The following is a 144,179-nucleotide window of genomic DNA, read 5'->3' as shown; positions in this document are numbered from 1 at the left end:
TGGATGGTGAAAGGCAACAGAAAGGAACATCCACAAAAATCTAGTTATAATATTTTTCATATATTTAATATATATATGTATGTATGTATGTGTGTATGTCTGTATATATATATATATATATATATATATATATATATATATATATATATATATATATATATATATATATATATATATATATATGATAAATATTATAACTAGATTTTACATACATATATATAATACATTTTTCATGTTTCACATGTCATTTTGAATATGCATTGTGCCATGAATTAAGAAAGGACTTTAACGATTCTGCAAAGCTGTGCTGCTGTTTGAGTGCATTGCTTACCCTAATCATCATAATTGGCAATACTTTGATTGAACGGTTACAAATATGCAATTTTATATGAGCTGTTGTGAAGGCAGGTTAATCAAAGACATGCAGTGATGAGAGAATCAAGTTTAGTGTAGTTTGATGTTTAAATGCACTCTGTAATGAGAGCAGTTGTAAACATGTGCATGGCGCAGTGGCACTTAAACTTTAATGGCCTGTGGAAAATGTATGAAATTCATTAGCAGGTTCAAATTGCTGTTGTAATCAGCTGAACAATACAGCAAGTGTTTTACAAATACGACCTGCTGCATGTTTGTTTGTTTTTTATTGTAAAACAAAATATATTTTCACAAAAATTTCAGTGGTTATGTATTGAGTTATTTTGAGCTCTCCCAATAACCTCTAATATCTCTTTTAGGCTTTTTTTACACCCTGTGTGGTAAATGATGAATTATGTTTGTGTAAATTATGTCCTTAGTGGTTATATAAGCCACTTAAAAATCAAGATTCACCGCAATAAAGTAGAAATGCTTTATTTTCTCCCATGAGTTAAATAAATAATCAATTTGTGAATAGAATAGCTGATTGCCAAAATAAAAGATTAACCACTGGGATTGGTGTTGGTCATTAACTGATTTGCTTACCAGGGTAATGTGAAAGAGATTGCATGTATCCCACTGCTGTGAAACTTATTTTTCTTGTTTGTTTTGCTAAAACAAAGCCTAGAAGAACTACAGATGAAATCTTATATAGTTTTGCTCTTCCAAACCTGTACGATCTTTAGTTTTTTTTTCTTTCAATTTTCATTAATGACATATTAGACTCTAAATAAATAAATGCATTTTATTTTACACCATTTATTTATTGAGTTTTAAGTTATTCTTCCATTCATCTTAAGAAAAAAGTCATAGATGTTTGGACACAAAGAGGACAACATTTTGGGTATGCTAACTTTTTCATTTTAGTTTACATTACATTAAACAAAAAAAAAACACAAACTTATCCTTAATTGCTTTTTTTATAGCAGTTTTAAAGCAATCAAAGCATCCACCGCAAGCACATGGAGTTTTCTTCAACAGATGCACAATAGGGGAGACTTTGCTATTTCATGGCGCTTTGTGTTGTGTAACGTCACAAACAACTTAAAAACACAGTAGCCTACAGAAACCAGGCTGTGCTCAGCTGAGGTTCTTGAATGCTCTGTATTGATTTCTTAAGAAATGAATGTGCTTCTTTTCTCAGGCTGTTTACTGTAAACATCCACGGACCATGAGTATCCTACGGTCATTGTGGGATATGGATCCGGGGGGTTGTCCTGTCCACGTTCCCCTAACACCTAATTAAACGCACCCAGCAGCGCACGGGGGGAGGAAGCGGAACGAAGCTGGGGTTAGCTGGCCAGGGGCCGGGACAGTACACGGTGGCCAGGGTGAGCTGGAGGATGCGGCCCATAAATCCCCCTCTTCATCCCTACTGGAGCTCCAGGCATGAACTTTCTGAGGTTTGCAGAGCAGAACAAGCTTCCAGGCAAGTTCATCCCTCACTGAGTGAAGATTTGTCCAGCCAGCCACCAGACTCCCGGGCCTGGCCGCACACAAACAAAACCCCAGCGAGAGTTTGGGTGATCACTTCACTGTTTGAGCATTGTAGTGGTTTGTCTCAGTGTTACCAGAACAATAGTTTAATTTAATTTATTTTTTTAAATATTCTAAATTATTATTATTAGTAGTAGTAGTAGTATTTGGATTCATTGATTCATTCATTTATTTATCTTGATGGAAATTTCTTAGTACGCACTTCTTTGGACACAGTCTCAAGGTTTTGGCTTTTGGCTGTTTAGAGCATCAAATTAAAAATTACTTAATAATGCATTAATTGAGTTACTATTATTTGTTTTATATTTTAGTGTTTAATTATTATTATTTATTTATTTGTATGTTTGCCACTTTTATTACTCATCTTAATGGAATTCCTTGACTGGTATACAGTCTCAAGGGTTTTGACTACTGAATATTTGAAGTGTCAAAGTCAGCAGAAAGGAAGAACTAAGGGTCTGTGAGCCATAGGAGTAATCCAAGAACCCAAATGGCAAAACGTAAAAAGTATATTTCTTACTAAAAAGTACAAAAGAAGAAAAAGATTTTGTCAGAATACATGTTTGCTGTTAATTGGTTATCACGGTTAACGGGTCAATGCTATCCAGCTAACAGTTACCCAATCCATTGGTTTTAAGTAACGTTGATGATTAAAGACAAATGGTGTTCATACTGATTGCCATGGTGCTTTTGCAGGTTCAAATCTGGCTTGCAACATGTCCAAATCCTGTTCCCCCTTTTTCCGTTTCCTGTTATTCTCAGCTGTATTTGTTTAAAAACATCCACAGATAAAATACAAGGTGTTATTTTCTTCATCATTAAATCTATATTGCTCTGTACTTTCCTCACTGTTTATTGACATTTCAAAATCCCAAATGGTGAATTCTGAAGTTTTTCCTCTAGTCAGAAAAGTTAATATTAAAAATGCACTCAAGAATAGTATTGATTTATTATCTGACATTAAAGCAGGCTGAATTTAACTTTCTGTCTCCAACTCTCCATTCCTGTCATCTTAAACAGAATTATGACATCATTAATGAGTAATGGATGGAGAGGAGAGCGCACGTATCCCATTGTCTCCTGGGAAGATTGAAATCCCGCAGAATGAACCCCTTTTCTTTGTAGTGTTCGAGTTAAATGAAAATGTGTGTACGTGTAAAGAATAGGAGTGCAGTTGTATGTATGTATGCAGGGGGATTTTATATAACTCTGGGAATGGTTGATCATGCACAAAAAGGAAAGGCTATTGGGTCGTTCATTATATATATGCATGATTATGTAAATTTTTAATGCATATAACTCTCTTAAACCACCTTCATTCATACAAACCTCGGCTTTAATTCTGTGTGATCACTTTTGTCCTTCATAGTCTTTGCTCAGAGCCAAAAATAACATATTCGGCATTACATTGCCAAATAAAAACCATTCATATGTGGTCTGAAATCCTATTTGTTGGAAAGTGTGCAAAATTGTGTGCAACTGTGACCAAATGCACTCATTTTCACTCACTTTATCCTTATATAGGAAGTATGTGACCATAATGTAGCAAATTTGCAGAAAAAAACCCCAGTAGAGTTTGATTGGACACAACCTTTGACAGTACAAGATATTGGATTTGTTTTTCCCTACTTTTTAAAAGTTGCTGAGCCTGTTTTCTACAGTATCTTAACTCTGCACCATTATATGGTTAGTTGGATTTTATTATTTGCATTTAGCTTCAGATTCCTCCCGCTGTTTGCGACCCTATTAAAAACTGACCCGTTTTGAACCACCGCATTGTCTGTAATGTATGTGCTGTAAGAAGGTGAAATATCTCTGCATTGTCAGTTTAGAGGCATCTCTCATAAACAAGAATGGCTTTTAATGTAAAGGCATGCACTCCTGTGATTTTATACTGTTAGGATTTTGCTCATAGCTCTCTCTATTCCTTGTTTACAATGTTTTAACCTCACAGAGCCCCTCCACCCACATGCTGATGGCAGTTATTTGTGTTGTAATAGAGACTCTCACCTCTTAATATCTAATAAATGTTTGGCTTGAATGGCATCATTTTGAAATGTCCTCTCAAGACATATATTAAGTTGTCGACCTTGAAAAAATTATGCAAGTTAAGAGCTCACAAAGAGAGACTCTTGTATGGAGTTAGCTATGTGCAAGTAGTCTAACAGCTTTTTTCTTTATTTTTTGATGGCATCAGCACATTTGGGGTTTAAAGGAATATTCCAGCTTCAGTGCAAGCCCCCCCCCCCTCCAAAAAAAGTAATTTGACAGACAGCCTTTGACGCCGTTATCAAAAGGTATAGGAGGCGTTTTCTCTTCCCTTTTAAAAGTTAAGTATATTTTGTTGTGTTTGGCCTAACTATACATGATTATATTAGTTAGTTGCATTTTATTATTGTGTCCTCTCCTCAGTGACCCGTTTTAAAGGAATAGTTCACCTAAAAATGAAAATTTGCTGAAAATGTACTCACCCTCATGCAGGCTATCCATGATGTAGATGAGTTGCTTGTTCACTGGACCAGATTTGGAGAAATGTTGCATTCCATCACTTGCTCACTAATGGATCCTTTGCTGTGAATGGGTGCCGTCAGAATGAGAGTCCAAACAGCTGATAAAAACATCACAATAATACACAAGTAATCCACACCACTCCAGTCCATCAAATAACATATTGTAAAGCGAAAAAAAAATTTCCACCATAAAGGTGTTTTAACTTTAAACCATCGCTTCTGGCCAAAATACATGTCCATAATCCATAATGTTGCATTCTCCAGTAAAAAAGAAAAGTCCATCTCCTGTTGTCCTCTCACATCAAAATCCACGCATATATTTGTTTAGACTGTTTTTGCTTTATTCTGAACATATTTCTCTCCTGATTCAGATAAAATGACATTTTCTTTGGAGAAAGCAATATTAAGGATACTGGACTCATATTTTAGCTGGAAATAATGGTTTGACATTCAAATCTTAAGCTTTGTGCTTTTAGAAACAAATCCATCATTTTCATTTGATAAGATATTAACTGATGTACTGGAGTGGCGTGTGTTTTTATCAGCTATTTGGCTCTCATTCTGACGGCACCCATTCACTGCAGAGGATCCATTGGTGAGCAAGTGATGGAATGCTACATTTCTCCAAATCTGTTCTGATGAAGAAACAAACACCTCTACATCTTGGATGGCCTGAGGGAAAGTACATTTTCAGTTTTGGGGTGAATTATTCCTTTAAGGACACATCAAGCTGCAGATACTGTACATACATGACTCATATGAACTGTCCATTATACTGCGGTGTATTTTGTGTCCTTTTAAAGCCTGAATGTTCCCATTCATTGTACTTGGATGGAAAAGAACATGGATCAGTCTTCAGATTTGCTCCTTTGGTGTACAGTAGAGGAAAGCAAGTCATGTAGTGTGTAAGTAATGAAAGAATTATTATTTCATTTTCCTTCAGAATTTAAATTGGTAATCAATATTACACAACAAATGCAGTCGCATTTTCACTTGTATTGCACCTGGAACATTCATTTCAGTTGAATTGCAACTTGTTTCACGCAGTTGAATTTTGCGTTATATTTTCCTTCTTCTTTCAGTGGTTGTGGTTCATGGATGCTGACCTTTTTATGCTTCCCCAGAGCTGCAAAGCATGTCTGCTGTAGTGAAGTAGGGTTGTCTAGGGAGAAAGAATTGAACTGACACAACTCCTGCGCTCTGTGCTGTTCTGTTGCTGACAAATACAGGGATTTATGAACATGCACTGTGTGTCCTTGGCAAGCTAGTCAGGCAACAACAGAGAAATTGGGAGAGAATCACAGGAGACAGAAATAAACTCCTAATCTGTGTAATATCTCTCCTCTGCCCTTCTCTAAACATTACCACCTGTTCCTCTTGCTAACATCCAGTGTATGGGACTGTGTTGTGCCCAAAAAAAGCCACTTGCTAGAGTTGCTAATCCTCTCAGTGGGCCTTCTCGGAGGCTCAGAGGACTTTCAGAAGGTCGCTCGTGAGCATGATGGTTTGGGTTTCCAAGGAGATATTGTCTCCCACTCACTTATTGCTCATATTCACAGCAAGAGATCGATAACTTTAGCATGCAAACGCATGCAACTTTTTTTTTTTTTTTTTATTTGGGTAAGATAATCCAAAATGTCTAGAGCCACATTTAAACGACGTCCTAAAAACATGGAAAAAAAAAATTACAATACAGTATAAGATTGTGACATTATTTATATGTGTATATATATAAAAAGCAGCAATTTTAAATGACTACATTTTAAATTTGGAGTAGGTATAGTGTATGAATGTAGGTTCACATCAGTATTGTTAGAGCCGTTGTGTGTTTGTTGCTCTTTCTTTATATTCAGGCCTTTGTCTTGACATTTCAAATATTTTCTCAGTATTCGTCTGTGATTTCATCACAAAGCTGATCCCCAAACAGCATGAGGCGACATACCAAACAACACTCCAACAAGCGCATTTGGTCGTTCGGTTCACTCTGGTCTGTTTTTGAGAACCTGAAAGATTCCTGCCTACATCACATTAGCAACCAATCTGCTTCGCAATCTGTGCTTGGACTTCAAGCTTTGCCGAGTTCTTTATCGCAGTCAAGCTCCCTCCAAAGGGCCCAACTGACATATGAACTGAAGCCTTGTAATTTTACAGTACACCTCTTCAACTGTTGGAATGGCCCTGCTGTGCAGTGCATTCTGTATGCTCGGTCTAATACCTGTTACGGCACATAGTGCTGGAAGTAGCCATCGTGCTGTCATAATCATATGGCTGGAAATGTTATGAAGCATTATGTAACTAATGATGTGTATGCAGAAAGTCAAACGGTGAGAGGAAACAGAGTGGGGGTGTGAGTATGTGTGCTTGTCTGCAATTATAAGTATATTTTAGATTTTGTATTTACACTGTTGGAGGAATCAGAGCTGGAATGGTTCATATCAGGCAGATTCTCTGTTACCTAATGCTTTGTTGCCTACAAAGGTAGCATGAAGTGGAAGCTCATGTGCGACTCATTTGAAATGGTCTTCATGAGTCTTACTTAAGGTAATAGTAATTTACAACTATTTTTTTCCATGCAAGATTCGACTTGTGCCAAAGTGTGTATTGGAGCACTTTAATTCACTTTTGTGGTGGTGGCCATCTTGCTAACAAGATTGTCCAAAATGCCTGAAGAATACTCTGTCTGCATTCCTATTGTTACGTCCTGGGATGTATTTTATTTATGATTGTTCTGTGTCTTTTGGTGTGCTTCCTTTTGTTATTGTTTTTATCTTTTTTTTTTTTTTTTTTCCTGTCTACTGCTGTCACTGTCGTGGAGGTGATTCGATGCACCTGTTGCTGATTTGCTAAACATTCAATTCAGCTCCCCTGATTGGCAGCACTCAGGAGGAAGCCAGCATATAAAGCCAGCACTGTCTCAGCGCAAACTGAGAGGGAGAGGGATGCATATTGTAACCTGTCACACGGACTGCTTTTCTCTGGCTCGAGACAACTTTATTATGTTTTTTTGCTGTTGAGTGCTATCCATTGGTGCTGCTGTGGGTTTATTTGGAGATTTGTAAATTTGTTTAGAATGTAAGCATTTTGCAAAGAAACTTGTAGGGAGGTGGGTGCCTTTTTCATTAATTACTTTTCTCCTGGTTATCTGGGTAGTCAAGGAGATAGGGAAGTTAATTGTGTTATTCATTTGCCTTTTGGTTTATGTATAGGTAAGTTATGGATAAAACGGAGTTAGAAATCTAGAAGTTTGTTGTGTTGGCCTTTGCCCCCTCCTGAAGTTTGTTTCCCTTTATCTTTTTCTTATGATTTAATAAAAAAAACTTAAGTTATTTTGTTTGGAGGTGTGTTATTGGGGCTGGAGACAAGAGGTCCCTGTGCTTTCTCGCTCCGAAATTTGTTACTGCTACGCCCATTACCTCTAGACTAAAAGGGGGCTGGCACGTAACACTATTCACCTCAAAAGATGCAGCAAGTATGCCAAGATTACTTTTCAGTAAAATCTGACAACAATAGTGCCAGAAATGTAGCTTCTTTAACCGAAATAAGGTTAAAGACTATACCTGTTTTAACTCTTTGGCTGGACTTTAATTCTTTTCTCTCTAAATTATGGTAGCACTTTAGAGACCAATTCTCACTATTAACTAGTTGCTTATTGGCATGCATATTACTAGCATATTGTCTGTTTATTAGTACTAAACACACATATTAACAGGGCCTGTTCTAGACTTTAGGAGGCTCTGATGTCCAAATAAGATTCTGGACCTTTTTTGTTTATACAACATTTAATTTAAAATTGTGCATATTTTTACTTATACAGCACAAAAGTTTGGACACATTACTATTTTTAATGTTTTTGAAAAAAGTATCTTATGCTCATCAAACCTGGATTTATTTGATCAAAAATACAGAAAAAGATTTTGAAAAATTGTTTTCTATTTTACTATACGTTTTAAAATATATTTCTGTGATGCAAAGCTAAATTTTCACCAGCCATTACTCTAGTTTTCAGTATCACATGATCCTACAAAAATAATTATAATATGCAGATTTATTATCAATGTAATAAACAGTGCTTAATGTTTATTTTATAACCTGTGATAATTTGGGGCAGTCGTGGCCTAATGGATAGAGAGTCAGACGCGATGTCATTCAGTGTAATCACAAATTCATATCACTCTAAAATAGATTATGACAAATCAAACACCTGCAGGCCCCTCCTCAAAGCCTGAAGCCCTAGGCAATCACCTGCTCTGCCTATAGCTAGCGCCGGCCCTGCATATTAATACCTTATTCTGCATAACCATATATTAGATCCCTTAACCCTAACCCATACCTAAACTTAACAACTACTTTACTCTATTATTATTTAGTCTTATACTCTAAATACTCCAATGTGCAATGATCCAATATTTAGTGAAAACATTTAGTGTGCATTTTTTACATCATGTCAGATTTATTTCCATAGCGCATTTCATAACATATAAAAGAAGTTTACAGAAAATTGTGATCTTAATGTTTATAATATCTTTCTATCTTCCTTAAAGTTGCATTTAGCAGATTAGAGCTATAGGCAATGATGTTTGTTACATTTTGCAATAATGCAAGCAATCATGCGATTGAGATTTGCTATGTAGTAAGCTATACATTTCTTAATGCAAATATAGGGTATGCATATGGCATAGTATGTACTGTATGCATACTTACACGCGTCCAATTTCTATAGAGAGCTGGCCAATAATATAGTTTAAATTTGAGATGATATAAACAATCACACAGATTATTTTTGCTATATAGTATGCATTGCTTTAGGTAAATGTGCATGCAAGTTGGATGCACTTGATTTGTGTAAAATAATGCTTTTCTGGACTGAACACAATATATTTAAATGAAAAATTTGCCCCCTTCATTATTTAAGATTTGGATGCAATGCATGTTGAGATTGCTTTATTCGAATACATGTGATGTTGGGCCAAAATAAGGTATTGTATACAACAACACTGTTTAGTGTATATTGTTTTGCAACAAACTTCACAGCCAAAGTGTGCCTATGATGCATACAATTGCTATTTAGGCAGTTCACAAGGTTTGGACAAGAGCTTGAAAGTAGACTGTATTATAAGTGACCATGCACAGTCATGTCATCTCACAAACAGCTCAAATACATCTTAAAATATTATTATCCATATAATCCATATCAGATTATGCTCATATGCATGCTGTAATCAGTGTTTAACGAGAGACTAGTTTAGGAGTGAGAGTCTTGGACAGTGTTTTATGTCTCTTTTCAAGACCTGTTGCTTATCTTCAAAAAGTGTTTGGGAACTGCATGTACCAAGACAATCCCATAATGCATTGCAAGAGAAATTACAAATATGGCATGCATTACTGCAAAGTATGAGCTTTTAAAGACGTTGAGTGTAATTAGAAATGTATTGCGGTAGACTCTCACATGCAGAGTACTATTTATGTATCCCATCTCTGTTATCCTGAAGAAAAAAAAAAGTTTTATTCAGTGTAAATACATTAAACAAAACCTATAGTAATAGTGAAAGTAATAACATTTATTATTCCATGAAGTTGAAGAGGTAACCTAAATAACAGGTTAGGTGAAAAGGGAGGGAGAAAAACATGAAATAAAATAATCAAAATATTTCTAAAACATATGTATCTCAGTTTAAACCAAAAAATATTAAGCAGCACAACTGTTTTCAACATTGATAATAATCACAAATGTTTCTTGAGCAGTATGTTCCACTGAAGACTGGATAAATTCAGTTTTTCGTCACAGGAATAAATTACATTTTGCAATATATCCAAATCGAAAACAGTTATTTTATATCTTAATAATATTTCAAAATTATACTGTTTCATACTGTATAAACAAATGCAGCTTTGGTGGGTAGAAGACAGTTTTTTTCAAAAACTTTACCGTCCCCTAACTTCCTAACAGTAGTGTATGTACTGTAGGTGAAATGTGTTAAAATTTTAATGCATCCTCATCGGTTAATGTAATTTAATAAAAAATAAAAATAATAATAAAGATAAGTTCATCAGTATGTATCTTTCCAGCTTTCTCCTCCAGTGTGTGTCGACATGAATTGACTATGCTAAATAGCTGCACAGTTCCAGGTGCTCGGCTCGGTGTGTTTGCTGAAGCGAGCTGTGATCTGACACTCCTGCATGGGGAAATTATCCTGGCTGGTTATGACACACTCCGCTGAGCCAGGGTCATCTGGAAGCTCATGCAATAACCTCGACCACCTCCAAGACTTTCAGCATATGGCTCGTTTGACCCTCAAGGGCAGATACTCAGAAAAGCCTCAATTTTGTTCAAGGATCTGCTGTAGAAAGAGGCCTGACTTGTGAATTTTAGATCCCTCAGCTCCTTTGTTAAGCTTGTGTCTCAAAGCGAGCAGCGTTTGGGCTTAAAGAGGCTCATAAAGAGGAGCAGCTTCATAATTCCTTGGCTTGTGAAACAACAACGAAGTTATGTAAATGTTTTGACTGTTCTTAGAAAAATAAATAAATAAATAAATTGGGTTGATCGATACAGCATTCCAAAAACAGCAAGTTGTAAATAAAACAATGATTACTGGATTATGTTATACTAGCAATTTATGAGTGAAAGTTTTTACACCAAATTGTTGTTTGCTCTTTAAATATAGTTATAACATCCCATATCCAAGTGTAATTAGTGTTCATAATGCTAAAAGCTATTATCTTTTGACTAATCGCGTTGTGGCAAATTTGAATATGATCTGAGATTTGAGAGCTATGATAAAGTAAAAAAATGTGGGTCAGTAATTATTTTATTTTTTTTACGAACAGCCTACTTTTATTCAGTAAGGATGCATAAAATTGATCAAAAGTGACAGTAAAATACATTTATAATGTTCCAAAAGATTTATATTTCAAATTAATGTGGTTCTTTTGAATTTTGTATTCATCAATGAATCCTGGAAAAAATCATGGATTCCACAAAAATATGAAGCAGCAAAACTGTTTTCATCATTGATAGCAATCAGTTTTTGTTTTTTTAGCAGTAAATAAGCATATTAGATTTCTGAAAGATCATGTGACACTGAAGACTGGAGTAATGATGCTGAAAATTCAGCTTTGATCACAGAAATAAATTACATTTTAAAATATATTCAAACAGAAAACAGTGATTTTAAATTGTTAAATATTTCACGATTTTTTTGTTTTGTTTTTGTTGATTGTTTGTTTTTAAATCAAATCAACGAAGCATTAGTTCAAAAACATTAAAAACTTCACTGACCCCAAACTTTTGAATGGTACAATGTCTGTTTTCTGTTAACTTGAATATAATACGGTAGGTATGTTTTGCTACTCTATGCTGTATTATTTTTCCTTAGACCTTAACTTTCTTCAAAACAACTCTATTTGTGTTTCACTGAAGAAAGAAAATATGGATTTGGAACCATATGAGGCTGAGTAAATGATGTCAGAATGATCCATTTTGGATGAACGATTCCTTAAAAACATTGTTTGAGATCCAATACCTTCTGTAAACAGTAGACTTCTTTTTGGCTGCGATAAGATTAAGGTTGAAGGTTTTTGCGAAGCACAGGGCAAAAGTGGTTAAAGATGTATTAAGGCAGCAGAAAGATACTCGAAACCTTGCGATGCTCAGAAAGTTTGACATTTATGTTCACAGGAAGAAGCTGGTGGGAGCAAACCGCTGTGATGATGAGGTGCTATTTTGCACTGATAAAAATATGTGCTTTATTTTCATAGCAAGCATATAATTATAAACTCATCCAGCTTGGCCCTTAATGAATAAGGGAGGAAGGGTGAAAAGCTCAGAGAGAAACATCAAAAGCTTTCCACACAGCACTCTATAGCCCAGAGCTGCCCACACACACAGGCATTTCCATCTCTGCACCCATAGCATCACACCCTTTACTCATCCACCCAGATCCAGCTGCCTCAGCCAATCACAGAGCAGCGCCGTGACCCGCTGTTGCCCTCATCCTGCCCACAGCCAATGATCTCATCCCCCTCGGTGGATCCCACCCACTTCTGGCGCCTCTGCTGTGTTTGCCCGAGGTCACTGGGATTTCTAGCAATTATCTCTCTTTCTTTTCTCCATTCTGCGTCCAATTCAAGCTTTTTTTTAGCACAACGTGTTCAGATGGGGCTGAGAGGATGTTCTCAGGGTGCTTGTTCTGTCAGTTTGTTCAGATAAATGCAGAAAAATAAAGTCCCACCTCCAAAAAAAAAACGTGTGTTCACTTGTTGGACAATATCACCAAGTCATGCTCTAGTCATGCAAGTACAGCTCCTGTCTACTTGAATGGGGAAAGTCTGAAACCTCCAAAATGGTATAGATTGTATTTCAAAAATAATAATAATAGACTTAGAGCCCAATACAACTTTATGAGTAGAGTTAAAAAATATATATATATATATATAATAATAATATAGCTATAAGAATGGCTGATTGGATATATATATATATATATATATATATATATATATATATAAAGACACCATAGCATAAGATTTAATAATGACATTATTATATAGGAAATAAATACTGTTCTTTTGCACGTTCTATTCATCGAAGAATACTGTCAGAAAAGAAAAGGAAAAACGTGTCAGTTTTAACAACAATATGAAGCAACACAGCTGTTTTCACACATTGATAATATATATATAAAAAAAATGTTTCTTCAGCAGCAAATCAGCATATTAGAATGATTTCTGAACGATCATGTGACACTAAAATTCCCCTTTGCATCACAGGAATAAATTACATTTTTAAATATATTACAATTGAAAATTGTTATTTTAAATTGTAATAATATTTCACAATTTTACTGTTTTTACTGTATTTTTGATCACATAAATGCAGCCTCGGTGAGCGAAAGGATGCGTCCTTTAACACCATCAAACTATCTTAAACTTTTGAACGATAGTGTATTTATTTATTTATTTATTTATGTTGTTACCAATTTATTTACGTATAGCTTTTTGGAAGCTTAATCCATTTTTTAAAATGGTTTTTATTTTTTATTTTCTTATGTTTTGTACTGTCTTTAAATCTTGACCTCATTGTTGTCCTCCCAAACTTCCAGTTTCCTCCCTGTTCTCCCTCACAGTGCAGGTTTGCAGGGACACAGGGAGATGGTTTATTGCCTTATTGGGGTGATGAGCATTCGGCGCTGTGCCTTTTCCTGTTGGATGGAGCCCTGCAGGGAAATCAGGAAGGAATCAGTCTAATCCAATGAGTCTGCTGTATCTCTCAACACATTGTGCCAATGAACAGAGTGAACACACACACACACACACACACACACACACTTTATAGCAATGCTCCATCAATCTCTCTGTGTCCCTCAGCTACTCTATCTTCGTCCGTCTCCATGATTCTCTCACAGTACACCTGTTTATTCTCTAACCATCTTCACTCTTTTTCCCTCTTCCTCAGGCTAAACTCAAACACCATTGCATGAAGAGAAAACAAACCAGTGTCTGACTGCAGTGTGGTGCTCTCGAAGTGGACTGGTGTTCTTGTGGCCTTTGACCTCTATAGGTGTCATTTTAGTCATTTGAGGATTCAGAATGGAAATCAGCACTTGAAGAAAATGCAGACTCTGAGGAAAAACATATACTATTTGGAACAAGTAGTAAGTTTTACCACTTTATTGGCACTGCATCTTCTGGTAGGGTGACATCAGATACATGAGCACATACAAACTTTCACACCTTCTTGTTTAAGCTCCTGCTTAGCGTGGAAAACACGGCCGAAGGTTCATTCATGTCAATACAGATGACTAAGCACCCATTGACATGCATTCCCCTGTTCTTTGTACTAAATCCCTTCCTGGCTAGGGTATCATGTGTAATTGATGACAGTTGGATGATAAACTGTCAATCAAATGTATAGAGAAGGCAGAGCTAGGAGGCGGTGGGAAGAGCACTTTAGCTGATGTGTGACATTGATGGTGGGTTAATACTCATAATCATTATTCATTGAAAGGTTGACCATTATTAATTGAAAGTTGAAAGCCTTAAACTTTTATTTCATTCATTATTTAATCACAACTTTCCAGTTAAAATATGTATCATCCTTAAGAAAAGAACTTCATTAAAGTTTGTTCCAAGCTAACAGGGGACATTCAGGGACCAACGTGTCTTACAGTTTTTACCATTGCTTACACACTAAAATTAAAAATAACACAGTTAGTGAAACCTTACACTCAAGGAACACAACCACAGCCCAAAACATTCACAACAATAAGCATATTCTCAGCCTCATGCTTTTTGCAAAATATTACACACATTGTATTGCAAAACACTAAACATAATTCTCTACATTAGACACAGACATCTAACATAACGTTTTTTTTGTTCCAACTCGTGCTGTTTCCAAGTCTTCTTCTGTGCCGAGCACTGAGTGTTCGGGCGTTTTTTTCTCGGCGCCGAGAGTTGAAGAATGTTCAACTTTGGATAAAACGCTGCACTCATCACTGTCACTTTCTAGCCAGCCAACCAATCAGAGTGGAGGAGGACTACCGACTGTACTACAGCTGAACAACAATGTAGAAGTTAATATCACTTGTCTCCGAGAATTGATTTTCATTACTAGATCGAATTGCCAGACTACCATAATATTGTTATGAAAAATAATGCTTGGCGAAACATTTCATTCGCGACGCGTCTGCCATGTTTCAAATCATAGCAACCACAGCGTTTTTCAACGAAAAAAAACCCCGCTACGCTCTCAAGGGCTCACAGCTAAGCGTTTTCAGCAGAGCGCCTGGCATTTTCAGCTGGCTAAAAATGCTTTGGTGGACACGAGGCCTTACTTTTCTAAAAAAACGCCCTACGTCAAGCGCCATTTTGACAGCTGACCAATGACAAGCGAGTGGCGAGTCATTTCCATAACAACAAAAATAACAAGAAAAAGGAGAAGATAGCTGGTAGACAGATCATACTCGTTTCGGAGCACAAGGAGATGTATGAAACCATGCATCATCCAACCGGAGCTCCTGGACTAAATTGTTGGAAGCACCATACAGTTTCCTTCCCCGTATAATGTCACACTCCCACAAACGTCGTTGTGAACCGACATACCCTCCCCGTTAACTTAAAAGCCAACATTTCTGCAGCACACAGAGCTAGGCTACCATTGCAGCTGTTGTTATTGCAACAAAAGACGCCCTCGGCTGCTATTTGTTACCAAAACGCTGCCAGCTTTTTTATTTTACTAAAAAAGTGCTCTTGTCAACTTTTTCTAGTCAAAAAAGACACCAAGTGTGAACACGCCCCAAGACGATTTCTGACTGGCTGTACATAGTGACCCTGTTCCCCTCTCTCTCACACACACACACACACACACACACGACGCGTTATGCGCAAAACTAGAACAAATATAGTAGCAAATACTTGAACTAATAACAAAACATACTCAGTCGCTGATTCAGAAGCGTCAGATTGTCATAGCAAATTCGGAATTGACCCTTTTTTTTTTTTAAGAAATAGCCTTCGTGCACATTACTCTAATAGGTTCACGAAACTGTTGTCTGTAAAATGCGTTGCACAAATTGGAACATTTGGGTTGTGCTGTTGTGTTGTAAGCAAATCTTAACAAATGATTCCTAATTGCATCTACTTTCGGAAGGCCAAACAAAGTACTTTTGCTTTCGCATAGAAACACACAGCATCAGGGGTGGTGATGGCGCAGTGGATAAGACACATGCCTTTGGTGTGAGAGACCCGGTTTCGAATCCACTGTGAGACACCAATGTGTCCCTGAGCAAGACACTTAACCCCTAGTTGTTCCAGAGGCGTGCGACCTCTGACATATATAGCAATTGTAAGTCGCTTTGGACAAAAGCGTCAGCTAAATGAATAAATGTAAATGTAAATCTCCCTGACATGGCTGCATCAACACTACTGCAGTTACTGAAACCTTTAAAATTCAACCTCAAAAAGTTTAAACCTTTTAGAAACATTTCAAAACACTGCATTAAGGTTGATTTGTTGCATAAATCATTAGAGATAGACAAAAAATGCAGAGCATTAATACACAAGTGATCAAGTGTAAAAAAACAACAACAACAACAACAAAAACTCAAGTTTCTGTGATTTTCTGATCTTTATATTGGGCACCAGTTCCTCCTTTAATGTAAATGGTGTGGCATTTTTGCCCATTTTATCACACATCAAGATCACAAGTAATAGCACTACTGTGAAGCAAACTTTACTGTGCTGTGATGGGCTTTTAAAATGGCCTGGTGATCATAAATTTTAGAATTAAAAGTACTAAAGTGGTTCATGGTGTGAAAATTGACTAAACCGCTTGATGGCTTGATGGCCTTTGAAGGCTAATAGTAATAGTGGTCCACCGAGGGGTTTAGAGTTGATTTGAGTGATTTAGGCAACTTATTGATTCTGATGTTTATGTAGAACTGATTACACAGTATATGAATGCTGTGCAATGTATGTATGTTATTTAATGTATGCCTTTTTGTGACATAAAATCCAACAATTCTGTTTATATTAAGATGCTTTTGGTTCATCAATTCAAACATAATTGCTTTTTAATAAGAAATTTTGGTGGCAGTTTCTTCCTAATAGAGATGTATTGGAGGCAGAAGCAGATGTGGTTGTTGATTATTTTTTCTACATTGAAAAATGTTAGTGGCTTCTAAACAGAAAGAAAAATAAGAGAAAATCTGGTATGTGTTGTTTTGGTAGTAATGATTATATTAAATAATCCATTCAGGGGTATCTCATTTATTTATATTTAAACTGGAGCATTTTCATAACTCCCATAGTTTGTTTATTAGGAAAAACTATCTTCAATGACAGCACAGTAATCACAGTAATAAGGAGGCAGTGTACCTGTGGTTATTTTCTTCACATTGCAAAAGCCATATTATTCACTATGAAGAACTTTAGTGCATTGTCATAAGGGCAAGTACAAAGTAGAATCAAGGACTTTAAAGTTTGGACCTCCATGAATTATGGACCAAGCTTTCAGTTTTTCTCCTGTGTTTTGTTGTAATGATCTTTGATCATAGGGAAAAAATGGCCTTGCTTGGCCTTTAGATATTGTCCTTTAGAGATGACTTGAATCATTAAGTGCCTGATGAAAGGAAAACAATATTTGTTAAGGAGTAGGAAACAAACATCTTCAGCATGGTCTATCTATCTATCTATCTATCTATCTATCTATCTATCTATCTATCTATCTATCTATCTATCTATCTATCTATCTATCTATCTATCTATCTATCTAGTTTTGCCATTTGTTATTCAATAACTGGTGGTGGTGATGGCGCAGTGGATAAGACACATGCCGTTGGTGTGAGAGACCCGGGTTCGAATCCACTGTGAGACACCAATGTGTCCCTGAGCAAGACACTTAACCCCTAGTTGCTCCAGAGGCGTGCGACCTCTGACATATATAGCAATTGTAAGTCGCTTTGGATAAAAGCGTCAGCTAAATGAATAAATGTAATAAATGTAAATAACTGATAACATAATACTTCAGTTTTCATCTGTTGCTCTTCTGATATCATTTGGGAAATATTTATACTGAGGTAAGTGATATTGTCTGTATTGAAAATGGCTTTCAAGGTTCATCTCAGTAATTCTGCTTCTCCATATGCCAGCATAATGGTCGATTCGTTCCATATTAGAGAGTTATATGATATTTTGGAGAATAAGTCAATAAGTGTAAAAACTTAATTGATATTGCATGTAAACAGTCTTATGGATTGTTTTAATACGCGGCTCATCATTGTTTTGGTGAACCACAGCTGTTAATGCTTCTATAAGCAGGGCAAAGAGTAATGGAGATAGTGAAGCCTTGTCTTGTTCCTCGCTAAAGCGTAAATTGTTTTGATATAATTCCATTAGTGATGACAGTAGCCCTAGGTGAGTGATAAAAAGCATTGATCCACTGGGTAAATGACTCCCCAAAGCCAAACTTTCTTTGTGTCACAAAAAGAAAAGTCCGGTTTACTTTCAAATGCCTTGCTATCTAAATCTAAGACAATTGTGTGTTTTATTGATTTTAGAAATATGCAATGAAATAGATGTTTATTAGGACACGAGAGTGTATTTAAAAATGAATATCTGTTTAATGATAAGTGCTGATATAATGTAGAGTGTGTTATTTACTACATACACTGAAAGTGCTGTTTTTTGCCAGCTTATCTGCTGAATATCTAATTGTTGATATTGATTTATATTGTGGTTTCAATGGATTTGATTGTATGATTTGTGTATTGGTTTTTAAAAGCACATTTCTGTAATTCACGCCATTGTTGAACTCATGTTGCTGGCCTGTAAGCTCAAACAGTGGACGTAAACCTACAATGGTTTAGAAGTTGTCTCTGCATAATGAGCTATGATACAAGAAAATATTTTAACATCAAGAAAATGACTCACGTTTTCTCATTTGGTTTGATCACTTGGTCCAAACTCAAGTCTGATTCCACCTCCTCCGCCCCCCGTATTATTTGCTTCTGAACTGCATGACATTTGCAGAACTGTGCATCAGAAAAGTTACTCACTTCCGTTTTTAGCCTTCAGACATCTCCATAACCAAATTATTACTTCAGACTTATTTCACATGTTCCAAACATATCTATCTATCTATCTATCTATCTATCTATCTATCTATCTATCTATCTATCTATCTATCTATCTATCTATCTATCTATCTATCTATCTATCTATCTATCTATCTATCTATCTATCTATCTTAGATGCATAACAATTTTGAAAACCAGCTTTGTTTTTAATAAGGGAGCAAAAGGAAAGTTATTCCAAAGAAAGACTCTCAAAAAAACCCATAAAAAAACATAAAAAAAAATCTATTTTATTTTATTTATTAAAAATGTTACATGTTTCTTGTTCGGGTCAGGAAAAAAATACAGCATCTTTTATTTTATGTTTTAGTTTATTTATTAAAAATGTTATATGTTTCTTGTTCAGGTAATTTTGGACCCATGAAGGTGTTTTCCCCCACATCTCAAATGCTTTCGGGACTGGATTTTGTAAAATGCATTTATTTTGTTTTAAATCTTTTCAGAGTAATATTTATGTTGTTTTGATGTTTTGGAATAAATGAAATGTAGGTTTCATAAATTAGAATTTTTTGAGCAATCGTGAGTTATGAAGATTTAATTAAATTAAATTAATTAAATTACTTTCATTCTATAATACTGTAATTCTCAGATTTTATGTTCTTAGAAATTACATACAATGATATATTGAAATACAATTTCTATTTAATATTGAAAAAATACATCATATTTTCTTTCCTCTTTTTTAATTTCAAACAATCTCTATTTTTTTTTTATTAATCAACTGAGTAAAGGCAGTAGTAGCATGGTAATAACTTGGTGAAACTCTGTAAATTATATATATATATATATATATATATATATATATATATATATATATATACATACATACAGATTTTGAATGCATTATGAGGGTTAAGGCAGTGGTTCTCAAATTAGTTTCTGTCATGCCCTGCTTTGTCACGTTCTTTCGGTTTTTGTCCCTTTATGTTGAATCCCAGAAACAGCTTTAATGAGAAAATATCAACAACAACAATAATGCTGAATCTGAATTCCCAAGCCTATGAAAATAAATCATCCATGCAATACGAAAGAGATGGATGAGAGGATTGTAACTGTCAAGCTCCAGAAAGCACATACAAATTTCATAAAAAGAGTCCATCCAACTCGTGCTGTTTCCAAGTCTACTGAAGCCGTTTAATAGATTTGTATGAGTGAGAGACTGAATTTAAGCCATTATTCACTGGTAATCTTCCCTTCTGTCAATCAAATCTTGTGCATAAATGATACAGTGCACTCGACACCTCTGTGAAGAACTGCGCAGAAAGTTCATCGGTTTTCACGCAGGAGATTTAAATGTTAGAAAGTACAAGAGATTTTAAAACTAGGAAATTCTCCCACGCACCTCACAGTTTGAGAACCGCTGCTTTAAGGGATCAGGGTGAAGGTGGAACCTCAATAGACCTTCTCTGCGACTGTGTAATATAGTGTGAAAATGTGTTGAGCTGAGCTGAATATCCGCAGGATTTGTTTGTAAAACCATAAAATACATTTACACACAGAAGTGCCTAAAAATGCCTATCGCATAAGATCAAGATCCACTTCAGCTGTATCAAACCCATTTATTGTCCCAGGCCTGAAACACCGTATTGTGTTAGTCAGTTGCTTGCACGCTTAAAAAAATATTGAACACGGCAGGTATTAAGAGCTGGAAGTGGAACGACAAGGTAGTATTTTGGGGCGGGAAGCACAAAGACAAAAATAGAGGCCCTTCATTTCTCCATCTCACTGCGCTTGATGTCAACAAATCCTGTTGTGTGATGACACTCAAAATGGAAGGTGTGCATACAGGTGTCGAGTTGACAGACGGAGCATGTGCAATCAAAACACCCTTTCTTTTGAAAAGCCACTCACACAGGATGTGCTCTTGCATTCAGATCTTTTATCTGGAACACAACAGAATGGAGGGGTCTTTAAAGGGATAGTTCACCCAAAAATGCAAAATAACTGAAAATCCTCAGACCATCAAAGATGTAGATGAGTTTCTTTGCATTCCATCACATGCTCATCAATGGATCCTCTGCAGTGAATGGGTGCCATCAGAATGAGAGTCCAAACAGCTGATAAAAATACCACACTAATACACAAGTAATCTACACCACTCCAGTCCATCAATTAACATCTTGTGAAGCGAAGAGCTGCTTGTTAAGAAACAAATCTATCAAGATGTTTTTAACTTTAAACCACTGCTTCTGGCCAAAATACGAGTCCATCATTTATAATAAAGCTTCCTCCAGTGAAAAGGTCCATCCCCTGTTGTCCTCTAACATCAAAATACACTCTTTTTGCTTGTAAACGCTGCTTGATCTGTGCACATTTCTCTCCTGATTCAAACGAGACGTCTTTTCCCTGGAGCAAGCGATGTTAGGACTCATATTTTAGCTGGAAGCAATGGTTTGAATGATTGATTTGTTTCTCACAAACTCACAGCTTTTCACAAGACATTACTTAATGGACTGGAGTGGTGTGGATTACTTGAAGATCAGTGTGATGTTTGGACTCTCATTCTGACGGCACCCATTCACTGCAGAGGATCCATTGGTAATCAAGTGATGGAATTCTACATTTCTCCAAATCTGTTCAAGTGGAGAAATATACTCTTCCACATCCTGGATGGCCTGAGAGTGTGTACATTTTCAGCATTTTTTTTATTTTTGGGTGAACCAAAACAGAATAATATCAGAGTCACAAATATACAATTATTAATTGGTATTTCATGTAATTAATTCGAATGCCATTTTAATCTATTTTTAACCAGACTTGAACATTTGAACCAGTAGTACTTGTATGTAATGTTCATCCTAATAGAAAGCAGATGGCCTCATCTGAAAGAAAAAGACTTGATTTACAGACAAATTGTGGTACTTCAATAAACAATCATATTCTCTGTCATCTGCGTTACTGTCGTCATTACCGTAATTGCCGTCATTTCAAACTCATTTGCACTAACACCGAGCGTTTTGTACTCCTCCCATGAGCTTGTCGTTCTCACAACAGTACAATGCTAATTTAAAGAAAATTTCCTCTCATTTGTCACAGTGTTATGGGGAAGGGGAAAAAAAGATAAAACGCCCAGTTCTCTCAATCTTAATCTACGTTCTGCTTCCATTATTGACAAGGAAAAAGAAAATAGTTCAGTTTGATGGATTATATCACAAAAGGAAGGTTGATATAAGTTATTCAACTCAGCACGTACTACATTTAGGTTTAAGAAATGGTTGAATATGCTAATTTGAGATGTCCTGTTCAGTGTTTCACCTGACGTTTGGCACATCGTTAACTCTTCACTTCATAGTACGTTTTAATTGGAGCAATTATCATAAATTACAGTAATTACTATAGAGTATTTTTTTTTTTTTCCTTCAGTGATAATTCTTCACTGTCACTATGCAATCAGTGTCTCATATTTGTCCTGTGGTTGTTGTGGGCAGTGTGGTGAATTTTCTGTCTTGATGTTTGGCCTTTAGGCAGCCAGATGAGTCGAGGAAGATAATTGTGATAATTAACATGTCCACACAGTTTCTAGTTGACCTCTGGTGGGGAGACAGGTCAAAATGTCTCTGGCCCAAAAGTGTGTCAAACCTGTTTCACATGAAACATGAAAAAATGAGATGGGATGAGAATGCAATTATTAAAATTCCTTTGACCATTTTTTTTTTTTTGCCAAAATCTTTAGAGATATAGATACTAATGCAAGAGTGTATTTTACTATAGTGATTTTACAGTATTCATCACTGTTCATAAGTTTTTTGTTCTTATGCTCACCAAGGCTGTACTTAGTTGATCAAAAATACAGTAATATTGTGAATTATTCTAACAATTTAACATAGTTTAATTAAAAAAAAAACAATTTTTAATCATTCTAATATGCTGATTTAGTGTTTAAGAAACATTTCATATTGTTATATTGATAATAATTGTGCTGAAACCATCATATTTGTTTTTATAGTTTTATTATTATTAGTTTTAGTGAATAAAAAGTTCAAAAGAACAGCATTTAATTAGAAAGTAATATTTTGTAGCATTATGCAAGTCTTTATAATGAGACTTTTGATCAATTGGGTCCATGATGAAAATGAAAATAGCTAATAATTTTCCTTAAAAAAAGTGAAAAATTGTTAACTGAAACAAAATAATAAATAGATACACTTATTAATTAACACCTAATACACTTAATAATTTATTATTATATAGACATGTTGAAAAATTATAAAAATGACAAAAACACACAAAATATTACTTCATCTTAAACAAAAGTAAAAACAGTAAAAACATAAAATGTACAAATAAAACCTAATTTTAAAAAGTGTTAAGCGTTAACTGAAAAAACAAACAAACAAACAAACAAAAAACACATATTTTAATTCCGCTAATTCAGAAACATTTATCATTTTCATGTAATTTAACTTAATTACTATAATAATTGAAACTAAAACTTAAAATAATAATTATTATTATTATTTGAAATTACAAAAAAATAAGTAAAAACTTCAAAGACACAAAATATTACTTCAACTTTAAAAAAGTAAAAACAATTAAAACAGAAAATTTAAAAATAAAAACTATTCAAAACATTAATAAAAGTCTAATAGTATCGCATTGATACTAAAATGACATGAATAAAATAGTACAGACCGCAAACTTCTCTTTCGTCTTTTCCTATATCTTCGTTGTCCTTGTTTACTTCCTCTTCTCATTCTCCCACTTCCTGTTTGTCCTTCTGAGAGCAATACAGAACGTGTTGATCATTTTACGGGGTCACCACACACTGCGTCAACACTACCATGGCCTAATTACTCAGCTGTGGCCAAAAGACTGGGAGCGTTGTGATGTGCAAGCCAAACAGAGAAGCTGTAAAGTAGGCCAGCCCGGTTTCCGTGGTTGAAGAGCAGTTTAAAATCGTATTATTGTGAATAAGCAGGCGCAAGTTCTTGTTTTGAGTGTTGTTTGCTATTGCTCATACCTTGAACAAAAACCTGACCCATGTTTGTGCTACAGATATGACTTAGACCTCAAATCATATGCTGTTTCTTTTATATTCCCTTTGAATTTAGGAATTTACACTGGCACACCATTAAAAATCCTTGAAGCATTGAAGGAGGCATCCGAGCCATGACTCTTTTGACTTTGTCCAATCTCAAGTACCACTCATATTTCATTCAGAAAAGGAAAACATCCATAGCCATAGTTAATGGCTAGTTTCACCCATACGGGTCTGATTAATTGTGTCCTAGTTCTCCCGCAGTCTCACGTTGTCAGAGAAGAAAACGTGTTTATACAGGTGTGGGCATCGAGCGTGATGGGGCTGTTAACGTTTTAGCTTACTATGCTAAATTTTAGCCTATTAGTAGTTCCTCTGCAGGATTTTACCCTTCTCTCTCTCCCATTTTTTCTAGCGCTTCATATTCTGAGTAAATTAGTATACCTCTGAGATATTATGCTTGCAAAATGGGACAGTTTTAGGACATAGCAAACTGCTTCTGGAAGGGGAAAAAACAGACAAAGCTGATTTATTTCTCCCATTTGGGAGATTGATAGCTGCCCCATGCTAAACATTATTTACGAACTCATTTACAAAGAGGAGACATTTTAATAGTAGTTTTCCAAAATAGCATTATGTATTTTGTTTTCATGTACATATTGTTATTATTGGAGTATGTATTACAAGAAAATACCATGTTACTCTTTCTACTTCAAATTGTCATTTTTATTAATTCAGTGTGTTACTTGAAAATTGTTTCTACTAACTTTAAATAAATAAAAAATGTTTTAATGTTATGTTAATTGATTGTTAAATGTTGTTAAGTGAATACACTTATTTTATTCAATGTACCGGCCAAGGTTAAATGTATTTTCTTTTTTTCTTATATATATTTTTTTCTTTTTTTTTTTTTTTTTTATTATTATTATTAGATTAAATAAAATAAGTTTAAGATACAAAAAATATTAATACTTAAGTAAATAAATAAATACAAAAAAAATGCAAAAAGCTCATAAAAATGGCTAAAACTGAAAACATAGCTAAAATAAGCTAATTGAAAATATGAATAAATACTACAATAGTACTAAAATAACACCATAATAACCTAAATACTATAAAGGTCCCTTAAAGCACTCCAAAGTAGGTGGCTGTTTGTGAAAATCATTGTTAAAACAGTATTAAAATTACCTGAGAAATTCCCAGGATGCCTTATTGTTCCCGTCAACAGCTATCTTTTAAGATTTGAGTCGCCATCCTGCTAGCTTCTGGAAAACCCTCTGGATAATGTCTTGTGACCCCATTGAAGAAGAAGAACAGGGTTGTTTGACCCAGAGACTGGGAAGAAAGCCGGCTTCACGCTAAAACATCGAATCAAAGAGAATTTAAAAAAAGCCCCGTCATGCTTGATATTTTTGGAGTGCTTTTGATGTTCTGGGTCAGCCTTGGAGAAACCTCAGCAAAAGATCTGGAACACGGTAGAGCCAGCCAAGCAAGTGGGGTGTTTTTCCAGCTTCTGGCAAAGTACTGTGTAATAATCGCACTTTCAAAGAGATGCAATAATGAACAAGGTGGTAATGTCACCAGTCAAAATGAAGGATATAATGACAGACGCAGACAGAGTGAAAGATGGTTGATAAACAATAGAAGTGTAGAATGAAGCAAAAACTTTGCTCACACTTTAGATTAGGGAACGCATATTCACTATAACTAAGATTTTCCCTCAATGATCTTTTAATATTCTGCTTATTGTTAGCAAGTAAGGTAGTTGTTGTACGTTTAAGTAATAAAACAGCCAATATGCTAGTAATATGCAAGCTAATAAAGCAACTAGTTAATATTGAGAATTGGTCCCTAAACTGAAATGGTTGAAAAAAAAACACACATTCACATTAAGGAGCAATAAAATGGCATACTCAAAATAAAATTGTTGCAGTTTACGATTCCTTTGTACTACAGACTTAACTCATGGTCTCTTTTGAAAGTAGACAACTACAAGTTTTATTCAAGAGTCAGAATTGAAACCATAAAGTCAAACTAAACTACAGCTCAAAAGTTTGAGGTCAGTAAGAATGATATATATATATATAATTGAAAGAAAAGAATACGTTTATTCAGCAAGGATATTTCACAAAGAAGTTATATTTCAAATAAATGCTGTCCTTTTGAACTTTCTATTCAATAAAGAATCCTGAAAAAAAAGTTTCAATGTGTTTTTAATAATAATAATAATAATAATAAATTATTCTTGAGCAGCAAATCATCATATTATAATATAAGGATCATGTGACAATGCAGACTGGAGTAATGATGCTGAAAATTCAGGTTTGCGTCACAGGAAAAAATACATTTTAAAATATATTACAATATACTGAAGAGCATTTATTTTAAATGTAAAAAAAAAAATCAACATTGCTTTTTTGTTGTATGTTTGATCAAATAAATGCAGCCTTGATGTGCAGAAGAAACATCTTAACTCCATTGAATGGTACAAATTTTTACATTTTATGTAGAAAATGATATTTGTGCTTCCCAGCTTAATGCTATAATATTGATGTTGTTGCGATGTGGTTGCTGAGGTGTTTTGAGTGTTTTCACTCATTGCTGTGAATTTGCTAAAGTGTTTTGCTCTGAAGGTTAATACTTAGGGTTAGGGATTTGAACAAACCCCATAAACGAACATATGAGCAAAAGCTAAATTGATCAGACTACGCTGGGTGAATTTTGATAGTACCAGCGTATCTGAGTGGAATGCAGTTATTGCTGTGATGGAAAGAAGTGTATTGTGGACGGGGGGGATTTACCCTATGTTCTAGTAATCCTGGTGGTCTTTCATGTCTCTTTGGCACAAATACGGTATGCTCATAGTTATGGCACAGACTGTGCCCGGGCTTTCTGCCACTGCTTGTCCAGAGATTCATGTCCATCCGTGACCTGATACTGTACATCAAAGAGAGCTGAAGCACAACATGACACCTGCCTCAAATCAGCAGACCTGCTGACTCCGTTGACCATGACTGTACTTAGCTGGGTAAAAAGTTATAAAATGCACTTGTGTGTCAACATTTCTTTTGAAATAAAGAGTATGTTGACACTGACTCTGGTCTTCTAGAGATCCAACATATGTAGAGGAATAATCGTTCCACTTTCATCAAAGTGCAATATCTTTAAATAACCTTTCCAATGTCAAGTCAGTTTGCTGTCACTGTGAGTAATGGCTGCTGCATTTAAGGCTGGACATGTCAAGTACTTTAGTGATGGAAGATGAGTTTGTATGTGATTGACATTGCCATATTTTTGTTTTCAGGACGGAGAGATTCCAGGGTGGCTGATGAACCGTGACAGAAGCACACAAGAGAAATGTTGTTTCAGGCCAAAGGACACCTTGGAAATTTATTATTTAATGGTGTAAAGACATTTCAATGTAAAAACACATTACTTCTGTTCCTATGATGCATTGTGAATGATGTGGATGCCATTATTGTATATAAATACCTTGATTTTTGGCAATAAATAAATATATACAGTGGTGGCCAAAATTATTAGAACACTAGTATTTTCACCAGCTAAAAAATGGTTTTAAGTCGATTATTTCTATATTTTGTTGTAGTGTGCCAGTAGGAAATATCAGTTTACATTTCCTAAAATTTCATTTTGCCCTTAATTGTAATAATCCAGTGAGATTTTTGGTGCACAAGGAGTTTGACAATAGCCAAATCTGATCTGATCATCATCCAGTCTGTCTGTAATCACATGAAGAAACAGAACAAACTGAGACAGACTCAATCCAGAAACAGTGTGGCAGCGTCTCCAAGATGCTTCAAGAGACCTTCAAGAGAGAAAAAAAAAAAAACTTTGGTTTGGTTAATTTTTATTTTGTTTTATTTTATTTTATCTCTATGCTATGGGGAAAATGCATGCACTCTATTATTGACAGCAGCATTACTGAGAGCAAAGCTGTCACAAGTGGATGTGAGAATTTGCATTTGCCCATATTACAACATGCATGTTTCAGCATTAATTAAAAACAAGAAGTGACATCAGAGACGATTAGAAATGGCAAATTGTGATTAGAGAATTGCATACTGATGGAAAAATAATGCAAATTAAGCAGGAGGAAAATAACAACACATGTTATGAACTGGCTTTAGTACACTGGGATTTATAAAAGAGAAAAACAGCAGAACAAAAAAGGAATGAAGGGATTTAGGAGTGACTGGCAGATGCAGAAATGAAAGATGGCTTTCACACAAGACAAGATGATTGACTGGCAGTTTTACACACTGCTGCACACCAACCCAGATGCGACTCTTAAACCTTCTCTTCACTCACTCACCCCTTCTTTCTCTCTCTCCTCTTCTTTCTCTTGCAGACGTTAATCCACCTTGTGCCGTCATGACTGATGCTAACCAGCCAATCTAGGTGGGGCTTTATGTTGCATGCGTCAGTGCATTGTGAAAGGTGAGCACACAGTACAAATGTTCCCCACTGACCCTGTGCTTTTGGGGTCCTTTTAGCTGCCATATATAGGCTTAGTCTTAAATCTTCACTCACTAGTTTGCTCATCTTTAATGAGAGTGTGCTGTGTGCTTGCACTGCATTTAAATTCAAAACCAGTCCAATAAAGGCATAAAAATGTAATCTGTAAAATAATGGTGGTTAAGGCCAAGAAAGCTCCCGAGCTAAGAAAAAATGCAGTACACAGAAACAAAGGTAAAAAAAAGCTGTTACTGGGGTGGTACCTTTTCAAAAAGTACTCAATTGTATCATTTAGGTACCTTAGATTCTAATATGTACTTTTAAGGTAATAATATTGACTCTTAGAGTAGGTATATTATGAAAAATCAATTATCTTCTGTTTCAAACACGATAAAACTATTGCATTACTGAAATATACTCTGAATATACCTGTTTTCAAAGGAATAATCCTGATTAATCAGGAACACATACATACCTCTACATGTATGTTAATGAGAAGAAATGGAAAACTGGAGTCCATTAATTTCAGTAAAATGCGACGGTTGTGTGCTGGATTGAACTTTATATCTCAGTCAAGTCAAATTCCAGAATATAAATCCAGTTCAGTTATATAAATTATAAAGGTGTTCTTTTGCATCTTTTGTCTATTTAAAGGATTAGGTGACACCCATTTGGGGAAGTTCTCTATTAAGGAAAAAAAAAAAAAAACAATGTCAAATAGTTTTCAGCTTTATGTCTGCATCATAAAAAAAAAAACATTTTGATTAGCGTCAGGTTTTATCTGATCTGTAATAACCAAAATAATAGTCATGATAGTTATAGCTGCAATCATCATCATCACCATCATCACCACCACTCTCAACACAATATTTATCGCCTTTGAGCAATCCAATTAAGCATGACTCATGAAAATTACAGAAACTCAAATCTCATTATAAAATCTTGTGTAAATGTATTTAAACATAGCCTACGCTCCAAACACTTCATAATAACTTTAATTTAATAACTGAAAACATTATCTCTGTTAAATATTAACAGATCAGTAGTTCAAGTACATTCAAGCCGACACTTTCAAGCTAGTTATCAAAGGGAAGTTGTCACAACTTCTAGCTACAAGGTTTCACATCAAAAAGTTTAACTGTGTGGTCGAGACAAGCCCATACATATCAGTTGGGGCAAGCTGTCACATTTAATTGGACATGTTATCACTTTGATATGTTGTATTTTTTAAGTCTATGTATTTATATGTAAGTATATATATTTACAGTTTTATTTTATTTTTATTTTATTAATATTATTTTATTTTTATTCATTTTATTTTTTACAGCAAATTGACAAAGTGTCTTTAATCAACTCTGTTTGTTTTGGGGGAAATAGTGGTGGACATATTCCAGTTTTTCACTGGCTATAAGACTACGATGTACAGTATGTACCTAAACTGATTTTTAGAAAGAAACCTACCCTTTGAAATATTCACAGTAAAAGTGCAAAAGCTAGCCCCGGTCTTCCCTATAAATCAAAGTTAAATTCCATATCTATTTGGATCTATATTAACGATCACTTTAGCATTATTTAAAGTAATACTGTTTTTTATGTCATTAATAAATCATATTACAGAGTGTTACCCATAACCTCTCCCTCATAAATTTGTAGAATAAAGGTATCCTGTCGTTGCCGCTGCCCACGCGCAGAGCTAGATTGCCCGCTGCAGGCAGAGCGCGGGAAGACAGGGCGCGGGGAGCGCGCGGAGCTTCACACAGAATTCTCCTCAGCTGTCTTCACTGCAGATAAAACCAAACTAAATTCATACAGAGGAAAAATAAACAGATTTATTGGCTAGTTTCGTTTGTAATTTTGCCGTGTTAAGTCAAGGAACCCCGGACTCGCATTTCAACGAACGAAGTGGCATTTTCCAAGGAAAGAAAGATGAAAAACTGTGCACAACGGAACTGAATGGGACATTCAAAGCCTCAGAAGAGTTCACCGATGAAGCTCAGAGTTAAATAACCTGTGACATTTATCTCTGAACACAAATCGGATATGAGATCGCCCTATAACATAACGTTACATCGCCGATGAGGAGAGAGAGAGAGAGAGAGCACGGATGCGCGCGCGCTCCCGGTGCGGCACTCAGCGCGCTCAACAGCTCGTGCCTCCTCCATCCCAACCCTCTCCGCCAACGCCGTCTCTCCAATCTCTGCCCTCTCCCTCCCTGCTCGCTTTTCTTAAAGCTCATTTCCGTGACGATCCGAAGCTTTTCTCCGGCACGATGAGAGACGCCAGCAGCGCAGCAGTGGGACGAACCGAACAGAACCGCACGAAGCGGAACTGAGCTCCAGAACTGAACGAACCGGCATCATAAACAAACCTTTAAAGAAAAAAGAGATTTCATTCAAATCACGTCTTCATCTTCTCTCTGGTCTTAGAGAGAGAGAGAGACCGAAAGAGAGGGAGAGAGATAGGGGAAAAGCACAGGAAATCTTTAAACTCCTCTTATTTCGGATGCTCCGGTGAAAAAAAGGTGAATTTTGAGCGTTTTAGATGTTCACAGACTTTTTGGAGATGGGAGAATGACCTGGGTGATCCACAGAATAAGCTCTGTATTTAATCAAATGATGCATTGATTTGTTTCTGATGTAACTGCGCAGACTGCTGTACCAATCTCCCAGTTTTAAAGGTGTTTTAGCAAACGTATTTTTAGTAAAAATATCTAAAATGCAAGTTTAATTTTAAGTTTAACATTGATAATTTTTAGTATTGTTTGTGCGTAAAATACGGAGATTTTTTAAAGCGTTTCATTCCAATGCATGCTCTTTTTTTTCTTTGTAGCCAACCATCGGAGGCAACCTGGGACCACCCGTCTCCAAACCCTGGAGATGTAAAGTTGGACACCACTAAAACCGAGTAGGTATCCGCTACTTTATCGCTTGGGAATGGAAGGACATTGGGATTGATTGAATAACCCAGGACACCAGAGAAGGGTGGGAGGAAAATACAAAGTGCGCTATTCATGGAAAATTGCAGTCTCTTCTGGACGGAAAACAAGGATCTTTCGAGGGCTTTTGGTCCTTTTTTTCATTCGAAATCCAAGAGATCCGCAGAGTGTGGCACACTCAGCAGCATTTGGCTCTGAGTTTCTCCACTGATCTGCTGATAACATCTGCGCTAATTAAGTGCGTTCAGACTGTGGAAAGCAAATAACCTCCGTTATGCATTAAAGGTGTATTTGGCGTTTTGTTCATGTTTTATTGATATAATGTTTTTGAGCTTTGCATGAACGTGGAAAGGAATGATTATTCAGAATTGACAAAAGTAATGCATTAAACAGTTTAGATGTGCTTTGTTTCATTCGGTGGTTAAAAGCATTAGTGGTGATTATGCCCTTGAGTCCTGTTTTTTGGGTGTAGTGCAAGCTATCATCGAGTGAAAGATGTCAAGCCCATGATAATGCATGATCTCTATCGTAAACATGTCATGATGTGGAAGGAGGAGGTGTTTGTTGTGTAGTTTATTGTGCGAAACGCTCAAAGCATTGCAACTGTCACTCGCTGTCTGAGCCTCCTCATCTGACACGCTCTCTTTTTTCTGTTTTGTTGCAGTGCTTTGAAGTGGCTCTCAGCCTTAACTTCATCAGGACTCGGCGGAAGGATGCTGTGGTTTACCCTGCTAAGCACAATAGCTTTAGGATGGACTACGCCGATCCCTCTGTTGGACGAGTCGGAAGAAATAGATGAGCCTTGCTTTGACCCTTGCTACTGTGAAGTCAAAGAGGGTATTTTCCACGTCCACTGCGACAGCAAAGGATTTACAAATGTCAGCCAGATCTCCCAGATGTGGACGAGACCCTTTAAACTCAATCTGGCGAAGAACTCCATGCGTAAACTGTATTTTAACAGCTTTTTGCACCTCAACAATGCTGTGTCACTCAATCTGGGGAATAATGCGCTACAGGACATACATGTGGGCGCGTTCAATGGCCTGAGCATCTTGAAAAAGCTGTTTTTGCATGAAAACAAACTGGAGGTGTTCAGGAATGACACTTTTATGGGGCTGGAGAGCCTCGAGTATCTTCAGGCGGATTACAACGTCATCAAGAGAATAGAGAGCGGGGCGTTTCGCAACCTGCACAAACTCAGAGTACTTATTTTGAACGACAATTTGATACCCGTGCTACCCAATTTCTTATTCAGGTCCGTGTCTCTCACTCACCTTGACTTACGTGGCAACCGCTTGAGAATTCTACCCTATAAAGGGACGTTGGAATACATCGGTCGCAGCTTGATGGAGATCCAGCTAGAGGAAAATCCATGGAACTGTGTGTGTGACATTGTGCAGCTCAAAACCTGGCTGGAGCGCATCCCCTACACGGCACTGGTGGGTGACATAACGTGTGAATACCCTTTTCATTTACACGGTAAGGACCTTCGTGAGATCAAAAGAAGTGAACTTTGTCCTTTACTCTCTGAAGCAGAGCTGGAGGCCAAACATGGCATCCCCAGATTACCGTTTAATAACGAAAATGTCTGGCCCACCAAGCCTTCGTCTATGCTGTCATCTTTTCATAACACAGCCTCCTCAGTAGAGTACAGAGAGAGACACGTAAAGCCGACTAAACGGCCCAGACCCACAAAAACACCACCCACTCCTCGTAGCATTTACCCAGGGCTGAATCAGCCTCCAATCGCTGCTTACCAGACCAGACCCCCTATACCAATCATTTGCCCAACAGGGTGCATGTGCAATTTACACATCAATGACATGGGCCTCACTGTCAATTGTAAAGAGAAAGGCTTCCACAACATTTCTGAGCTGCTGCCACGACCCCTCAACGCCAAGAAACTCTATCTAAGTGGGAATTTGATTCAGAAAATTTACAGGTCGGATTTTTGGAACTTCTCTAGCTTGGATTTATTGCACTTGGGTAACAATCGGATATCATATGTTCAAGAAGGCGCCTTTATGAACCTACCTAATTTGAAGAGCTTATACTTGAATGGCAACGACATTGAAAGGCTAACTCCAGGCATGTTTCGTGGTCTGCAGGCGCTTAATTACCTGTATTTCGAGTACAATGTCATTCGAGATATCCAACCGGCCGCTTTCAGCCTCATGCCAAACCTGCAGTTGGTTTTTCTCAATGACAACCTGCTGCGCACCCTGCCTGTGGATGCTTTTGCTGGCACCTCCCTTTCTAGGCTCAACCTGCGCAACAACTACTTTCTGTACCTTCCCGTGAGCGGAGTCCTGGAGCATCTCCACTCCATTGTTCAAATCGACCTTCACCAGAATCCTTGGGACTGCTCTTGCGACATCATCCCGCTCAAGCAGTGGATTGAGAAGCTCAGCTCTGTCATTGTTATGGGGGAAGTGACCTGCAAGACCCCGGACTTCGCTCTTGGCAAAGATCTGCGCACCCTGGAGGCTGAGGTCATCTGCCCCGAGTTGAAATTCACCTCTTCTTCTCCAGTCCTGCCCAATGACATGACAGCCACCAGCGGCTCTGAGTTAGGACAAGCACCAGCGACAGGAGCTGTTCCGCTCTCTGTGCTGATTCTCAGCCTACTGATTCTCTTCATCTCCTCCGTGTTTTTGGCCGCCGGTCTATTCGCATTCGTACTGCGGAGGCGAAAGAAACTTCCCTTCAGGAAGCGTCAGGAGGTGGACCTTACGGGCATTGAAATGCAGTGCAAGATCTTTGAAGAGAGGCAGACTGCCTCGCCTGAGAAGCCACCCGGTCACGTCTACGACTACATCCCTCATCCCGTTACTCAAATGTGTAACAATCCAATTTACAAACCACGAGAAGGAGAGATCGATGGCGAGCAGTTTGCAGAAACCAAGGAAAATAACAGTAATTATCGAACTCTTCTGGAGAAAGAGAAGGAATGGACGATGGCTGTGTCCAATTCCCAACTCAACACCATTGTCACCATCAATCAGTCAGGTGACATGGCAGGCTTTCACGAGAACGGAGTGCTTTGCCCTACCGTGATTGACAGCCAGAGACCAACCCCTACGGTGGGTTTTGTAGACTGCCTGTACGGCACCGTTCCCAAATTAAAGGACATGCACGTTGCACATGCACATCCCCCCGGAATGCAATACCCTGATTTACAGCAAGACGCCAGATTAAAAGAAACATTACTTTTCACTGCGGGGAAAGGATTCCCTGAGCAAACCCAAAGTGAATACCTCGAGTTAAGGGCAAAACTCCAAACCAAGCCAGATTACCTCGAAGTCTTGGAGAAATCGTATAGATTCTAATTCAATTGGAAACAAAAAAAAAGAGAGTAAACTCACTTACACAAACTCCCCCCCTCCACGCCCAAAAAGAATACTTATCAAAAAAGAAGCATGGCAAAATTATATGTTTCACACACGTACACATACACACTCTCACACACATTTCCCCCAAGTCGCTTTTGGAGGAAAGGCCATACTCAGATTTTTCAATGAAGTGCCTTTTTTTCAGAGTAGCCAGCAATGTTACCACCCATTATTTTTGTACGGAACATTATTCTTGTTGTTGAACCTCCAGAGCGCCTGGCACACTTTGTAGAATATTTGCAGTTTGCTGCATGCATTCGACTGCAGAAGGAGGTTACTGAGCAAAAACTTCACCTGCTATAGAGATAAAGCGACGTATTACCCGTTGAGTGGTCTATTTAATTTTCTATGCCGCAAAAGACAGAGTTCTATCTCAAGGACGCACCCGAGGATCAATATTTGTGAATATCTAATGGCACTTCAAGATTTTATGGAGTTCAACGCACTTTCTTAAGAAAAACGCTTCTGGATACTATCACTAACAGCTTTTTAGGAAGCACTTTTAATGTTTTCTCTCTCTCACAAAGATTTGACAAAGTTAAAAATGTGCATATATTTATTCTGTAATTTCAGTGAAAGATTTAATTGTAAAGGTAATGTTAAATCAATGTATAGTGATTATGCGTCTGGTATAGCCTTCTTAATAAAAATACAAAGTCTTAAATCAAATAAAAAAGGGTACCAATGCATACTGTTTGTGAGAAATAGACTTGACGTATTGGTATGGCACTTCAAACGACAAATGATAAAATGCACATTAACCTATCAAGGTCTCACTGCTGCTAGGAGAGTCAGGTTGAGACAGTCTGGTGTTCCTGCCTGTATGCATGTCATCAATGGGTTTGGACAAGAAAAGGAGACCTTGGTTTAGATTTGAGTCGTTCTGTGAGGTATGCTGCTATACCTGTCCACTGCTTACTAAATTACACAACATATTTAATGCAATGTCACTTTTACATGTGTCCACAAGAGGGAGAAAGAGAGACGCACTCGCATCATGTCTGTGGATGGACAAAATTGATGTTTGATTATTTGAGGGAAAACGCCACTTATTTATTTCAGGTATGATATACAACTTTGTGCAACATATGGCATTTAAATATAAATTCTGTTTTTGTGTGTGTGTGTGTGTGTGTGTGTGTGTTGGGGGTCATTTTAATGTTGATGTATTACTCAAGTGACATAATTACGTACTAGAAAGTGATCTGTCCAACAAAAACTGATTTTATACTCCCCTTTGACAACAAAGTGGCTATTTTTTAAACCAAATATTTTATGTCTGTTTGCCTTTGCCAGTTCTATCCATAACTATTTACGACAAACATCGAAATACAGTTAATCTAATATAAAGTGTAATTATTTCTCCTGAGGTTGTCAAGGATGCAGAATGGTCTTTCTTTATTTGTTTCTTATCATTCAGCTGACTAGCGTAGCTTCTGTTTTCTCTGTTCAATATCCACCAATAATTTTATTTATATTTTTTCCCTACACTCATCATTTACCCAGCCTGTTATATCAATATTTCAATAAATTTTGCTTGGTCCATATTTAACAGCACTCCCTGTTGTGCAAATCTGTTTCACATCAATAATGCGTCCAAACAGAGAGCCTGTGGATTTTTATTTTTTTGTCAAAAAGTGTTCATAAATGATTGTTACTGTGGTGTCCTAAAGTGCATGCAAATGCTACCTTAACTGCATTTCTGTCTTCCATGCATTCTCTTCAGAGCTTGTTTGATTCATTCTTCTAGAATGAGAGGTGTAACTTTTGTAAGTGAAGGTGTCATTCAGAGATTGTGTGGTGATCGCTAATGCTGCTGTCTGGATTCTTCACTGTGATGAAGAACCGCTCAGGGACAGTAATGGTCATAGGGACAATGTCACCTTGCTGTGGATTACATCTTGGTTGTCCTTGTCTCTATATTTCAACATAATGATCTTACTTTATTTTTTGCTAAAGGGTAGTAAAGGTAATGATGTAAGATGTTGGTGTCAACAGAGTTCATATTTTAATTAATGATGTTCTAAAGGGTTGACCTGGACAAAATACATAATTAGAACAGTCGTTCTTGTTTCTGCAACAATTCATTTTATTTATTTATTTATTTTTTAAATAGCCTTCCTTTTTGACTGCACTAATCAATATAATAGGCAACTCAAAAACAAATTATCTAAATGGATAAATGTTGTTCTTTTTAGACATTATCTAATTATTCCATGCAACTTGCATATGTGTTTATTTTCTAGTTCTTTTCCCACATTTTGCCGTTTAATACATCCCCCTGAGGTTAATCTTGGCTTGTTAGAGCCGTGCTTGGTAAATGATCAGTTGGTTGGGGTTTATGTAATCTATACTTGACTTATGTCAAGAAACTGTAGCTCATTTGTAGTATTGAATGATTTCCTACATCAATATCATCGTTTTGTTTGTGGCTTGGTCCTGGCGAACCATCGACATGGCCGCCCTCTCTGCCATCGTTGGCTTGCTTGTGTGTTGCTGTTTGTTTTTTTTGTGATGGATTCTGGGAGACGCAGCACTGAATCTGCATTTCACTTAGTTTCTTCCTCCTCTTGATGGTTTGTTCTTGGGCTTTTCAAAGGGCTTAATTAGCTAAAAAACCCAAGGAGGTGGATTGAGGGGGAAAATTTAAAAGGAAACCGGGGAGGAATAAAGACTTGAATTTAAACAGGCCAAGCATGCAGTTCAGCATGTAGAATCAGATCTTCTGGAATGTGCCAAAAATTGAAACTGGATTTTGGAGTTGTTGGAGTGCCTTCAATCCTTCAATCAATATTAAATATGGAAGCGTGCTTGGGTTAAATGACTTGTCATATTTCTACAGTGATTCCAGAAAGTATTTGGACACTTAAGCCACAGACATTAAAATGTCTAAATGCCATTGCATTAGATATAAAATATTAAAGCAACTGGCATCTGGGATTTAATGAAAATAAATGTTTTTCTTCATTTATTTCAGTTTTCTTTATCAGTTTTGCCCAGTGTCTTTTAATAAGCTGGTGTTTTGGTTATTTTTATTGGATATATGCAATCAGTTCAAGATTAGTTGCATGAACAACTATGAACTTGTTTCATCTATTACAAACAAATGTTGAAAAGGCATTCAGACATTTTAAATGGTGCTTAAGTGCCCTTTCTAGGCTCTCTGTACATGTATGCACATTCCTGTTTGAGTTATGTAGATGCTTTTCATTACTTTGGCAAGTATTTGCTAGCTTTTTGAGATGTTGTCAGAATAGTGAAGATGGCTTCAGAGCCCGAGGGAATAGAGAATGTCTAATGACTCGTGGTGGTGCTGAAGGTTGCTGTCCAAGGTGCTGAAATCACTTTGCATGCAAATGGAATAGAAATGAACTCCAGCTCTGTCCTTATCCTTAGAATTGTTCTGTTTTGAAGTTTGATTTTAAATTAGAATGTTGACCTGCTAAAATTATTCATGTGAAGTCTTGCATTTTCCATTACCAAACAGCATTTATTTCCTCTGAATTTTGAACCAAACTGAAATGTTTAAAATCCACAGTATTACACAGTATTAATAATGCAAATTACTTCAGTGCAAGTTTATACAGGAATCATATTTCGTGTCATTTACTGTATATGAAAATGTTGTTGTTGTTGTTTTTTTATGTGTGTGTGTATGTATTCAATTACCCATTGTTTCAGTGCAGAGGTGCAATAAGTCATAGCTGATAGACATCAAACCTCCCCATGTGAGATGCCGTTCACGTCATGTCTATGCATGTGTGAGCTCAGTTTAAAAGAGGAGAGAGACAGTAGGAGGGAGACAGAGGATTGAATACGGTGCTTGTGAAAAATCCCTGAATTTCATTACAATTGCAAGCATTGTGTTAGACAGCATTGTGCTCGGGGTGATGTTTAGGTGTGAGCAGACAGCAGTTTTCTCTTTCTTCTTTTGTCTTGTGGTTTTCTTTGCAGCTCGTTCATGTAGGACAAAGAATGAGAGCACATAGATAAATGAAGAGAAGTGGGGGGTGTCGTCAGCGTGTACTGTATTTGCGGCAGAAGCAGTATAAAAGCATCCACACATACTTTTCTGGATTCTGCTGCTGTTATAAGGTAGATGTTACTGATGCTTTGCCATCATCATTTTTTTTTTCCATTTTAAAATAAATAGTTCACTCAAAAATAAAACCTAAAAAAAACAACAACATTTTTATAAAAATGTAATCACACTCAGGTCATCCAAGATGTAGATGAGTTTGTTTCTTCATGGGGAAAAAAAATGAGAAATGTATCATTACCTCATTTGCTTACCAATGGACCCTCTGCAGTGAGTGGGTGCCGTCAGAATGAGAAGAATCAGAATAATCCACAAGTAATCCACACAACTCCAGTCCATCAATTAACATCTTATGAATCAAAAAGCTGCATGTTTGTAAGAAACATATCCATCATTAAGGCATTTTTAACTTCAAACTGTTTGCTTTTGGCTGAAATACAAGCCTTATATCCATAATATTGCTTTCGCCAGTGAAAAAGTAATCTCATCTGAATCGAGAAAGAAATACAAGTGAAAACAGTCCATAACAGTTCTAAACAAATATGTGGGTGGATTTTGATGTGAGAGGACAACAGGAGATAGACTTTTTCACAGGAGGAAGCGTTATAATGGTTTATGGACTGGTATTTTAGTCGGAAGCAACGTTTTGAAGTTATAAATGTCTTGATGGATTTGTTTCTTACAAACACACAGCTTTTTGCTTCACAAGGCAATACTTGATGGACTTTTATCAGCTGTTTGGACTCTCATTCTGACGGCACCCATTCACTGTAGAGGATCCATTGGGGAGCAAGTGATGTAATGGTTAATTTCTCCATACCTGAGGAAGAAACAAACTCATCTACATCTTGGGTGTTCTGAGGGTGAGTAAATGTTAGCAAATTTTCGAATGAAAAATCTATAGCTAGACAGACACAGATGCTCATTTGTGTGAGACGAGGTGGTGAATATTCCTGGAAATGTTCTGATCGCATTACCAAGTGCTCTTATGCTATAATGCATCAGAGAGGTTAGTGTGAATGCTGGAAAGAGGTTGCTGTGTACTGTATTGTAGCAGGCAGTTAACTTCCTTTGACTCTCGGAGCTATTAGAATGCACCTCAGAACGGTACAGACACTGCTGAGTGTATCGATCCAAGCCGGCAGTGCCTGCCACCTCTCGAAAGAAATATCTATGCAAGCACTTGATCGTGACTCTATGTGTGCGCATTCTTTTCTGGGATGTAAGTGCTTATGGTGGGGGGTGATGGGAAATGCTTGAATCTATGCATATGAGTTGGAAACATTGAGTTAGAGTTGTGCACTTTATTCCACCATTTACTGTTTAGGCTGTATTCGTGAGTGGGGTAATGATGACAGTTTTGCATAAGCAAGGTCACTTACATCATCTGTTACTGGGTGATGAAACCCACATCAATCAATGAGGAATTTCCTGTTTTTATACCAGCAAACCCTTTCATACCTGCTTAATGCAAATCAGAGCATGTTTGTTTACATTTGCGTGCGACAGCTGCACGTCGACGCATCATTAATGAGTGCGCCGCTGACATTTACTCCTCAATCTGGCACTGTTGACTTCCTCTAGACTGCTAACATGCAGCCAATACACAAAGAGGAAGTGTTGTGTGCTTGTGTGTCTTGTATGCACTTGTGTTTTTTAAATGGGTTTGTGCACACACATTTAGGATTATGTACAGAAACAACTCTCAATGGTAATGCTTTTATGTTGCTGAATTTAACTTTTATTTACAGAAGTGTGATTCCCATATGACCATGCAGGTCATATTTCAACCCTAAAATCGAAATTAAACTATTGCATAAGATTTTATTTCATGTTATGTTCTTTCTTTTTTTTTTTTTTTTTTTTTTTTAAATTTAGTAATTCTTATTATTTTCTGAAATGGGATGATTCTCATTAGTTTCTCAATGTACTGAAATAATGTAATGTATTATGTAAACAATGTGGGGTTTTTTTGTGTTTTTTTAAGTAATTCAGTAAATATTGCCACAATGCATAAATATTTTAGAATTTAAATTATATAAGTTTTTTTTATATTTTGGGGTAAAATATGTAAACACCATAATGCATGAATATTTTATATATATATATATATATATATACATATCATAATCATAAAATATAAAGACAGGATACGTTTTCAAAAAGTTTTTTTTTTTTTTTTTGATGACAGACACAGTCTTGACAGGATTTGTCAGATTCACCCAGAGGGAGATGTGTGTTTTTGTGTGTGTGTGCATGTTTATGTGGTTTATGAGGACACAAATTTGTATAATGACATGGGTAAGACAGAGGTATTACAATATGAAGGTGGTTTATGAGGACACTGCCTATGTCCCCGTAATTCAAAAGGCTTAAAAAACATACTAAATGGTGTTTTTTTGAAAATCTAAAAATGCACAAAGTCTCCTGTGAGGGCTAAGTTTAGGTGTAGGGTTGGTGTAGGGCAATAGCACACACAGTTTGTTCAGTATAAAAACCATTACGCCTATGGAGAGTCCCCATAAACCACAAAAACCAACGTGTGTGTGTGTGCGTGTGTTTGTGTGTGTATGTGTGTGTGTGTGTGCGTGTGTTTGTGTGCGTGCAGTACAGTTCTACAAGTGAATGTATCATAAATCCTAAAATAACTTTTAACGTGCTGCTAAAAAGAGCTTTTTAATTAAAAAAAAAAAATGTGTTAAATTATGGTGTAATCAGTTCTGGTTCAGCCTAAGACCTGGTCAGACCTTATTTATGTTACGTTCTGTGTTCGCTTGATTCATGCAGTAAGTGCAAACAGTTCTGCTCTGAAAACCTGCAGGTTAATTAACACAGAATCACTCATATTTCATCTGTTTCATATTTACTCTCATTATTACCTTCATAAAAGCTCATCCAGAGGAAAATGTTATTGCTCTTTCAGATCTCAGGAGACGTTCTGGAGATGTCAGATGCGTTTTATTTGAAGGGGTCTTTCTCAGAATATCTGAGGAGCAGGTGACTTGAGCAGAAATCTCCATTTGCTCTACATTTAATCTCGCTGATGAATAGGACAGTAGGGATATTAAAGTAATATTCTCATTTGTGCTTTTTCCTTCTCACAGTCTGACCTGAAAAGACTTATAGTGTGTAAGTGGCTTCTCTTTTGTGAATATCAGGTTTCTCCAGCAGCCACTACTGTGACGTCAAAGTTGTGTTTTTTATTTTTTTCAGATCTGAAATGTTTACACTGAGCAACCCAATGTGCTCTCTTTCACACTGTAACCCTTCATTGAAGCAGAAAACACTATGTTAACAAGCAGCTGAATAGTTGTTTTCTGTTTTCAAACTCAAATGTTCTCGTCCATTTTCAGCGTGGACTTCATCCATGTGAAGTGTACAAACAACAGAATTCTGTAAATGGATGTTGTGCACTTACAGTCGAGAGTGTTTCCAGAGCTCTCTGTTTCTGAAGCACTTTCAGAAAAGATCTGTAATCGCAGATATAACAGCACAGTCAAACTGAACATGGCTCTTTATACTGAAAGATTTCGCATTTCTCATAATGCGAAAACAACAATCTCTAAACTAAAAATAAATGCTTTTGCTGCCATTTTGGAGTTAAGGTTATCCTTTTCAATATGAGAACACCTGAGTTATTTGTTTAACTATATAAAACCAGGAAATGATGTTGTTGTGTATTTAATGAATAAACCGATGTGATTTTTGTGCACTTAAGTACAGTGGCCCCTAAACATTTTTGAAACCTAAATGTCATTACATTAGAAAAAATATTAAAATGCAAACTTATTTTTTCTTTTTTTTTTCTTTTTTTCTCTGTAATTAATTATATGATATCATGAATTTCATGCATGAATTTTTGGGACTGCTTATTATAACATTTAGTATGATTTGCACAATAGTTGTTTGCATTTATCCTATTCCTGTGGCAGAATTATTTTTTTTTTAATTATTATTATTTAATTAGCGAGTGCTTCTTTTATTCACAGTATGTTGTTTTCACAACACAATGTGTGTAAATGGGAGATCAGGCGTGAGACTGCAGCCATCTGTCAGGTTGTGTCATGTGTGACTGAATTTGCCCCCCGTCCATCCAAGTCGGGCCAGTGACTCATTTCTGCAATAACTCACAATGATGACCTTTCATGAATGGCAAAATATATCTCGGTAGCGATGCTTTGATGGAGCGTTTAAAAGAGAGATCACTAACAAACAAGTATTGTAGAAGGTGCACCCTCCTTTTGTAATAATTATTTAAAAAAATGCATTTTTAGCACAGTGATATTATTTTATATGAAAATCAAATGCATTTGTTTCCAAATTATTTTTGATTGTATTTCAATCTCATTCACATTACCTTAAGGTGGAATTTGTTTGTAAGTTTTACAGTTGCACAGGAAATTTGCTTAATTATCAAAATGATGTTGCAAAGCAGAATATCTTAATGCTCCTAAACATACAATATATAATCATATATAATTCTTCTGAGTTTGCAAATCCCTGCCCTACACAGAAAATGGTTCTTGATAAGAAGGTTTTTTTTTTTTTTTGCAAAGAAGCTTCATTTTTAAACATTTATTAGAAGCTAGTCGAATAATGCATGATGTCAACATATACAGGTTTTATGGCATGCTCTCATCTTCAATATCCATGAACAATTTGCATTGTGTGGTGAATTATTGACTGTAGAGAGCATGAAAATGTAGAAATATAACATAATAACATAAGTCTGTTCATTAGGTCAATCATTATGCATATTGACATGGAAACTGTTTTCTGCCATGGAATAAATAGAAAAGGTAACAATTCATAATTCAGAGGAATAAACTGAGAATTACAAGATATGAAATCTTAATCCTGAGAAGAAAAAAAGGGTGTTTTTTTCTCTGAATTCGAAGTTTAGAGCGCACAATTTTTCTGTATTTTATTAATTTTTTTTGCATTCATATCTTGCAACTTGCAGCTGTGTTTATATCTTGCAGTTGTGAGAAGAAAAACAAATCTGAATTGTGAGATATAAACTCACAAAAGGAAAACAAATCACAAATGTGAAATAAAATCTCATAATTATGACTTTCTTTCATTCTGTTCTTATTTTACATGTCACAATTCTGGATTTACTTTTCTCTCTGAATTCTGAGTTTACATCATGCAATTGTTTTTGTTGCCGCCATAACATAAAAAAATAAAAAAGGTAATTGCAACTTTTTATCTGAAAATTCTGACTTTTTTCCTCACAATTGCAAGTTTATAGCTCACAATTCTGACTGCAAAAAATAAGTCAAAATTGTGAGAGAAACTCGGAATTGTGAGAAAAAAAAATCCAAACTGTTTAATGAAAAGTCACAATTATTTTTTGTACAATTGGTGGAAACAAGCTTCCATATATTGCTGGCCTATTGGTGGCCTGTGCCGTAATGTTAATACATGTCCGCGATTGGTTTTAAAGACATTTTTGTTTGCAGTCTTGTGTTAGAGGTCCAAAATGTGTCCTGAACCAAACCCATTTAAGTAGCACAGATCCAGCTCACTTCTTCTGGCTCTCTGGCTCTGTCTGAGGGCTGATGGGATCAGTGTGTGGACAGTGAGTGTATCTGTCTGGGGTGATTCATGACTCCAGGCCTTCCCTTCTGACAGCCTTCCTATGCCATTTCTTTCCATCTCTCTCTCTGTCTCTTTATCCTGACAGCAGGACTTTCTGAGCGTGCCTGGACACAGAGCACCAACATTTCCGATGCAGCCTGTGGCCGCGGGGTCAGCCAGCACCCACCGATCCCGCCGTGCTCCGCCTGCCTGATCAACCTCTGAGTGTGTGTGTGTGTGTGTGTGTGTGTGTGTTTAAGTGTGTTTCACTCACCATCTGCTTTTCTCTTCCTCTAGTTCTCCTCACTTGCCTTTCATTTCAGGAGAAACTTAATTTTTTTCACAGCATTTTTCAAGTGGGATCCCTTTGATGTATGTGTGTGTTTGTGCAATTCTGTGTCAGCACAAGGTTTTTTACTCTTGAGGACACAGACAGCTGAAATCTCTGCTGTGTTTGCGTATGTGTGTGCTGTGCATGTCTCAGCACACCTCCATGTAGTGCCAGTTACTTTAAGACTGCATAGAAAGCACAAATAGCAAGCATTTATTGTTTGTTTGTACATCTATGTACATATATTTATATTTATTATAAATATTCTATAATATAATATATATATATATATTATTCCCTTAATCGTCCATCACAATGAGAAAAAATAAAGAATATATTTCTGATGTGCAGAAAAAAGATAACTGAACTTCATAAATTAGTGAAGTGGCTTTAGGAAAAGAGCTAGAGCAGTGAAAATTCCCATTTCCACCATCAGGGCAATAATTAATAATTTCCAATCAACAGAAAATGTTACGAAACTGCCTGGAAGAGGACGTGTGTCTATATCGTCCTAATGCACGGTGAGAAGGAGAGTTTGGGTGCTAAAGACTCTCCAAGGACCACAGCTGGAGAATTGTAGAAAATAGTTGAGTCTCGGGGTCAGAAAACCTTTAAAAAAATTGTCAAACAGCCCCTACATCACCACATGTTGTTTGGGGGGGTTTCAAGAAAAAATTCTCCTAGCTCATCCAAAAACAAACTCCAGCATATTCAGTTGTCAGACACGACTGGAACTTCAAATTGGACTGGCTTCTATGGTCAGATGAAACTAAAAATGAGCTTTTAGCAGCAAACACTCAAGATGGGTTTGGTGAACACAGGGAGAAAAAGTACCCCATGTGTATAATGATATATACTGCTGTATTTTTGATGTTGTTGGCCTATATTTCTGCTGGAGGTCCTGGACATCTTGATTAGACACATGGCATCATGGATTCTATCAAATACCAACAGATAAAAAATCAATAAGTGACTGACTCTGATAGAAATCTTATAATGGGCCATGTTTGGATCTTCCGACTGGACAATAATCCAATAATTAAATTCTTATTATCCAATGAAAGATTAGATTTTTGTGATTTTTTAAAATAAAAGATCAAAAGGATTAACAATGCAGATTCATTGTCACAGCCTTCTATGAGCATTTTTACCAAGGGTGCCGATATTTTTGGCCATGACTGTATATATATAATGTGAATGCACTGTATTTTCTGTTCAGCTTCTCTATATCATGATTGGGCGAGCTCTTAAATGGGCAAAGCTTTGTAATAAACACTACTGACAGCATTTGAAATGAATGCAAAAAAAAAAAAAAAAAGTATGCAATTAATATTTATATGGCCAGAAAGTAATGACATTCTTATAGCTTGTAATGTGAATCAATGAGATTTTATAATAGCATAACAGACTCACAAAAAAAAAAAAAATATATATATATATATATATATATATTTAAATTCTGTTTTAAATGTTTATCAAAGCTCTGTGGTTTCAAAACAATATAATGCAAATGCAATACAATGACTACTGAGTGATGAACAAATACACATTCCTCTAAAAGCCTGATGGCTATGTTTAAAGCTCACATTTTAACATAGTTTTTAATAATAATAATAATAAAGTAAGCCTACATTTCTTGAGTCCATTAAGTGTACATTTTGAAATATTACTAACTCTATAAAAGGTAGTATTATGTATAAAATCTGTAACAATTTCAAAGTAAAAAGATGTCAACCACAAGGTGGATGTTTGCACAATTAGGACTTACTTAAAAAGTGCAAACTATCAATCTGATGAAAGAAGAAATGTAGTAGTAATCATGTTGATCATTTAGACGCCTTATAAATTTGAATATCAAACATTATACAGTAGGCTTCGTTGGGTTCAAAAGCAGCTTTTGGAGGAAACACTGCAGACACTAAAATGACAGATATTGATCTGAGGACAAATTTGGCATTTATAATTTGCATCTGTACTTCCCTTCTTGAAAAGCATCAGCCGTAACTGCTCCATGTTGTTGACTCATCATAAGTGCAGTGCTGTGCAATTGTGTGTATTTTATGTGAATGAACATATGCAATCTGTGTGTGTGTGTGTGTGTGTGTGTGTGTGTGCTGTGGAGTGGAGGCCGTCTCGCTCTTTCTCGCTCTCTCTCTCGCTACAGAAGAGCAAAGAAATGTTTCACTTTGATCCACCTCCGCCCTACTGGTTTGTGGCTGTTTCTTTGATTTTTCAGTCTCTGGGGTTCTTGTCTGCACGCATGTCTGTGTGTATATATATACAATGTGTGAAACTAATGGTTTATCCTACTTTTAAAGGCCTATAGGGAAGGTGATATATAAACTGAGGCAGGGTAAAAGCAGCATAGGGTGGGTGGCTCTCTGAAGCTGGAGGCTGCCTGACCTTGTAAAGGGGCGACAAAGTGACCGGAAGTCATTCGGTTTCAGACAGAGTTGGCGATCTGAGGCAACGTGAGTGACAGCAACCACTGGCGAAGTGACAAAGTTCAACTGTATGCACAATGATAAGGAACAACCAGTAGGAGATGATCCACTGTCTGACACAAGCACTGGCTTTAATTCGGATTCAACAGTGCTTATTTTCATCGCTTATAAGGGAACAATTTAATGTATATAATATTTTCCATGGAACACAAAATGAGAAGTTTAGCAGATTGTCTGAGCTGCTCTATCATTAAGCGGTTTTAACCTTAAACTGTTGCTTCTGGCCAAAATACGAGTCCATAATCCATAATAGTGCTTCCTCCAGTGAAAAAACAAAACCTTCATCTCCTGATGTTCTCTCACATCAAAATCCATCCACATCCACACTGTTTTGGACTGTTTTCACTTGTAAACACTTGTGTCATCTGTGCGTATTTCTCTGCTGATTCAGACAAGATGAATTTGTCACTCCAGAAAGGCCTTGCATTTTAGCCGGAAACAACGGTTTGAAGTTAAAAACATCTTAAAGATGGATTTGTTTTTTTTACAAACAAGTAGCTTTTGACTTCTCAAGACATTAATTGATGGACTGGAGTGGTGTGGATTACTTGTGGATTATTGTGATGTTTTCATCAGCTATTTGGACTCTCATTCTGACGGCACCCATTCACTGCAAAGGCCCCATTGGTGATCAAGTGATTTAAAGGTACATTTCTCTAAATCTGATGAAGAAACAAATTCATCTGCACCTCTGATGGCCTGAGGGTGAGTAAGGCTTCAGACAATTTAAATTTTTGGCGTGAACTATTCCTTTAAGGAGTTTGATGTCATATCCGGTTACTCGTATTTATTCAGTCTAAAATAAGTTGGCATGCTTCAAATACTTTGACCTGTCCTTTATTTCTTGTTTATTATGTAGTCTGTAATTTAGTCTTTTGAATGCGTCCTTCAGTTTCTCTGACCTCTTCCTGTTCTTCTCTCTTCCTGTCCTTTGTAATACTCCTGTCCCGTTCAGTGTCAGATGGACCACGCTGAAGTGGGTCACCATAAACTCTGAGGACATAAGAACGAAGTGCTCTCAATGCAGTGTGTGTGAGTCACATCTCAGTGACAAACAACAGACGCCACACTACAATTCATTAGCAGACACGACTGCTGCATCATCTATCTGCTCATACGTGTGGCACGACCACTTGTGTGTCCCGGTGTGAGCGGAGATATGAAGATATTGATCCGGTATATTCAGAAGCTTTGTATGATGCTGCTACCGATCCAATGATAACAGCTAGCCAGAGATGCTCACTGAGTGCAAAAGACTGAGGCAACTTTTGTTTTTTTTCTTTTTTTTTAATTATACATTTATATTTTTATATACATATATACATTTTGATCACAAATTGTATTATAAGTTTCCATTTTCAGAAAAAAACAAAAACAAAACAGCAATGTAATAGCAATTTATTAACTAAAAAAGAAAGACTTTAGTTTATTCCTGAATTACATCCAGTTGAGCCTATTGACAAAATCATTATGAAGTCCACATATGCCATAACTTAAAACACATCACATTACACTTACACTTTAATAGTACACTTAAAAACAGTGGTGATGTTAATGTATTATTATTATTATTATTAAACATGTTAAACAAGGTATACAAATAAAGTAGTGAGACGCGATCTGGCAATTAGGCAGTACACAGTATGTATAGCGTATAGAGTAATGTTTAATAAATATATATATATGTGTGTGTGTGTGTGTGTAGGTGGGAGTGTTTAGAGAGGCCAAGGTCTAATGCTGTAAATAGTTCACACTAGGCTCAGTCACATCTACATGTGCTTGCAGATACGATTAACCTTGAACCCACTCTATGGAAGAGACAAGGAATTTATTTATTTTTTTGTCTAATTACGTCCACCAGAGGCACACAGAAAATAAAAGGGATCTATAATTGAATGGTTAGTTCAAAAGAGCTCATTACAGTGGCTAAATGAATCAAACTACATTGACCAATCAACATTTACTTATTTACACTTTTGTTTAATGTCACCAGCTATGATTTCCTCGATGTTGCAAAATTATTTTTTATTTTTTTAGTAATAAATAGTTTATCCATATCAAGTGAGGAAGTAGTAGAAGTAGGAGGAGCAGCAGTATATTTTTATATTTATAATGTTGTTGTTTGTTTATTTTTTATATAGATTTTTAACATGTAATTAAATAAATTATATGTATTCCATTCAATGTTACAATATATGGCATAATAATAAGCTAATGAAAACCCTACAATGGATGTCTTAAAGGCACATCAGCAAATTATATTACATTACAGTAAAATGTATAAGTAAATAAATAAAATAAATAAACAAATATGTATTTAAACAAACAACGACAACAAAAAAAAAAAAAATATTGCAAAGGTAAGAGAGGGTGGGCTTGATAATTAAAAAAATAATTAATACTGATTGTAATGGTCATTTTGGCCCAAATAAACCTTGATCATCATTTTAAATGGACTTTAGGTAAAACTAAATTAAAAAATGGTAGCTTTATTTTTATATATATATATATATATATATATATATATATATATATATATATATATATATATATATATATATATATATATATATATATAATTGCAATGAATAAAAACTAAATTAATACAAAATCTCAAATTTGGTATATTAAGTGGATGAAAACCCAGTTATTGATGTCTTAAAGTCATAGCGGCAATTATCACTTATAATGATGATGATTTTGGCCCAAATAAACCTTGGTCATCATTATAAATGGACCTCAGGTAAAATAAAATGATGATGGTATAATGTCATTACTTTAATTTCTCAGTAAAGTTATTGGGTAATCACACAGGCTGTTTGGTAATCTGTACGTGTAGCTTGAAGCAGCTATCAGTAGTGCAAATGTGCCAGTCTGTCAGGTCAAAACACTCTCTGTCACTTTTCGTAAATGTCTAACATTAAGTGTCACCTGCATTTCGACCTAAATTTCAGTGTAAAACAGTGTGATTTATATAGTTGTGCAGTGTTAACTAATAGTTCACATGTCAGAACATCAACAACACAAAATGTTTGAGGCAAATCCAAACACCAAATGATTGATTAATGACTCTAGACAAACATTTGAAGAAAAAGCGACTTTCGATTACTTCCTGGAGTGCTGAGAGCGCTCTCTGTGCGCGTGTGTGTGTGTTAGGACTGGATTGTGTCTCTGTATTGTGAGACTAGTACAGGAGATAATTAGCTGTCAGAGTGTATTACTGCTCTCAGCTGGAGCTGATAAACACAGGAGAAGAGCTCTCACCTCACACAACCATACTGTATTTTCATATTGTGAACACACACAGGAGCCAGAATTAACACTTGCCAAGTGCCAAATACGAGTAAAATTTGGTGTTGACAAGTAAATAAAACATTGCCGGTTGGCCGGAAACTTTATGGTTGAAACTGCGGTGTAAGAAGCAGATTTAGAAGTTAACAAACCCAATAAGATGCAGCTTGTTCTCAGATCTTTGGCTAACGATCTGGCAAAAACAAACATTCTTCCAGTATGTTACCTGGTCTTTACTTCTTTAAGTTCTCAACACACACACACACACACACACACACACACACACACATACACACATTACACATTGTTCATGGAAGATGCTTTTTTCTGAAACATTTTAGTTGGATATTCATTTTACATTTTTTTTTTTTTTTTATGTTACTACTTGTTTCAGAATGTTCAGAAAACATTCAAAAGTAACGTTCCCATAATTGTGGAAAGTGATAAAATGGAATGTTTTCATAATGTTTGCATATCCAAGAAAGAAAAAAAAAAAAGAAAAGAAAAAAAAAAAAAATCAACATAAAAATGTGAACATTCAGACATAACATTTTCATATTTTAATGGGAAATGTTTACATATTTTGTTAGCTGGGTTACCGTATTGTCATTTTTTTTAAGACTAGTAAAACATTTCCTTTTCTGGTATATTTTCTAAATTCATGAATATACAGTAAAAGTAAATATATTTTTAACTGGGTTTCCATCCACTTTATTATTATTTTTATTATTATTATTAGTAGTAGTAGTAGTAGTATGTGATTAAGTCAAGGTTATTGTATTAAAGCCAACTATTAAACAAATAAACAAATTAAGTTTGGGTTCAGTAAAATTTTTCATGTTTTTAAAAAAAGGCTGCATTTATTTGATCAGAAAATACAGTAAAATCACTAATATTGTGAAATATTATGACAATTAACAAAAAAAAAAAAAAACAGATCTGCCAGAACAAAACATTTCTAGTAGAATTATATGGATTTTAATATAGTAGAATGATGTCTTAAGACATTAACAGGAATTTAAAGAAAATCTGTACATTATGACTAAAGCTCTGATAGGATTGTGCAATATTTTAATAATGATATATATATATAAAAAAAAGGAATCTCATTTGATTTCCACTGGATTCCTTTAAGATGATTCTACATGACTATGATCCTTTCATTTCATTTTTATATGTGTGGCCAAGGTGCTTAAAAAATACAATAAAAATATATTAATAATAATAATAATAATATAAATTTTGTTGTTTTATTTTATTCAGTAGTAGTAGTAGTAGTAGTAGTAATAATTTTAAAAATTATATTTTTATTTGACAATCTATGGGTATTATTATTATTACCTCAAAGATAATGTAATATCTAAAATAAAGACTTTTAATAATCAGATATGAATTAATCATATATTATAATTATTAATCATGCATTACAATCATTTGATTGTAACTTCCCCTTATGATAATAATGAATATGATGATGATGATAATGCTATTGTGTGTGTGTTAATACACAGATTCAGTTCAGATCAGAGTATATGTATTATAAATGGTATTAGTCATTTATATGCACCTTTGTTATGCACAATTTTTTTTTCTTCTTAATATAACATTATTCAATGACTGTGTGTCTTGTTGTTACTTGTTAGCATGATATGTAATTAACTGTATGTCGATCATATTCCTTTATTTCAGGGATGCTGTCTCCTCGTTTCCATTATTCTCCACTGCAGTCTCCGCTCTCAGCACAGTTTGGCTGGATTTGTGAATTTCGGCACAGCTCTCCGTTTCACTTTTGTTCTGCATCCATTTTCCCACAGCCGGCTCCAAATCTATTCTCTCACACGTCGGACCTGCAGCTCCAATCCAATTCTGGTACCTGAAAGTAGAACTGGCAATTCAATGGTGAGGTATTGATTCCTCTCTGCTCTGATAGCTGCTCGCGTTGCTCTTAACCTGATACGGCCAGCAGAGCTTGACTGCGGGTATACAGGCGCATCTGGAGAAATTGCAATGCTAGCTCGCTGGAGAAAGCATGATGTTTCAGCACTAGCTCTGACTCTAGTGGTATCATCACGGCGAGTAGTTTTCAGTGAGCTGTTATATCTCAGAGATCTCTTCAGTTTCGAGGGCTAAAACACACTATATAGGCTCTAGAGGTCAGGTTCGGCCGAGTCCCGTCACACAGTGCTTTTCTGTAGAACTGATAACCCCAAATGATAAGCTTTCAGAGTAAACAAGAGGATGTGAATATGGAGACTGGATTGAACTCTGGTCATGCTCTCAATGAAACGTCTAAGAAAAGGCTAAGAGTCCATCGACAATCCATCAACACTGCAAAATTATTATTTTCTTTCTCAGTATTTTTGTCTTTCTAAACAGTCACAAATCAAGATACATTTACTTGAGAAGCAACATGATGTAAGATAATTCTTGTTTACTGAAAAACAAAACAAAACTAAATTAAGCGACTTCATGCTTAAAACAAGAAAAATGGGGTCAGAAAAAAAAACTAGTTTTCCCTTTAAATTAAGGAATATACATTACATGAATCAATTTAATCACGTCTCTTAATTTTAAATTAATTGAATTTAATTAAATGATATATAATATACTATATATATATATATACTATATACTAATTATTTATTTTTGGAGTTGGTTAGTGTTTCTGCTTATGTGTTTTCTTTTATAGGTTGATGGTGTGTAATATTATCACAAAATATGAATGAATGAATGAATGAATGAATGAATGAATGAATGAACGAATGAATGAATGGATGAACGAATGAATGAATGGATGAACGAATGAATGGATGGATGAAAAGAAAAAAGTGAACAATTGCTGTTGAATTAATAAAAATAAATGGTTATTTATAGAATGTGTTAAATTAATTGAACGAAATTAATTAATTAAGTTCATTTTATTACCCCACTTGCATATATTTCCTTGTTTTAATCATAAAGTCACTTACTTGTTCAGAAAACAAGATTTCATATATTTTGCTTACAAGGTAAATTAATCTTGATTTAACAATGTTTAGATATTTGTACTTGGAAAATAACAAAACATTTTTACAGTTTATCTGTCTATCCATCAAAAAGTGGACATGCAGAAAGTTCAATACACCTTCAAAAAGGCATTTTGTGCCCCTCACTCGCCCATCCTTTCGGGTCAAAGATCAGTCCTCAGATCGTAAAACAATCCAACTTAATAAAGTCTTAAAGAGACTGATAAATTGCACGTGTAATTGCTTCAGTAAAATGTACTTATTATTAGTCTGAGAATAATTTTCTGTCTCTAAACTCTCATTCAACACATCACTGAAAGGAAATCACACATTTCCAGCTTAAATCTGAACGTCTCATGAAACCAGTCTTGTCTAATTGCTTCTTTGAAACGTTTTGAAATAGGATTTTTATTCAACACAGATGTGGAGCTAAAGATGTCCCACGACAGCTCGGTTACTTGACAGCTAAATCGTAGACGACTGTAAAATGTCCCGATAAACAATGAATGATAAAGTGTCCATTGATATCATTTCAGGTGGATAAGATCACTCTTAAGACATGAAGACAGAAGAAATGCTTCATCATGCCTAGCATAAACAAACAGCATGACATGACGATCTACAACTGTGAATGATTCCTGAATTGTCTCAAGGAGCGTTGCTTCATAACCATGACCTTTGGTAAATCATCATCTAATGTACATTCTGGTTGTAAAGATGTAAAAAACAAAAACACCTACTTTAATTTCACTGCTACATAAAACAGACGGTCCAGCTCTGCTCCTCTTCAGTGTGCTCTGACTTCAACTCGCACACAGGACTGAAAAAACAGGAAATAACTATTTTAAATTAATAAATAAATATTATATTTGTTTTTATGCTACAAATTGTTGTACAAGTTTGTACATATAATATAATTTATTTATTAAGATGTTTTATTTTTTTGTATATAATTAATTAATATAATTAATATGATTTATTTCATTCATAAAATGTCCCTGTATAAGTCTTATAGCTTAAAAGCAGTCATGTTTGTTGCTGTAAAAAGATGATTTTTGCTATCTTGACATGTTTATGACTCTTAATAGGCCATTTGCTGCACATACAAATGTTCAGTTGTTTAGCAAGATGAGAATGCTTTGAAAACATTTTATCTTGATAGGATTGTTTCACCCCACAAGCTGCTGTGAAAATGAAAAACAATGAATTTAACTTTGAAGGACTGAAATGAAATGGAGACTGTTTGATCCATAAGAACAATTATGTGGCTTTTCTGTCTTGTCATGCGAGTCTGTTCAAGCGAACAATCATTTTTTAAATACTCTAAAATCCGGTGTTTTGTTGAAAAAGACTGAGTTGGATTCAAATAAAAGATGGACGACAATAGAAAGTGTAGATGATGATATTGTCTGGCTGAAAACAAACTGAGAATAGATGAATGCAGGATGAAGTTTTTCTTTTTGAATGAAAATGGAGAAGAAACATACAAAACATGCAAAACACAAATAAATAAATAATAATAATAATAATACAGTATTGAGAGAAGTAATGAACATGTTCCAGGTGTTTTGTCCTTTTATAGTTGTTGATATTGTTGGATGTTCGAAGCCTTTAACCCTTTCATAAACAGGAATACAGTACATATAAAGGGTTAAACTCAGTGACAATGAAACAAAATATGGCAAAAGTGAAAAATCCTTTGAACATTAGCATGTGCATATCATACACAGACTCAAGGACATGTACTGTGCATGTCAAAGAGAGATGAATTATAGGATGCTTATGTTTGTGTGTGTGTGTTGATCAGATGGGAAAGCAGCGTTTCTCAGGGCTGGAGGTGTTGTTTTCATTGGTGCTGGTGGTCGCCGTCGCAATGGTCGTTCTACTGGCCACTGGGGAACCAGGGACGATGAAAGAAGGTAGGTATATAACTACAGAGGCTCATACAGAGACACAAACACGCATGTTTAAACTCTGCAGGGATAAAAACACATCTGGATATTAGAAACCCCTGGCAAGATCAATAGGCTAATTTACAAAAGTATTTCTATGTATTTCTTTTAAAGTAAAAAAAAAAAGAAAAAAAAAATCTAAAATAGAAGAATAGAATATAAGTTGTGTATGTTCTTTTGTTTGTTTGTTTTCAAAATATAGATTTTATTTGTCATTTTCCAGTAAAAACACTTCATATATTAAGTCTTGTTTTCTGAAAAATGTGTTGAACGTTTGTGAGTTTTTGCTTAAAAACCCATATTTATATATAATTCAGCTGATGTGTGGTCAGAAGTACATTTTTACGTTTTTAGTAAAGAAAGTCCAAATTTGATTTATTAATTTATGTTTAAATAATAATACTGATTATAATACTTGTATTTAGCAAGGATGCATTAAACAGATCCAAAGCAACACTAAAGATTTTTACATTTTACATAAAAAATGTAAAAATCTTTTGGCTAAGAAAAAATTATCTAGTTTTTTCTGACCCCATTAGCAGATATGTCTTCTTGTTTCAAACTCAATTTTGATACATTTTTCATAAAACAAGACTTTCTTCTCCAGTAAACATATCTTGATATACGAATATTCAGATATTTGTACTGGAAAACAAGACAAAAATACTGAATAAGAAAATCAATCTTGATAGTGTAGAAGTTCTTTAGAAGACAAAAAAATAATACAATTTAAAAGAATGTAAATAGTTTAAAATTCACCCTGTTTGATATTAATTATGATTTAATGACAAAAGAAAAACAACCAGTATGATATCCATGTTTACAACATTGTGAGTTTAATAATTTATCCAGTATAGTAGGAACGACCTGACTAATGTTTAACAGAGGTCTAAAATAGAATACCAGTTCAACAAAGTTATTTACATCCATAAATGCATACATGCATATATTCACCTTATCTTCAGTTAATTGTGATATTGTGACAAAAGAAAATTTAATAATGTGTCCAATATAGGATATCCGGTATATTATGAATGACCTTTTTCATGTTTAACCAATGTATTAGATACATAATTTATTACCTTATTAATTATATATCACACAGTTTTAAATGCTAATACAGTTTCACAATATCACAGTTTTTTTTTTTTTTATCAAGTAAATGCAGCTTTGGTGAGCGTACGAGTTAAACATTTAAAAATCTCATTGACCACAAACTGTATTGTATTGGTTTGGAATTGCTTATATTAAAAATATGCTAAAGTATATCAACATGGTCATTTACTATATTTGTCAATTTGTCCCCAACTTCAGATTCCGGATCAGATCCAGGCATCGTCCCGGAATGTCCCAACATTCCAGAGGGAGAGCGAGTGGACTGTTTCCCAGATGGCAGCGCTTCCCAGGTGAACTGCAGTGGACATGGCCCACATTCCATACAAAGTCCCAGCATGCTTTGCTAAATATTCATATGTGTCCTACAGCAAAAATATTTGGAAAGGGGTTGCTGTTGGAGCCCCTTGAACGAGACTAACGTCCCCTGGTGCTTCTTCTCCAAAAACCACGGCTACAGCGTAGTCAGAGAAAGCAAGCCAGAAAGCACACGTGAGTTCAGCCTGAACCGAGATGATGCTGTAATATAATATGATTCGTATCATTGGCTTTTAGATAAGTCTTTGTATTACCTCTTTGTCATGAGCCAGTTATTCAGTGATTATTTTAAAGTTGGGAGTAGAGTATCGCCACAATAGATCGCATTGTACCCTTGAGCAATCTTATATCTGGGGAACGGTCTCTTTTCGTGATGCTCTTGTATAATGAAATTGTGTGAAACAAACTCTACTGACCTTGGTTTTGTAGTGAAGAAAAAAATGATAAACTATTTTCAAAGAAATATTTCAAGGCTTCTTGTTAGCTTCTTTTAATAAGGGTTGGGGATTCCATTAACCTTTTTATGCAACTTGCAAATGTTTGTGCTACGAACATGAATTATATTTCAAATCATTGTCGAGGAGAAGATTAAATGAGGCACTCGAGCCATTTCTTTAAGAAAATGTTCAAATCTGCTTTCCATTGTACTTTGAAAAGTTAGTAATTGACCATGTAGCAAGTAGAGCGAACATTTCACAAAGACCTCATGGAAAATGTTTGCTGAAGATATTGAGGCCAAGCCGACTAGAATGGATGCTCCATCTCTATTTGGAGCTGATTTTAAAGAGTTGACCTTCTCCGCTGAAATGCAGACAGAAAACCATCTTCGATTTAAGGTCTGTTTACAAACTGACACAAATAGCTGAAGCATCGTGTAAACACGTCTATAATGCTGTGCAATGTTCTCTTTGTCTACCAGATCACTGATGCAAATCAAGCCAGGTTCGAGGTTCCTCACGAGCATGTGCAGTCGCTTTCCGACACTCCCAGCGGACCCCTAAAATATTGACTGGAGATGATCCAGAAACCCTTTGGGCTGAAAGTTTGGAGAACAACGTCTCCTGAAAAACTCCTGTGAGTGGGGAGCTTCTCGTCTTTTCTCTTCCTTTTCACGCACAGATCATATGTTGACTCTTTGTGAGCTCGGTGCATTGCTAACAATGAAGCACGAGTGTTTCTTTGACTAAATGAAGAGCAATCACAACACCAAAAAGACAGAACTTAGAGGCATGCATAGAATGAGGGGATCTGGCGAGGTCTGAAAGAAGCCTGAAGCAATGCAAACAAGCTTTTTATAAAGCAGATGGTTTTCGTCTTGCGGTCTACACGCTGTTGATGGAAATTGCTTTGTTTCCTTTTGTTATTGTCTGCCGTGATCTCTGTGCTTTTGTGTACTGTTGAAAAATGACAGGCAGGTTATGAATAAGTCCTGATTCTGAATTCGAGATGAATTTGATCATTTTTAAGTCACAGTGACTGAGGCCTGCTTTATGCATGTTACGTTTGTGACCAAAGCTATTTATTTCAGTGACCTTTTTTTAAAGAAATATTAAAGATATCAGAGTGACACTGAATGTTGGATGCATATACACTCCACAAAATATTGTTTTTTTTTCCCAGTCACAGTTTGCATCTTTTTAAAATGAAATTACATTTAACCAACAAGCTACATGGAGTTAGAGGGACTTCATTTGTAGCATAAACACATATTTTTAAGTTGATTTCTCAAAAAATAGTTTGTTCCAACTGATTGAGTTGTGGCCCTGTAACTAATTAATCTTAACTGTTTAATATCAATAGATAGCTAGCCCAGCACATCCTAAATGTAACTTATTTAGCATGTAAATTTAAAGAATAAGAATAAGTAAGATATGGCTTATCATGGGCATTAGTGCAGTCTTTGCTAATAGAGTCAGTGTAGTGTTAACCATACGTTTCAACATAATGGTCTCATTTAAATGTCAAAGATAATAGCATTAAATACTAACAGGTCATTCAGTTTTCTTAAAACATGTAAAATAACACTTGACTTAGACAATAATTGAATTAGACAATTTCACAAAGTTACTACGACCTAATAAATAAATAAATGAACAAATAAATAAATAAACCCAACATAATGTTTGCAACATTTTAATTAAGTCAATAATTTAGAATTGTAACTTTTTTTTTTTTACTTTTTAGAACCATTTAACTTCAACATTCAAACTTTAACATTCAAACATTCGACACATCGTTTGATTTAATTTTTACAGTATTTATTACCTAATAATTAATAATTTTACCCATTGTTTTTAAACAAAGACATCTATGTAAATATTTATAACATTTTATTGTAATTTGCAAAAATAAAAGTTTATTAGTTATGAACAAACTGTTAAGCTTTGACCTTATGGCCGTTATTAAAGTAAATACTGAATGTTGTAAATATGCTGAAGAAACACTACCTGTGGGATGGCAGATAATCAAATACTGCAGATGCAAGATGTGTGAAAGAGAGTTTATACATATATCAAAGATGAAAATAATGATCCGAATTAGACGTTGATTCCACAGGAAATGTTGTCCTTATTAAAACAACAACAGCAGGATTTCCCAATGACAAGTAGATCTTATTTTCAAAGAATACAGCGATTTGCCAAATACAGTACACAAATGGAGCATTTTTATGAGAGTATTTGTCATTTATGCTGGTGTTTTCATGTGGTTTTACCCCTCTGTATTTGAAGACACTGTAGAAGGTTGAATCTTACGGTCAGTGAACATGTTCTTGACAGGTTTCATTACATTCACCCACAAACTGAACTGTGCGAAAACTTATTCTTTACACTGTCTCTTCCCTTCTTGCTCTGTCAGGTTTGATACGACTGTTGGGCCGCTGATTTTTGCTGATCAGTACCTTCAGCTCTCAGCTAAACTACCCTCTCACAATATTTATGGCCTTGGAGAGCATGTCCATCAGACCTTCCGCCATGACACCAACTGGAGGACCTGGCCTATCTTCACAAGAGATACTTTTCCCAATGGAGTGAGTCATGATATTTAGTTCCCTTTCGATATTCCACTTGTACTGCTAAAACTCCTTTTTTTCCTCTTCAACTGAAGCCTTTTCAATCACGCAGTGAAACTACACGTCCATTGGTTTGTGCAGTGGTATAAAATCGAACCAATGGCTCGGCGGCGGCGCTGAGCGAGCCTATGGTTATGCAGCTCGCCATAGCCCGCCAAAATGGGCGAGGCCTCATAAGCAGCCGCTTCACCGCATCTCAGATTTCTTCTCTTCAGCGTCGAAGATTCTTCCTCGCTGACGCCGTTGAAACGTCTCAGCAGCCAGATTGGACCTCTTTGCAGCGTGCAGCTCGCAGTTCCCGGTCTATCCCTTGCCGCCATCCGGCGACTATCTGAAAGAGCCTCACAAAAGAGCAAATACTAAACGCGCCGTCATTGTAAGACATGCAGGACTTTCCTGCATGCTGATGACGGTCACACTGAATGTGTGTCATGGTTGGGGAAATCCCACGCTGACGCTGCACTCAACGGGACTGACTGCTCTCATTGCCAGAGTTTCAGTCTCGCCTCTCTGTGCTCGCGGATAGCTTTCTTTTCAGAAAGTGACTCCGCCCCTCGCACCCTCCCGTCCTCTTCCTCCCAGGGACCTGCGTGAAAGAAACAGCGGGGTAGAGGATTCGAGAGGCCAGAGACGAGCGAGCTCACGTCGGCTCAGTGCCCATGTGCCTCTCCGTCACCACAGAGAGAGGATTCGCCGGTCCTCTTCACTCAACCTGATCAGCATCCCTCTGCGGCTGCGAGCAATATGATCTCGTTCGGTGGGAGTGACGACAGCCTTTCTCTGGTGGCTTCGGACGTGGAAGTGTTATCGGGCTCGGTGACTGACCCCGCCCTCTTACCGCCGTCCTCTTCACAGAGCGCCAGACCCAGAACGGACAAGGAGCTCGTGTGATGATGAAGGCTGTCAGTGAGCTCGGGCTCGAGTGGTCTCTGCCTGAGAAGCCGTCTCGCAGCAGGCTGGACGAGTGGTTTCTCCAGGGGCGCCAGCAAGCCCCCCGCCAACGCTCATCCCCCTTCTTTGCCGAAGTCCACAACGAGCTCACTAAATCGTGGTGCGCCCCCTACTCGTCTCGCATCCAAACTTCTGCTTCCTCTGCCCTCACCTCTGTTGACAGCACTGAAGAGAAGGGGTACGAGCACCTGCCCCCAAGGGATGAGTCCGTGGCCGCGTATCTCTGCCCGCCCACAGCTATTGGATGGAAGGCGAGGGCGAACCATCCGTTCAAGCCGTGCAGAGCCACGTCTGCACTCGCTGAACGTGCCTACTCGGTGGCTGGACAAGTGGCTTCAGTGCTACACTCTATGGCTGTGCTCCAGGTCTTCCAGGCCAAGATGGACTGTTATAGTCGTACCCCGTCATAGCATGGCGTGATTGTACTGGTTCCCATACAAGCGTCTTACAGACGCAGTACGAGTGGAATATCGACAGGGAACATACTCGGTTACTATTGTAACCTCGGTTCCCTGAGATATGTGAACGAGTACTGCGTTTCTGGCCGTGCTATGAGCTGCACGCCTCAGTCGCTCCATTCGAAGAAATCTGAGCTGCAGCGGTGAAGTGACCGCTTATATAGCCAGAGGCCCCGCCCATTTTGGCTGGCTATGGCGGGCTGCATAGCCATAGGCTCGCTCAGCGCTGCCGCTGACCCATTGGTTCGATTTTATAGCACTGCACGAACCAATTGACATGCAGTTTCACTGCAAAAAAAGGAGTTTTTCCCATACAAGCGTCTTACAGACACAGTACTCGTTCCCATATCTCAGGGAACCGAGGTTATGATAGTAACGGAGTACGATTTTCACTGTTCCAAACCAGTATGACTCTTCAGTAAAAATACAAGTTTTTAGGCAAGTGTTTGAGGAATATCCTGACCACTCTGAAGAACTGAGGATGTCAAGCTTCAAAAAGGATACAAAAGCTTCATGAATGTAGTTCATAAAACTGATGCACCATATTCCAAATCTTGAAAAGACATTTGACTGACATTAAAATCATTATTCTCTAAGAACTGATGCTGATGGATCATTGAGTTAGTGAGTGGATCGAGTCAAGCACTGGATCAGTCTGATTCATGAACAAATAATTTAGAACAACATTACTACTTTTCTGAGGAAATCTAGGGTTGATATCAAGATTGACAGTGAATAACTACTTAAAATTATTGAATTATGTCAACTTGAATTTTTTCATTTTCTTTTATTCAAGTCAAAAGCATGTTTGTGTGTTCCAGAGAAGAAATTAGAATAAATAATTGGTGAGAGAAATACAATTTTTAGTGACATTTTCCTTTAATAACTCTTTCTAACTGATCTGACTTGTTCAAATTACTGTAGTTTTTTTAATAACCCAATGTCATCAGGCTGACTTTGCCATATTAACTTTTATAAACACTTCACATGTAGCACTTTGTAGCACTACAGTGTAATGTTTGTGAGGTCACTTTCTGTGTAGTATTATCTTGGCATTTGTATATCAAGCTCATGAAACATATGTCCAGATAAACTGATTGAAAAGTTGAAATTTGATATTACAAACTTTAATGTTTTTTTTTTTTCCTTACGGCAGGGCACACCCAACCTATATGGCCATTATCCCTATTTCACATGTCTGGAAGATGTGAGCGGCCAGTCCTTTGGTGTTTTCCTCATGAACAGCAACGCAATGGGTAAACAGACCCTCTCTTGAGTAGTTTTATTGTGATAGCTTTTTTTTTGTATTGCTGGTCACAAACAATGGCTTTGCCATGGGCTGAAGTCATAACAATCTTTTATAACATGATTTGTGATGTCTGCACAGAGTACATAGTGCGTTTTGATGTGTTTGTGGGTTTGGAATGGCTGCTTTTGTTAAAGGTTAGCAAATTAGAGCAATTTGAGTTGTTTACGTCTGTCTGTTCATGGCTGTGTGCAAAGGGGACAGTCCAGCCTGCTCCGGACATAACCTTCTGGACTATCGGTGGGGTTCTGGACTTCTACATCCTGGTTAGAGAAACACCGGAAGCAGTGGGGGACGAGTTCACGAAGGTGAGTGTTGCAGGCGGATAGAAATATAAACACCAGCGACACTTGGTGAAGTTGTAAACATTTTGGAAATGCTTTTTCTTTCATTTAAATTAAAATAAAAAACAGAAAACATAATAATAAAAAGCAGATATAAGCAGAAATAATGCATCAATGATACTAAAATAAAACTATTTAATTTATGCATTTATTTATTTAATGGTAAGTAGCCATAATACGCAGTCAGCTGGTCGTTTTTACCAAATAAACCCTGACAGGGAGATCAGGATCATGCCATGAACTTCTTACCAAAACTTCATCAATGCTAATTGACATTAGCTCTTGCTGAAGGTTGAAGTAAAATCATATAGGCCCAGATGAGGCTTCCAGATTAGCCTGAGGGAGTCCTGTGATATTCAGTGTGTTTAACACTGCTTTATGTGTCTCCAGCTGATTGGCAGGCCTTTCATCCCTCCGTACTGGTCTCTGGGCTTCCAGCTGTCTCGCTGGGTCTACGACAGCCTGGAGGAGGTGAAGAAAGTCATGGACAGAAATCGACAGGCCAGCCTTCCGTATGTAAGTGGCAGGAACAGAAAGAAGGTCCTCGCTTTGTTCTACAAAACTTGATTCCACCCAGTACTTCAAAGCCACAATCGAGAGCACGGAAACTAAGCCTACCGATTCATGAATAATGACTCCAAATATGTGCATTTCACCTATACATGCAGTTAGAAGCGTTAAGCACCTTATGGTGAGACTCTAATTGCCGAAAGATAGACTGAAGCTCAATGTTTGATGTAATTCGAACAAAGAGGGCATTAGCATGTCAGGATATTGCATCTCCGCCTGATTAGCATTAGAAAATTACTGGCAGGAGAATCTCACCATCTGCTGATGGTTGATGGAAGTCAAGCCTTCCAGAAAAATCAAAACAGACAACAGTGAATCTACAATGTTAGCATGCAAAGGAGGCATTTTCCATCGTAAAGGCTGAAGGTCTTGATTCTAAAGGACGAGGCTGCAATGTTACAGTGAACCATGAACATTAACAACCTGTTTGTGTTCTTAAAAAAAAAGATTCCAAAAGTTGGTTTTCATAGCATTGCCATAGAAGAGCCATTTTGTATTCCTCAAACAAAGAACCTTTCATTAATTAGTTCTTAAAAGAATCATTATTTTTTAGCCTAAAGAACATTTTAAGAAACTTTTGCACTTTTGTGCAATGGAATGTGAAAGGTTCTTCACGGAACCATCAATGCCAACCTTTATTATTTTTAAGAGTGTAACTTCCATAATTAGACTTCAAAGTGAGGCAGGATATTCCATGAGAGGAAGCTTTGATTTCGTGATTTCATTGGGACTCAAAGCTGAATCAGCATTATTTTGTGTTACAGGATGTCCAGTACACTGATATTGACTACATGGAGAACAAAAAAATCTTCACCTATGATATGGAGAAATTTGCAGAGTTGCCTCAGTTTGCTGACTGCATGCATGATAAAGGGCAGAAATACATCGTCATACTGGTGAGCCATTGATATTGCAGTTTCATGTATGCTGAGATATAGAGTTTTATAGGTTGCCATGTTAGTTCTGGGTTTTGGACGAATTTTGAGTCATACATTTCCACCCCTTGCTGAATTTCATTTTTTTTTTTTTTTTTTATTATTTAAATACACAGCACGAAGAGGGTTTGATCTGGAACAAATGACTAATTTATTTTTGATGAATTAAAAACAAATCTGAAAACTTAAAGTAAAATCATGTAACACGGAAGAAAAGAATAGCGATGCTTTGCATCACAGGAATAAATAACATTTTAAAATTAGAAAAGTTATTTTAAATTGTAATACTATTTCACAATATTACAGTTTTTACTGTATTTTGATCAAATAAATGCAGCCTTTGTGAGCAGAAGAGACATAAGTAGTTATTTAGAAATGGAGGATTGGTGCTATTTGCTCAAAAGAACTGAAAGACTGGAGTTGAATCAGAATGGGAGCCAGAATCATTACATTGCATTGCATTGCATGGCATGGCATGGCTTGGCTTGGCTTGGCTAGGAAAGGAAAGGAAAGGAAAGGAAAGGAAAGGAAAGGAAAGGAAAGGAAAGGAAAGGAAAGGAAAGGAAAGGAAAGGAAAGTATGGTGACCCATACTTGGAATTTGTGCTCTGCATTTAACCCATCCAAGTGCGCACACACAGAGCAGTGAGTAGTGAACAACACACACACACCGTGAACACACACCCGGAGCAGTGGGCAGCCAATTCCCATCCACTTTTTAACTATTTTTTTAACCAATAAACATTATTAATTGTCCAATGCTCTTTTATAGATTTTATAGAGATAGTTATATTGTACTGATGTAGTGTAGAAATTGTACTGTATAAAGCAGAATAAGATAAGAGACATACGTGAATGATTGAATGAAGAACATCTGGAGTTGCCATGTGATTTGCCATGAGAGAGACCATTAGTTTACCATCTGTAACCTTGAGTTAGGTCATATATCAGTCACCCCTCAGGGCAATAAGGCACATATCACATGGCAATAATATCACTTGTGATTATATAGCCGATTAGGCAAAGGCAGATGTTAATTGCTTTTTTATGGTTTTATTTCAGGTTAGTGTTTGCATTGATTTTGCATTAGAGTTTAATATCACGCTTTCATGCAGCTCAGAGCCATGTGAGATCAGAAAAGAACTCAGGAGAGAATAGAAATGCCAGTGGCTTAAAAACAGACATAAATAAAAGGCGCTAAATGTCATCTATGACCAATTGTGATGTTAGTGAGTGAATCTCTAGAAACATGGGCATTTTACCCAAATAACCAAAAGAAAAAGTAAGTATTTTTAATAAATACATTTTAAAAATATTTATTTCTTTATTTTTGTGCTTGTGTGTTTGTGTGTGTGTGTGTGTGTGTGTGTGTGTTTATTTTAACATTATTTTCATGACAATTATAGTCTCATGTTGCAGGTCTGGCCGGGGGAACCGTGTTTCCTGACTACACTAACCAGGCTTGCATTGATTGCTGGGTTGATAAAATTTCCCATTTCCACAAGGAAGTCAAGCATGATGCTCTCTGGATTGTAAGTAACCCGCAGAGATCATTACCCATGAGCAAATATTGAACCTGATCATTTTATGTCTTGGTGGAAAGGTCACGAAAGGTTGTGAAAGATGTTCTGATTCCGATCTCCAGCTTCCTAGTCTCCAAATCAATACTGTTTATGTCACTACATCAATATGTATTAATCGTGATATTCAAACACAGCAAAGCACTATAAACATCTGATCTAGAATACAATATAAACCGCAAAAGGTTTTAACTCAATATGAAATCAAAATCAACCTTGCTTACAGTAGTAATTCATCAATCTGTAATTCAGTTTGATTATATTCAAGTTCATTTGTATAGTGCTTTCAGAGTACACATTGTTTCAAAGCAGCTTTACAGAATACGTATGTTTCAGATATCACAATCAAGTGCAACTGTCAAAGAAGAAACTCATTTTACACCACCCACTCAATTCCTGATTGATAAAATCAAGTCAAGCCCTACGATTTGTCTCACACAATATTCTGATTCAGAAGCGCATTACTTTATGAAAGTAAAATGGTTGTGAATGCCATTTCATGTTGACTTTAAAGCCTCCCTTAAGGGTTTCGCTTTAATCTCGAGACAATTAGCGGCCTGCATTAGGGAGCGCTTAACTAATTGCTGTTTTATTTCTAAGGACATGAACGAGGTGGCCAATTTCGTGAAGGGAGGCATCAACGGCTGTACTGATAACAAACTCAACTATCCTCCATTCACTCCAAGTGAGTCTCAAATGCATCTACAGCTAGATTTATTCATAGCAGATGCAAGTGTTTTCTCAGCATCTGAAGACATCCATCTTCATAATTTCTATTCAACCCTACAGGAATCCTCGATGACCTGATGTACAGTAAAACCTTATGCATGGATGCTAAACACAAATGGGGGAACCACTATGATGTCCACAGTCTGTATGGGTACTCTATGGTCCTGGCCACTGACAAGTAAGTGTTGGGTTATCCACATATTGTATGCAAATGGTCTCTGTTATGATTGACTGATGCTGCTTTCAAGTCTTGTCAGAATGATTGCTGCAGATGGATAGTTATATGTGACCCTGGACCACAAAACCAGTCATATAATGGGTATATTTGTAGCAATAGCAACAATACATTGTATGGGTCAAAATTATAATTTTTTATTTTATGCCAAAGATAATTAGGATATTAAGTAAAGATCATGTTCCATGAAGATATTTTGTAAATTTCCTACCGTAAATATGTAAAAACTTAATTTTTGATTAGTAATATGCATTGCTAAGGACTTACTTTGGACAACTTGGCAATTTTCTCAATATTTAGATTTTTTTGCACCCTCAGATTCCAGATTTTCAAATAGTTGTATCTCGGCCAAATATTGTCCTAACAAACCATAAATCAGTGGAAAACTTATTTACTCAGCTTATATAAATCTCAATAAAAACAAAATTTGTCCCTTATGACTGGTTTTGTGGTCCATGGTCACAAATGTTAATGTGCTCATAGCTGTGACATCATAACCATGACAATTTTGGAATTATGTTTTTGAGTCTTTTTATAGTGGTCTGGTGGCTGTAGGATGTTGTCAATATTAGCGTATCTCTACATATATTAAATTATTTTTTATTAAATTCTCTTTAACCCTCTATTGCACCATGCATTGCCTCTGGATAACAAACTACTTTTCTTCATTTTGCAAGCACCTGCTTTATTTAAGTTGAAAAAACATGGTTAATAATGCATGGATTGTTTTTAATAAACCAATAAAAGGATCTAATAATGATAGATAGATAGATAGATAGATAGATAGATAGATAGATAGATAGATAGATAGATAGATAGATAGATAGATAGATAGATAGATAGATAGATAGATAGATAGATAGATAGATAGATAGATAGATAGATAGATTTTCAATAATAATAATAATAATTATAATAACAAGATTATTATTATTATTAGTAGTAGTAGTAGTCAGCAATTTTCTTTTTATTGTTTTAATTTTCAAAGAATTTCTAAAAAAAACAAAAAGACAAACAAAAAACACAATTAGGTCAGTTGAATGCAAAAAAAATATATAATAATAAGGATTTTTTTTCTTCCCTGGTGCATGCAGTAGATGATTAAGAAATCTGTTAACATCTAAAAAAAAGTTTAGAATTGATGTATTTGATGAATGTGGGACAGCACACGACAGGTGTGAGTCAGTCACAGAATTGGTGACTCAAGCAGCGTCACCCGTAACTCAGTGTTTCTCTAACGTACAGCCAGTTTTGTCATATGGCAGGATGTTTTCCTCAAAGGGGGGTGAAGAGAGTTAATTTGTATCATGCTTGTTCCTTTTTTCCCTCCTTTCATTTTCAGCAGGAAATCTGTTTTACTCATCTTGTAATTTCTACATCGATTTGTTCTACTCTCGTTCCTCTACGCCCCCTCTCTCATTCAGCTTAACTCCCACATTTAACTCCTGCCTGTGTGTTTGTCATCTCTATGCATTCCTAGGCCACCCAGCGGCATTGTGTCTTTGTTGTATTGTGGTGCCAACACTCCTGATGCATCTAATGTTGTGTTTCTGATTCCAGAGCCTCAAAAGCAATGTTTGGGACGAGCCGTTCCATGGTCTTTACTCGCTCTTCCTTCCCCGGAGTGGGCAAGTACTCTGGACACTGGTTTGGAGACAATGGCGCCAGCTGGAATGACATTAAGTGGGCGATACCCGGCATGCTGGAGTTTAACCTCTTCGGAATCCCTTACATAAGTGGTTTGACTCCAAAATAAACGGCTTTTCCAACATGGGTAATTGATGGCCGACAGCAGTCGGTCTTCATAATACAACAGCCCCACTAATAGACATTGAAAGCGTTTGGAGAAAGCTTTTGGTTTTGATTGAGTTTCCATGAAATGCAATGAGAAATTGAATGGGCATTCGGACTCCGTGTTCAGGTTGAATTGAGTTAACATTGACTGGCCGACTCAACAGTCAGATCCAATGAATGATTTATATCAGTCTTTTTCTGAGGAGAAACATCTGAGAACTAGGATACTTCAGAAAAACTCTCAATTTTCTCTCCATGTAATATAATTGCTGCCTAGTACAAAAAATGTAGATATTAAGATGATCTCTATTGGTGATTTATTTATTGTTTCCCCTAAGTTTAGGAGATTCTCACTTATGGCCTCTTAACTTTAAAGAATTAGATTTTTCACTTAAAATTTCTGATGAAAAATAAAAACAAAGAAATTAGAAATTCAGTCTTGGAAGAGAATGACATATTTTATGCTTTTAATTGCAGAATGCAGTATTTTGGTAAATATGAGCACAATCTGAGACATTTCTAATCTCTTCTGATACTCTAGGAAGATGTTTCTCAGACTGTTGTCTTTTTCATATATAAAATACTGGCGTGTCCATTTGATCTTTATTTAAGTGCCTTGCTTTTTGGGGGGAGGGGGAATGGTTGAGATAATGAGTGATTTTTCCCTGAATATCACAATATTATTCTGCAGATCGGTGCTGACATCTGTGGGTTCTTTGACAACTCGACGGAGGAGCTGTGCACACGTTGCATGCAAGTGGATGTGTTCTTCTACCCCTTTAGCCGTAACCACAACACACAAGGTTATGCAGTACGTATCGCCCTCAAATACTCACAAGCAGTCTTAAAGTGTACAAAGCATCTTCCTCTTCAAACATCTGGGCGACGTGTTTCTGGCCCAACGGCAATGCTCTGAATTACAAGCGTGTCCTCTCTCTTTAAATGCTATTTGTAGAAGATTTATTTCTCTAATCATTATTGTGAGATTGGCGTGAGAGAAGCAATCAGACCTCCAGAGCGAGAGTTTGAGAGGGCAAATGAGGATGAATGGAAAATTATATTCTTGGTGAAATTAGATGAATAAGATTTGACCTTTTAATCGGAAAGTAATCATTCCACGGCTGTCTCTGCGACCGATGGCTCTCCGCCATGATGAACATATTATCAGTATCCGCACAGTAAAATCCATTTCTCTCTTTGCTCTTCAGCTTTCTCTCCCTGACTGGTTTTATTTCTCTTTCTAACAGGACCAGGACCCGGCAGCATACGGCTTTGACTCTCTCATGGTGAACACCTCCAGGCATTACTTGAACATCAGATACACACTCTTGCCATACCTCTACACTCTGTTCTACAAGGCCCATGCTAACGGAGAGACCGTAGTGCGTCCCGTGATGCGGGACGCGAGTAAGTTTGTGCAAAGTATCCCAAAAAATATTTTACAGTTTCCATAAAAATCTGAAGCAGCACAACTGATTTTAACATAATTATTATTTTTTAAATATAATTATTAATTATGATAATTATAATTCATGCTTTTTAAGCAGGAAATCAGCATATTTAAATGATGTTTGAAGGATCATGTGACACCGAAGGCTGGAGTAGCCTAATGATGTCTGAATTTTTCAAATGGTATTTAAATACCAAACAAAATTGCTCTAGTTTCTATGTCCTTTTTTTTTTTTCGTCTTGTTTTGTCATGTTTTGTGTTTTGTTTTGTTTTGTTTATTTGATTGATTGTTTTTTTTGTTTTTTGGTATTGTCTTGGTATTTTTTGTTGATTGTTTGCTTTGTTTTGTTTATTTGATTTATTGTTTTTTTGTCTTGTTTTGTCATGTTTTGTGTTTTTTGTTTGTTTGTTTATTTGATGTTTTTTTTGTCTTGGCATGTCTTGTTTTTTGTTTTGTTTGCTTTGTTTTGTTTTGTTTGTTTGTTCATTTGATTTATTGATTTTTTTATTGTTATGGCATGTTTAGAATTCAGAAGTCAGGAATTTTATAAAAATTGTTCCCCATGCATTCTGCAGGTTCTATTCTGACAGTGAAACCTGGGCAGTGCACAAACAGTTCATGTGGGGAGCACATCTTCTCATTACACCTGTGCTGGATCCTGTGAGTGAACACAAACACACACACACACACACACACACACTGTTGTATGACTTCCTGTAAACCCATGTAGATGACCTCCTCTGGGATAAATGTGAGGAAGATGGGACTTTTTCTCTCTAATTCATATCCATCGCCTCCTTTTCTCTCTTTCTAATGAGATCGTCGACCTCATTATGAAGAAATTAGAACTGAATATAGATCGCGGCCATGTAAAAATGGGTGATGAATTGTTTGAAGAGTCTAATGTGGCTTCGTGCATTTTATCAAAATATGACTGAAACAGACTCTTCATGTTCAAAGAGCTTCACATGAGATCACGGCAAAAGACTCGTTTTGAGAAAGTTTGATGCACATACGTCAAAAGATGCCTGCGTTAGGGTTATTCAAATCTTCAGAGAGCGTATGTGATGTGAACACTTTAATCAGCGGCAAAATCCATATGCATCAGCTGCATAAAATATTTTGATAATTACTGGACCATGTGGTACAAAAAAAGTTGTAAGGTGCTATAACAAGTTGCAGGGAAGAAAAACTGCTGTTGTTTTTCATCAGGCAAGCATTAATTTAATGACACTCGACATCTAACTTGCAGATCAGTTGAACTTTGATCTTCTCAACATGGGTTTTGACTAGGGAAATCTATTCCCACCTTCAGATTTTTTTTGTCGTCTAAGCCATCTTTTTTAAGTGCTCAAATGTTCTCACTCATATTCGTGCTCTCAATTAAAGAGTCAAGTATGTTAGTGAGCTTCAAAGAGAGAGAAGTCACTGCTGTGTGAAGGTCAGGACTGCTTTCAACTGCAAAAAAAATAAAAAATGTTTCTTCTTGTCTATATGGCCTGGCTCAAAGAAAGACTGTCAAGTCTGTGGCTTTGAGAATGACAGAACAAGCTTTATACTGTATGTTTAAGAAGATCAGGTAAATTCGAAAAAAAAATAAGACCTATATGTGTATTTTTATATACACTACCATGCAATTTTTTTATTTATTAATAATAATAATAATACAAATAACAATAATAATAAATGCATAAAAATATGCATTCAATTAATCAAAAAATTACAGTAAAGGCATTCATTTACAAAATATTTATTGTTCATAAATGTTGTTCTTTTAAAATTTCTATCCCTCAAACAATCCTGATTGCGAAAAATATGTAATGTAATGTTTTCCGCAAAAAAATATTAGGTAGCACAAATGTTTTCAGCAACTGATGATAATAATAAGTGTTTCTTGAGCAGCAAATCAGCATATTAGAATTAATTCTGAAGGGGTTTAATTTTATTTCATTAATATTTACTGTACTTCGCAATCACAGATTCTAGCCTATATCTTGGAATATATGACTCAAATCAGAATTGTCATCGTATATTGTCATCTGAACAAGTAAGTAACAAGTCTGCCACGTTTGTTCTGACCAACTGAGGAAAAAAGCATTACCATAAATCGCGTTTCAATTTTTGTACAGTCTAATATCTTATTGTCATACCATTCAAATTTAATATTAAGAAATTATTTTAATCCAAAAAGCTAATTAATCTTCATTTAAACTGGTTCTATTTAAAATACAAAAACTTGTGTAATCCACGTTGGCTATCTGTAATAAGAAGCATATTTAAAATTGGAATATAATTTAATTTCATTCCCATGTGTTTCATAAACACATAATCCTTTCTGGATTACAAACCTACCTGTACCACTCAAACTAGAAAACATTATTACAAGCTAACTGTTGTGAGACGGGCTAAAGTAAGGTGATAGTTTTGAACTCTGGCTGGTTATGTAATTTCTCAAATACTGATTTCGGATAATTTTTAAGCAAAAAAAAAGTTACGCACTGCAGCTTTAATTTAATTTAATTTGATATAATTGTATTTATTTTAATTGTTTTCACAGTTGTCCCTTGGATTAGGTTAAAACGGGCATAAGAAACATCCATGTACCTTTCACTAAGTAATGTATTTATTAACCATTGGCTGATTATATTTGTTTTATGTTTTCATTATGTTATATTTAATTTAATTTATAACAGCTTCAAACTTGGCTCAGTCAATCAGATTTTAGTGTCATAATTAACTATCCTTTTTCTTTTTTTAAACACACACTAGTGTTATCTTAAAGTCACTCGTGGCCGGGTCTTCAGTGCACAGTGCTTTCATATTGATATGAATATCATATTTGAGTGCCACCATCTGAAGTGTACAGTGGGTTTTCCCTCAGGCACAGGGATGAATCATCTTTTCTTTTGGTTCGTTTGCTGCTTTGCTTTCTGTCAACTTCTTACTCTCCGATATCTCGCTCATATTTTCTCTTTCTGAAGCTTGAAAAACCATGACAGGAAGACCATACCTCTAAATCATCACTGGTGATGGTCTGCCCATTAGTTTAATGAATAATGCTCATTATTAAACCATCAAAATAATGTCTGTAATTATTTTCAGCTAATTAATTTTTGGGTTTTTTTTTTAGGGTGTTGAATTTGTGGAGGCCTACATCCCAGACGCCATCTGGTATAACTTTGAGACGGTAAGACCATCTTCTGGCATGTTAAAAGGAATGTTAATTTTTGGGTGAATTATTCCTTTAAAACCTACTTGAAACCACAGAGTTCTTGTTCCTATTGTGAGTCAGAGGCAAAGGTTTTCGTTTAAGCCTCTCTAGAGTCTGGTTAGTGCTCTAAAAGCCAGATTAACTAGCACTGATCAGATCACTGATAGGATCGGTCCCTTGCATCCGTGTGTTGCATGTCTCACAACGGGTCGATTACAGAAGCCGTGATTGGCAAAGCAGGGCTTAAGTGACCCTGGCAGAGCGAGAGAGAGTTTGATGGAGAAGAGCGACACAGAGAACCTGATTGAATCTGAAATTACTTATGGATAGAGCGGAGACTCGATGTCTGTCTCGTCGTCTCGGCATTGACCTAGTCACACAGTCAGAGAGAAGGGTGAGGGGTCTCGAGCTTGAGATGGGTAATGCAGACAGTGTGAGGTGAAAAACATACTGAAAGTAAGTCTATGTTAAGAGAGAGTCGTGACGTATTGTCAAGTATGGTGACCCATACTCGAAATTGGTGCTCTGCGTTTAACCCATCCAAGTGCACACACACAGCAGTGAGTAGTGAACAAATGCACGCACGCACGCACGCACGCACACGCACACACGCACGCGCACACACACACGCGCACACACGCACGCGCACACACACACACGCACACGCGCACACGCACACGCACACGCACACGCACACGCACACGCACACGCACACGCACACACACACGCACACACACACGGAGCAGTGGGCAGCCATGCTGCAGCGCCCGGGGAGCAGTTGGGGGTTCGGTGCCTTGCTCAAGGGCACCTCAGTCGTGGTATTGAGGGTGGAGAGAGCGCTGGACATTCCCTCCCCCCACCTACAATTCCTGCCGGCCGGGGGCTCGAACTCGCAACCTTTCGATTACGAGTCCGACTCTCTAACCATTAGGCCACGACTTCCCCCAGTTAAGCTCAGTTTCTGCTGAAATATTGTAATGTCTACTTAATGCTATTACTGTAAAATCAATCATCAATATGTGATATCAGTCAAACAGTGTGAGACGCTTTCAGAATATCTTTGTCACTTTATGTAATTTTATTATTTTTATAAAAAATGGTGGTAACAAGCAAAAATTAAAATGTACCTGCCAGAAGATAAAATTGGTTTACACCTGAGAGGCGGAGGCATTCTGCCTGTACAGAGACCAGACGTCACCACAACATACAGGTAAAGATGGGGGGGGAGAAGAAAAAGAAAAACAAAAAAAAAACATATAGCCTTAAATGACTAAAAAGCTCATATTAAACTACTGCTCTGTCACTAAAGCCTATCCATGAAAATACAGCCTTTAAACATATCTAATGCCTCAAAAACAGTATCTGCTACTTTTTACAGATTGTATTATAGTATTTTAGACAACTACTGTAGTATTCTTTGAATTACCATAGTATATGAATATAGCAGCCGTTAAGTACATGGTTCAACACATCACTATAATATTTAATATTGCAAAGTGAGTGTATAATACTGAGAACGGACAAATATTTATGGTGTTGTGTTTTTTGCACACCTTTCAGACATTTATTGCTTGTGTATTATTCCTCTCAGTGGTAGTTCTGTGCTTTCATTCAGCTCGTTCCTGTTCACCTGCATGAGGCCTGAGTTTCTATTTAACGTTAGGAAAATTGTTCTAATTTTTCTCTGTGTTCAATAGCTATTTATTTTATAGAGCTTTTATGTCCGTCTGACTATATGACAGCTTCAGCAGCAGAAATGGAAATGTACTGTATCTCTTAAAGTATCTTTTGGGGTGCGCTAGCATTCAAAGTAGGGGTGATACTCGAATGCATCACAATTACAAGGTGAAGTACAAGTTATTTAAAATTCATCCGGCTGTGCTGTACGGTGTCTGTGACATATTATTCACAAACAAGAATCCCATCTGAACTTCAAAGGATCCGTTTTCTATTTTCTCTTCAGATTCTGGTAAAAAGTTGTACGTTTGTGTGATGAAAGTTGTGTGTTCCCTTAGCCGGCGTCATCCCATGGGACTGATCGTCGCACTCGATGACAACAAGGCTGCGTCAGGCGAGCTATTTTGGGATGACGGAGACTCTCGAGGTATTTTGGAAGGGCTTGCTATTAATTAAAAGTAGTTTTTTCTCCTCCTCAGAAACAAAATCTAGCTTATACAGGACTCAATAACAAGAATGTTTTAGAAGTTCAGATTTCTACTTAAATTTCTTAAGTTTTTTCCATTTTATATATTTATTTTGTATTTACATTTCATTAAAAGTTCATTTTCTTAAAAGAAAAAAAAAGTTTTTAATTTGCAAGAATAGTTATAATGAAGTGACATACTGCCAAGTAGGTGACCCATACTCGGAATTTGTGCTCTGCATTTAACCCATCCAACGTGCACACACACAGCAGTGAACACACACACACCGTGAACACACACCCGGAGCAGTGGGCAGCCATTTATGCTGCAGCGCCCGGGGAGCAGTTGGGGGTTCGGTGCCTTGCTCAAGGGCACCTCAGTCGTGGTATTGAGGGTGGAGAGAGCGCTGGACATTCACTCCCCCCACCTACAATCCCTGCCGGCCCGAGACTCGAACCCGCAACCTTTGGATTACGAGTCCGACTCTCTAACCATTAGGCCTCGACTTCCCCTTAATTTAACCTTATGATAGATGTAACTTCATGGAGCATATATTTTGCTTGGATGCGTCCAAGACTTGTCATTTTAAATTGCAATGATGAAGTATGCTTACATTTGCATTTGCACACTTAAGCTGTGCACTTCTGTAATGAAAGTAACGTTTGTATTGTTTTTGCATTGTAATAATATATATTTAAAATTTAGACCGTAATGACAATGTTTTTGCATTACAATACTAAATAATGCAGCAGTATGCAACGACACGTGATGCACTGCAACTGAAGTAAAAAATAAAAGCAACAGGTAGATAAATTGACAGAAACCTCAATCTAATAGTTTCATTAAAGCCAAGGTTATCTCAACAAAAAGCCATCTGAAAATAGCCGTCCTTCAAAGGGCTATACAAAATTCTCAGAAATGTATAAGCTAATTTGACATTCGGAGAACATCTCTAAACGAAGTGAAAAATGAAAAAAAAATCACAGCCGACATAACGTAATTAGGACTGTGAGCCAGTCCAACAAACCATGTCCGCAAAATGGAGCCTGACTTCTGTTTAATACGGAGCAGGGTTCCCTAGGGTACCAGGAGAGGCCCTGTCATTCCAAGTGAGTGTCCAGGGATGCTCACGGACCAGAGATTGCATTTGTCAGGGCTCTCAAAAGCACACATGCATTAGCCTATGATGAAGGGCATCACTTTTTCTCAGAGCTCAAGGTCTTGGAATGACAACACGAGGACGTGCAGACTTTGGTCTTAAACTACGCGTGACACATTAATGTCAGCTGCTGTAATTTATGGCACTTCTATCTAACGCAAACGCAACAGTGTTTGTCATTTTTGTCATCCACATCCTTTAAACAGAGGCATCATCGGCTCTGGCTAGGATTCTTACGTGAATACACCTGCTGTCTTTTGTGTGATATGGAAGGCAGAAGGGGCCAAAAGTCTTTAAACGGAACATGTGAAATTTGACCATGCATATTGAAATTTGACCATTTATGGCACATCATCAGTGCTGGCTAGGATTCTGATGTGAATATACCTGCTGTCTTTTGTGTGATTATTAAAGTATGGAAGGCAGATGGGACCAAAAGTATTTAAATGTAACACGAGAAAAGTTGACCATGCCAACACATACTGTGTGTCTGCGTTAAAGTGACGCCATGCACAGCAGCCAATGAAATTTCAGTATCTGAGACTATATTTGCATATGTGACGCAATGGTATGATGGGCCGTTCTGCAAACTGCTGTCCCGCAGCCAAAAAACACATTTAAAAAGCATTTAAGTATTCAAATCTTAGATGTTTATTAAGATCCTTATATTATCTATTGAAACTCATACTAATATTTAAAATATTAGTAAGCTTAATATATATAAAATCATCATTTATTGATTATCTTTCAATTGGGAGGTGGCTGTCCCTAACCCCTTAATTTCAATTTATGAAAATCTTTTTGATTCTTATAAAAAGTGACGTTAAAAAGAAAACAACATTTTATGTTTTCTTTGTAAATTATGAAACTTTATGTATCGCAAAAATGTGTCCCATATTTTTCATGTCACTTCCGAAACAGTGTATGTTTTAGTCTATTGGCCGAGACTGATTTTAAATAAACCCATAAATTAATGATCAGGAAATATTCCTGTGCCCCACTCTCTCATAGCTACAAGGTGTGAGTAGATAGGTCTCATTATTTTGAGGTAAATGTGTTCAAAAGTCTGAACAATCTGTGTGTAACTAAGGAACATCACTACCGAACACCTTCTGCAATTAAGCACACTTTTATGGGAGTTATTCCATAACGTTTAGTTTTTATATGTATATAAAGACTGATGCCTTAACACGGCCAGAATACATGTACTAAAGAATTGTGTTCATAATTGACGAACATTGTCCTTGACTCGGCCAAATGTCACATATTCCATTTAAAGACCTTTGGCCCCATCCACCTTCCATATTAAAGGGGTCTCGAAATGGAGAAAACTCAAAACGTTCTGACGTTCATGATTTACACGACTTTATATGTACTCAAGGAGGCGTTCTGAACAACTCATGTCTGTCCTTCAATCACAAGAGCCATACTGCTGTAAAGTAAAGAAAATGTGTTAAGTCCGCGTCATTGAGTATTTTTGGTCTTCCAGGTGTTACATCTGAAAAATCTGGAGCTGGAACTTAGGAAGGATTACACAGTCAACTGGGAAGCCAAAATCCCTGCAAAAATTGATTGCTATCCTGAAGGAGATGAAGATCAAGCCAAATGCGACGCGTGCGGCTGCATCTGGGAGGTCAGAGAGAGACAATATTCAATGTTCAACCCCTGTCATTTTCAGATTGATTGTATATTAAAAGTAAATAGCAAATTTGTATTTTTGCTGCATTTGCTGTAACGTAATTGTTTTTATTCTCTTTTGAAGCCATTAAGTATCCCTCTGTGTTATTATGCTGAGAACCACGGCTACATCACCAGCAACAAGGTTGAGATACCAAGTGGCATCACTGAAGATATAGACCGAAATACTGAATTCCCAAGTCAGCATTCTCGATCTCGAGACATCAGCAAGCTATGGGTGGAAATCACATACCTGAGTGGAAGAAGCCTACGTTGGAAGGTATGCTTTTATAAATTTAGGATTAAGACCAAAACAATGACTGAATACACATTTATGCATTTGACAGAAGCTTTTAGAGGTTCAAGATTCAAGATTTTATTTTGTCACATACACAATTATACAGAGTATAACCAACAGTGAAATGTAAGGTTCAAAGAGGTTCCTTTGGCAATAATGTGGATGTTTTACTGTAGTTTTCACTTGTTTTCAATTGACAACAGCGTTCTGAATTAAAGGGTATTCATGGAACCATACATTTGGAACCTTTATTTTTAGGAGCGTTGGGAATCAAACCCATAACAATGGCATTACTAATGCCAGGCCCTATAATTGGAGTTTTTTTATTTTTTATTATGAATTAACAAAATAAATTTATACATTTAAGACTGAGATTAAGACTATGACTGATTTTGTTCCTATTCATCTAGATCTTCGACCCAGAAAATGCATGCTATGAGGTCTCCATTCCCCTCGACCTACCAGCTGCACCAGAAACAGAGGAAGACAACAGAGAGTATAGGGTTCAAATCAATGACAAACCATTTGGGATCCAAGTGATCAGAAAAGGAACAGAAGAAGTGATGTGAGTAACCTGAATTACTCTGGTAACATGGAGTTCAGAGAAGTTATTTCGGCAACAATGTGGTAGTTAATAGGTAACTGCATAGTAAGTTAAGTTATAGTGTGTTGACCTGCTGTCACCATTTATTTGAGGTTTTTCACCATTTGTAATCACCCTATACAATACATTTATATTTACGCATTTAGCATTTACATTCATGCATTTGGCAGATCTAAAGCAACTTTGCATTGCATTCAAGGTATATTTTTTATGAATTCATGTATTTCCTGGAAACTGAACCCATGACCTTGGAATTGCTAAGAACATGCTCTTCTGTTTAAGTTAAATAAATAAAAGTTATTTTTTTATGTTATTATTATTATTATTTTTGAAACTACATTAAATAAAAATAATATATATATATATATATATATATATATATATATATATATATATATATATATATATATATATATATATATATATACAGATTTACACAAAAATTAATGTTTTCACATTACAGTATTTAAATAGACCTCATTTTCTATATTTAATTTATTTATTTTTTTATAAAATAAAACATTTTTGACAAAATATAAATGATACAATTATTATTATTATTATTATTATTATTATTATTATTATTATTATTAAATCCTTGTATATATGCATACTTTTGTATTTGGTTATTAAGTCCTGGGGAGAAAAAAGCATATTAGAATGATTTCTGAAGGATCATGTGACAATGAAGACTGGAGTAATGATGCTGAAAATTCAGCTTGGTATCACAGGAATAAATTACATTTTGCAATATATTCCCATAGGAATCTCTTTTTTTTTTTCTCATCATTTGGAATTGTAATAACCGTCCTGTTATTGGCTGTCAGTCATTGATACTGGACACACTAACAACCTTATTCTCTGACTCACTTCATGTCACAATGCCCAGAGAAAGACAAGCAAAGACAGAGCTTCGTGAAGGAAGAGAGAGGGATGTAATTAGCTTAATTAAAACAGAGAGATGGGATTTGCAGTGTTCATTCCTTTAAGCCAAATAAAAACCTCTCATTAACACGTAATTGTCTGTTTAACACTGAGAACAACTGAAATCAAATCACAAACTCAAACTCTAATCTCTTTCTCCCCATCTGCAGTATAAGCTGAACAGTTATGGAGTTCATCCTTTCTACACGGGTCTGGAGAAATCCAAAAATGCTCATGGCGTCCTCCTGCTCAACAGCAATGCTATGGGTGAGTAAAACCCGAACACACTAAACATTTGTGATTCAGCTGGACTCAACGGGACACAACCTGCACTGGATGGTCTTTCTTATAGGCCGAGACACATCTTGAACCAATCTAAGATGGTTTGCTGGTTTAAACTGGTCTATTTAGCTTGTGCGCACTGCGTAGAAAAAAGCAAAGAATACACAAAATAATTAAGTTACGTCATAACTAATTAGTGGATGGAAAAGAACATTGTTATTTAACTTAATTAATAAAAAAAAACTATTCATATTATTAATGTATTGGAATTATCTTCTAATAATTTATTTAATATTTTCTATATAATTTAGGGAGATTTCTTTACATTCCTTTGAACATTTTATTAGACTGAATTTGTGTGTGTTCATAAACATTTGCTATTAAGAAAAATATAATAAAATATATTTTGCTTAAATAAATGCTATAGAAATGCTATTTCAGGTCTGCTAAGAAATGCTGCATTACAAAATCATTTCCATGACAAATTGAGCTTTATATATAGTGTATATATATATATGTATATATATATTCAATGTGTTATTTAATTCTGAAAATTACTAACAACTTCTTGGTAAACAGTGTTTGACCAATTTTTTGACCAGAAAACCAATTTACCCTGATTTCAGTTTTTTTTTTTTTTTTTCAATGGATACTTTAAAATAGAGACAAAATAACTCAACACACAGCCATTAATGTCTAAACCGCTGGCCACAAAAGTTAGTACACCCCTAAGTGAAAATGAGCGGTTTGGCTGTGTGTTGAGTTATTTTAAGGGGACAGCAAATATACACTGTTATACAAGCTGGACACTCACTACTTTACATTGTAGCAAAGTGTCATTTCTTCAGTATTGTCACATGAAAAGATATAATAAAATATTTACAAAAATGTGAGGGGTGTACTCACTTCTGTGAGATACTGTGCATGCTTTTGGTGCAAAATCTGATGAAAATATTATGTTTTAAAACACATCATTGAGATGACAATGCATTGGAAAGAATCGAAAAGGAACATTGCAGTTATAGAACAAAACAAAGATATTCCACATTTTTCTGTAAGACAAAGAGTTAAGATGTAAAAAACACAGTTGTATGTGCCCTTCACATTTCTATTTATGTAAAGGGCACCACAGTATCTCTGGGAATAATGCTTTTATTGTCTATTTATGAGACTAAAACTCCTCAGTCAGCCACTTGCTGCATCCTTAGCATTGGAACAAATAAGTCCATCACTCACTGGCTCCAACACTGGCGTGAGTTTTGTCAGCAGGTCTTAAGGTCGTGAATAGAGCGGACACTATTAATCAGAGGCGAGAGGGTGTCGTTGAGCTTTAGTGTGAGGAACGCTTATACTTATTGCAGGAGTTTCTCTTGAGCTGCTTAAACATAATGGTGCTGCTGCAGTGGGGCTTTTAACAGAGTTGTGCTCTCAGAAAGTCTTCTCGCATCTCGCAAACGCTCACACACACATTTTAATTCTTACATAAACACACACGCACAGGCAGTCGAGTAAATGAGCATCCTGAGAACCACAGCAGGAGAATAGCTTTGATGTGCTTTACTTTACTCAGAGAAATTCAAAGTAGTGCCCTTCAGTTTGAATGCAGATGTGTTTAAGACCTCAACGCATACAGAATGATGCAGAAATGGACAGTTAAGGAGGTGTTAAAGACCTCTGAAATGATTTGAAGGTTTTATTGCATGTGTTGACATATTTCTTTTGTAAAAGGAAGTTGGGAATGTACACTGAAGGACTCTTTCCTTTTTTAAAATAGCTAATAGTTTAGTTTTTTGTCACAGTCCAGCAAAATCACATTTGGCAGCTTGTGCACAGACAAAAGCAATAAAGGCACTTTCAGAATTAATAAATTAGAGCCAATTACTTCACTACTAAATCGTAGTTGGAAAATAAATGTATTATTATTCATGTTATTTATTATTCTTACTATTTATAAGACATTTTCATAATGAATATATTAAAGCCAATTACTTCACAACTGGTTAGTAGTTAGATAAAGGGAATTTATAAGTAATAATTAAGTAATGAAGGGAATATATGTATGTATATGTATGTGTATAAAAGTAACTTAATTTAATTATCATTTTTTGTATTATAATTGTGTAGTTTTCTGTAATATTTTCTCTGTAAAGAGAAAATGGCTAGACATTTTTAGCATTCTTTTGAGAATTTCATTTTTTATATATTATTCTATTTTACAGGGAAATACTGTTCGAATAATAAGAATACAATGGGAATTATTTTTGATAATAATAAAAAAATCACAAAAAAATTAATAGTAAGCACAAAGTGAACATGAGAAAAAGTGTTACAAACAGGCTTCATTTTCTTTATCCAAAATATAATTGCACATTTTTATATTTTGATTTTGGGATGAATTGTCATCTGGGCGTGTTTTTGTGAGTGTTTTCAACCCATAGACATGGACTTAAAACCACAAAACTCTCATCTTAATTTTATCTGACCCTTAAGATGTAAACATTGTCATGTCCAGTGTGCTATCTGTCATAAAAGCATTAGAGGGAATCCACTACTGCTGTTCAGAGACTGTAAGTGTAGGTGTGTAAAAAATAAGCTGATGCAAAACATTGAGTCACTGGGACGATGCCGTCATTTTAATTTTATTTTGGTTTGTGTTGCTCTTAGATGTGACCTTCCAGCCTACTCCAGCTCTGACCTACCACACCATCGGAGGTATCTTGGACTTCTACATGGTGATGGGACCCACTCCAGAAGAAGTGGTTCGGCTGTACACTGAGGTTTGTGTGTGTGTGTGTGTGTGTTTCCTGGCTTGATGAGGTTTAGCAGCTGGAGTCTCTCTGCCTCATTGCCCACAGTGTACTCAATATAAGTACACACACAAAATAACATCCGAAAACTCACATGCATAAATGAAATACATAAATATTTATCTAAAGGAAGCTCTCTTGTCACATAGACAGAAGGGGCTATTAGATTCTCTTAAGCCACTTGAATATTTATGCCATAAAATGTATTTGCATAAAATGTAAAATATTTTTCTCTCGGTTTGTGCATTTTGTCTGACAGATGATCGGCCGCCCGGTTCTTCCAGCCTACTGGTCGCTCGGATTCCACGAACGATACGGAGATCACAGATCTTTACAGAGACATGAAAGCAGCTCAAATACCTTATGTAAGTAGTTTGTGCATGTGTCTTTCAGTCTCTTCCTGAATGCAACAATAAACACGGTTTCGTAACTCTCACCGACCTTCAAAACTTGCATTAGGACTTCAGGAATATTGTGTTTCTCACTTTAAATAGCTCAACCAGTTATTTTGCAGGGATACGCAACCTGAATGATAAAAACTCAAAAACCTGAATGATAAAAACTTCAATGGCTGTATTAAGACTTAAAGTGAAACCTGGAGTGAGTCACCAACTCAAAGTTCATATAAAAGCCTGCATAGTCCTTTTATTAGAAGTTTCTTCTAAGAAAAGCATCACTAGTATTTATAATTGCTCATAGATTAAGCTAACATTTTGAACAACCCCCCCTAACATGTAATTCATCTTGCTCTGTTTCTGATACCGATAATGGATGATAATTCAGATTTTATGACTTGAGTAGTCTGCTGTTTATTTTTCAAGGGATTTTAGAGAGGTGTATAATATATATTACTCAGTCATCTTGGAACTAAATTACACTTGCCAGATTGTGAATGGACAAAATCAATGATGAAAACACTTTCATAATGAATAAATTGAAGCCAATTACTTTACAATGAGGTAGTAATTAGAAATTACAATTTTAATTTAATTTAATTGATAAAAAATCTGTTATTCATATTATTCATGTTTTTTGTTTTTTCTCTAATTTATTGCATTTTTTTTTTAGTTTTATATATTATTTTCTCTATAATTACGGGAGATGGTTCACAATCTTTTGAGCATTTTGTTACATTAAATTTGTATGTGTGCATACCAATGTGTTTTTAAGAAATATAATATTACGTCATTTTTATTTGGCTTAAGTAAGAGCTATACAGTTTAAAATGTAATTTACAATAAAATGTAATGTAGGATAAAATGCATAGCAACTACTTACAACATAATACCTTCATTCTGCCTGCATTTGCAGTATTAAATGTTTCAAAACAAAAGGCATTGCTAAGTTTGCGCTCAATTACTCAGTCACTTTGGAAGTTCACATTTAAGTTTAATAATCATAATAATTGACTTTTGATCCCTTAAAGGATGTGCAATATGCAGACATTGACTTCATGGAGAGGCAGATGGACTTTATGCTGGGCCAAGTGAACTTTAAAGAACTGCCTGCGCTGGTGGACCAGATGAGGGCTGAGGGAATGCGTTTCATCTTCATCCTGGTACAAACTATTCTCAATTACTGGGAAAAACAAAGTTGTTTCCATGAAATGGTAACTGTAATGAGAGCAGAGCGATCGATGTTGTCTGACATCAGTACGATCTTCTTATTCTGGCCAGAAGCATGCAGAGAAATTTATTCTGTACCAGAACTACATGCTTTATTTGTTTGTGTGCTTCAGGACCCGGCGATAGCGGGCAATGAGACAAAAGGATCCTACCCTGCATTTGACACCGGGATTGAAAAAGACGTTTTCATCAAATGGCCTCCTGAGCTCAGCAATGACATTGTGTGGGGAAAGGTATGACAAGCACAGGGAGGAAGAGGAACATATATCGATTCTGAGTCAATGCCTCATAGTTTTGTTGACAGTATATTTGAGTTTGAGGTCCTTCGTGTTCTGCACCTTGAACTCTGTTTGTGTCATATAAAGAAGGATAATATAATTATCTACACGATTATCTATGCCTGATAGCATAGAAATACAGTGAGTTTGCCATTGCTCAGTGTGGGTTTGACCGATAGCATACATAAAAGCCAAGTTTTCATTTATTTTATTTATTTTGTATGTTGTCACACCAATTTCCATAATTTTCTCAAACAGGATGGATGTTTTATAATGAAACAAACCAAATGATAACAAAAAAACAGCACTGATCATCAAATCCATTGCTAATTCTCAATACTAATTGTAAATGATGTCATTGGCACCAAGGTTTCTCAATTTAAATACTTCAACTAGTTATTTTGCAGAGATGCACAACCTAAATGATAAGAACTCAACATTCTGTGGCTGTATTAAGACTTAAAGTGGCACCTGGAGTGAGTCACCGACTCATAAAGTTAATCTAAAAGCCTTCATAGTCCTTTTATTAGAAGTAGCAGATCATTATGATTTGTTATGCTGTACTATGTTGGATTTTTTCCAATTTAGTCTTAATTGGGAATAACCACTGGAAGGCGAATTAATTAACTCATACTTAACATCATCTCCAAAATAGTGATGAAGTGGAAATGTGTTGGTTATTTTCAAATGCTTGTGGAAGAATTCAGGATTTATAGTTCAAGTTAAATGAGGTTACAGTTGCTGTATACATGTGTTTGACCGCACTAAAGCATTACCATAATACGTTTGCAGAAATTCAAGAAACATGCCAAGTTCACATACTTTTTTTCTTTCCTAATCCTTTAGTTTTTGACCCACCTTCCTCATTACACGTGGTGTTTTATTGAACAGCTATAGTACAGTTCAGTGCATTAACTGGATATCTGTATCCATCAAAACCAAACTCCTCTCTCTCTCTCTCTTTCTGTCTTTTAGGCATGATGGAGTTCAGCATATTTGGCATCCCTTATGTAAGTGGCTCTCTCGTCCTGCTGCAGCACTTGCTATTGATTTTTCATTTGTGCTTTATTTCCTATCAAACAATGTTTTTAGTTCAATTGGGTGCATTACACTAGCATGCAGCCATTACACTGCCTCTAGAGTTTATTTATTCATGTTTTGGAGTTGGCTCTTGTGGCCCTGTTTTTACAGACATCTATATTTGTGTTTCTCTCTCTCTCTATGTCTCTTTTCCCTTCTCATTCTCCCTATTCACATGTGTTTCAGACTGGTGCTGATATCTGCGGCTTCTTTAACGTTGCTGAATACGAGATGTGCCTGCGCTGGATGCAGCTTGGAGCTTTCTATCCGTTCTCCAGAAACCACAACACCATCAACATGCCAGTAAGAACACAGCTTTAGTGACGCTTTATTCATGCATTGGCTTTTTTTATGGACAGATTTAGGATTTTTAGGCCAGTGTTAACCAAAACTTGACTAAATCTTATTCTTATATATATATATATATATATATATTCTTTTTTTTATGTGATTTTAAAAAAAAAAGGTCCAACTTTGCTGAGCTTGTTTGTAGGGGTATACAATATGATAAAAAAAAAAGTGATTAAACATAAAAAATTAGTAATTAAATATAAATATGCCTGTAAAATATAAAATAATATAAATATTATTATTAAATAAAATATTAAACTAAAGAAATATTACTATTTTAAAATACAGAAATTTAAATGAGATAAAATAATAACTTCTGCTTTTCTTATTTTCTTACTATTACTAAGTTAAAATATTAAACTAAATAAGAAATATTATATATCAGTATGCCTGTTAACAAACAAACAAATAAGCAAATAAATAAATAAATTATTATCATTATTATTATTATTAAACTAAATACAAAATATTGCTATTTTAAAATATATAAATTAGTATTTAAATGAGAGAAAATAATAATAATAATTAAAAAATAATAATTTATGCTGTTCTTATTCTTATTTGTGCTAAATAAAAATATTAAACTAAATAAAAATATTACTATTGTAATATTTTACTGTGAAATTAAATTAAGAGAAATAATAATAATAATTATTATTATTATTATTTAACAGTACAACTTTTATGCCAATTGCACCAAGCAATTTTGGTTTTATTTAGCTTAATTATGCTCAGAAAATTGATGGATATGACAGGGGACATGTGGGGCCATTGTGCAGCAAACAGTGTGAAACGGACCTTAATTGAGCCTTATAATGGCGTTAAGCCTGATAATCATTGACAGTGAGTGACGGGCATCAAAACAGAGGTTGAAACAAGATAATGTCACTGTACAGACAGCCATGACAACTTCCTTGTATGACGCCCTGAGAGAGTATGAAAATGATCTCTGAATCACTGAGAAAGACAGTAGCTCAAAACACATGGCAGCAATTGAAAAGGGCCTCCCACACGGGCTCTGAGTAATATCTGGCATCCATAGACAGGTGGGCTGTCAGGTATTCACTCCGGCACTTGTTTAAAATGTGACCTTTGCAAGTGCTGGGACCTGTCACAAAAATCCAATAAGCCTGGGGAGTGAGAGGGATCGATATGGTGTGGGGGAAAATCTTCAGTGAGTGGACGTGGCAGCTTCGTTGCTAACAGATACATTTGGGGGTATAATTAAATACTCAAAGTTATCCAGAACTCTCCTGGGCTTCAATCAAACAGCTTTGCTAAATGAGTGATTAAATATTATAAGTATAAGAATATAAGTATTAGAAATAGAATTTGGAGTGGAAATGTAGCCTAAAAATTCTAAAAGAAAGTGCACAGAATTAATTGAACAGACAGATTTATGTATTTATTTATTTGTTTGTTTATTAAATTTAATTAAAATAAAATGTATCAATTTATTTAACCTAATTTAAATATATATATATATATATATATATATATATATATATATATATATATATATATATATATATTTATGTATTTCAAATAAAAAATATTATTAAATTAATAATTTTTAAATTATAATTTTTTATTTACTATTTGTTCATTTGTTTGTTTAAATTTAACCTCATTTCAAATAAAATACATTTATTGTTTAAGTAAAAATAATTTAAATTACTGTTTATTTAATTTACTATTTTATTTTATATTATTAATTGCACAAATTGTATTTAAAAATTTTATTAAATGAAATGTATTTATTTATTTAACTTAATTTCAAATCAAATTAACTTAATTTAAAAAAATTATATATATATATATATATATATATATATATATATATATATATATATATATACTTATTTATTTAGATTAGAATAAACTTAATTGTTAAATTATTTTTTATTTACTATGTTTAAATTTGACCTTACAAAGAAAATAAACAATGTAAAAGTTTAATTAAAAATAATTGAATGTACTATCTATTTAATTTACTATTTATATTATATTTTATTATGAGAATCCTTCTTTTACTGTATTGGAATGATGTCTAATGTCTGAATGGTTAAAGGAAAATCGGTAGAGAATTTGTAGGAACTGTAAAATCCATCAGGATTTTCTTTAAATTCCTTTTGCTATCCTACAAGTTTTTTTTTTTGTTGTTATTTTTTGTTTTTTATCCTGCTGGTAATTATGACAGTCCTTTTGGGAACGAGGTATTAGGAAGTTTTTGTTTTGTGCTATGTTACAATCATATGAGAATTTCTACTACAATCCTTCAGGATTTGTTGCAAATTATGAAAGAAATTGGGGTTGAAGACATAGCGTTTGCTATCTGCTCCCTATCATTTCGCTGTCTTTGTCAATAAAACTGGTGAAAAAGCAAAAGACAAAACATTTGTGCAATATTATATGTGCATATTCCTTTGGGATTTGTGCTAGAGTACTTTAACACAGAAGTAAAAATGCTAATAAAATAACTTTTAAAATAGCATGAAATATATTAGTTCTGTTATTCAACATGCACTGCCAGAGACCTAGGAATTTAGAGGGCTTTATTAAAAAAAAGAGCAGAGCAGTGCTTGCGCGACAGCATGTCCACACATTTTCCGTTGGTGCTCTGTCGAGTCATTCACTTGCTCCGGTGTAGATGTGTCCTCCGCGTGTCTCAATGACAGTTTCAATAAGAGACCATCCTCTGCTGGCCTCTACCCGCGCCGGACGTGTTTATCCCTGCACGTCCCCTTGCTGCTGTAATTACCCCTCCAAGATGTCATTAGCTTTAATGTGGCTGCGCAGGCAAATGGAAGGTCATCCAGAGACAAACGGCAAAGCATGGAGGTCGTCAAGGTGGTCTAAATTAATAAGTGATGGAGAGAAAGACATGTCAGATAGTGAATAAGAGACACTTAATGTAATCAAAACAGGAGTTTTGTGTCATCTATATGGTAGTGTACTTCCAAAAGTTGAATAAATTCACTTAAAGCATTCAAAGTATTTCTATTGCAGGAAATGGACTAATATTAATGACCAAATTATTTAAAGTAATGTGCTCTGACTAGCACTGGAAGTAGCAAATCCTGGATCATAGTTGTGTATAGTTTTTATTAATTTTATAAATTAATTTCAGCATTAATTGTTTTAGTACAAGTAAAGTTAAATGAAAGTAAGAAATTATGTGTTGGCAAGTAGCTAAAATAATGCTTTTTTATATAAAATAAAATAATAATGAAAAAATAATGAGAAAAATATCAACGTATCAAAAATAAATAAAGAATGAAAAAATCTGGAAAATGTTTACTTTGTATCAAATTAAAAGTTTAATAGCAGTAGTAGTATATAAACAACTTTTTTTTTTTTTTTTTCAATTTGATTGAAATTCATTTGTATAGCATTTTCATGAATAATATTGTTGCAAAATAGCACGTAAGGTTCAAACAATAAACATAGATTTCTGGTAAAAATAATAAAACAAAATAATGGATTTAAATAAATAAATGTACTTATTTTAATCTTAAGATTATATTAATTTGCAAAAACCATTCTCTTAAAAAGTGTCTATGTTTTCCAGTTTTAAACTCATTTAAATATCCTTAAAACAAGATCAGTAACATATATTTGCAAAGTAATTATTTAGCAGACAATTTTGCAGAATATTGTGAAATGCTCAGCTTCCTGTTTCAGAAGAAACTGTGTTCAAGTTAGCAAAACAAGCTTGTGGAGGGTAAACGACAGATGAACAGACACCCAAAGAAGTTCAGAAAGACCACCTTATTTGCTCCAAAGTCGTTTGCCAGTGCAAATGTTCCCTCTGATGCCAGCTGCCAGAGAGAGAGAGAGAGAGAGATACAGAGAGAGATGGGTTTATGCAGCGCGGCTCATAAGTCTTACACTCCTGCCAAGGTTTCCAAGTTCGTCCATCTCTCCATCACGCGAAGTCACATGCTAATGGAGTCAGAGGGCAGTACATTTGGAATAATTTGGCTTTTTGTCTGAGCAGCAGTTGGCTCTAACAGGAGGAAGGTCTAGTTCATTCAAACACTTTAACGCAGAGATATTAGCTTTTCCCATTACATTAGCAGGAGCTTTCACTCCATGAGTGAGAAAGGGGACAAGACTAAATATCCTAGAGGTCAGAAGGGCAAGAACCATATAAACTTACAATATTCAGTCTGTTTGCTTAGGCTGCCATTACTATTATTATTGTTCAATACTTGAGGTTAGAGTTTTGAACAAATTCAGATTGTTATTTTATAATCTTAAATAACAATACAATATTGTTAAAGTTTTAAAGTGTTAGTAATTTTATTTTATTTTTTTTATAGTAGACATATATATGGCTTTTGTTAGTTAATATTAAATAAACAAATTATTTAGATAATAATACAAATATTTAATGAAATAATGTTATTAACTGTATCTGTTACATTGTTTTTATAATTGAGATACTTTTAACTATATTTTCCTAAAAACGTGTGTGTGTGTGTGTGTGTGTGTGTATAGTAATTCAGTAAGATATGTTTTGTTTTGTTTTTTGTCAAATTTGTGTTAAATAATAATAATAATAATAATAATAATAATAAAAATAAATATAATAATATAAGAATAAGTTCAGTACTTATGTTATTTCCTACAAAAGACTTTCAGGTTTTTGTTTTTATATGAACCTTAAAAGCTTTTAATGGACTTGATGAAATCATGTTTATATGCAAAAATCATTTCCTAAAGAGTATCTTTTTTTGGTTGTTTTCCAGTTCTAAACTCATGTAAATATCCTTTGAGCAAGATAAGTTTAAATAAGCAGCAAAACTGCATAAGATATTAAGGCTCATTTTCAGATAATTTGTTTAATATACTGTAAGAGTATTTTATTTTTTTCACTTCTTTTAACCATAAGCAGGTGAAAATCAATTCAGTAACAAGACAAAATATAGCTTTAATATCTCGCAGCTTGTTTTAAGGACATTTAGAGGAGCTTTTTTTAGTCTTTAGTATAATATACAGAAACTGTTCTCACTTCAGTGTTTAGTTCATGTTTAAGTGTTAGCACGCACGCATTAGCGGTCAGACCTGTGAACATGTGGTACTTGAGAAATAATTATCAGATATAGTTCACCTTTATATCTGTGAGCACATTAACTCACACCCACCGCTCTTAACAGCACTCAGACCCACACACAGGCCAGTCCTCTCTCTGTCTGACAGACGATTAACATTCAGTCTGTACACAAACACGCACGCGGGACAGAGTTATGTCTGGATTCAGCGGGACTCAGCTGTACAGATTTGGATTGTGCAAATATGAAATATAGTTCAGAGCTTAAGTATTTATGCATGGTGTCACAATGCATAATGCAGGAGATGTGGTGTTGTTCCAGATCTATCTGTTTGCAGCTAGATCATAAATAAATCAGTTACTGAGATAATACAAAATACAAATAGTTAATGGAATATTGATTCATTGATTACATTTCTAATGCTATATACCCCAGAAAAAAAAAAAATATATATATATATATATATATATAAAATAGTTAACTGGTAAGGACATTTTTAAATAAATATCACAAATAATACAACTATCCTAGCATGTACATTGCAAGGAATGAGGGGTGAGGCTTGCATGAGAATCTATTCAGGTTTTCTTCATCAGTGTTGAATGGCTGTAATCTGATGAGTTTTTGTGATGTTTGACAGAGGAAGGATCCTGTGGCCTGGGGACCGGAGTTTGCTGCTGTGATGATGTGCTGAACATTCGTTACACCCTCCTGCCGTATTTTTTCACACTGATGTACGAAGCCCACGCTCACAGAAACACTGTGGTCAGACCCATGCTGCACGAGTGAGTGTCCACCATTTACTTGACCCACAAATGAATATCATTTGCTCAGCCTCATACAATTTCAAACCTATAAGACAAAAAAAAAAAAAAGTTGTTAAAACAATTTAAAAACTGTATGACTGAACATTTTTTCTTGGTTATGTAAACAGTAAGGGAACATGCATGCAGTTTGCATGCATTGTGCGAATATTACTTTTGAATGTCCTCTGAACATTCTGAAACAAGATGTGACATTTCAAAACTGTCAAACATTCTACTAAAACATGAAAAATGCTTATAGGTCAAAGATGAGATGTCCCATTTCGGTGTCTGCATCAAATACATTTACAAAAGGGATTATTATATATGCAGACAGCATATTAAATCAAGTGTCTACTTTACTTTTAACTTTCAACATAAATGTCAAAATATGGATTAAATAATGTTCCAATGCATTCAGCATAACAAAAATATGTATATACAAATTAAATAACATACTTATTCTGACCTGTGCATGTTAAAATACATAAAAGAATAAGTGATAATATTAAATTTATTACATCTTAAATTATTAAAAACTTGCCGCTGACAAATAGGTAAAACCTAGTAGTTGCTCAAAAAAATAATTAAATTAAACAGGGCACATTCTAATGTATGAAATAAATAAAGCTGCATTATACTTTTATTGTTTTGATGCTTGAAAACCCTTTTTCATCTTTGAGTCATGTAATGTTTAGAGAACATTATTAAATAGCAGATAACTTTGCACAAACATTTTATTGATGTTACTTGTTTGTAACTTTGAGAGAACTTTGGCAGAACATTAAGGAAGTTCTGAGAATGTAACGATGCCTGTGAGTAAATGATGACAGAAGTTTCCTTTTTTAGGGAAGTCGTGGCCTAATGGTTAGAGAGTCGGACTCGTAATCCAAAGGTTGCGAGTTCGACTCTTGGGCCGGCAGGGATTGTAGCTGGGGGGAGTGAATGTCCAGCGCTGATGGAGGTGCCCTTGAGCAAGGCACCAAACCCCCAACTGCTCCCTGGGCGCCGCAGCATAAATGGATGCCCACTGCTCCGGGTGTGTGTTCACGGTGTGTGTGTGTTCACTGCTGTGTGTGTGCACATTGGATGGGTTAAATGCAGAGCACGAATTCCGAGTATGGGTCACCATACTTGGCCGTATGTCACTTCACTTTTTTTTGTGTGAAATATCTCTTTAAGACCTTCATTCATGTTCTGCTCCTTCCAAATATATCTTCATTACACCATTTTTTCTTTCTGACTCTATTTTCAGGCCATCCTCTCGTTTCAATTACATTTCCCCCAAAGCATCACAGGAATGACTAATCAGAACTTGGACCAAATGCTGTCTCTGTACTGGTCTTATATTCCTGTATCTAATGATTTTTTTTTAGCCTGCTTTGATATCACTACTCTGTTGACCTGTTTAACCTTCCTCTTCCGCAATCTGCTTCTCTTTTTATTTTCTTTTTTTCTCAGCATCTCAACCTCTGCATGTTTTCATTTCATGCTCTAAACCTCTCTCTTGCTCATTTTCGTTTTCTCCCTCATGAACTGCATGTACAAAAACCTATTTAAATATTAAAATAAGTAAAATAATTTAAATGCATAATGCATATTGACATAAATGCATGTAAAATATAATATTTATTTCTTTATGTAAATGTATTATGCTGTGTGTATATTAATATTATACTATATAATGCATTTAAATTATTTTACTTATTTTAATATTTAAATAGGTTTTTTAATATAGTTAAAAATACGTTTTTAGGTATGTTTTTATTATTATTATTATTATTATTATTTAGTGTGTGTATATATTCAGTCAGTAAAGAGATACCTGCCAAATGGGATACCAAGGGATACCTGCCAAATGGCATCTGGTACGATTACCACACGGTAAGCATTTTACCAACATGCAAGTAAGCATTTTATTAGTAAGCATTCAAATCTTTAATAGCTTGTCAATTTAACAACCAGTCATAATGAAGCTAGCTTCTGAAACAAAGTCAGCCTGCAGTACATTGTCCTCTATATATTGGGGTCTCTTATCTGCTTGTATGCGATTTATCATCCAGGGTAAAGCTATAAGAACAGGAGGAGAGTATACACCGTTAGAGAAAATTAACCTGCATGTGAGAGGAGGCCACATTCTGCCCTGGCAGAAACCAGAGAACAACACACACTACAGGTGACGCGATGCTGCATCTGTGTTAATACCTCTTTAATGGGCTATTTTGCTATACTTGGATAGTATTTTTCCATTTTCAAAAGGCTTCTTGCCCCCCAAAGAGTCAATTTATTTTATTTGTCCATTTTCAGTTTTCTATCTGTGCCTTTAAGAGTTCACTCTGTTGTCTATCAGGATGAGCAAGTGTCTGAACTCTGAATAATTAATATTATGTAAATGTGAGTGGTTGTATGTTTATGTTGTATGTATGTTTAATGTGTTAGTTTTTTTTTCTTGTAGTCATCTGAATCCTCTGGGTCTGATTGTTGCTCTTAATGATGGAGGTATAGCAAAGGGATCCCTGTTCTGGGATGATGGTGAGGGGATTGGTGAGATGTGTGTGGTTGTGTGTCTGTGGGGATGGGAATCATGAGGAATTTAAAGGTTTTGATTTATCTTGATGTTTCCAATTCCATTAATGATTTATTCAACCCAGTTCATTGGAAATATGTAGAAATACAACCATTCTGCAAAATGATATTGCATTGCTTCTTGCACCATTTTGTGACATTTTTCAAAGTGAAATGCTCAGGGAGTAGCCCTAAAACCGCGTTCATTAGTATCCAAAATAGGCAAAGTTGACACTAGCAGTGTTTAAGTTGGTGGTACATATTGCCGCAGTTCGGAACTGAAATGTCCAGTGAGTGGCACTACAACTTTCATGCTGTATTGCATTTAAAAATAAGATACTACCTACACTAAACCCTACTTTGATCCTAAACGACAGTGCTAATAAAATAGATAAAAACACTTGTTTTTTATTTTTTCTGTGTAGTGCAATGCTGTACCGGGTGCGCTACCGAGCAAGTTTACTACATCAGAAAATCCATATATATGGAGCTGGTTAAGTGATGCAAATGTCAAAATTTGTAAGTTTACAAATCATGCACTATGGTAAAAGTGTTCTGAGGTCATTACTTAATATTTTGTGTAAGGAACTGCATGAAAATAAGTCTTTATCAACTGAGAATCTGATAATCTAAACAACTTTCAGTGTCAGTGAGGTACGTTAATATGTATTGAAGAAAGCTAAGTGTGCAGTTCTTTCAGATTTATTTGGATTGTGGTCATTAAATGGTCGTGTGAAGCCCTCTTAGTGTGAAGACCATCGACTCTACCGTGCGACTCCACCGGGCAGGGACACCGGCAAGGTTATAGTAGTAGCTTTTTATTTAATTTTTTCATTGATATGTTTATTATTGAAATGTTGTTGTTATATGCATGTGTTAATTTTATTTAATTTCTTTCTTTTCTTAAATATGTGGGTAGATAGTATTTATAGAGTTGTAACTTTTTAGTTTTAGTTACTTTTTCTTATTTGTAAGTCGCTTTGGACAAAAGCGTCTGCTAAATGACAAAAGTAAGTAAGTAAGTAAAGTAAATCCAATAGGGAGTCCAAGATTGTCCATCTCACTTGAAGCCAAACATCTGTGGCCACTCTCTATTTATAAACAAATCCAGATCCAAAACTGTTTCATGCTGTAGCAGCTCAAGGCCACTTGGCCCAGGTCAGAGCTCTCTGGATGTCCTGTGGGTTTGAAATTATTTGAGTGGTGGGGAAAACACAGCCCTATGGAGTTGAGAACCGTTTTTAAAACGAGGTCAGACTCAGCAAGGTTGAGTTGTCTCGGCACAGATGTTACATAAATACTGAAACAACAATTTTCTGTTGTTATTCATTCTGTTCTAGTGATATCTAAGTGAGAGCATCTCAAGAAATGGGTTATTTGTCCAATTTTTTTTGCATTGTGACATTACTTTCATGATAATTAAGTGCATTTTCTTCACAAATATTTATTACTGTAAAATCCGGATGTTTTAATGTCAGCAATTATCATTTGCAATAGCATTTTTGCTGATACTTTAAATGGGCATGTGTGTGTAACAGCTGTGCTGTGTGATTATGTTTATAGCGTAGTCTTACCAGCGAGGTTTCCGTAAATGGGCTGGCCGTGGCCGACAGACTGACCCTAGGTGTCGTGAGGGTTTGGGGTATAACAAGTCATGTCACTCGGGTTACCATCAAAGTGGCCGAGAATCCTGAAGTCGACTTGGGATTCACATATAACCCTGAGGTGAGATGTTTTATGCAAACATATATTTTATCCATTTATATACCGTTCATACAGTCAGAACCACTGATACAATTATGAGAAATGGTACATTTTATATGGACAAGAGGCACTGCTTAAAAAAATACAAATAATTTATTTGAAATTATTTTTATTCAGTTTTATTTATTTAAAAATAAGCAAATAAATCATGTTACCTTGGAATGTTTAAACATGTAAAATAGCAGGTAAGTATATAAATTATATTTAATAATTATTTAATTTGGTAATTTTATATGCAGCTATTAAAATGCATTTTCTTGAAAGATGAAGGATGAAAATGAAAAATTGATTGTTCTTGAAGCTATGTATTTGCCATGCATTTGCCAATTTATAAAATTATTGATTTTTAAGTGATATTACTTTCATGACAAAAAGAAATGTATAAACACTTATGTTATTTACATTGAAAATCATTTAATTGAATTGTAATATTACTAATAAATATTATTTTCTTTAAAATTAAGAATACTATAAATAATAAAATTATTTAAAATAATATTTAAATTTATTTATTTAATAATTTAATATTTAATATTTAATCTGTACATCATGGAACTATTTGTTTGCTGCATTTAATTTATCCTAGTGACATTTCACCCCAAAATTAATACAAAGAAATATGTAATTATATCGTATTGAAAATATTTTTTTTTAAGAGATTTCAATATTTCAATTTTAATATTTCCATGAAATATTTTCTTAAAAATTAAGAAAATTATAAATAATTCTATAATTTAGTTTGGAAATCATTTATATATCATAGAAGTACAGTATTTATTTGCTGCAATTTATTTATCATGGTCAAATTTCACCCCAAAAATGAATAAAAATAATTATAATTTTATAATATAGTTAAAAATGTTTTGTATAATATATATACATAAAATTTATATTTTAAAGAGATATTATTTATATGACAATTAAATATTTTAAATAATTATATTAACTAAACTGAAATTTATTTTATCTGTAAATCATTTATACATCTTGGAAGTTGTTTTCCACCTTTAATTTATGCTGAGAACAATATTAATAATAATAATAATTTAAAAAAAAACTACAGTAATGAGAATCACTATTGAGAATAATTTTAGAGGCTAAACATCTGAATGCATTCACCCTATTGATTCCTCCTTGTATTTTTTAAGCAGTTTTGCTAATCCCATTGAGACACATTGAGCTTGATGAAATACATAGAGAAGTTTACATTCTCCTGGACTGCTTAAAACGAAATGCGTTTAAAGTTGTATGCGCATCGACCACACTGTTTCTACAGTACGCAATATGATATCAACGAGGAAAAAAATATTTGTGATGTTTTTCCTGCTTAAAATTGGACACTATAACAATATCAATAAACATTTTCATTAATTTTGTATTTATTGTTATTTTTTAAACGAACAAATTTAAACATTTGACATTTTCATGCATAAAAAGTAAATATATTTTTTGTTAACATTCTTTAACCAAATACTTGAACAGTTAGTTTTATCTAGTTTTTAATGTACTGCATATCTCATATTTAATCAAATGCAATTTCATATCCAGATGTTGCTCTCAGGCAGCATTGTACCATCGTGGATCACAAGTATAACCAAACCATCATATCAGTTATTATATGAAAACATTACAATCAGAGTTGTTTCAATGTAAAAAAAATAAAAATCAGCATAACCTTATCCTAATATGCACCTTATCCTTACAAGCATGCACATACACACACAAGCACATGCATGTAAAATCTCCTTCCTCACTAATGACACCTCACTGCTTGTGAAAGCTGAGAAAGCAATTCCTCTCGACAGAAAAAAAATCATAATATGTGCAGATATCTAAATTACTATTTTTACAAATGCATTACAAAAGTTTGCAAAAATGCAAAGATATTTAGATAATTCTAACTCTTTTCCACACAAATGTATACTTGTATTATAACCTAGCAGGCCTGCATGGCCTCATGTGATTCCATTACAGTACAATGTTGTCTTGAGGCAGCATGAAGTTTTTTGCAATTTCCTAGAATATGTTTGATGATATATAATGTAAAGTTTTTGAAAATACTTCTTTACTTTCTAATGAAGGTGACTCAGATTTTGTAGGCAATTATATGGATGAAAAGTGATGATAAATGCACTTTTCATTGGAGAAAATAGGGAGTCATGTGACGTGCACATGTCCTAAAATTGTTCAATTAAATGGGCGTCTCATTTTATTAAAAAACCCTAAAATAAAGTATGTTGCCTGGAGGCAACATGGTACCATACAGGGTTAATAAGACTGCAGGCAGGAGCTCCAGAGACTGAGATTTATACGAGACATGAGAAGAATCAAAGGGGGGGAAATGATAAAGAAACTGCGCATGTGAATCTGAATAACTAGTGTTCCAGCCCACACCAAATCATTTATCTTTCTTAGGATTTCCCGACTGCATAATAAGTCTGAAAGAGGCGAGGCAGCTCCATCTGTCTCCATGTGTGTGTTTGCCCTCAGCGGCGTATGTCAGATCAGAGGTGGCGTTTCCCAACGATTCGCTCGAACATCTTTTATTTTTCTTCATCATGCCATTATGAGGTCATTGACTGAATTGGTCTGTAATCACACATGAGTTTAAGCTCTTAAAGGAATAGTCCACCCAAAAATGAAAATTTGCTGTACATGTACACACTTTTGAGTTTGTTTCTTCATCAGATTTGGAGAAATGTAGCATTACATCACTTGCTCACCAATGGATCATCTGCAGTGAATGGGTGCCGTAAGACTGAGAGTCCAAACAGCCCACCAATTAACATTGTGTGAAGCCAAAAGCTGCATGTTTGTTCACGGATCCATTATTAAAACGTTTTTAACTTCAAACTATCGTTCCAACATATGTCCACGATATAGGTTTCTCCAGTGAAAATGTCGTCTCATCTGAATAAGGAGAGAAATATGAACAGATTTACAAGCAAAAACAGTACAAAATAAATCTACACAATTATGTTGGTGAGAGAAAAGGGGAAGTCGTGGCCTAATGGTTAGAGAGTCGGACTCGTAATCGAAAGGCTGCGAGTTCGAGCCCCCGGCCGGCAGGAATTGTAGGTGGGGGGAGGGAATGTCCAGCGCTCTCTCCACCCTCAATACCACGACTGAGGTGCCCTTGAGCAAGGCACCGAACCCCCAATTGCTCCCCGGGCGCCGCAGCATGGCTGCCCACTGCTCCGGGTGTGTGTTCACGGTGTGTGTGTGTGTGTGTGTGTGTGTGTGCATTTGTTCACTACTCACTGCTGTGTGTGTGCACTTGGATGGGTTAAACGCAGAGCACCAATTTCGAGTATGGGTCACCATACTTGACAATACGTCACGACTAAAAGACTAAAAGAACAAAAGAGAATGGACTTTTCACTGGAGGAAGTGTTATTATGGAATATTGGATTATTTTGGCCAGAAACAAAAGTTTTAAGCTAAAACGCTTTAATGATGGATTTGCTTCTACAAACATATGCAGCTTTCTGTTACAAAAGACATGAATTGATATACTGGAGTCTTCTGGATTACTTGTGATGTTTTTATCAGCTGTTTGGACTCTCATTCTGACGGCACCCATTCACTGTAGAGAATCCATTGGTGAGCAAGTGATGCAATACTAAATGCAGCTTTCCTTTTTTTCTGTATTCTGTATAAAACTGCATTTTTCTGTTGGATTAACTCTCTCTTCTTTTCTCTCAGATTCAGGAGCTGCAAATTGATGCAACATCACAATCTCACACCATCGAAATGCCTTTCACAATCACATGGACCACAGAATAATTATGGACAAGTCTACAGAGACGTGCATGAGCCAAGAGCAATCGCATGATTATTTCTGTTTATTTCTGAATGTTCAGTCAACTAGTAATTTATTTAGCATTTCTTCTGGAAGATTTTTATGATGCATATCATCTGGATTTAAAATATTACGTTATGTCTTCTCAAATAAATGCCAACGCCATATAGTTTTTTTTTGGTTTGGATCTCATATTAGAAACTATTACTGGTTGTGCAACTTCAGGCCGAACTTGGAAGACAGAATCTGTAATGCCGGCCTTTTGGGAAGTGGGAATATAATGATAACCCTTAATTATCGACAACCACAGCTTTTTAACGAGAAAACCTCTCAGTGGCGGCTACCTGCCGGGCGAGGTTCACGCACGACTACAGTTTGAAGTAATGATACAATAATCAATTATTCATTCTACAGTAAACATAATGATATCAATTAAGCAATGGAGACTGTAAATTGATTTCTGCTCTAATTGGCAATCATGGCGAGCTGGGGAGATGGACGCAGCGGGGAAGAGGGTGGGAAGGCACACCCTTTCCATATTTAGACGCTAGCCAAAAACAATGATAATTGAGGAGCTTTTCTTATTCGAGTGTGAAGCAGGATGGAGCTGTTCTGACTGAGACTGTAATTATTTGGGTTTTCTATTATGTGAAAGGGGTTTATCCAGAGCTTGTATTTAATTAGAGAAGAACAGCGGTCCCGCTTTCCGGGGTTTTTACAAGAAAAAGAGCAGTTTTCCTTCTCTAGTCAGGCAGTGAGGAAACACAATTATTCATGGAGTTTATACAAAGTTTCAAACTTCTGTGTTATAAAAATATCAGCTCTGCCTGAGTCGGTTGTGTTAATTTTACCATTAGAAGTTCAACGCTGTCCATTAAGCGATATATGAAAGAATAATACAGCTGTAACGTGGAGAAATATTTGAAAACTGCAATAAACTGATTTAAACCTCAGGAAGCCTGTGACTGATTTGACTTGCTGATGTTATGGTAATATTTGCTTTAATCTCTGAAGAAACTTTCTTTTGTTTATTTCCTGCACGCACGCAATCCAGACATCAGTCAAAAGTCAGGTGCATTAAAACAATCAATCTGATTCAAATAAATCAAAAACAGACAGGGAATGTAGTCTTGATTTAACCAACCCTCCAAACAAAGACTGGGATTGAGAGCAAAGTACTCATGAAAAAAAATTTAAAAATAGAGGGAAACAACAAAAAGACGACATGAAAGATGAAACACACACTCAAGTGACTTCAAAGCGTCGACATGTGATTGTGAGTGTTTGCGATGTGTGTATGCTGGAATACATTAGAAAAAACATGGATAAGCGCAAAGAAAACATTGACGTGCACTGATCCAGAAGCCTTTGTTTTCACGCAGGTTACAGATGTGACATGATTTCAATTATATCTGGAGTTTTGTGATGAAGAATGTGTTTTTATGATCAATGATTAACTGTCTCAATACATCAATTTCAGTTGTGCAAATTTAAGAGAAATCTACAAATATAGTCTAACTTAGTATGATTATGATCTCACTTGAACAGCACACAATAATTTAATTGGTGAATTAAATTCAACAATATGTATATATATATATATATATATATATGTGTGTGTGTGTGAGTGTGTCTGTGCCTGTATGTTTATGTGGTGTATGAGGACACAAATTTGTATAATGACATGGGTATGACAGAGGTATTACAATATGAAGGTGGTTTATGAGGACACTGCCTATGTCCCCGTAATTCAAAAGGCTTAAAAAACACACACATGTTGGTTTTTGTGGTTTATGGGGACTCTCCATAGGCGTAATGGTTTTTATACTGAACAAACTGTATGTGCTATTGTCCTACACCAACCCTACACCTAAACTTAGCCCTCACAGGAGACTTTGTGCATTTTTAGATTTTCAAAAAAACACCATTTAGTATGTTTTTTAAGCCTTTTGAATTACGGGGACATAGGCAGTGTCCTCATAAACCACCTTCATATTGTAATACCTCTGTCATACCCATGTCATTATACAAATTTGTGTCCTCATACACCACATAAACATGCACACACACACACACACAGGCCTGTACTGTCAAGCTTAACGCGACGCTAAATCTCTGACAGAACCAATAACAGGCCGCTTCCTCACGAGTCATTTCACCACGTGACACTCGGTGACACGGCGGCGCGCCCACGCTATTTTCGCTTCACTCGTGCGCCACTGAAGACGGGGCAGAGGGGGACAATAGCTGGTAATTGCCGCTGCTTATGCTTCACTTCACACCGACTGTGACAGGAGTGTGTGTGTGTGTGTGTGTGTGTGTGTGTTGAGTCGAACTGAAACTATTCGGCCTGATTTGAAATGCATTTCTGTTTTGCTATGAATTGTGCATGTAAACACTTTTTAAAATGCATCTTATGTGCTTGCTTTGTCTGCGTTTCCGACATGCGCACATACTGATTTATAGTTTGCAATAACACATAGTAATTTGACACAACAAACAGTTTGGCTGAAAGGAAAAATGCCACCCGACAAGCAATTAGAATATATGCGATGCTATATTATATTATTTTATTTTTTAAATTAATATTTATTATTTATTTATATTTAATTTGATTAGTTAATTGGTATATAATTTAATCATGAGCATTAAGCATTTTTAATAATAATAATAATAATAATAATAATGCTTAATCATTTGACATTATTGATCTAGTTGCCCCTGCCTAAAATATAGTTTAATCAACTTTTATTGTATTTCTTATTTGAAATACATTTGTTACTTTATACACAACTTTTTACAAAACAATAAAAATATTATTCTGATGTGATGGGCAAATGTTGTGTTTAGCATAAAGGCTTTGAAATGATTTAATGTGCACATGACCAACTTTTCTACATTGATACTCAGAAAAATAATCTTGTAAATGACAAAGCAATATTTTGTAAACAGCCACTGTCAGCAACTATATGTCATGTTTCTTGAAAGCTCTTTGAAGTATTATATTATATTAGTATATATATATGGGATTATAATAATTCATTAAAATATATCATTAATCTTATAAAATTGTATTTTTTAATTATATTTATTTAATTTTGTATAATAGCTATATTATTAAAATTACAAATATAATAGTATAATTATCAAATAAAATATCATATTATTATAAATTATATAAAATTAAAATTATAATATAATATATAATATTGTTCTTTTTGCATCTGCTTAGAATATGAATGAAGAATATAGTTTAATTTCAACAATAACATTTATCAGAAAAAGCAAGGGTATATTTCTTAATTGAAATAAGACAATATATGACAGTATTGTCTGAAATGAGGCTTTTATCACTATTGAAAGAACACAAGTTTGCGCTAAATGTGTAAAGGTTGTTTAAGTTTTTCTCTGTTGGTGTCTGTCTCAAACATAAAACTTTGTATTGATATGGTATCTCTGTTTGACCCTTCATTCATTCTGCTGTGATTTGATCTGCTTTTAGTTGGGTGTTTGCCCTGGAGAGTGTTGATTTGGAGAACTGTACGACTCCTAAGGACCGATAAGTGTGCTCACAGTCAGGTTATTACCTCTCCGTTCAGATCCAGGACTGTGTGAAGCTTTACATTTCAAACCAGATGTAACACATTTACAGAGTTGATTCTCCTGTAATTCCTTCACTGATTCCCCGCAGTGTTAGGCTCTCTTCACACAAGATTCATTCTTCAGCTATTATGAAACTCAAGCTTGTCTACAAACTCTTTATAATTTCAAATAGTCAGATTATAGAATTGGAATTCAGCCTGAGCAGTATTTTTATATCACAACATTAATTAAATACAACTTAAACAGATGCATTTGAACTTCATACAATAAATAAACTAGAGTTGAAAACAGTGATGAACTTCAGCTTTTCACTACGTATGTTACATCACAGATTAGATGTTTTTATTATTATTATTATTATTATTATTATTATTTTTAATGTCCATATGAACAACTTTCCACATTGATACTAATATTTTGAAAACAGTTAATATCAGCATCTATTACTGTCATGTATTAAGTAGTATTATATTTAATTCTGTTCAATTCTATTCTATTGTTGTCAGACCTCTGTCGTGTGTGTCGTGTTCCTGCCTCTTGTGCCCTTATTTGGTTTGTTTCCTGTCCTCGTCTAGTGTGATCATTAGTTAATCCTTGTCTAGCTGTGTTTGTCTCGTTATCTCTGATTTACCTGTGTATTTATAGTCCTGTCTGTTCAGTGTAATTTCGTCTGGTCTACTTGTTACTCCCCGGTGTTTGATGCCTGCCCTGCCCTGCCCTGCCCTGCCCTGCCCTGCCCTGCCTTCATCAGTAAAGTATGTTATGTTATTTGAGTTTACCTCCTCGTATGCGTGTTCCTTGTTCCTCCCTGCTGTGTGCACCGTGACAGTCCTATTCTAATCTAATCTATTATATTATAATAATTTGTGTTGTATAATTGCATTTTTATATTATATTTATCATATTTAGTAGTTTTTGTGAAATATGTAAAAATATAATAACTAATAATAATAACACTTTATTGTATAAGTTGTATATATGTAAAATCTTATTAATAGTTAATTATAATAATTCATTGTTAAATAATTGTTTATTTAGTATTTTAATTTTAACATTTTATAAAATTAAATAAGTACAATTTATAATATAACACTTTATTGTATAATAGTTTGTGAATATGAAAAATATAATAATTATATTATAATATTTTATTTAATGTTAAATCATTGCATTTTTATAATAGTTGGTATATGTAAAATGGCACATGCAATCAAAGCGCTTCTGTGAAAAGTTTGCTGAAAGACTACAGTTCCCCCAATGCAACCATCCATGACCAACCAAATGAGATGCGCTGTTTTGTCTGAAATGGCTTCTGCTGTTTTCGCTCCACAACAGTCTGTGAGATTGAATGGGATTCCAGTTGGCAGTTTAAATCACAGGGTTTGCCAAGAGACCCATTTCATTAATAAGTGAAGCACAGCACCTGACATAATGGCTCTCAGAGCGTCAGTTAAGAGAGTGTTGTGCAAAGTCAACCGCCGCTGTGGACGGACATCGAGCGCACGAGGCCAGAGCTAAACACTGCTTTAATTAATACACACATCTGCTGTCCTAACAGAGCCGCAAGGTGTGTCACAGGTGAGCAATCAGTGTTACCATCATTTCAGCAGATTGCACTGACCATAAACATAAAATATGAATCTTTTAATGGGCCGACATTCACTGGGAGATTTCTACAGACAATCAGGACAATTTATAGAGTGACGGTTCCTGCCAGTTTCTCGCTTCATTTCACTTTCCCCTTCATCCACGTCTAAACTGTGTTTAAGCTTTAGACCTGTGAAGTCCATTTGGATTCATCGCTTTTAGACAGATTTGTGTGGTTCTGTGGCTTGCATATGATTTTGCAAACAAAGCATCAACAAAAAAATTAGAAATGCCACTTTGACAACTGACTGAAATAAAATAACTTTAAGTTGAATTACTAAAATGACTTAAACTAACCTTAAAAACCTTTTTCATTATTTTATATCCTTTATCAATGTTTAAAATTTCTCTGAAGATTTGTTTGTTTAAAGTGAAAGAAGCATTGGCACCTGTCTGTTGAAGGTTAAAGACAGGAACATTGTTTATTAGATGTGTCAGAAATGTGCAGACAGGACCAATCAAATCCACCCACAACAGATGCGTAAATACAGAAACAAACCATTAAATTAGTGAAATATCACTAAAGACACGATCATGATCATTCAAATAATTGCTAAACATCATTTTAGTGCACATATTCAAGACACTTTTAATGAAGTAATGTTGCTTCCTCACAAAGCATCTTAATGGCCCTTCATCTCCTCTCAGAAACACTAATAAAGCTTTGCTTTTTCAATCAAACCGCAAATAGTTGGGTGACCAAAATATGAGTCGTTCGAAATGATATAAATCATATTATAGTGCGTATGTCAAAGCAAATTCACCAGACATTACTGGCTGAATGATTTGAGTATTTTTGTGATATTTTAGTATTATTGAGATAATATGCGTCTTTTCTATGTAATATTATGTTTTTCTTTTTTTTTTTCTTTTTAATTTCAGTATAGTAATATGTAGCCAGATTTGTTAAATTTAGTTTCTAATAAATAAACTGTATATCATTTTCAGTTTTATGTTTAGTTATTGTGGTACTAAAACTAACCTAAATGAAAATTATGTATATTCTCATATATATGTATTAGTAATGTTAGCTAACGATAATAACCCTGGCTGATTGTGTTTATTTTTTTTTTTTTTTATAAGGTTTAGTTTACTGTAATAACCCTGCTGACTGGTCTAATGTTGAGTTCAGTCCGGCTAATGGATCTGTAAACTTTCAGGTTTCTTTTATTTCAGGTGTAATTGAGTGGGAATATGAGGAGACGGTATCGATCTGTATTTCGGCGGTGCGGTTAAAGCGAGGTCATGCCGGCCGGTGAGCGAGGTTGAGGTAATTTGGGTGTCATTGGGACGTCTGGGGCAGATCTGGTGAAAGGCCTGCAGTCTGGCACTGATTCTCGCTTATGTGCATCTGTTTAAGTGCTATGTGGCCTTAACTGGAGAGACTGCGAATGAACAGCGGCTCATAAAACATCACCTTTGCCTTCTGGAGCATCCAGCTGTATGCCAGTCATCAGCTTCCAGGAGCTCTTGTTATTCCAGACATGTGCGATAGTGCGATGTATCAGGTGGCTAAGATAATAGTTTTATTCAGAGAAGACATTTTCTTCCCTGATTGTGAAATTGAAATTTATAGTGGTGCTTCTGATAGCAGGATGGAATTGGTGCTTCAGATAAAAGAATATGATTGTATATGTTATGCATTATGAAATTGTATGTGCCTATTTAAATAATCACTCTACACTACACATTTTATATATAGCCTGTATATGCATAGGATGTTAATACTGTTTAGTATGTTAACATCCCATATCCTCTTGTTTAAATAAGCAAGTGGTAATTACATATGGCAATTTAATTCAGTTCTTTTATTCTTTAAAAAAAAAATGTCTTCAGTTTCTGCAGCCTCAAATTCAGTGCAGTGAGTTGGAAAATGTCTTAAAACTTAAAAATGACATTGTTTCCTGTTCATTCATCACACTGTAAATGGAAGGTTATGTTGAGCACATTGTATTGTGGGAAACAGCTTCTCCTGCAGTGTGCTCTGATTGCATGCTTCACACTTTGGCAAATGCAGCAGGTCATCTGAGTATTTCATGCAGAAGGTTTGCATACTGTGTAGCGCTTGAGGATGAGGAGGGATTCGATGACATTATGACCGTTTATTTGTTAAAAGGAAGCATCATGCTGTATGAAGTGCTAGTCCAACAGATTTAATGGAGCATTTAGGCAAGTATAATAATTTGCTCCGGCGAGGCGTGCATGACTCAGTAGTATTGGGTAATGGAATTAGCCGTGGCTTTGATCAATATAAGATGTATTTGGCTCCAAAGAGACAATTTTTGTACACACAAACAAGAAGTGGGAGAACTTGTTAGATCTGCTCTGACAGATTAATCTGTTTTAACCCAATATACAACTAATACAGCCTGTTTTTCAAAAGCCAAAGCACCGGGGACAGAATCGCTCTCGGATTTCCTGTCCTATTAGATTTTCTCATCTCCAGGTAGTATTTTTAGAATTCATGAAGTTGTGCTGTTGTGCTACCGGTGATGGAAGTTTTTTTTTTTTTTTTTTTTTTTAATGTTCTGAACAAACTTCAGAAGAAAACTTTTGAAAATTTCTGAAAAATGCTTGCTGTTTTGATGCAATTCCTGGAACTGAGGTCTCGTTTGTGGCATTGTGCTTTTAGAAGGATTGGTCTAAAACACTTTTTTTCATAACATTTTTCTGTGAATACACTGAAGAGTGCCCTTCACCAAGCAGTCTCTCAAGACCTTCCACCTGATTCACAAGGCTATGAAAGTTTCTCAAGTGTAAACAGGTGTGTGTACATTGATATAAAATTATTTAAATATGTGTCATATGCAATTGTGAAGCAAATCTGCAGACCTGATCTGGAAAAAAATAATAATACCCATACTGTAAAAAAAAAAAAACACATTATCCATTAATTGCACAATTTCAACCTTAAAACACAAAGCAATGAAGGTAAAGATTCAAAATACAAGTAAAACACCTAAATAAAACATTGAAATAAACTGTAATAAAATAAAACAAACAAAAAAACACATTCCTTTGTATTAATATAGTACATTGTGCCTTAGTTTTACAGTTTTTATTTTTTTATTTTTACACTGTGTGTGTGTGTGTGTGTGTGTGTGTGTATATATATTTTAATTCCTCTTATGCTTTCCAAGGCTTCATTACAACAGTAATATTGTGAAATATTATATATATATATATATATATATATATATATATATATATATATATATATATGTGTGTGTGTTGTCATACGATTAATCGCATCCAAAATGAAAGTTTTTGTTTACATACTATGTATTTAGCATATTTTTTTTTAGCGATATGCTATTTACACTAAGTGCAAATGGCTATAGATTATATTTACACTGTTAAAATAGCAATATTTTCTGCTATTTATACTTATTGCAATTATCTGCACCTCAGTATTGTAGTACATTATATAACAGTACACGATAATAACGTATTGAGTGTAAATTATAGTTTTGATTAAAATCAGTAAATGAATGCCACCTTATTGGGACAATAAAGCCCTCCCTACACCTACCCTAACCCTACCCGATACTTTATTTTCAACTTTTTGATTTTATGTGAATTATGTTTTTTGTTTATAAATTTTTGATCGAGTAAACGCAGCCTTGGTGAGCAGAAGATACTTCTTTTAAAAACGTATATAATACCTTTTTATACATTTTTATATAAAAATGCAACACATTACAGACATTAAACAACATTGTGGCTTTTTCTGAGCATTGGTTTGTTTTATCTGTCTCTTCTTGGGAAATTGCTTCTGTTTGAACTAATGCTAATATATGCATCAGATATCAATATGGAAAGGTACTGAAAAATGACTTGTGTCTGTGGGAGTGGATAATGATAATGTCACAGTCATATGCAATCCAGAGCACCATTTCCTTCAGCGCACACATGAAACAGATGTTCATTTATCTCAGTGGTCATTAAAAACCCCAAGCTCTTTCTTACTAATTGTAGGCTAAGTTTAGCTGCTGACCCAAATGTTACTCTGTCATGTACAATCGGTCAAATCTGTCCTCCATACTGAGCCACTAATATTGTAAATGAAACATTACTTAAAGAGAGGGGCTCTCAGTTGGTGTTATTTTGCATGTGTTGCACATGGAGCTAAAAAAAAAAAAAGAGAGAATGATTTAATTTCTTGTGCCTCACTTTAAGCCCTTTGTCCTGTTTGAATAACATATAACTCCTTTACATATTTCATAGTTCAGCCATTGTCAGCTTTCATGTCTCAATTGAAATTCTACCCTCTAAAGCAAAAGAGGAAAATTTCATATGCGTCCAACAAATCAACATATGACTAAATTCGGTTCCATATTTTATTCATCAGCGAGCAGTTAGCAAATGAAAGAAGTGACGCGGTTGCAAATGGAAGGGCTGAGAGATTGTGTGCCTTGATCTTAAGCAGCAGTTGAGATGTAGTGTCCTCTGGGCCTTGTGCATTATTCAAGTGAACATCTTTTTCCCCTCAAAGGGATGACAGGGATGCATAGAGTGGCTAGAAAACATAATTTAAAATATAAATGACTGTGTGATTTCTCTGTTTGTGTGTGTGTGTGTGCGCGCGGTCTTGGATTTATTAAAATTAGCTAATAATGCATGTTGTGCTACATGATCTCATTAGCATTCAATGTAAGTTTATGTTTGTATGTTTTGGTCGACACTGATTTAGGATTATTATTATTATTATTATTATTATTTTTTTTTTTTATGTACACAAATTTTAGATAAATACTAATGTTATGGTTAGTATTCTTAGACATACTGTTTTTTTTTTTTTTTATAGACACTGATTTTAGTTTATATACACACACACACAAACGTTTGTTTTTGTGAAAAGTGGGGACATCCCATAGGCGTAATTGTTTTATACTGGATTTTCTAGTTATTACAGACATGAAGTTTCCTTATGGATCTCAGTGGAGCCTCTCAGACAGTTTGTTCAGGCATCAGCTCAGTGTGAGGAGGGAGCCGCTGTCCGTGGTGCTGAATTGCTGGTTGAGTTGTCTGAAGAGGAGATTACCTTAAACCCACCGACTGACTGACTGACGCACATCAAAGCAAGGTGCTGATCTGGCAATTCCAGCTTGCTGAGAGGCTGGAGTATCTCTTTGCCTGTATTGTTGTGTAAGGACCGATATCTGAGTGATCGAGAGCTTTTTGCTATTGCCTGTTGCTCCAATCCACAAAAAAAAAAAAGAAAAAGCAATCTCTTGTATTCTTCTCCCTCTTTCTCTGTCTCCCTCTCTATTTTTACTAGTCCAGCATTCACTGTCAAACTAATCCTCTTTGGTTTTGAAGTTTGCACTTTGTGTGACTTCTGAAACAACCTCACATTCTGGCATTAGATGCATGCATGCAGAAATACAATATGAGAATGTGAGAGGAGAAATAACAGCTGAAGGACAGAACATAAGAAATGACAAGGAGAGGAATGGTCAATTAGCTGGGTGAAGAAGCCAGAATCCATCCATCCATCCATCCATCCATCCATCCATCCATCCATCCATCCATCCATCCATCCATCCATCCATCCATCCATCCATCCATCCATCCATCCATCCATCCATCCATCCATCCATCCATCCATCCATCCATCCATCCATCCATCCATCCATCCATCCATCCATCCATCCATCCATCCATCCATCCATCCATCCATCCATCCATCCATCCATCCATCCATCCATCCATCCATCCATCCATCCATCCATCCATCCATCCATCCATCCATCCATCATTTATTCCTATTTTTAATGAAAATGATGTCAGATTGCAAAATAAATAAACAAATGTTCAATGTGAACTAGTGGAGTCTCTAGTAAGCTGTTTCTGTTTTTTTTTTATATATATAAATAAATGTACTTCTGAATATATGTAACATTAAAGTCCTTTTCAATTCTGACAAACTGTTTATCATTTAGTCTAAGACTTCAGCTTTGCAATAAAAATATATTTCACTGACGAATTTCTTAATGTGAGGAATGTACATAAAGTGTACTTTTATTATGTACTATTTAGTTTTCACAGAAATATCAATGGTTACTTTACTTCACATCAATATGTTTCTTCACATTTCAATTAAGAAATTAGTCTCTAACATAATTTTATTGCAAAACAGAAGTCAAATATTGAACCTTATTTATTGAAGCTTCTATTTATTTTCCCTTACAGTAATGAGATTTGGGTGAGAAATTGTGCTTTATTTATTTTTAAATGTTAAACAAAGACGGAATGGAAATAAATTAATTCATTAAGAAAAATATATATATTTAATATTGACAAATGGTCTGTCATTTGGTCTAAGAGAAGTCAATATTTGCAATAAAATATCTCATAGTGACTAATTTATTAATAATTAGTGTGAGGAGCAGGCGATATATAATACATAATAAAAGTCTGTTTTCCATTTATTTAGTTTTCATGGTGAGGGTTCATTACAATTAAAACATTTAGTGTGCACTGAAATATTGATACTTTACTACACATTTCATTATAATTTAATGCTATTATCAGCATAATTTTCTTGCAGGCAAATAAAATGTCTTGTATCGTTCTCTCTTTTTTCCAGGTTTTGTGAGATTCACTCAGCTAAAGGTGAGCTCAGGAATCAGACGTGAGAGAGAGGAAAAAAAGCAGACACTGACAGTAGCTCAGGAACCTGTGTTTGCATTATTTCATGCACCAAGTGCATTTAATTACCAGCTTCTAATTACTGCTTTGCAGATTCATCTACATCGCTTTTTTGCCACCAAGCTCAATCTCGTCCAGGTCTGCTGTTAGCCATCTACCTCTTCCTCACCCCGACTGGCCGAAAAAAAAAGCCTTGCAGATAATTACTGAACATGGAGATCGCTTGCTCTGCGGTTTGGTTTAATTAGCTCTCCTTCCTTCATCTTTGCCTCTGTTCTCGTTTTCTTTGCTCCAAAGCTGGCCGGCAAGAGGAAGTATGCAAAATGCCCGAAAGGTCACTGATGATTCATCTACGGCCCGTTGTTTCTCCTTCATGTGTATTTTTGGTTGTTTGTAGCATTCTGCTAAACTCCTGGTGGCATTTGATTACGACACAGAGTTCTGCTGTTAACAAAGACCTCCAAAACATATGGATTCACTTCGGCAAATGTCAGGCATTAATTTGCTGTGAAACACTGGGCTGGCGAGCAGATGGTGAAGTGAGACGACAAATATTAGCAATGGTGGAAAAGGGAAAATTATTGAGTTAAATATGACAAAAAAAAGGACATTTACTAAAATAGCAGCTTTGTCTTGTGCTAACAATCATTACAATCTGCTCCTCATCATTAGCCGTGTCTGCTCACGTATATCCGCATCGACACAAGGACAAAGTCAAGGAGAAATATCTCAATTATGGCACACAGAGAGTTGAGTGCAGGAAAAGCAGCATCAATAGTAGATTGTGATTCAGTCAGCACTTACGGTCTTCATTTGAAAACTCCATTTTTCACCGCTGACATCTTTCAAACGATGTAAATGAAAAGCTGTTTATTTCAGCCTTGCAATTAAATACAGCGTAAACAACTTGTTCATGAGGCTCTGCAGTATTTCTATGGAGGAGCTTTTGGGGATTTTATTTAGTGTCTGGAATACTGTAGTCAAAATATCCACTGATCACAACCATCTGTGTCTGATTAGGCTGCAGTTATTTGATATGACTTGATTAGCTTTTAAATGAAAGTATACAACGGCACAACTGTAAAAGTCTGTGGTTTGAAAAACATTTTTGTTTGTTTGTTCATTTATTTATCTTTTTAGCATTTTATTAAAATCTAGCTATTTCATTTAAGTAATAGATGTTTTGGGATAAAAAAGTCAAACTTGTCCATGTTACCATAAATGCCATCAGTAAAAATAAATACTTCACAGTATATAAAAATTACAATAATGTGTGTTTTTTTTATTGGCAAGTAATTTTAATTAAAATTAAGTTAAAGTTAAGTTAAATAAGTGCACTATAATAAAAATTCAACTTAAAAAAATGGCTGTAGAAGTTATTTCAACAACAAAATATTTTCAAACTGACTTTAAAAATAGTTGAATCTCATAAAACTTCAAAATAAATAAGTTGGTTAAATTAATTAGATGAATTATAGTCATATTTTGTTTTTTAAATAACATATTGTATGCATTTCATTTAAATTAATTCAAATCATATTTTATTTTAATTAAAAATGTCATCAAAGAGCATTATAGTAATAAGAAAATGATAGATATTTTGGTTTAACAACAAAAAAGTATAGGTAATATAGTTGCCTAGTTGAATCAACAACAAATAAAGTATTATGTTATAATTACATTAATTATCTGAGTTGATTTGACAAAAAAGGATGTGATAAATACGTTTTTTTTTTGTTTTTTTTTACAGTGACTGTCTGTAAATTAATGCATTCAATACAAGTCACTTTGGATAAAATTGTCTGCTAAATGCATAAATGTAAATGTAAACGAGTGCAATAAACTAAACTAAAAAAAAAAAAAAGATTAAAATAATAAATAAATAAAAAGATTCTACCAAGAGTTTCATAGCCTTGAAGTTCCACATTTCATTATAATCTTCTAAATAAACTGGAATGTTCTTTAGTTAACAGATGATAATGAAAATAGTAAAAAAAAAATAAAAAAATTGTATGGTAATCTGAAGAACCTGTCAAGAACTTTTTCTTGAGGTGCAACCAAAGAACTCTTGAAGATCCTTCATTTTAAGAGAGTGTTTGTGAGCTATAAAAACTCAAATTGAAGTGAGGTGGCTGTTTTGAAGAGGGAGCAGGTGGGTTCTCACCGGGGCAAGCTGTTCTTGAAGATGATTTGCAGGCATGGTGCTCGCTTGCTACCTGTCAGAACTGAAAATTGTAATTCACTTTCTGAAGCTTCCAGCTGTGCGTAATACCCCTCTTACAGGAAAAAAGCACATAAAAGAAAGCCACTCCAAATGTTTTTAAGGGGAAAATGTGTCTAATCCGTTCAGACCACAATAAAAGAGCAGATAAAAGTTATTCTCCATCCAAAGCATAGAATCAAACTCTGTCATTTTATTTCTTCTCACAATTTTTTAAATAAAAGGAGTCGCATGTCCTTATGTGATGGAGCTGGGAGATGAGCGACCTGCTGTGTGGAGCATTAGTAAGTTCTAAGTAATGAAGGCTTTTACGAGCTTACATCAGGTTTAGATGTGAGGGAGAGTTTTGTAAGACAGATGCAAGATGCATTTTTGGAAGAGGAATACAGGTGCATCTCAAAAAATTTGAATATAGTTAAAAATTTCTTTTTTTTTCTTCTAACATTTAGTGAAACTTTCATATATTTTAGATTCATTACATGTAAAGTATAACATTTCAAAAGTTTTTTTGCTTTAATTTTGACGATTAGAGCTTACAGCTAATGAAAGTCAAACATCTGTATCTCAAAATATTAGAATATTTATATTTGAGTTTCAATAAATGACAAGAGATGGGAAGTAATGAAGTATAAATACTTTGTTACTGTTGTTAAGTTGATTTGTCTGGTATCTGTACTTTACTTCACTATTTATTTTTACTTTTACTCCTTACATTTTTACACAAATATCTGTACTTTCTACTTCTTACATTTTCAAACCAGGCTCGTTAGTTTAGTTTTGGTGCATTACCATTCGATAACAAATCTATAATACATCCTGAATCGGTTAGTCTTGACTGGCAACGCGATTCACATAACACAACCCTTACAAAAATTCACACAAAAAACCATGGTTACTAGTTAAACCATGGTAACAACAAAAAACATGGTTTTGCTACACTATCTATAGTCTAACCATGAAATGTGTAGTGAAGCTGTGGCTGTAAATTAAAACTGATTGTAATCAATCTAAAAAACTTCAATTGTAATAAACCATTATTTTGGTAAGAGACAAATATGACTTATGATAATGCAATAACATATACAGTATTAGGATTTTTCTTTAAAGATATCATCATGATGTTATTATTAATGTTCTAATTTTGACATTTAGGAGAGAGGAGCAATTTAAAGAGTATATTTTTGTTAAATCTATAGCATTTAAGTCATTATAAGAACAACACATGGTCATAATGTGATACTTTAAATTGAACTAAAATAAAGTTATGTTATTGAAAACAGAATACAATGAGTTGGTTGTTTTGCAACGAGGTCGAGACAGTTTTGTTCATAACAGTAGATGGCTGATGGGAAAAGTGACAGGTACAAGAAAATTAGTGAAAAAAGTAAACACACACAAAGTGAGATTTAGATAGATATAATGGAAAATGAAAAGACTGAAAATAAAAATGCAAGTGAAGGTGCAGTTCAATAGAGAACCTTCAATTATTTTGAATGGCCCCAGACTAAGGTTTTAAACCTTTTTTTTTTTTAATGTGATGGCCATACAAAAAATAAAAATAAATGGGATGGCCTGGATGAGTGTGAGATTTCTTTGCCTGAAATTTTGTCCCAGTCCTGCCCTGTTCTACATGGTGGTTGTTCAGTCATGATACATTCATTAGCTAACAAAATATTAAATGTAAGTTATTTTGTATTAATGTGTCAATATGACGTGAGGTCCAGTTACCAGCGTGACACTAAAGTACATGTCAGAGCCCATACTTCTTTACTTTAACTTGAGCAAAAAAGTGTAGTCAGTACTTCTACTTTTACCAGAGTATTTTTAAACACAAGTATCTATACTTCTACTTGAGTGAAGGATGTGTGCACTTTTGCCATCTCTGTAAATGACCATCTCTACAGTATAAATTCCGGGTATCTCTTGTTCTTTGAAACCACAATAATGGAGAAGACTGCTGACTTGGCAATGATCCAGAAGACATTGACACCCTCCACAAAGAGGGTAAGTCACAGAGGGTCATTACTGAAAGATGTGGCTGTTCACAGAGTGCTGTATCAAAGCATATTAAATGCAAAGTTGACTGGAAGGAAGAAATTGGATAGGAAAAGGTGCACAAGCAACAGGGATGACCGGAAGCTTGGGAGAGCTTCACAAGGAGTGGACTGAAGCTGGAGTCAGTGCATCAAGAGTCACCACGCTCAGACATCTTCAGGAAAAGGCCTACCAAGCCACTTCTGAAACAGAAACAACGTCAGAAGCATCTTACCTGGGCTAAAGAGAAAAATATCTGGACTGTTGCTCAGTGGTCCAAAGTCCTCTTTTAAGATAAAAGTAAATTTTGCATTTAATTTGGAAATCAAGGTCTGGACTCTGTAGGAAGAGTGGAGAGGCACAGAATCCATGATGCTTGAAGTCCAGTGTGAAATTTCTGAAGTCAGCAATGATTTGGGGTGCTGTAACGTCTGTTGGTGTTGCTCCATTGTGTTTTATCAAGTCCAAAGTCAATGCAGCCGTCTACCAGGAGATTTTGGAGCACTTTATGCTTCCATCTGCTGACAAGCTTTATGGAGAAGCTGATTTCCTTTTCCAGCAGGACTTTAGCACCAAAACCACTTCCAAGTGGTTTGCTGACCATGATATTAGTGTGCTTGATTGGTCAACCAACATGCCTGACCTGAAGCCCATATGGAATGAGAATGGAGATGAGAAACAGTCAATCAAACAATACAGACGAGCTGAAGGCTCAATAGTGCCTCAGCAGTGCCACAGGCTGATTGTTTCAATTCCACACCTCACTGATGCTGGAGATTGTGCTAAAGGAGACCTGACCAAGTATTGAGTGCATAAATGAACATACTTTAAACAACTTGAACTTTTCTGTTTTGCAAATCCTTTTTTTGATTTATCTTAGGAAATATTCTAATATTTTGAGATACTGGATTTTTGACTTTCATGAGCTGTAAGCGCTGATCATCAAAATGAAAACAAAACAACTTTTGAAATTTTTTACTTTACATTTAATGAATCTAAAATATATGAAAGTTTCACTTTTTGAAATAAGTTACAAGAAAAAAACTACTTTGTCACTATATTCAAATTTTTTGAAATGCACCTGTATATGGAGAACGTTAAATGCATGCTAAGAGAAATGAGCCTATAGTATTTTTATTTATTTAGTTAGTTAGTTGTGTTAAGTGCTTTTAGTATATTGGTCTTGTTATTATGTGTTGTGAAGCCAAAGACAAATTTCCACTTGTGGACAATAAAGGAAAAGTAGAGTAGAGCAAAGTAAAGTAAATGGATAGTTCACCCAAAAATGAAAATTCTGTCATCATTTACTCACTCTCTAGTTGCTCCAAATTTGTATGCGTTTCATTCTTTTGTGTATGGTTAACCAGTTACTGCTCCCCATTTATTTGCTTAATATATATTTTTTTGTTCATACTGTTGTAGTCAGTGGTATAAAAGCCTGTTTCTCGCATTGAATAAAACATTAAAAAATAAGTGCAATTTCTTTTTGTCTCACAATTCTGACTTTTTTATCAAAATTGTGCGATATAAACTTGCAATTGCAAGTTATAAAGTCAGAATTGTGGGATATAAACTCTGACTTTTTATTCTTACAATTAATTGCAAGTTTATATCTCACAATTCTTTCTTTACAAAAACACAATTGCAGCTTATACCATGCGAATCTGACTTTATATCTCACAATTGCAAATTTGTATAGTACAATTATGTCAGAATTGCGAGACAAAAAGTTGCAGTTACCTTTTTTATTTTTATTCAGTGGCGAAAACAAGCTTCCACACAATGCGGACCAACAGCTGGTTACCAAAATTCTTAAAAATATATTATTTTGTGTTTAACAGAAGAAAGACATTCATACAAATTCAGCTTGATGTTTAGTAAAAGATGACAACATTTTCATTTTCTGGTGCACTGTCCCTTTAAACATCATCCATTATCTTAGCTCATTTGATTTCAGAAGTTGCTGTATTAGTAATGAACAGCTGTTAAGTGAGACTAATAAGATTGTTAAACAATGCTTTTTTTTTTTTTTTTTGCATTTTAGGCAAATAAATTAATTGCAATGAAAGGATGGGCCGTTTAACAACAATTAAGCAATTGAGTAATTCGATGTGATGTTTAACCCACTCCACGGGAAAACCTCAGCTGAATAAAACAGATCAAGAGACAAATTGTGGATGAACGGCACACTCACTGTTGAGCAGTGGGCAGCAGTATCTCAGTATGTAAGGTGTACGGACAGATGCTCACATTATGAGTGGGGCGGGCGAGGGGCGGATCTGTGCCAGTAAGAGCAGCTGGGGCAAACGTTTGCTGGAGACACTACGACCCCCTTGTGTTCTTCCAATGTACCGTCTGTCTAATTGCGTTAATCTATGACATCAGAGACCTGATCTATCATATAATGATGGCATAATCTCTTTCCCATGAAATGAAATGTATAGAGAGTTCTGCTCATCCAGGATCAGTGCTGCCCCTTCTGGAGGTCTCTGTAACACATACAAAGCATGTATGTTTTGTGTGTGTGTGTGTATAAATACACTGAAAAAAAACAAAACAATTATAGAAACAAGTTTTCAATCAGAATTTGCCAGCAAATTTCACAATGAATTAACAAAAAACTGTTCCTGAAACTGTTCCTGTGTCTGGTCGTTCTGGTGCACAGAGCTCTGTAGCGTCGACCAGACGGTAACAGTTCAAAGAGGGAGTGTGCTGGATGTGAGGGGTCCAGAGCGATTTTACCAGCCCTTTTGCTCACTCTGGATCAGTACAGTTCTTGCAGAGTGGGGAGGGTTGTACCAATGATTCGCTCAGCAGTCCGGACTGCCCTCTGTAGTCTTCTGAGGTCAGATTTGGTAGCTGAGCTGAACCAGACAGTTATTGAAGTGCAGAGGATGGATTCAATGATGGCAGAGTAGAACTGTTTCAGCAAGTCCTGTGGCAGGTTGAACTTCCTCAGCTGGCGAAGAAAGTATAACCTCTGCTGGGCCTTCCTGACAATGGAGTCTATGTGAATATCCCACTTCAGGTCCTGAGAGATGGTGGTGCCCAGGAATCTGAATGACTCCACTGCAGTCACAGTGCTGTTCATGATGGTGAGTGGGGGGAGAGCAGGGGGGGTTTCTCCTGAAGTCCATGATCATCTCTACAGTTTTAAGCGTATTAAGCTCCAGGTTGTTAAGACTGCACCAGACAACCAGCTCCTTAACCTCCTGTCTGTAAGCAGACTCGTCACCGTCCTGGATGAGGCCGATCAGTGTGGTGTCGTCTGCAAACATCAGGAGCTTGACAGAGGGGACTTTAGATGTGCAGTCATTGGTGTAGAGGGAGAAGAGCAGTGGGGAGAGAACGCAGCCCTAAGGAGCTCTAGTGCTGATGGTACGAGTGCTGGATGTGAATTTACCAAGCTTTACTAACTGCTGTCTGTCTGTCAGGAAGCTGTTGATACACTGGCAGACGGAGGTGGGGACGGAGAGCTGGGTTAGTTTATTTTGAAGGGTTTCCGTGATGATGGTGTTAAAAGCGGAGCTGAAGACCCCAAACAGGATCCTCACATAAGTCCCTGGTCTGTCCAGATGCTTCAGGATGAAGTGCAGTCCCATGTTGACTGCATCATCCACAGACCTGTTTGCTCTGTAGGCAAACTGTAGGGGGTCCAGTAAGGGACCAGTGATGTCCTTCAGATAAGCCAAACCTGTCTTTCAAATGATTCCAGTCCAGTAATTTGGGTTTCTTTGGGATTGGGATGATGGTGGAGTGTTTGAAGCATGAGGGGACTTCACACATCTCCAGTAATCTGTTGAAGATCTGTGTGAAGGTGGGGGCCATCTGAACAGGATTTCAGACAGGCCGGTGACACACCATCTGGGCCTGGTGCTTTCCTTCTTTTGTTCTTTCTGAAGACCTGGCTCACATCTTCTTCGCTGATTTGAATTGTAGGTGTGGGGGAGAGGAGGGTTGCTGGAGGTGTTAATGGTTGTGTGGCGAGGTGTTCAGGGCGGGTGTGGGGTGTTTTTTCAAAACGACAATAAAACTCGTTCAAGTCGTCTGCTAGTTGTTGATTCTCCAGAGTGCTGGGGGATGGTACCTTGTAACTCATGATATCCTTTATGCCTTTCCACACTGAAGCAGGATCCCTTAGCTTGTCAGAATAATTCCTCTTTGCCACTCTGATCTCCTTTTCCAGTGTGTATTTGGCCTGTTTATACAAGACTTTATCCCCCTTTCTGTAAGCATCTTCTTTGGCCTGACGGAGCTGTCTGAGTTTTGCAGTGAACCATGGTTTGTCATTGTTGTAGATTAGATGAGTCCTGTTAGGAATGCACATATCCTCACAGAAACTGATATAAGATGTTACAGTCTCTGTGAGCTGGTCCAGATCGATGGCAGCGGCTTCAAAATCAGTCCTCAAAAACTCACAAATCTGATTTTTCTCTCCCAATTCTGACTTCAGAATTTCAAGTTTATATTTCACAATTCTGACTTTGCATAGTGCATTTCTGAGAAAAGTCAGAATTGTGAGATGTAAACTCATAATTGCTAGAAAATAAATCCGAATTTTGAGACAAAGTCGCAATGACATTTTTATTTCAAAAAATAACTAAAATACAATAAATTCATTTCAGAAACCTGAAAAAAATGTATCATGGTTTCTACAAAAATATTAAGTATATTATGTATATATATATATATATATATATATGTATATGCATATATATACATATATACTGTACATATACATCTGTGTGTGTGTGTGTGTGTGTGTGTGTGTGTGATGTATTTATTTATCTATTTATCACATAACTATTTGACCTAGGTAACCAACCAGCATCATGGTTCCAAGCTTTGCACGCAACCACCCGAAACTGCAGTTTGTCCTAGTACTAGGAAATCAAGTGCATTTATTTTTGGCAGCATATCAGCTCAAATTAGTTCACACATGATCTTCACAAATTCCTGCCTACCCTCAGAGGACCAGCTGGGAACACAGCGGTGGCTCTGTGAAGTAAAGCATGTGAGATTACCCATAATGCCTCCAGTGCCGGGAGTATATCAGCACACACTGATATAGCTTGACGTCATTGAGCTTCTGTAGAGGTTCACTGTACTGAAGAATACATCTTCATTTTGCATTTCAAGGTAATTTTGATGCTCTCTTCCCCCATTAAATGAGCAAGCACATGTTTATTTTTGAGCTTGTGTGTGCAATATATTGTCTGGTGCTGGCTGCAACAGTTCTGCCTGCCAAAACAAGCAGTCAGTGCTCAGTGTGCATCTCAAATTGCCTGGCTTACATCCAGGAGCCCGGGCAGGACACTCTCTCACAATCAGCTTATTTCAGTCACCAGAATGCAAAGCATTAACGTATCCTCAGTGATGTTGTCATTCAGCATATTGTGTTCTGTTTTTTTAACAACAAAATACCCCCAAGCAACAGGGCTGATGCACAGAAACTAGTGAAGTGGATTGACAAAGAAAGGGAGAGAGAAAAGATACCTTAGTAGGTCAACTGCCTAGGCAGCTACCTACTAAGGTAGCGTCATGCAAACTATCAATCCCATCAATCACAGTACATCATGGAGTGATTCTATCAGATGGCAGGTCAATTCTATTGTACTTATATATATCATCGTACCAAGTGTTTAGTGTATTCATGCACCATGCTGTTAATAGTGTATATATCCTAAAAAAAGACACGGTAGGCTACTGTATATGTAATGGTATTTTTAACAATGTTTCTACAGTGGAAACTCACGTTGCATCAAAAGAAAACATAATCAGGTTGTCTGGATGTTGTGTTGAGTTGCTGCCAGTCAACTGATCCATTTTATTTCTGAGGTAGGCTACTACACTTGCGCTACTTCCGAAAAAAGATTTAGCACATTTTTTTCATTCTGCGTTGTAAATTATCCACCTTATTTTGCAACTTCAAAGTAAGCTATTTTCTATGAATGTGTGAGGCTTACAGACTTTTAGTTTAATTAATTACAGGAATACAACAGCATCCAAAAATAATCCAACATGACGGCCCTTGTCTGTTATCAGGAAAACGGTGGATATAGGCAAATAAATAGAATAATAAAAAAGTGCAGTAAATATAAAACTATCTGCGTTATAGTTACAGTTACAGTGTGTTATGATAATGAATTCAGTTAACATGAAAACATATACCAGTTTGTGATATCAAATGGCAAGTTCTTATTGTTTTTGTATGAGTAAGTACAACTGGAAACCAATGACACCGGAAGTCTCGCACATTTAAATTACAAATGGCCACGCCCGCTCTTATAATGTACGTCAAAATGAGGTGAATAGCACCATAAATACCTATCTATGAATAACACAGCATTGAAACCTCAAACGATTCACCACATGAGCGAGTGCTGCCTAATTGATTTGCGACCAATTCAAACCGCTGTGCCAACACACAGCATAGGAACAGACTCAAAAAAGTAATTCATTCGCGAATTGGAAATCGCTATTTAAACAATTCTAGCGTCGCCATTTTTGACGTGACGCTTTACGTAGACAGGAAGTGTTAACGTTTAACGTGTGAGTTCAATATGTGTCTTTTGTTCTCAGTTAATGCACTTGTTTGGAAACAGGTCTGTCAATCGTTCAGTGTTTTGCAGTCCATGAATGTAGTTAAATGTCAAAACAGACTGACTAATGCATGGTAGATTTTAACACAAAACTTAAAACAAGCTGAAGACTTGCTAATAGTGTTCCAAGACAAATTTAAGTGCTACTGGAGCATCAAATAATACATAATTTCAGTTGATTCTCTGACAAAAAAAAAAAAAAAAAAGTAAATACTAAAATATTACTGGTGGGCTGTATTTAAGTGTCATTAGTTACACATAAAAGTGCAGTGGAAAATTGTAGTTGTCTTTGGTTACAAGAGCATGGCAGTGATGAGGCTAGTCTCACGTAGCCAGACCTTCAGACTGACGGCTGAAGGTCTGGAATCTATGGTAGCTTTCATTGGCCAAGGCCCGCCCATGAGGCCGTTTGACCGATATGTCATACAACCAATCACAGTTCGTTTCGTTCAGCGTCACGTTTCGGTGCATGGAAATGTCACCACAATAACAGACCGGTGTGAAACTCTCGGATGTATTTTAAAGATTGTATGCTGCGAACTTTAAATATTTCACATACTTTTGAAAATCCAGTGTTTATTTGATCTTGATAAGCGCTCGTCGTCACAGTTGTAAACACGACAGCTTTCTTCTTGCGTGAGGGGGTTTGGCATCACGGCATCTTTGTTTTTCAGGCGGAATGTTAAAGAACGCGACACACACGTCTCCCGGAAATCCTATAGAATTCAACCAATCCGATGATGACTTTGACACTCCTGAAGTGTTTCCAGAAAAGTGTGCCATATGCATCAGACGTTTAGCCAACGTTCTGTGGGCGTGACGTCTGAGGCTGAGACTATAATTAGGCAGCTCTTAGAGTCATGATTACGGCTAAATCAGACCATCAATATGAATGTTAGTTTGTTTTCATTTACATTGCATTTACCTTCCATATTATTTAATATATGCATCTTTTAAAACAGGCAAATTGAATTACCTAGCTTTTAGGCTTCGTAATTAAAAGTTATTTTACTCTCACAGGCCAAAATAATGGAGGGGCCTCCTTGTAGCCTTGAGATTCAAGCACACATTGAAGTATGTGATGCACACAAACTTGTTTTCCTATGTGTTCACTCTGTGAATTATTACTCCTCTTAATACTACAGTAATTTATCTGTCTTTAGCTTGCTATGGACTGAACTCATGTTGCTATATTAACAGCCTTAATTTTAGAAATACACACTGTTCCTGTCGCCTGAACCCTGGGACCCTGATACTTTGATTTGGAGCCAAGTTACAAGTTCAGTTGCACTGTGTTCTCAGACAATCAGGCCTTGTCCCTGGAGCCGTCCGTGAAGATAATTAGAGCACTGCCTCAATGGCACTTGCAGCCTTTTTAATATATTTGAAGAAATGTTTAATGAAATATTAAGTCTATTAATGACGGAAGTGTAAAACCATGCAAAATTCATTATTGATGGTTTAGACAATGTAAGTTGCAGGACTAGATTATTGAATAGTATCAAATGCTTGTTTGTTCAGTGTTTTTAGTTATGTCAAGTTAATTAGACAAAAAATAAATATTTGTTGACGTACACTAGGAGTATAGTATGGTATATTTCTGAGTTAAGTTTAAGATCTTCATTTTGAGCAAATTTGAGATATTTGATGTCTTCTGAATCACTTTTGAGATTATTAAATAAAATTTTATAAATCTCAATGTTAAGGAGATCTCATTCGTGATTTTTCTTTCTTATGAATTGATTTAGTCACAATAGCTTGATTTAGTTATAACAACCACAGAATGCATTCCTGTTTGGCTTTGTATAATCACAAATTTGAATGTCTGTCTGGCTCTGCAGTTTTGGCTTTTGAGAGCGATTTAAATGTTTTGTGTTCGAGCTTGTTGAGCCTAAAGTAACAGGAGCTCCCTCAGGACAGGAGGAATGAATAACAGCGTGGGGCCTGTAATGATGGCCGCTGGAGAAACACTCCTGCTGGGACTGGCAGACTGGTGTGATTACTATTGAGCTTCCAGCCATCACCCTGGAGACATGCTACATTTGGGTGTAGATTTGAGCTCCATCAGGCCTATAGAGAGCATTTGGCCTAGGAGAGATGTTACGGTGTTCAGTTTCGAGTGACAAGAGTCTGAACACTGCTGTGCATTTTAACCATCACAATCTTTTTAAAACACCAGCAACAAGTATCACGAAGAACAAAGCGCAAATGGTTGTCACGAGACTTTTTGATGCACATTTTGCCTTAGAAAATTTTTACATTAAACTTTATGCACTTTTTTTTTACCTGATAAAATGCCTTTATCCATCTCAAGTGAGTATATACAGTACATGATTTGTTGTGTGAATTTTAGGAACTTTTGTTTTTAATTTTTGTGTTTCCATCAAGCGTTTTTTATGCTATTACTCTAAAATTGGCCAAACAATATGCACAATCCCAATCTGTACTTCTGCTATATATCTATATAATATCTAACACTACTGCTACATCTATTACAATAATGTAATATTTGCAGTATATATATGTTGTTTCAAAAACATTTTATTTCATCATTCACTTTTATTGGGAAGGAGTAGGATGGATGTTCTGGTTAAAGATTCGGTAAGACATGAGGATGAGTAAATGAGTTTCTGTGCGTGAACTATGTGGGATCCTTATTTCTTTAGTGATGAGTTCTTTGTAGTACGTCTGACTCATTTTTCTGAACTGAACCAAATCTGTCCCTTCCTGAGCACAATGTTCTTGAAAGAAGGGACAGTATACACTTCGTTATTATTTCCACTGAATTACCAAAATTGCCCTGTCCTCCAAAAAACTATAAATGACCTCAGAAGGTCCAGTCATAACTTCAGTGAAAATAAATTCACGTTTATTTGTATAGCGCTTTTTATGATACAAATCGTTGCAAAGCAGCTCTACAGGAAATTAAGTTTCCACAATATATTTATATATTGCAGAACCTTAATATATTTAACTTATGGCAAAATTTGGTAATTCTGTATGTTGTCTGAGCATTTGCATCCTCTGAGGTCCTCTGAGGGGTTGGCATCTTTTCTCAGGTGTTCGGTCATCTCACATCATTTAAGGGTTGGATCCAGACTGAAGGATGTTAATCCCGTGACAGAAACAGATAAACAAATAGAGACATAATTAGCGTAGCTGCTGTTCCATCTAAGCAAAAATTATTTGTTCAACCCAAGCTAAAGAATAATAATAATATACATTTGATCAGATATAACTGCAGTACAAGAATATAAGATGCATTATGTGAATGCTTGGCTAAAGAGATGTGGCTTTAATCTAGATTTAAACAGAGAGAGTGTGTCTGAACCCCGAACGTTATCAGGAAGGCTATTACAGAGTTTGGGAGCCAAATGTGAAAAAGCTCTATACCTCCTTTAGTGGACTTTCTTAACCTAGATACTACCAAAAGTCCAGAGTTCTGTGACCTTAGGCAGCGGGTTGGATTATAGCGTGGTAGAAGACGAGTTAGGTACGCAGGAGCTAAACCATTTAGGGCCTTATAGGCGAGTAATAATATTTTGTAAATGATACGGAACTTAATAGGTAGCCAGTGCAGAGACTGTAAAATTGGGGTAATATGATCATATTTTCTTGATCTGGTAAGAACTCTAGCCGCTGCATTTTGGACTATCCGTAGCTTGTTTATTGAAGATGCAGGACAACCACCTAGCAGTGCATTACAATAGTCCAGTCTAGAGGCCATGAATGCATGAACTAGCTTTTCTGCATCAGAAACAGGTAGCATGTTTCGAAGCTTGGCAATGTTTCTAAGATGGAAGAATGCTGTTTTTGTAACATGGGAAATATGATTTTCAAAGGACAAGTTGCTGTCTAATATAACACCCAGATTTTTTACTTTAGAGGACGTAACAGTGCATCCGTCTAGTTGCAAATTGTAATCCAAGAGATTCTGTGTACTGTTTTTTGGTCCAATAATTAATATCTCTGTCTTATCTGAATTTAATAGGAGGAAATTATTGGTCATCCAATCTTTTACATTTTTTACACAATCTATTAGCTTAGATAGTTGAGAAGTTTCATCTGGTCTTGTTGACATATATAGTTGAGTATCATCAGCATAACAATGAAAACTAATCCCGTATTTTCTAATAATATTACCAAGGGGCAACATGTATATTGAAAATAGCACAGGACCTAGGACAGATCCTTGTGGTACTCCATACTTTACTGGTGATAATTGAGATGACTAAACATTAGATCACTCGCGCCCAAAGCAGTTATTGTAAATGAACACCGTGGTACATCAGTATATCTGTGATGTTGTCTTCCCGCAGAAGTTTTCCAGAAAGTTCTTATTGTTCTCAAAGTTCTCCCTTTTTCGTGGTTAAATCTTGATGTATTGGCTGAATTTGTCCATTTTTTTTCCTTTTAGACAGGAACAAACTGGCACTGTCTGGAATTACTGATGCTCCAGCCCCTGCAATGACAGGAAGCGATTGAAGAGAATATGGAACAGCAGACAGATAAATCACATGACACAGCAGCCATTTTAAATGACAAACATTCTGACCCCCCAAGTGTCCTTTTGGTCAGTTTAATACTCACCCGTTTCCCTCAGCTCATCTCTCACACACAAACAGATGTCATATCACAGTACAGATCAACCTCCAGACTTCCTAACAGAATTCAAAATACATACACTATATATTCACTACAGTGATAGTTATCGTGATGTAAGCTTTACATTTAAGCATTTGGTAAATGCTTTTTTCCAGTACTGACTAACATTGCATTTTTTTCAGGATCTTTGATAAATGTCTTACTGACCCCAACATTTTAAACAATATAGGCTCATCCATTCCCAACTTATTCAAAAAAATAAAATACGTTGATTTTATGTTGCGCTGATGCAGTGTCACAACTTATTACAACGCAAGTAATGACTGAACCCTCTGAGGTTATTCATTTTATTTTTTTCAGGGACAGGGCAATTTTGGTAATTCAGTGAAATAATGATGAATTGCTTAAACATGTTGTCCCTTCTTTCAAAAACATTATGTTCAGGAAGGGACAGATTTGGTTCAGTTCAGAAAAATGAGTCAGACGTACTACAAAGAACTCATCACTAAAAAATAAGGATCCCACGTAGTTCACGCACAGAAACTAATTTACTCATCCTCATGTCAAACTGAATCTTTAACCAGAACATCCATCCTACTCCTTCCCTATAAAAGTAAATGATCAAATAAAATGATTTTGAAAACATATAATGCTGATTAGCTGCTCAAGAAACATGTATTATTATCATCAGTATTAAAAACACTTGTGCTGCTTATTTGTAGAAACTGTGATTGTCAGACCCGTGTCTTGTACTTTCCTCCGTCATATGCCCATATTTGGTTATTTTCCTGTTCTGGTCCTCCTTGTGTTAATTTGATTCCAGGTGTGTCTTGTCATCCCCTCGTTTAGTCGAATATTTATAGTGTGTTCTGCCCCTTGTTTCCTGTCCAGTATTGAATGTCTTCACCCTGCTCTATGTGTGTTCTCCTGCTATTTTTGGTTCATTAAAGGACGGTTGGTGATTCTCCTGCATCTCCTTCCTCTAACACAGGCATTACCATGACAGTGATATATAGTTTGTTGTTGTTTTTTTCAGGATTTTGATAAACAGAAACTTCAAAATAGCATTTATTTGAGTAGAAATCTTTTGTTCTACTGTATTTTAAATGCCTTTACTGCCACTAGGCAGAGGGATTCATAAAAAAAATGGTGACATATTTGCATTCAGATTAAATTGAGTTCTAGCTTTCTGTGCAAATCGAACCCAAGACCTTCACGCTGCTAACGCTGATTCTACTGTTTAAGCTACAAGCTTTAAAGGGGTCCTATTTTGCTTTTTCACTTTTTGAATTTTAGTCAGTGTGTAGTGTGTATGTTTGGGCATAAAACGATCTACAAAGTTACAAATCTCAAAGTCCACTCCAAAGAGAGATATTTCGTTCCCTTTTCAAGAACTACAGCGAACGGCTCGTTTGGACTACAAAGTTGTTTTCCTGTATTTATGACATCACAAATTGTAAATCCCGCCTACAGAAATTTGAATAGTTGGGGGCTGAAGAGCACTGCATGTTTCAAAATCGAAACCCGGTGCGGGTGTTTTTATATCACATTATTTCTGATGGAAACCAACTATTTTCAGAACATTTTGGATGTCATTTTCATTTAATCTTGCATATAATGTCTGATAAAGCAACATTTGTGAGCGGAGCTCTGTTTTGTGTACAGCGTTACCGGGGAAATCTCGCTCTCTCCCGCTCCAATAGCGCCTTCTGCTGGCAGAGAATTAATTTGCATATATATGCCGCCACAAATAGTGTAAATCTGTGGGACTATGGTTTAAATAAATTCAACTGTATAACAGTTTCAGTGCAATTCATGTTATAATGTTAGAATTAAAGAACAATAAACATAATACATATTACCGTTGCACTTATCTGTACATGGTTAATGCAGTTATTTTTAAGCTGTTGTTGACATCCTATCTAAAACGTGATTTTACCACTTTAATATGTCTTGCAATATCCGTGCGTGCAACGGTTCTGCACGATCCTCTTGTTCAATATTCTCGGGTCTGAACTTGCTGTTCTGGCAAGGGGCGGGGCAATACTGAAACACCGTCTAAGTTGTTTACCAATCACAACACATTTAGTTTTTCAGAAGGCGGGCCTTCATCAAACCCAGAACTAAACAAGTCATTTGTGTCAGGCTGGGGAGAAAGGTATTGTAATAATGTAAATTATGTGAAAAATAATGCGATTTTCGAACCACCAAACATGAGAGCATGTTCTAGTACACCCCCAAAACAAAATCAAGACTTTGTAAAAGCATAATAGGACCCCTCTAAAATGTAACCATTACACATCACCAACTGTTTGCCTCCTGTTTTTTTTTTTTTCTCTTCATAAAACTAGTTTTGCAAACCAAACTTGTGTTGTTCAACAAACCTTTCCATCAGAGGTATGAAGAAAGCCTAAAACCTAAATTGTTATCTTTTGCATAAAACATTGTTCACAGACGTCTGCTTTACTCCAAAGCTTGTATACAGTTTTCCCCTGAACATTAGTTTTTGTTTTTCTGTGCCGTAATTGTAGAAGTAGATGTTTTATACCCCCCTTTTTTTTGGTCTGTTTTTTTTTTTCTCCTAGATTTCACTGTGTTTAAAGGAAGCTGTTTTTGGCAGTGTTACAGGGGCCCATCTTGAACAGTTATGCATGACTGCAGCTCTGCTGGAGAAATCGGAGGGGTCCTTTCAGCTCTCGGAGCTGCCGGAGGATCAAGCAAGTGTGTGTGCGAGGCGTTTCATTATTTCTCTGAGCCTTCATTCGTTGTTCGCGTTTGTTATTATTGTTTATCTTCTACATTGTTTGTGTGCACGCTTTCAAGCTTCTCATTAGCCGACTGTCGCAGGCGGTTCTGATGTCGGTCCAGTTGCCGCCGGTGTTCACGGGGTCGTGGCGGGTGATCCCACGTCCTCGTTTGCATCGGAGAACGAATGGATTGTCGAAACTCTCCATAGGGCAGGTGCTGCTTTCTCTCCTCTCTGTCCTCCCATCTGCCACATTAACGCACCGGGGTTTGTCACTCCCTGATATTTTTAAGACGGCAGCGAAAAGTGGAATAATGAGCTCAACTCTTTTTTTGGTTGCATTTTAATGACTCATTTGTTCACCAGGACACCGGACTAAGGCAGTCATATTTAAATAAAACCTTTCATGGGTTTAAATAACCTTTCCAGCCAATTCCAGTTATTGCAAGAGGATTTTGGATACACACTTTCATTTACACCCCAGACAGAGTTCCAGAAATTGGCTGATAAACTTTGGGGCATTCAATTTAGACATGGCTACTCGGTCTAATTTGCAGTTCCCTGTTAACATAATTTCGCTGTGCCCTAATCTAACCTTTTTTGTCTTGGACAATTTGCCTTCCATGCTGCAAATGCTAGTACGAACTTGCCAAGGAAACCTTTCGTCCCTTCCTCAGTGACCCTGAACCCTCGTTAGCATGATGGGCTCTGTCTTAGCTGGTGATTATAAAGTCATTTTACGGTCACATGACATTGTGACTCCAAAGAAAATGAGAGGATTTCTGGTTTGGGTGAGATTTTAATAACTGTTGGCGCTAAAAGAATAGTTCATGAATTTCAAATCCATATTTTATTATTATTATTTTTTTTTTCATGGTGAATTGCACTACTGTTTAAAAGTACAAAAGTCTTTCATGCTCTCCAAAGCTGCATTTATTTGATAAACATACAGAAAAAAAAAAAACAAATTTTGTGATATATTTTTACAATTTAAAATAACAGTTTTCTGTGTTATTATATTTTTAAATGTAATCTATTTCTGTGATTCAAAGCTGAATTTTCAGTATCATTACTCCAGTCCTTAGTGTCACATGATCCTTCAGAAATCATTCTAATATGCTGATATGTGTCATACTTTTCTTTTTGTGTGTGAGTTTTTTCATAAGAACAGCATTTATTTGAAATCTAAATCTTTTGTAAGACTATAAATGTCTTCACGGTCACTTTTGATCAGCGCAGAAATTTCTTTCAGAAAAATAAATCCTACTGGCCTCAAACTTTTGAACTGTAGTGTATTTGCCTTCAGATTAATTATCTTTTCTTTTTATTTTTTTTCACAAAAGTATTCTCCTTTTGTATTCTATAGAATAAATAACATCACTCTGTAAATTCTTCGTCATCAGTTAGGAACCTAGGCGTACGTTTTGATAGCAATCTTTCCTTCGAAAAACATGTTTCTAGCATTTGTAAAACTGCATTTTTCCATCTTAAAAATATATCTAAATTACGACCTATGCTCTCAATGTCAAATGCAGAAATATTAATTCATGCATTCATGACCTCGAGGCTAGACTATTGTAATGCTTTATTGGGTGGTTGCTCTGCAGGTTTAATAAACATACTCCAGCTGGTTCAAAATGCAGCAGCTAGAGTTCTTACAAGAACCAGGAAGTATGACCACATTAGCCCGGTTCTGTCAACACTGCACTGGCTCCCTATTAAACATCGTATACATTTTAAGATCTTGCTAATTACCTATAAAGCCCTGAATGGTTTGGCACCTCAGTATTTGAGTGAGCTCTTATCACATTATAGACCTTCACGTCCGCTGCGATCTCAAAACTCTGGCCATTTGACAATACCTAGAATATCAACATCAACTGCGGGCAGATTGTTTTCCTATTTAGCACCCAAACTCTGGAACAATCTACCTAACACTGTTCAGGAAGCAGACACACTCTGTCAGTTTAAATCTAGATTAAAGACTCGTCTCTTTAACCTGGTTTACACATAATACACTATCGCATTTCTATCATATCATTCAAATCCGTTAAAGGATTGTTAGGCTGCATTAATGAGGTCAACCGGAACCGGGAACACTTCCCAAAACACCTGATGTACTTGTTACATTGTTAGAAGCATGGCATCTACGCTAATATTAGTCTGTTTCTTTCTTATTCCGAGTTCACCGTAGCCACCCAGATCCAGATTGTATCCAGATCAGATGGTAGATCAGCACCTAGAGATGACCTCTACAGCCAGGACATCTAGAGACTGCCCAAGAGACTGATCCCCAGTGAAGACCCTGTCTCCAAGACGGCCATCGGGACAAGACCACAGGAACCAGATGAGTCCTTTACACAATCTGATTCTGCTTTAGCCTAGATTTAAACTGCTGATTTTGTCTGGCCAAAGGAGAATGGCACTATTTCGACAAACTATTCCCCCGTCTAAATACTGTAAAGCTGATATAAAGCCTTTATATCAAGCCGATGTAAAGCTGAATTTTATGCAAATAAGAGGCGAAAAATACCAGGTTGAGCCAATCGCTGTCTGTCATAAATTATGCTGGAGTTTTTCGGTGCAGTCAGAGATAAATCACATATTATATTGAAATAATGCAGTTTTCATTTTGGCTGGGTTAAAAAAAAGTATATTAAATCGATATTGTATGTATACTTTGGGGATACACAACTGAAAAGACAAAGCATAGGAGACAACAGCAGTGAACATTCACTGTAAGGACTGAGGTTCCTGATTGTTATTTAAAAGATTGAAGTGGCTTACTTAGTTACTAGTCATTTAACAGATGCTGTTCATGTAAGGTAGCTCACAGTTCACTAATTGTAGGGCCGGTCCCTCTGGACCACCCTGAGGTTAAGTACCTTGCTCAAAGGCACTATGATTGTGATCTCAGCAACTTTGTAATTCCTGGCTGACCTTACTGGAATTAAACAGACAACCTTTGTGTAAGCAGCCCAGATCGCTCACTATTAAGCTGCCACATATATTCATGGAGGCTGGAAATAAACACACCTCCTGCATAATTGTCTTGCCCTTTTAATTCTCCACCGTGATTATTAAAAAATATCTGACTTGAATTCATGGTTTGTCATTTTATGTGGTATAAATATTGCATGAAGAAAATATCTCAAGGTACTGTTCAAATTAAAGTTTACTGTGTGCTATGACGGTATATGCACTATAGCTGGTTTTGTTTAGGATGGGATTAGAATTATAATGCAAAAAGTTTTTACACCTTGCATGACTTTGCATATTTTTTATAACTTCCGCGACTCTTGAAATCTTCTGTTAAAAGAAAAAAAAAAACTTTTTTAATGCCCAGCAAGAATGCAAGGAAATGGCAAGAGTTTAAAAAGACAAAAATAAATAAATAAAAAATATTATTCTGTGCATGTCAATATAAAATAGCAAAACTCAGGTATTCTGTTTGAGAATCTGTACACAGCTGAACAAAAGTTTATGAACAAAAGCTGTGGCCTTGAGTACACTGATTGTGTTCCTCGTATAGATCAGCAATAGAACTCAATGGTACTATTCTGGATATAAAAACGCCTTTCAAAATGTCCAAAGCAAAATTGATTTTTTAGCATATTGATTTTTAACACATAAACTCTCAAGACAGATGAACCAAAGCTCAGAGGTTGATAAATGATAATATATGCTTATGCAGATGCTATAAGTCACTGCAGCTTTAAGTTTTGATTTTGTAATTTAAAAAAAATATATATATATATGAAAAATGCCACATTCTCAGTGAAGTTTTACACCACCAAGGGCACATATTTGACTGAAAATGTACTCAGGCCATCCAAGATGCAAATAAATTTGTTTCTTAGTCAAAGCAGATTTGGAGAAATGTAGCATTTCGTCACTTGCTCACCAATGGATCCTCTGCAGTAAATGGGTGCCGTCAGAATGAGAGTCCAAACAGCTGATAAAAACATCACAATAATCCACACCACTCCAGTCCATCAGTTTTGTTTGTAATGTTTGTAAGAAACAAATCCATCATTAAGGCGCATGTCTAACTTCCTTTTTAAACTTCCTCTATTCATAATATTGCTTTCTCTAGTAAAAAAGTTGTCCTTTCTGAATAAGGCGAGAAATATGCACAGATCAAACACTGGTGACACAGTCCGAAAGAGTTCTATAGATTTTGATCTGAGAGACAACAATTGCAAGTGTTATTATAGATTATGGACTCAAAAACACCTTAAAAACACTGTACAAATATGCAACCTTTCACTTCATAAGATGTTAATGGATGGACTGGAGTGGTGTGGATTATTGTAATGGTTTTATCTGCTGTTTGGACTCTCATTCTGACGGCACCCATTCACTGCAGAGGATCCATTGATGAGCAAGTGATAGAATGCTACATTTCTCCAAATGTGCTCAGATTAAAAAACAAATTCATCTACATGGTTGGCCTTTAAATTTAAGGGTATTTAAGGGTAAATACATTAAAATTTTCACTTCTAGGTGAATTATTCTTTTTTGAAATGGTTTCTTTTTTAAACCTATTTTAGAGGTTATATGACGCTAGATACAGTAGGATTTCTGATGTTAGCTAGCTACTTAAACATGATTGTGAATTGTAACTTCAGTCACCTGATTGAAAGCTACACAATGTCCCATTTATATATTTACTAGTAGCTCTTCTCTGCCTTACAGTTTCCGTTATGTAATTCCAGGACTCATGCCACAGGAAAAGTGAGTGCTCACTGTAAAGTGTGCAATCGGAACCCAATTTGGTCACTTGATCTTGTGCGACTAGCTCATATGAACCCGTGGTCAGTCCTACTATCAAAGACTCCCAGTTTTAATTCCTGCGGGGTCCGGCAGGGTGGTTCCACCCACTCAGAAACACTGATAATGTGTCGAATTAGCTTCTGTATCATGAACTCTTTTGAAAAAAACACTTGGCTAGACTGACATTTCAAGTAAATATCATCTGGCTGACATTACAAATTCATGGAACTGCTTTTCAAATCTGCTATGGAATATAACTACACACTCTCCAAATGTGCTACTCTTGTTCTGATTTAATTTACCTGCTCTATTATTAATCTTAATTGCCCGACTGGCCTCTCAAGTATTTGGCACTCAACACCTGATTTGAATAATTTAAAGAACCCAAGTCATTACCGGAGAGCATGGCTAAGATGTTGGTATGTAAAGACGTTTAACCTTTAATGGTGAGAGCCTGGAGAACAGACTGGTTATGATTTTTCCAGCTCACTGTTTTGATAGGGCAGGAAATGTACATACAAGGATGTTTCAATATATGAACAAAAGGAAGATTCAAATATGTACAAAAGATTTCTATTTCAAATAAATGCTGTTATTTTGAACTTTCATCAACTTGTGGAAACTTGGGAGGAGGCTCAGGAGGAAGAAGGACACCCAGGAGGGGGCCGGTAGACAGAGTCCAGGGAGGTGACGAAGGAGGGAGGAGCCAGGGCGGACCAGACAGAGACAGGAGGGGCTTGGAGCTGGTGATGCCAGGTGGGACCCAGGCCACAGCCATAACAGCGATCCACGGTGGAGCTGACGGAGGGTGGAGCCATGGTGGAGGAAGGGCTGACGACTCCAGGGGGCTGATCAACGGCGTTGGGGAGTAACTAGTTACATGTAATGGAATTACATAATTTAATTACAAAATTAAAGTAATTGTAATTAGTTACACTTACTAAGAAAAAATGTGTGATTGAATTACAGTTACTTATGAAAATGTTAAAGATTACAAAGGGGTTACATTTTTTTTTTTCTTCACAGACACTCCCACATACAGATTTAACTGATTTCTGCAGTGATTCCTCTAAAATATGAAACACCAATGTTTCAGAAGTTTATACTGTAACATGCTTATCTGATAACTCTTATATTTCCTACATGGGTTTATGTATATGCTTTATTTTTTCTACGATTAAGATTTTTTTCTAAGGCAATGTTAGATTCCAGTATTTCCTGTCATAGCTATGCAAAGATTTGATTTCAAAAACAGTATCATATCTATTAAACTATATCTTATGATTTTAAATCTGTATTTAAATCTGTATTTGACTGATTTTAAAGGAAGTCTGATTTTGTGGTGGCTGTGCTTCAAAGGGGACATCGGATGCCCATTTTCCACAAGTTGGTATGATTCTTTAAGGTCTTCTCGAAATGGTCTCAGTGGTCGTGAAAAACAACACCCTTTTTACCCTGTCAAAAACAGCTCTGTTCACAGCAACTTGTTTCGCTGCATATCTCTTTACATGCTAATGAGCTCTGCTCATCCCGCCCCTCTCTTCTGTGGAAGAGCAAAGGCGATTCGCAAATAATCATAAAACATATAAAGTGTGAGACTTACTTCTTCTGGAGGTGCAGCTGGATCATGAACAATGGGTACTGCTCCTTCCTTGAGTTTTAACTTTTTAATAAAACCTGCTTTGAATTGTCCCTCACTCAGAAAACAATGAAAGCAATCATTTTAAATTGTAATCAAATTTCTACATTTTTTTTATTATTATTTTTTATTATTATTATTATTATTATTATTGATCAAAGATGCAGCCTTGGTGAGTAAAAGAAAGACTAAGAAACTGAAAATATTTTTAATATTAAATTATATATATATATATATATATATATATATATATATATAATTCAATACTATTAAAAAGATTTTAATAATATTGACATAGAAACCTATACATAGTAGCCAGAAAGAAATGCTAATTTATCTTTAAAGTTAGCATTTCTTTCTGGGTACTATGTATAGGCTTCTATGTAAGTACTGGTACGTCTGAATGGGTTGAGGCTGGGATTTAGCGCATTTGAAGTGAAAGTACTTGATGAACATATACTATGTGTGGAGAGCATTCACTCAGTATCATTAGATGGCTTTTAGAGGCTTTTGAATTGGAACTCCATACAGTCCTCTAATAACCAATATATTTGTGTGTTTTATTCATAATTTATATTGAAACAATATGAATTCAAATATAAAGCATATAAAACATGAAGCATACATTTTGCAGCTTGTTCTGGTTAGCAGGCAGCTACATATGTCAATGCAGTTATAAAATATCGGACACATCTTAAGAGGTCTTTTTTTACTACAGTGCATGACTTAAACCTGGAACTGAACATCACTCCCAGCATGAGTCTGGCCCACAGGAGGAGGAAATAAGACGTGACACCAATATAACTGACAAAACAGATGCACACTCCATAATGCACCAGCAGGACACGGAAACTGCCATTGCTTTTGTTTCCCAAAGCGTTAAGAAAGGCTTTAAATAACTCATTTGGACATATGGGCGACATCACTGCTTTACTTGGGATGCTTTATGCATATTCCACATTGCGTTACACAGGTGCAGCACAAGAAGAAATAAAGAAAGAAAGCCTCCTCTTGTCACTTACTTTCTCTCTCTTGTTGTTGTTTCTTTATGTTAGCCAGGCCTGTGTCTCTGCCCACCTGTCTTCTGTGGGCACAGACTGGGGCAGCAGATGTCCATGCGGGTATTTAGATTTGTGCACAAAGCCTGGTGAACAGGAAGTTGGAGGGACTTGCATCAGGGCCCATCTGCTCTCTACAGCTGGCTGCCTGACAGCTGGAAATGGATTCTACTGAGATTGGTACCTGTGTCTCAGACTCAGCACTGCCTACAGCCTGACCAGTGCATTAATGCAATTAATTTAGCCGGCAGTCTAAAAGCCAAAGATGGAGAGCGAGAAAGAGAGATGCCAATAAAGTCATGCCATCAACACTATCATACTATCAACAGTAATGCTGATACAGCTCTTTGAATGGAGAGACAGAGAGAAAGAGACTATATTGCTTTCTTCCATGAAGTTTATACATCTTCTGAAACACACTTATTGTTTTATGTCTGACATCAGCAACATAAAATAATAATAATAATAATAAATAATAAAATAGATTTTTTTTTATTATTATTATTATTATTATTATTATTATTATGTTGATGATTACTGTTGAAGGTCATACCTGAGCAATATCTAGACCCCTAATATATTGTGACGTTTTTGCAAAAAGATTTATTACATCAGCATATGCAGCTAAAATCAAATGTCCATCAGTTATGAGGCGTTTTTTTTTCTCTCTCTCTCTTTCTTTCTTTTTTTTTTTTTTTTGGTAATGATTATCAATTATTTTGTAACATTCAATATTTGTATTTTATTTATTTATTTGTATGTATGTGTCTACACATGCTTAAAAATATATTACATGTTATTTTGCAAGTTATTTTTCTTCCAACTGTTATGACATTTGTTTAGAATCATGTCACATTTGCTTACCTATTTTGGTGAAGTTCTGAGTTATCATTTAGAAATGACATGCTTTTGGGAATATATTTGTCAATTTTAATCTAAGGCATAGCCTATAAATAGACTTATGTTGAAGATGTGACCCAAGCCATATAGGCACTCTACTATCAAAAAGAGTCTTTAAAATACCTAGTAAAATACCTTCAGTACTGCAAATCGACAAAACATTATGGTGACAGCTTTTGTTGTCCAAACACCATGTTTTCTAGACAAAATCTACAAATTACATTTCATTTGTTAGCATTACTGTCTGCACTACTGTTCTTGTGCACTGCACTGGCTAAACAAATGTGCCGTTTTGTCGTACCAATAAGGCAGAGTAAATGAAAAACACTTGAGAGAGACTAAAATGTGTTCTCTCTTCCTGTTCCTCTCAGACTGAGCTGCTCTGATTCAAGCAGAACAATGGTACAGGATTGATTAGACTCCAGAGAGAGTGAGAGCGAGAGCGAGTGAGGTTTGATGTGTGAGGATGTGAGCGAGGCTCTCAGCAGGCCGGGGACGAGCTGAGTGCTGACAGTCAGGAGTCTGCAGGCGGACGAACGGATGCTGAATCAGCTCTCCTCACCTGACCACAGAGACACTGAGTCTGACATCAGCAGCCAACGGCCCATAAAGACGTGCCGTGTGTTCACAAACACCATTACAATAGTACTTCAGCTGAACACTGCCTGTGGAAGGACCAAAAGAGGAAAGCGACAGTAATGATCGATCCTGAAAAATGTGACTTGATTTCACTTTTGAGCATTATCGATTTTGTGCAATAGAAAAACATTAACATTAGCAACACAAATAATTCAATAAATGAAACTGTAGAAACTTACTGTGCAGTAAAACTAAATATTACACAGCATTTTTATTCTCCAGACCTTTGATGAAATGAAACCATTTCAAAACCATTTTGAAACATGGTAAATCGGTGAGGAGTCATTTTTCATTGATTAAACCTTTCAGTTTTACTGGAGCATAAGATAAAAAAGGTCCCAGTAATATTTTAGCATTCAAGGCAACGCTAAAACCATCATTTTTCATTCACTGGTCAATTTTTAGATTTTGGCTTACATAATGTGTCTTCTTTCAAAATAGTGAAAATAAAACCTCTAAACATTTTACTATTTATTTAAGTACACATTTAAGTATTTATTTCAATTCAGTTTATTTAAATGCTGTTTATATATATATATATATATATATATATATATATATTTTTTTTTTTTTTTTTTTTTTTTTTTTTTTTTGCACTGAGCCAAAAATCTCTATTCCAAACATTGTATTAAAATTTGATGATTTTTTTCTATCTATTGACAGTATTTTCTGATTTGAACCTGGCTTTGCAATTTTCAGATTTCTATTAAATATATGTAAATTAGAACGTTTAACTAGATAATGCCTTATTTTCATATTGAAATGTGACATTTTAGATTTATAATACAAAACAGTTGACTTAATATACTGTGAATAATCAACTGGGGCAAGTATGGTAATATCTATTAGTAAATAAATAAAAATAAAAATAACCTTATTCACCTATAGTCTCGCCTTTAAAAAAAGTAATAAAAATTGACAATTACAGCCAAATTACAGCAGCGAAAAAAGAAAAAAAAAACAATCCATAAATAATGAGGCTTGATAAATCCATGCTAAAGAGTTTCTGTTTTAGTTTATGACTGTATTTGTTCAAGGACGTGAGATGCTTGTTAAAATCTTAACAGCATCATCAGGGTCCAGGAGTTTGAAAGAAGAATGTGAGCCTAGAAGCAGAACGTGTGTAATCAGGGTTCTGGTGGCGTGAGGGGCCCGAGGGGCCCGGACTCAATCAGGGCTGAGCCTGATGGACTATCGAGAGGACACAGTGAGCAATCTCATCTTGTCATCTACTGAAGAGTGAAGATGTCTTCACTGGACTGCACAAGAACACACTGTAAACTCTATCTAACACGCACACACATTTATACACCGGAGATCATATAGTATTATTGATTAAATTCTTATAATTTTTTAATATTATTTTATACATATTTTTATAATATAAGTTTATATATATATATATATATATATATATATATATATATATGATTTGGACTGATAGTTTTATATATTTTTGAATACTCAAAACATATATATATATGTTTTCATTAAAATTATATATATATATTAGTGCTGCAAAATGATTAATCGTGAATAATCGCATCAAAAATAAATGTTTTTGTTTACATAATATACACACACATACAGTATATGTTTTAAAAATATTTACATGTATATTTTTATATTCATATAATTTATATTATATATAAATATATTTAATATTTAAACATAACATATTTTTCTTAAATATATACATGCATGTGTGTGTGTGTGTGTATTTATATATACATAATAGATATACATAGTACACATACATATATATTATGTAAACAAAAACTTTTATTATATGGATGGACCAATATTAATCGTTTGACAGCACTTATATATATATATATATATATATATATATATATATATATATATATATGTTAATGTTTTTAAATATTGGCATTAGCAGACTGATTTGGACAGATAAGTTTTATGAACTTTTAGAATGCCCTAAACATGTTTTCACTTAAAATATAATAATATAAACAAAGTAAAACTAAAGCAATAAAATAAACAATATATGGATTAAAGGTACTATATGTGATTGTCTTCAGTAAAATTTAAGTTTTTTTGATTGAAAGTCTCTTCACATCCTGATAGCAATCATTAAGTTAAGTGGTCTAAATGTATTTATCTGTATTTATATATTCTGTGGAAGGTGTAGGACTAAGAAATGTTCGTCCAATCAAAATGTTCGGTCCGAGTGTTTTAATTGGCTTTCCTACCTGCCTGTCAACGTATGTATTTGCATAACTCAGCGCACCCTGTTAGTGCAGACAGGATACGTCATCAGCACGTTCACGCACGCTGTGCAGACAGAGCAAGAAATGGCAGGCAAACATCAACAACCCAATCTTCCTTCCTGGTATTGTAGTACTTTTACTAACTGTGCTATAAAGTTTTCTCACCGGTGAATGACACACGATGTAACCCAGCGGTTCCCAATTCTATTCCTCGCGCCCCCCGCTCTGCACATTTTGCATGTCTGTCTTAGTTAACACGCCTGATTCAGATAACCAGCTCGTTAGAAGAGAGCTACACGCATGAACTGTGTTTCGATTGACATGCTCCCTGAGCAGTGTTCATTGCTCCCTACTCCCTGAGCAGGGAAAATCCATTGAAGTTTATTCCACTTCGGAACATTTATTCACGGATTTTTCGCTGCACAGCATCTTCACACACATACGTGTGACTTAATATAACAATGTAAATAAATACAATTTAAATTCACGTCTCGCACACTTTAATGCCCTTTGTATGGAACATATACACTCGCTTTGAACTGGAATCATGGCGGAATATCTGGTGATGTCCACTTCGCAGAGCACTTATAACTTACGGTCGAACAGAACAACCGTCTGATGTTATAAGATATACATATGAAATGTGCAGAGCGTGTATTGAGTATTCTGCTCTTTGAGCGTATGTGCGTTCAGGGGGCGTGGCTTTGGACGGCGATTTCAGGGAGGGTGGGACGTTCGATTTCTGTGCTATCAGGCTAAAGTTAGCATTTTCCGAGATCTCCTACTGCACCTTTAACATAATAATCTAATGGTTTGGGTCAGGTTATACAATTGTTACAAGACAAATGTCAAAATAAATAAATGGGTAAAATCAGTTGTACATTGCAATGCTTTTTGTACAGGTCTTTAAGTGTCAGTTCCATGTCTTTTATTTTGAAATGTAGTTTGCTTTTTATTTTGAAGTATCATCATTTCTTGTGAGATATTGTTTTATTCATTGGATCCCTGGTGTTTGAATGCTGAACAAGTCTTCATTCTCTTTCCAGTATATGAAGGTAAGAAGTCAAGTCTGAATGCACTGTGTGTGCGTAACATCCTATCCACAAACTAATAGCCTTTCCCAACTGTCTTTAGGTGTATATTGTTATCAGGTGATCTTTTTGCATTGTTTACCCTTGTGCATTTACAGCCTGCATGTTTGCCTTTGTGTTTATCATGTACTTTCCAGGCCAGTGTTGTTGTTTACAGTCACAGTGAAGTTGCTATCTAGAGTTCTTCTAGTCAGGCCTCGACTATCTGCTCAAGTCCTGCTTTGTTTTGTTTATGTGATTGGAAGAGCTAGAAGCCAGAGGGAGACTGAGGAAATGACAGAGATAAATTGAATGTATAGAGGAGAAGGAATACTAAAAGAGATCCTGACAGAGATTTGGGGAGCCACAGTTTCTTATCAGTAAAGGTCACTCGAGCAATTACTCGACATATTGATGAACGCACGCTAACAGAAGGCATGTGTTCTGTGGACTGAAGGTCTGTTGTTGTTGTTTTTTTTCATGGGAATGCATGCCTGAAAGTCTTGCTCCTTGACTTTTATTGAAGCATATGGCGATTTCAAGGTCTTTCAAATATTTACAGTAATAATTGGAGCTCGTTTTCATGGCCTGCATGTAAAGTGAATTCACTTGGGTCCGACATAGGACGAACTCAAGCTGCAAATATTGATCACGGTGAAGTTAAAATGTTAATCACGGAAACAGCAATTATATATACTTCATATGGGAGGCCGATTATAGGGCAAAACAATTGCATGTAAACAGAAAGAAAGAAAGAAAAACAGGTTTAGCTGGTTTTCTTTCTTTTTAGCCTTTACCATCATACTTAACATATACCAACATAAATACACATTTATTTGTATTTTATAAGCCATAAAAATGCATAAAACATTTACATACATAACATAAGCATATAATCATGCTGATTTGCTGCTCATGAAATTTCTGGTA

The 144,179-nt window shown here is 35.7% G+C and overlaps 1 protein-coding gene, 1 long non-coding RNA gene and 1 pseudogene across 4 annotated transcripts; all 3 read left to right on the top strand.

The window, feature by feature from the left end:
• Positions 1-32,153: 32,153 nt before the first annotated feature.
• Positions 32,154-34,769, top strand: LOC306888217 (SLIT and NTRK-like protein 3; the record flags this gene model as incomplete). The annotated part of the gene is made up of 1 exon (XM_079446411.1): positions 32,154-34,769. The coding sequence occupies one exon, from the start codon at positions 32,154-32,156 to the stop codon at positions 34,767-34,769; it is 2,616 nt and encodes an 871-aa protein (XP_079302537.1).
• Positions 34,770-55,392: 20,623 nt separating this feature from the next.
• Positions 55,393-100,805, top strand: LOC306888706 (sucrase-isomaltase, intestinal-like; annotated as a pseudogene). Its single transcript has 38 exons — positions 55,393-55,504; positions 56,852-56,943; positions 57,022-57,142; positions 57,695-57,804; positions 57,888-58,042; positions 59,825-59,996; positions 62,604-62,703; positions 62,958-63,061; positions 63,488-63,613; positions 64,432-64,563; positions 66,021-66,133; positions 66,782-66,866; positions 66,971-67,088; positions 68,706-68,877; positions 69,631-69,750; positions 70,187-70,350; positions 70,966-71,050; positions 73,521-73,593; positions 74,712-74,811; positions 75,617-75,705; positions 76,817-76,854; positions 78,394-78,537; positions 78,667-78,861; positions 79,290-79,415; positions 80,578-80,674; positions 83,354-83,466; positions 83,756-83,861; positions 84,923-85,054; positions 85,235-85,354; positions 85,658-85,664; positions 86,375-86,409; positions 86,666-86,782; positions 92,528-92,672; positions 94,484-94,574; positions 94,754-94,866; positions 95,146-95,251; positions 96,819-96,980; positions 100,725-100,805. The product of its transcript is annotated as a sucrase-isomaltase, intestinal-like (transcript).
• Positions 100,806-102,988: 2,183 nt separating this feature from the next.
• LOC306888743 lies at positions 102,989-113,988 on the top strand. 2 transcript variants are annotated; one of them, XR_013785764.1, is made up of 5 exons: positions 102,989-103,071; positions 104,324-104,400; positions 110,978-111,157; positions 112,664-112,689; positions 112,819-113,988. It is a non-coding gene; the product is annotated as an uncharacterized lncRNA (long non-coding RNA). The 2 variants fall into 2 exon arrangements; XR_013785765.1 differs by lacking the exon at positions 104,324-104,400 and adding an exon at positions 107,248-107,341 and having other exon boundaries at positions 103,029-103,071.
• Positions 113,989-144,179: the final 30,191 nt, after the last annotated feature.

Source organism: Barbus barbus, assembly GCF_936440315.1.
Source record: "Barbus barbus genome assembly, chromosome: 22".
Classification (NCBI taxonomy): domain Eukaryota; kingdom Metazoa; phylum Chordata; class Actinopteri; order Cypriniformes; family Cyprinidae; genus Barbus; species Barbus barbus.
Note: the sequence above shows the minus strand (reverse complement) of the source record. Positions and strands in the feature narration are given on the sequence as shown.